Below are 104,733 nucleotides of genomic sequence, written 5' to 3' on the forward strand. Positions count from 1 at the left end.
AACACGACTTCTAAAAATATTTCAAAATCAAAATTAGCGAAATCAATCCAGTCTTTCTTATAGTTGAGGTTGTCAAATAAAATTAGAGGATGCCAGAAAAAATTGAGTACAGCGACTGTACATGGCAATTGATTGTATCCCCCGTCGCATGGCGAAGGAAAAAATCACCAGTTTTATATAATATTATCATTCCTTAAAAAAGAAATTCCTTTTTAAAAAATGATAGTATAATTATTATAATATAATATAATTATATAATATAATATAATCTAATATAATATAATATAATATAATATAATAATTATACTAATATTATTAGGTAGGTATAAAAAACTTTAAGAGAAAAAGTAACTTTTAGACCTGACAACAATGCATATAATAAGACATGTTTTAAGATGCTCAGTTGCCAATAGTGTGATCTGACTTATCTCCTTGGAATAAAATAGTCCTAATATCCACAACAAAGAAATCTATTACAATTCTTATTATCACGAATAATCTTTACATTCTCTAGATAGCAACAAATTTAACTATAACCGCTTCGTTTGATTATAATGTAAAAATCAATTCTGAGTTTTCTGGGTCAGAACTTATAATTTATTACTTATTCAAAATCGCGCAACACTGTAAGAAAACGCTTCGTTCGAAGAGTAAAAAGCTTGCAACAATTTTGATACTCGATTCTAGATCCTGACCCGAATATTAGCGGCGTGTAATTTGTGTTGATAACCTTAAATCGCGAAATGGCCTGTTTATTATCGGTGGCAATTATGTAGTTCACTTTTTCAGCAATAAAACTACACTAGCATTTGTTTCAAGCTCTATTTTATTCTTCCAAGAAATAAAGTCATCATGGTTGGAAAACTCTATTGTATCGCATTGCATAGGAATGCTATGAGAAGTTTCATAATGTTTAATAAAGTCCTTTTTAAAAGTTGCATGATAATTACACAGAGAACATTTATGATGAAATGTTTTAGTTTCTGCAGAAACTGATACATTTGTGTGCACTTTTTTGACATGAAAGTTTAAACTTGACATATCTAAATTGTTTATCACAATTCACAATGTGTGCACTTATAGACGTTGCCTTTAAGCACTTTTAAAGGGGCAATTGCATCCAATTTGTCGGGATGCGAACTTTTTACATGTCTTTTTAAATCATGTTTATGTTTATACACTTTTTCGCATTTCACGCACTTATTAATTCTTTCCACACCTAACATTTTCGATGTCAAGAAAATGAAATACATACTCAAAAGCAAACACAAACACAGAACTGTAAACAGTAGAAATGATTGAATCGGAAAATTGATCTAACAGCTTCACTGTTCAATTGGTAATTATACAAAGAGTCTACATTCTACCACATCCAATAATATTTTAATATTAAATATCATGTAACCGCAGTAAATATCGGTTTTTATTATCACTAACTAGTCTTTTCAGCGTTTTAAATAACTCAAATTTCGTCGATGTTTATATAGGCAACCCAAATTACACGCCGCTACCCCTCGGGTCAAGATTTAGACAGAATAATTTTACTCAGACCGAAGAGTGACTGTCCTTGAAAATTTTTCAAATAAAGAACAGAGCTCCTGTTAGATATAAAATTTTTAATGGACTGCGCGTGCGTGGTAATGTTATTGCAACTTTAATAATTATTTTCAGTGCAAAAAAAAGCCTGATCAATGTTCAAAATAGGTGATCATTGCTCAGCGCTTTATTTCCTATCGAATACAGTCATTTGTTTTAAAGATTTCGATCAATGAGGTGCCAACATCTTTTTTTTCGTCCTTGAATTTTCAACCCTTAATAAAAAATAAACTACAGGTGATCAAAATCTGAAACCTAGTGATCATTGCTGTACAAACCGTGAGCAAAAGGATGGTATAATTATTTTTACGAAATTCGATCAATGAGGTGCTAACATCTCATAACCGCTCCCACGCGCAATGTATTCCCGATACAAGGTCCCTATACCATAGGTTGTATGGTAACTTTGACATTGACAAATGAAATATTGTCATCGTGACGTCACCCAGATGATCAATTTTACGAATTGTTTGTAAACATAATAGGATACGTGGTCTGGAGGCTATATTTTGTTATTAAATATCGTTAGTGTTTTAATTTGTGTTTATATCTTGAGATATAATGTATCTATAGATATCATTAAGGTGATACAGTAGCGATCAACAGGTAGCCAAAACGCGTTCCAAGATTGCGGCTGTAATTTTGAATTATTTTTTCGAGATATTTGGCACACGTATTTGTAATATAATAAAGAATGGCGGTACAGAGCCTAATTTGAAAAATATATTAATATGTGGAAATTACTCTGTAATTAAATACAATATTAAAAAAACGAGCCTGTACCGCCATTAAGAAGAACAAAAAAATACACTTTCTTCAAATAAACTTTTTTATCAGATGCCTAGATTTTGTGTCATTTTGGAACTACTAATGAAATAAAACATTTTAGTAGTTCCAAAATGACACAAAATCTAGGCATCGGATAAAAAAGTTTATTTGAAAAAAGTGTATTTTTTTGTTCTTCTTAATGGCGGTACAGGCTCGTTTTTTTAATATTGTATGTATTTAATTACAGAGTAATTTCCACATATGAATATATTTTTCAAATTGGGCTCTGTACCGCCATTCTTTATTATATTACGAATACGTGTGCCAAATATCTCGAAAAAATATTCAAAATACAGCCGCAATCTTGGAACGCGTTTTCGCTACCTGTTGATCGCTACTGTTTCCTCTTAAGTGTTTTTAGTATAATAACTTAAACCCAAAACTCTTTTACAAGTGTTAAGATACATTTTAATGTGGTTGTATTAAGTACCTACTTACTTACTGGATTTTCTTTCTGCTGTATTGTATAGTAAAGGACATTCTTGTATAGAGACATTACAGTTCTGTAATGTCTCTTGCGGTTCTTCACATCAAGTTTACATCATCTGTGTAGGTTACAATCTGCTTAGACTTATTGAACAATATATCTAATTAAGTCTATAGATAATAGATCTATTATATGTAATTGTTTCATATAAAATTATAACCAATATTGCAGCCATCTGAAGATAGTTTGAATAAACAATTATAAACTAAATGAATATATAAAATGGGGAAAATTTCCTTTATTGCACTGAAATTGTATTTTTTTTATAATTTACTGTTAATGTAAAACTTTACAGGTACCTATTGAATGGAATCATAATGTTTTAATAGTTTTAGATATTATAATCCAGTACCTAACGTAATCAGATGCTCTTATGTTAAACTTAAGGGAAAAACTACTAATTTTGATACATAAATCTTTAGTTGAATCTCTTTTTTACCATGGTTTACATGTTAGGAGGAATTTATAATAATATACTACATGCATTATCCCCAATTCAAAATTATTATATACCTACTCAAAATCATTTAAAAAAGTAAATTGTATTCAACCCATTATTAATATACCTAGGATATTTGAAAGATTTAGTCCCATATATACACAAGAAAGAATCTCCTTCTGCTTTAATTAAGTAGTAATATTTTTATACTACTGCATACATCTAATATCTACTGCATATATTTCTACTATATCTACTGCATATATTTAAATGCAATTATATTCTATGATTTTTGTAACTCTACAGGTATCTACCACATTTTTTAAAGAATATATGAAATAAATAGTCATTAAAAATCCAAACGTATTTTTTTTAAATATACACATTTTCAATACATTCCTACTTTCCGAGTTCATTTCAATGAGTGAAGTGAATGAATTTGAATGCAGCATTCTGGGTGACGTCACTCCCGCCATTAGATTCTCGGCGCTGATTGGTGGAAAGTTACCATGCAACCTGTCTATTTATGAACCTTGTTCCCGATATATTTTTATTAATTGTAACTTATGCAAAGAAATAATTTCTTGCATATTGCCTTTTCCAAATGCATAATAGTCCTTATAATAATTTCGTAATTAAAACCGCAAGCAAATTCAATCTGTTGTAAAATATTTTAATAAAATGAATTTTTTTAAATTTGCTAACGGCCGGGCCCGGGCCTCCTTGGGCCCCGGGCCCCGGGGATTTTGCCCCCCCTGTCCCCCTCTGGTCGGGTCTGACGATAATTATCGTATTTGTACGATAATTAAAGGTATTGTACGATGCGTACGATCAATATGAATAAATGTACGATAATTTCTGAATTATTTGAAATGCATAAACAATTATTGATCGAAATAAAACCTTTTTTTGCTTATTTTATAAATACATATATTTACTTTAATTTATAAAAAATGTTAATAACTTATAATTGTTATTTATTATCCTAACAAACATTTTTAATTTGAACAAAGATTGTTTAAAAAATTATACAGCTTTCAAATGAGGATATTTGTATTGTGACTGTTAAAAGGTACACCTGTGGTAAATTTTTCTAAAAATTCTACAACAGGAAAAAATATGCAGTTTTATTTTGTTATAAATAAATTTATTCATTATAACAAAACTAAAGCATCCTTGATATTTACTATTGCATCTGTTAGGCGGCTCTATTCGAGTTACTTTGGATTAAAAAAAATGAAGAAAATTTGAAGAAAAGGCTATAAAAGTCGAGAAAATACATTTTTTTAACGTATACGTATACCGATTTTGAACATATATGATGATGAAGGTATGTAGTTTTTGAATACTCGTACCTGAAGTATCACTTTTTTGCAATGTGGTAGCAAAAGAAGTAAAAAAATAAAATCTACCGAAATTTGACGATTTATACCGAAAAATAAGGGCAGTTGGTTGTACAATAAAATCATTTAAAAAACGATAATTTCTGCAGCATTGTACAATATTTTCGTTTTGATCATCTGGCAACACTACTTGTAACAGGTGAAGTTGCTTCAAAATCAACAGTGGAGTCATATTTATCATTTCTTGTTCGTGAAATGAAAGAATTTTGAAATTTTATTTTGTTATTACAATAAAAAAAATTCTGGTGATCTTTACGGGCCCAATTTAAATGCGGGCCCGAGGCAGGTGCCTCACAGGCCTAGTGGTAAAATAGGCCCTGCAATGGTACGGAGACCAAACTACCGAACAATATTCTAATATAGATCTGACTAGACAACAATAGATTAACCTAACAGCATCAATAGAGAAGTATTTAGAGTTTCTTTTAACAAATCCAAGTAATTTAGAAGCTTTTACGGATAATGAATTGATATGTTCGACAAATGAGAGCTTTTCATCCATGATAACACCAAGATATTTAATAGTCGAGACATATCTAAGAGGTTTACTGTCTATGTGATAAGCGCAGTATCAATTCTGTTTAACTTACGGGAAAAACTAATATAACAACACTTCTCAACACATAACTGAAGATTATTGCAAATGCACCAATCAAATAAGCGATCCATATCAGCCTGTAAAAGTTTCTGATCCTCATATCATTCACAACTCGCCAAAATTTTACATCATCAGCCAACATTAAACATTTACTATATAAGAAGCAATTAACGATATCATTAACAAATAAGTCAAAAAACAGGGGAGACGTATGCCTACCCTGTGGAACACCAGAACTTACAGTAATAACATCAGAAAAAAGACCACCCACTTTAACTCGTTGGGTACGACCAGATAAAAAGTTTTTAACCCACTCAACAAAATGGACATGAAAACCTATGGATGCCAATTTATTAAGGAGAATTTGGTGATCAACACGATCAAATTTACTGAAATCCGTATAAATAGCATCAATCTGCTTACGATCTTCCATATGCTTTAAGAGATCAGATTGGTAGCAAATTAGATTCGTTACTGTGGATTTTTGTCTGCAAAAACCGTGCTGAGATTCAGAAATCAGACCCCTGCACATCCACGACAGCTGCTTAGCTACCAAACTATCAAAGAGTTTGGGAATTGCGGATTGAATGCATATACTACGATAATTTTCTATGTCATTCTTCTTACCTTTTTTAAATATGGGTACAACAAAACTCTCCTTCCAAGCACCTGGAAATGTAGAAGACTGTAAGGATTTATTAAATAATAACAGTAATGGCCCAACAACAGTGCAGACACATTTTTTTAAAAGGAAATTTTATTTGGAAGAGAACATATACCATCAAAAATATCAGTGACAGTAAAGTCAGTGATATTGAAGCAAGCACCGATGTTGCTATCTAAATGTGCACTGGGTAACTTGAGATCGTTATTACTGGGTAAGTAAACAGTCTGAAAGAAATCTTTGAATAAATTAGCAATACCTTGTCCATCAGAAGCTGACCGTTCATTATAAAACATCAAATCAGGAAGGTTGTGACTAGACAGTTTATCCCTAATATATTTCCAAAAAGAATAAGGGTTATTCCGCAATTCAGCATCTAAACCTCTAATATACAGGGAAAAGCATGCATCAGACAACCGTTTACATTCTGATCGGAGACGAGAGAAATTGGAATAATTAACATCAGACCGATTCTTCATGTACAGAGAGTGGGCATACTTCTTTTCTCTCGTCAAACATCTAAGATCATGAGAAAACCACTTAGGAAAAGTAGAAGATCTATAGCGTTTCAAAGGTACAAAAAAAGCGATACCTGTAGCAAGAATTTCATTGAAGACTTGAGTTGATACATTTATATCGCTATAACCTAAGCATTCCTGCCAATTTATAGCAGCCAAGAAGTTATTAAACTCAAAGTAGTTGCCGTTCTTGAAATCATAGTAGAATTCATCATAGGACAGACATGAAGAGGAGGATGTGTTTAAGGCCATCAAACTAGCTTCATAGCTAAAATGATGTAAACTAGAGTTCAAGAGAGGATCACCCGCCCTTGTGATAACCAAGTCCCTATCGTTAGAGAAAACCAGGTCTAAAAATACATTTCTGTCATTAGGTAAAGAGTTTAGCTGGTAAAATTTTAGGTAACCACCCACATAACAATTTCATGTTCTTAGTAGATTCATAGAACATACTTTTCAGAAAAAGTATATACTTAGAATATGCGTAATTACCATTGCGAATGTGCAGAGCATATACTGAGTATATACTACATTACAGTACTTAAACGTTCTATGTATATACTTAGAATGTACTACCGCACTTCTTTTCAGTATATACCAAGAACATACTTTTTAGAAGATTCTAAGGAGGTGCTATAAACCTTCTATTTATATACTTAGAATGTACTATCGCACATATTTTTAGTATATGGGAAGAATATTCCAAGGAAGTGCTATATACCTTCTAGTTATATACTTAGAATGTACTATCGCACATATTTTTCGTATATGGGAAGAATATTCCAAGGAAGTGCTATATACCTTCTATGTATATACTTAGAATGTACTATCGCACATATTTTTAGTATATGGGAAGAATATTCCAAGGATGTGCTGTATTTCGCAGAAGTATGTTTTCAACATCACCCAATCTCATCCTATAGGTTCTACCAAAGAATACTAAGTATTCTTTGGTTCTACTAATATATTATATTTACATATTCTAATTGCATATGAGAATGTAGTTATTACATTCTACAATATTACGTAAAAAGTAAGTATAAAATATATAAACTTTAGTTAGTTATATAGGTACCTATGTATAATAAATATTATATGGGTAAGTAGCCTATATATAAAATATAAGTTATATTTAGTTATTATGTGCACATCAAAATAAAAATGCTGCTTATATAATTATATAATAGCCAAATATATATAATATGTATGTAAATTACTAAAATTTATAGGTATCTATATACATTATACATACTTTTACTTACTAGGTATTTAGGAAATATTGAAGTACCAATATCAATTTATTATTTTCAAACTGGCCGTTTCCGGATTCCCGAAAATTATAGGTAAAAATACTTATGGTATAAACTCAAATCAAAATGGTATATTCATTTCAACTGAAAACGAAACGAGAATTTCTCATTTTTCTTCAATAGAATTAAGTTTTAAACTTTTTACCATACAATTAAAACGGTTAAAAAAAAATGAATTAGATAGTTCACTAGTACCTACCAAAATACATAAATTTGATTAATTATTCTTAACGCGAAGTTGATAATCTATAGGCTAACATTATTCTTCTTCCTATAGGTACATACAGTATATTATTTTTAAGATATTTTAAAAGTATATACAAGTATGTGTTAAGCATATACTTTTGCATATACTTACGCATATACTAAGAATATTCGATTAAGGTATATTCTAAGAATAAACTTTTACGAACATTCCGAGATACTACGTACCCGAATGTGCTCAGTATATTCGGTGCAAGAATATTCTTTGAGGCACATGCAAAGAACATGAAATTTAGAATGTTTTTTATGGTACATGCTATGCTTGTACTACCCATATACTAAAAAGGATATACTTCGACGAATGTTGGTAGGATATGCTTAGAACATGATGCGAACATCATTGTTATGTGGGCATAAGCTTGTGCCACATCAACAGCTGGATCACCTCCTGGATAATGAATTAGGACATCAAGCTCATCATTGGACCATACTGCATTTGGTAAGTTGTAATCGCCAAACATGTAAATATTAAGTGATGGATACTGAAGAACAATTTCTTCCATGGATTGGCAGTGCCACATGTATGCTTCCCGGGGAGAATGAGGAGGAATATAAGTACCCCCAATAATAAACTTGGACTTACCAAACTGACACAAAATAAGAAGTTGTTCAATACGGTCTTCATTGATAGAGATATAATGAGATTGCAGCTTGCTCCTAACAAATATCAGGACAGCACATCCATTCAATTTGTCACTAGATTTCAGACTTGTGTCACAACGAAAAACATCAAAACCATCACATCTCAATTCACTGTCCCTGAAGTTATCATTCAAATTACTCTCAACTAGTATGATTATGTCGTATGGACAGCATGACACATTTATTAACAAATCAGAAAGTCTTGTACGCAGGCCACCAACATTCTGATAGTACACTGTTAATGGGTAAGAGCAAGGTTTTTTGGTTTTGATTTGACAACTACTGGCTCACCGTGACGGAACTGGACAGACAAATTCTCCTCACCCGCATTTTCTCTCTCCAATAACGATTTTTTCGCTGCTTTATAAGCCTCTTGTTCCATTTTGGTTTGATCACCAGACATTTTATATCTAGATCCACGAAGCTTATTGCGAGATTTCAGGGCCAATTTTACAGTGTTAGAGTCACAGATAACTTTGACTGGTCTAGCACGATCAGAGACTTTACCAATACGTAGCACATGAGTAATTGTAGATTCTTCATTCTGTATACCAATCATTCGGAAAACCTCATGAACAATATTTTTATCATGGTCAATTCGATCATTTAAAGTGGTGAAATTGGATTCAGGAATATTGTATATTATGAGATTATTTTTAGTTTTAGTTTCGTTTTTTGTTTGATTTTTTAAATTAGCCAATTCTAGCTCTAAAGAACTAATCTTATCTTTCAGTGCTTTAATCTCTCTGAGCACTGCTGGGGCAGATTTGAAGGCATCTTTGCAATCACGACAGAAAAAAACATGGATCTTTTCTGCAGTGGCGGCTCGTCAGAGGAGGCAAGGGAGGCTCAGCCTCCCCATAAATTTTTTACACACTCTACCAGTGGCGGCTCGTGATTTTACAATAGGGGAGGCTATACCTAACTGAAAAATATCTAGACAAATTTGCACTAGCAAAAAAAATGCGCCAAAAAATGTAATTTAAGGCTCCATTTTTTGACCATTTTTTATTTACATTTCATAATATCATCCTAATTCATAATTTCATGATATCATATCATTTTAAAAATCGTTAGTCTAATTGTAAAAGTTTAATACCAAAGTTTGTGTCGTTTATTTGTTAACAATTCCATCTATTTGTAAATAGATACCTATGCATATCAAAATAAATACAGATTTGAAGTTTTGCAGTCCATACATAATGAAGCTTCAAATTTTTTAAGATACTCAACTGAATTTTTTTAATTCTAAACGCGGCCTACTGCGAATTCAAGAACATGATAAATTACCGATATTTTGCTTTGAGTTAGAGATATCGGAAAAAGTTATTTGAGCAAGTTGTTCCAAATATTATTATAACCCCACATACCAAATTTCATAATAAAATTCGCACTTTTAGATTTTTCATTATTTTTAGGCAGGACCCTAAAATTAGTTGTCCCGAGACGCACGCAACCACGCAACAGAGCCGAGAAGCTACTCTGCCTCCCTTGGTATATCTCCGGACAGCGTGTGATGGCGCCGTAGATGCCACTGTTAGGAGACCGGGTCTCCTTAAACGCCTGCTGCGCTGCACGGAGCATTAGCAACGGAGACTGCTGGGCTTCTCGGCTCCGTCCATGCATCTCGGGATAACCCAGGGTCCTGCCTACAATAATATTTAATAAAACTGAGACGCGATCATGCGTTCTAATGCTAATGCTCCGTACGTATGGATAATTAGTGATAATATGGAATTTACACGTTGTATAATAGTGAGAGTGCTTATTGTTTTCACGATTCATGATTAACAAAACAGTGTAGAGTGTGTAAAAAATTTATGGGGAGGCTGAGCCTCCCTTGCCTCCTCTGACGAGCCGCCACTGCACTCTACACTGTTTTGTTTATCATGAATCGTGAAAACAATAAGCACTCTCACTATTATACAACGTGTAAATTCCATATTATCACTAATTATCCATACGTACGGAGCATTAGCATTAGAACGCATGATCGCGTCTCAGTTTTATTAAATATTATTGTAGGCAGGACCCTGGGTTATCCCGAGATGCATGGACGGAGCCGAGAAGCCCAGCAGTCTCCGTTGCTAATGCTCCGTGCAGCGCAGCAGGCGTTTAAGGAGACCCGGTCTCCTAACAGTGGCATCTACGGCGCCATCACACGCTGCCCGGAGATATACCAAGGGAGGCCGAGTAGCTTCTCGGCTCCGTTGCGTGGTTGCGTGCTTCTCGGGACAACGAATTTTAGGGCCCTGACTAAAAATAATGAAAAATCTAAAAGTGCGAATTTTGTTATGAAATTTGGTATGTGGGGTTATAATAATATTTGGAACAACTTGCTCAAATAACTTTTTCCGATATCTCTAACTCAAAGCAAAATATCGGTAATTTATCATGTTTTTGAATTCGCGCAGTAGGCCGCGTTTAGAATTAAAAAAATTCAGTTGAGTATCTTAAAAAATTTAAAGCTTCATTATGTATGGACTGCAAAACTTCAAATCTGTATTTATTTTGATATGTATAGGTATCTATTTACAAATAGATGGAATTGTTAACAAATAAACGACACAAACTTTGGTATTAAACTTTTACAATTAGACTAACTATTTTTAAAATGATGTGATATCATGAAATTATGAATTAGGATGATATTATGAAATGTAAATAAAAAATGGTCAAAAAATGGAGCCTTAAATTACATTTTTTGGCGCATTTTTTTGCTAGTGCAAATTTGTCTAGATATTTTTCAGTTAGGTATAGCCTCCCCTATTGTAAAAATCACGAGCCGCCACTGCTTTTCTGCAGTGCAATTGCAGAAAAGTGCTAAATTCAGTGCTAGACAAACCAAGACATTTCTCATTTAGGTGAAATGGTAACTGGCAGCTATCACAAACGGCAATTTTATCATCATCAGAAATTTTATTGCAACCACCACATGTAAATTTGCCAGCCATAACCTCCAATATATAAACAAAACTTGCACTAGATTAAACAATAAAAACAACTACAGTCTCCACTTGAGGGACAGATTCAACTTGAATTGAAGAATATGAAAGAAAAATAGCACAAGTTAATAAATGACATAACATAAAACTGCAAGAAAAATTTATGAAACGAATAAAAACCCGAGAAAACGAAACTGAAAAAAGAAATAATAATAAATAATCAGTTCGTTGTGAAGCGAAACAAGAGCCGTCTTATTTTAGTTAGTTTAGAGAGCTCCAAAAGCACTCTAACTAGTTTCAACCCTTCTTAGGGTCTCATCAGAGAGTGCATATTTGATTCTCTCTGAACCACTAAAATTCGGGCCGCCGGTATCGGTTCACAACGAAATAACATGATGGCATGGATGCCGTGGCGACATCTGCTATAGACATTAACAATATCAAAAATAAAACTTTATTAGAACTAATCTTCTGGTTACACCATTCGTGGCTTCTAAAATTTGCAAGCCAACGAATTGCCGGAGCTAAGAGGGCCGAGGGAGATCTATCACGTTGCATCTCACTTCCTCACAATAGATCTCCCTCAGCCTTCTTAGCTCCGGCAATTCGTTGATTCCCAAATTTTAGAAGCCATGTTATAAAGTTGTCAATGAGTTGATGATTAACAGTTTTCATTTTCACAGTATTTGTTGTGCTCATTGCTAAAATTATGGAAGGTGCCTGTTCTATACAATTAGCCTGGGTAGATCCTGTAACACTTGTGTGCATTAAGCATTTAAAGCTGCATTATATGCAGCTTTAAATTGTTTTGCCGTTGGGTTGTTGTTGTAACCTCCATGACTCCTAATAGAACTAAAGAAAACTTCTAAGTGATCTTGTGAAAGTTTATAGGCCGAAAGATACTTTAGACCCCCATCCATATCCTCCACGTAATTTTTCCAAATTCCCATTAGTGACTTTAAACTAATGATCATACCAATAAAACCCGTTTTTCTTTGGCTTAGATATAGGGGTTCAACATTTTTGGAACATTTAAGTGAACTAAGATATTTTATGGATTCTTCAATTTTTTAAAAAATCGCTTGTTTATTATGCTGCTGTACCGTGTAAGGTATTAACTTTTTTAATAAGCCTTCTATTTCGTTGTTGCAACATTTTGATTTGTTTGTTTTTCTTTTGAATTAATTTGTTTACTACTACTTTATATCCTTGGTCTCTGTTAGATGATCCTTGTTCAAAGTCACCAAGATAATGTCTTCGCTTTTTCAAGGGAGGTTCTAAGGTAGTTTCGTCTGAAATTTCTACTGGAGACTTTATGGTAGTAGATTCACTCGTTGTTATATTTATATTTTCCCTTTTAGATCCTGTTGGTTTATTTAAGACAGTTTCTCTTTTTACTGGTAATTTTCTAGTTGTTACTTGCTTAACTAAATGGTTTGGAAAATCGAAAATGCTGAGTACAGCATCTTTTTTGAGTTGTTTTTTTGAACTCCAACCGCTAGTAATATACGAATCCGCTGTGAAATGTTTGGAGCAAATTTTAGAGCTGTTTGTTGGTTTAAAATTTTCACGGCGCATCGCTATAATCCATTTTTTGCAATGATGAATCTTTAGGAAATCTAAAATAAATTGATTTACTTAATGCTTTAATATAATTATAAAATAAAAATTATATATAAGACTCTCTCTCTCATATGTATCTATTTTAAACAGTTTGGAAGGGAAAAGTAAAATAACAGGTGCTAAATTTCTGATATGTTTTCTAAGTTGTGCTGTCGCTGTGTACAATTAAATGCACTGCAAGATAACACCATAATTAAAAAAATAATGTATTGGAAAAATTTGAAATTGTTCACTTTACAAACTTAACTGTAACACTTCTAATCTCTAACGTTTTCTGCCGTAAACTGACGTCACCCACAGCTGTGTGAATCGTTTTATGTTGGCTTCACTCTTTGAGACGAGAGAATAGCATTACGGCGTGTCTATCAGTGTTTATGGTCTAAGAAAAAAACATTTGAGTTAATGGAAGAAAGAAGAAGAATATCCAAGTACCAAACTATAAAGCTATCAATTTCTTCTTAAGGTGCCGTGCATTTTTTCGTAAGCGTCTACCATACATTGTCTTGTCAGGTGAGATGTTAGATAGTTAGGATTAAATCATTGTTTTTAGCAGCATTGTGAAGCATTTCATAGCTGTGGATTCCTGTCCATTGGCGAATATTACACAGCCATGATATCTTTTTACGCCCTAGACCTCTCTTACCCTCCATCTTTCCTTCGAAAAGTGTATCGCAGTTGCTGAAAAGTGTATCGTTCCCTCGTAATATGTGCCCTAAGTATGCGGTCTTCTTACAAAATTAAAAAGTTCCCTATCTAGAAATTCCGCTCTTATTAAGACTTCCACATTTCAGACTCTGTCCTTCCATTATATTCTAGACATTCGACGGGTGGAACTCTTGTTTGACTCGCTGTACTTGTTGTTGATGGGCTATGGTTAATTGTAGGACAGGGGCCCGCCTCCTCAACACCCTGCCACTGGCGTCGGCGTCCCGTATGCTGTCATGAGTAGAGCTCTCTACAGATGTATCCCGGCGATCTCCAGGCAGCGAGCCTAAACATAAATCATCATTCACTATATTAACCCTTAAACGCCAAAGGGTGGGTAAAAAATGTCCACCTAATGCCTATTCCCTTGTAATATATTTATTACGTGTTTAAAGACAGCCCTTTATCGAATGTTAATTTGGTTCTACCGATATTTTTGAAGATAAAAGTAATATCTTGAGTTAAATATGGGTAGGTACAAAAAGTACACCTTTGGTAAAGCTTGTTTTCTATATTATTTCTCGTTAGTAGGAACATAATCCACATAATTATCGACGTATAATTACATAATCGACATAATTATCCGTCAATGAGGAGGCTGAAAGGAAGAATGTGGAGAAAATCGAGAAATCTGAATTACTGGCTTTTACTAGTATATTAATTTTGATGAACATGTAATTTTGTTGTAAGGTTTGTAACTTGTTTATATTAATATTTTAGAAGATGCTGTGTTTATTAATCATAAGATTCTTAAGTTTGATCCATTTCCAACAACTCTCAATAAATATATTAGCTATTTTCGAGGTGGACATTTTTTACCCACCCTTGGACATACATGGAACCTAAAAAAGGTTGGTCGTTTAAGGGTTAATTGGTGAGCATTTTATACCTACTGCCAGTGTTTGTTCCACGGCAAGGAACACCCATTGATAATGACTCGTGATCAATAGAAGAATTGACAAAGACTCCCAAAGATTATTATTTTAGATAACATTCCCTTTATCTTTGATATAGGGTTATTCCTCCTATACTAGGTTGACAGAGCTTTGTTTGTAGAAAAAGGATGCACAAAATTCATTCTGAACAGCGGACTGTCTATCGAGTTCGTCACATTGCACAAGTGTTAGCTCTCAGTTATTTCACAACATTTTCAAATGAAGATCTTTTTATTTTTTTATCTTGTTGAATAACATAGTATATTTATGAAGAAGATCGGCATCGCTAAATTACTCTTCCAGTTCTCCTATTTATTAGTATACAAATAAAAAACCAGTAAATGTAATATAAAAAAAAATGATTTATTAATATTATTTTTTATTTACAAATATTAATCAGATGAACCTGACTCATTATGAACATCATCTTCTTCTTCTTCTGGTTTCATATTTTTTAGTCTGGCAATCAAATTATTAGCTGGATTAAAGCTGGTTATGAGTGTATTGCAAACAACACATTTCTTATTCTTTTTAAATCGTTCCAAAGCGCATTTTTCACAGAAATAATGTTTGCACCTAAAAAATAATAATAAATTAAAGTACATATAAAACCTGATGTCGTAAAGTATTTTACTTTACTATGTGATGAAGACTTCAGCATTATCATCCTCTTGGTACTTAAGCCTTTAAAGTACTTTGGTTTTCTCTGTTCAAAACGATACTGCTCAGTTTTGTATTTAAGTCTTCTAGTGTTCACCTAATGTCTATATAAGACATAAATTTCACGTTCACCTCTCACAAAACTGTATTTATCAATAGAATAAATATTATATAAAAAAACTAAGAGCAGCATATGTGCCTCCTGATGAGAGACTAATAAGTTTCGAAACCGGTAGAGGTTGTTGCTGCACTCTCTGATTGAACTGGAATGATGATGCGGCTGTAGTTTCGTGTTGCAACGAAATTGAAAAAGGTTATTTATTTTTGATTTACATGTTTACTCTGATTGGAGTACGAAGGGAACCATTCTCGTTGGAACTTTATCGCGCTGAGCAGATGGGACGTGAATTATAAATTGTAAAATTCCCTCATCTTCTTTAGTCTCAGCATCCGTATGGGTTGCAAATTGTAGAAGCCTCGGAGGTGTAACCATAGAAGGTCCCCATTGTTCTCAGTCTGGTAGAATGTAGAGTAACATTTTTTGATGTTGTTTTATGTGCTATTAGATTGAAAACTTAGTATTTTGCTAGCAGTTGCCGCTAGGGCATCCCTGCCATTTCGTTCGTTGCAATCCGTGACTGCACGCCGGGGTTTGTCCTAGTTGGGTCAGAGAGAGCAGCATATTTGCCCACTGATGAGAGACTAATTAACGAAATTGAAAATGGTTATTCATTTTTAAATATTATATACATTATAAGACATAACATCTTTCAATTTAAGAACAGTGAATTTTAACCCTTTCGCGACGGTAATTTCTAAAAGCGCCGTGCCCTATATACGGGAGACGCATATTATTCACTTGCATCAAAATGTACTTCAGAGCAGGAAACGTTATATTCATTTTTATAAATAATTAATAAAACGTTTATCTCGGGTGCTTGTTTATTCAATTTTACACTAACGAACTTGTTTACTACAAAAGTCGGGAAATGCATAGATGCGCGGATGTGTTAAACGGAAGCGAAATGCCCAAAAAACCCCTGTATATGTGGCAAGCAAAATTGTGTGCGGATATGCGGTTCGCGACGTTAAAGTGTTAAGAAATGATCTGGTAAGTAGTATTGGTTGCCTAACTGATCAAAAATTACTAGATTCTGATGTACAGGATTTATATTAGCATCCAAAAATATTAAGAGCAATTCATATCCATTTAAATTTTAAAGGTCTAAAAACAAACATTACTATTTGTTGTAAAATAATTAGGTGACACCGATTGCCCAACATAGTGCACTAGTTTTCAAGAACGCTTTGTCAGCTATTCGATATTATTAATATTTCACGGTCGAGTCGTGTCAACAATCTAAATAACAACATTTACAAGTTTATTTATAGATTCAGGAGAAGCATCGCTGATCATTCTTTTATCATTCACTATTCGTGATTCATTATTCATCATTCGATATTTAGATCTCAAACACACCAACTAGTTACTGGTATGATTAGTAGTGTTGAATAAATAAATAAATGTTATGAACAAATAGTGCCTCGTGCCTCCAGTTAATTAACCCCATCACCAGGATAGCTCTACCCATATTTCGTTATACTGAGTTGATATTAAAAGATACACATTTTCCATAACAACTATTCCCTTTCTATATGAACAGTGCTTGATTAAAATAAAGACCTTACTAGAACAAGGTTTGATATTGCATTACAAGAGACTGCTGGACTTCAATAAATCTAATGCACCAATCTAATGAAGAGTTCAGTCCAATAAATCCTCAATCGCTTCAAAAAAGACCCTAGGATTTGTCTATATGGAGTTCTTTTGATCGCCATGATTCTTCTGTTTGTTTAACTGGTACGGCTACATTCAAGACAATAAAAAAAAATCAATAGATCTAGAAGAATTTGCTATCCAGACAGCATTTTGTTATGTAACATAATATGTAAAATATACAAGTAGTAAACAGTTAAAAATAGATATATACTAAGCAGCAAAATTAACACACCGCCTTAAAAATGGGACATTTTTTATGTCTCGAATTTCCTAAACCTCTTGTCCGATTTGAGTAATTTTTTTAATATGTTATAGCCATTCTTTAACAATATCCCTGTAATAATATTATTGCTAGACAGGTAAGTTGTCATTGTATACCGGTTGTACCAATTATACTGTGTTTTTTTCTGAAAGTTCAGAACATCCTGTGGAATATTCTAGCATTTATAACATGTTGAACTTGAAACTCAGTTGTAGTCTAAGGCTTTCTTAACATTATGTTTTTTGATTCATTTGCTTTTGTTCGATAATAAAAGAGATAAGTACTTTTATAATTACAAATGATGCTTGCTATTTGGTCTTGAACAATATCATTCCAAATCTCGAGAGCTAGTGTTTCTACCTCTTGTGAGGTTCTAGGAGGCAGCAAACGCTGACATAGTCTTATTCCAATTATGTCCCGATTGGGTTAAGATCTGGACTATGTGGTAGCCTATTCAAAAGTCTGAAGATGTACCTGTTGTAAATATTCGGTTACAGTTCGTGCAACATGACTTATGTTGCATTATCGTGCATTAGCAAAAAAATGTTGACGTGCATACAGGTAATGTGATCGGTCATAATACCTTTTTCGCGCGCCAATGGTGAATATTAAATTCTTAATTGTATGTCAAAAAATGTGCAATAACTACGTCTTAAAACCCACCAAATTTCATTTGCATATCTCAACTGGTTTTAAATCAATAAATAAATCGTCAGTTTGTAAAAAAATTGAACATCCCGTATCTCGGAAACGAAGCATTTGTGGACGTATGATTATAAAGCAAACTGTCATTATTTTCTCATGTAAAATTACCCCTTAAAGTTTGTCGCACTTATTTAGAAACACCCTGTAATGATGACAAACATGGCCAGTTGTTAAAGTACCTAACTTTTTATTATCTAACATAAGCGAATGAATCTAAAAGCATAATGTTAAGAAAACCTGAGGCAATAGTTGGGTTTTAATTTCAGTATTTTATAAATGCTAGAATAGTCCACAGGGTGATGCAAACTTTGAGAAAAAAACACAGTTTGATTCATACACCCAGTACACAATGACAGTTTACCTGTCTAGCAACAATATTATTACAGAAATATTGATATTGAATAAGGCTATAACATGGTAAAAAAATCACTTAAATCGGACAACTTGTTTAGGGAATTCGTGACATCAAATTGACCACATTTTTAAGTGGATTGATTTTTTTGCACCCGAGTGTATTTCTTACATTTTATATTTTAGGTATATTGTGATTATTTGTATTATTGCATTGTATCTTCCTATGAGTACTACTTTTATTGTGTTGATGCTAGATATTATTATTATTATTTATTTTATAATTACACTATTAATGGGGTTTTCCTGTATGACTAATAAATAAATAAAAAAAATAAATAAAAAGTACCTAATTTTTTTATTTTCCAGAAAGAAAATATGACGCTATAGTTGGGTTTTAATTTCAGTATTTTATAAATGCTAGAATATTCCATAGGGTGTTGCGAACTTTGAGAATAAACACAGTCTGGTTGGTACACCCAGTATACAATGACGATTTACCTGTCTACCAACAACGTTATTACAGCGATGTTGTTAAAGAATAAGGCTATAATATATTAAAAAAATATCTTAAATTGGCCAATAGCTTTAGGAAATTCGAGATATCAGAAACGTCCCATTTTTATGGTTATGCGTTAATTTTGCTGCTTATTAAAATAAAACCTACTTTGAAACCACTGGATCTACAAAACTTCCCCTACAAATAATACATTTAAAAGGCAAGTCTTCTTCATCAGAATGAATTTCATATCTGGTATCATCATCACTGTCTTTAGAATAGCTTCCTTCATTCCATTCCCTTTCCAGTTGCCAGCCATGTTTGTAATCACTTCTGTCATGAAGAAACTTACAACTATCTCCAAAACCACAAAATCCTGTTTCTTTGTAATCCTTACATATGTCAGGTTGGTAGTCCCATCGTACTGTTGCTCTCAGATTAGCAGGTGCTCTTATAGGGCCTTTTCTTACAAGACCTAAAAAAAATGCCCAACTCAGTAGAAATAGATACTAAATAAGGTAAAATAGGTGAAATTAACATGTTGACTGTCACATCAATTTTAAGAAATCTGGCCTAACATGACAAACTTATTTATTGACTACTACGAGATAACTCCTAGTTGGCATCCTACAAAAGAACACAATCTAAAAGTTATCCCATATTTGGCAGTAAATGTGTTAAATTAAATTGGACATACCAGAACTAGCATTTCCAGCAGCTGTATCTTTAGGTTTGTAATATTGAGCATAGTTATTTAAACCCCTATATATTTTATCATCCTCTTTTCCTTCTAGATCTTTATTAATCTCCAACCTCTTCTCAAAAATGGCTTGGGCATCTCTATCTGTTTCTGTATCAATTTCCTGCAACATAATAATTTTGGTATAGTCGGTTCACTAAACTCAGACACAACTGGCTAGTGATTTTAGTAGGTAATTTTTTTGTTTTTTGCCAATTTTGCCAAAATTGGCAAAATTACTAACTATTTATTGTTTGTTTTTTAACCACGTTTAGTACCACGTTTCGTTAAAGTATTCTGAGACGCATTGTTGGAGTGCTCCTCCTAGCGGCGCCGCTTGGTACTATCGTATCTCAGTTAACAGAATCCTGACTCGTGGTCGAAATTTATTTTTATTTATTTTGTCATTCCCCGTTAGAGGACAGTCTAACCACACTCTGCTGCAGATATTTTAATATATGCAGTTCTTCTTCGTTTCGAGTTGATTCAATTCAGTCTACTTGCATAGCCTCTTTGATAAGGGGGTAGAGACCCCGAAACACGGTGTCAGAGGATGGCAAGAGAGTCAAATTGAATCAAAACGAAAACGATTATTTTCTTTTCTTTTTCATACCTTACTTGGTTTAGAGTACAAAATGACCACGTTTCGTTAAAGTATTCTGAGACGCATTGTTGGAGTGCTCCTTCTAGCGGCGCCGCTTGGTACTATCGTATCTCGGTTAACAGAATCCTGACTCGTCAGTTAACAGAATCCTGACTAAATAAAAATAAATTTTGACCACGAGTCAGGATTCTGTTAACCGAGATACGATAGTACCAAGCGGCGCCGCTAGAAGGAGCACTCCAACAATGCGTCTCAGAATACTTTAACGAAACGTGGTCATTTTGTACTCTAAACCAAGTAAGGTATGAAAAAGAAAAGAAAATAATCGTTTTCGTTTTGATTCAATTTGACTCTCTTGCCATCCTCTGACACCGTGTTTCGGGGTCTCTACCCCCTTATCAAAGAGGCTATGCAAGTAGACTGAATTGAATCAACTCGAAACGAAGAAGAACTGCATATATTAAAATATCTGCAGCAGAGTGTGGTTAGACTGCCCTCTAACGGGGAATGACAAAATAAATAAAAATAAATTTCGACCACGAGTCAGGATTCTGTTAACTGAGATACGATAGTACCAAGTTTTACCAAATTGGCAAAATTACTTACTAAAATCACTAGCCAATGATGTCTGAGTTTAGCAAACCAACTATATTTGTAATATATCTAAACAAGGGTTATTGCAAGGTACTTATCACATTAGCTGCCACTATCTATTCAGTCACTTTTGTATGGTGCCACTACAAAAAGAACCTTATTTAATTTCCCAGGTTTTGAACGCCAAAAGTTGTTGGTGGCACCTGACTCAAGCACACAAAACACCTTTTGGTGTCAGGTGGCAACGAATGTGTTAACTGCTTTTCATTATTTCATTACACAAGGTACTAATTCACAGGTATTTTCAAATATAGGAAACAGTAAGGTAGTAAGTGACATTTTTGAAAATCATGTTTTTCCATTAAACTAACGCTATTATTGTTCAGAAGGCACTGCCAAAGTGTAGTAAGCCTATACATATATTATGTTTAAAGTAATTCTAGGCCTACTACACTTTGGCAGTACCTTCTAAACAATAATAGTGTTAGTTTAATGGAAAAATATGATTTTCGCCAAAAATGTCACTTACGTTACTTTGCCAAAAATATATCGATATGATAAGTTGCATAGAATGTAACGAGAAAATATTGTAAAACTTGGATGAAAATTGTACATACAACTGTTGCTGTTGCACCCTGATCAGAAGGCCCTGCAGCCATAGCTGACTTCTTAGATTTATAGTTAACACGAAAGTCTTCATCACTGCTACTGGAAGACTCTTTTTCTCTGTTTCGTTCACGATTTTGTATATTACTAGTACTCTGAATGTTTGGATTTGACTTAATTTTACGCTTGCTATGTTTAACTATTTGTTCCTTCTGTTCATTTTCTTCTGGATCTAAAAATATATACTGCATATAGGCATTCATTATACTTTCATACAAATAAATGGTATCATCCTTCAGAGTTCCCAAATCTTCATATACCTGAACAGAGAGCTAAATAGTCAACTAGACCACTCAAAAGGAATTAGAAGATGCATGAGTAAAACGCTCTGTAACCCCAAGCTGTCAGTCACAGTAAAATTGAGAACACTAAAGGGTTATGTGTGGTCTCTATTATTACATGGCGGTGAAACCTGGACATTAAAACAGTATGATGTCAACAAATTGAATTCATTCGAAATGTGGATGTACCACTGAATGTTAAGAATAAGCTGGACCAGCAGAACTACGAATGAAGAAGTACTGAATAGAATGCTCACACATCCTCATCTAGTCAATACATACTATCAAAATTAGAAAGAACTTATATGTAGAACACATAATGTGCCATAGGGAATTTGAGCAGCTCCAGGTAATATTAGAAGGCAAGATGGAAGGTAAAAGGGGTAGAGGAAGAAAGAAAAAAATCTTGGCTGCGAAACATCAGAGATTGGGGTAATTATTTAGTGTTGACTCACCGCTCCCACAAGTCTGACAACTGTATATATGGTATCTGCCTTACCTTCTTATCATTTTAAAATTAACAATTAACTGCGCTCGGCTTTAATTTTTGTATTTATCTCATTTAAAAATGTGAAATTTTCACATCAATTTCAAATTATGGCCGCCATTACAGTATGCGCAGATCGCTTACGTATGGATTGATGACAGTTTATTTCTGCAATGTTTATGTCTGCAATTGATATAATATGCAGTTTATGTCTGCAATTAATATAATATTAATTATTAATAAAATTAAAAAATTAATATATTATGTATTATACAGTACAATTTCTCAAAGGAGGAAGACCTAACCCTTCGGTCCAAACCTAACTTTCGGGTATTAGAGTGTAGAGTGTTTTGTTAATTATTAATAAAATTAAAAAAAAAATAAAGCACCTTCCGTCTTTGCACAAGAAATTATAAAAAATTTTAAATTAGGCAACATTGCAGAAATAAACTGTCATCAATCCATACGTAAGCGATCTGGGCATACTGTAATGGCGGCCATAATTTGAAATTGATGTGAAAATTTCACATTTTTAAATGAGATAAATACAAAAATTAAAGCCGAGCGCAGTTAATTGTTAATTTTAAAATGATAAGAAGGTAAGGCAGATACCATATATACAGTTGTCAGACTTGTGGGAGCGGTGAGTCAACACTAAATAATTACCGAGATTGGACCCACACAACAGGAAATGACTTAATTCATCAAGCCCAGAACCGAGAGAAATTTGCCATATTGATCGCCAACCTCAATAGAGAAGGCACTTAGGAGGAGGAGAATAATTTCATTAAAATATTTGTTACCTTCTTCAGAACTCGAAGCTTGTCTTTTCCTTGTGCCTCTGTTTTTAATAGACCGTTTTTTAAATACAAAATTACAGTTTTCACCAGGCACTGTAGTCATCTTTATGAATTAAAATTATTTTCTTAAATGTTAATATTGCTTCTATACAAAATATAAGAACCTGCACAGCACAACACAAATGACAATCGAAGTTAAATGTTAAATTTGTATTTATTTATTTGTTTTGTACAGTGATGTTGGTTTTGTACAAATAAATTTATTTTATAATCTATTTATTTACTTATATATGACGTATGACATTGGCAACTTTGACTGTTGACAGTTGACACATGTATATTTTTTTAGTTGGTAAACCTGTTTTTAGTTAAAGTCCGATACACAAGTGCTGTTCTTAATTTTCTGAAGCCGTATTTTGTCAAATGAAATAGAACAAGCTTTAAAATCTTCGAATAATATTGAAAAGTAAATTGTACAATTTTATAATTGTCCTTCGATGCAAAAGAAGCTTTAAAACATAGTGCTTTAAAAACATAACCTGTGGTTTTAGGTGTTGTGTTTGATTTTAGGTCAAATTATTTATTACTTCCTTAACTTTCTATAATACATTAGTGATAAACAAGAACAAGCTCCAGACGGCTCCAGTTATTGATATTGTGTGATTAAAACTGTAAAATATTATCAGTTTCAAATTTTTACATTAAAAGTAGTGTGCTCTTAGCCGGCTTTAAGGTTATAATTTAAAGAATTACATTTTAAAGGTAAGTTTTGTTTTTATTCTAAATTATAAGTATTAATTTAAATAAAGTTATAAACAATGTAAATGTATAATTACTGAGATTTGTTTTATGGAAAGTAGCTTCCTGATAATCATTCTCCATATCACTGAGTCCCTGTTTGTTAGTGTGTTTGTCTTATGAACTATTTGGATAAATATTTTATTTCAGTTACTATACAGTAAAAGAATCTTTTGAAATAAAGTAAAAAACGCAAAAGGAAATCAAAACTAAGAATGGTCTGATCGCCCATCCAAGAAATATTAAAAAAAACAACTACAAATTCTGTGGGTGTGTACAGTTGATGTGTATTCAATTTCTTTATGCAGAATATAAGAATATAGTTCTTCCACACCATCTTTTCCCATGCACGAAATAATTCACGAATTACTTTTTATACTAGGTCTCTTTTTAACTCACAGACACTAGTATCGCAAAATTAAGCCGCTGTTCCATAGAAATCACAATAAGTTAAACAAGGATAAACAATAAGGAATGTAAAAGACTAAGTTTTCAATCTAATGACATATAAAACATGTTACTCTACATCTCACCAGACTGAAATCAATGGGAACCTTCTCTGGTTACACCTCCGAGGCTTCTACAATTTGCAAGCCATAACGGATGCTGAGACTAAGGAAGATGAGGGAATTTTACAATTTATAATTCACATCCCATCTGCTCAGAGCGGTAAAGTTCCAAAGAGAATGGTTCCCTTTGTACTCCAATCAGAGTAAACATGTAAATCACAAATAAATAACCATTTTCAATTTCGTTGCAAAACGAAAATACAGCCACATCATATTCTAGTCCAATTAGAGAGTGCAGCAAGCACCTCTACTAGTTTTCGAAACTTATTAGTCTCTCATCAAGAGGCACATATCGTCAGTTTAAATCGCAAATTGCCTAAGTCCATTTTGGTTCCCTTTGTACTCCAATCCAAGTAAACATGTAAATCACAAATGAATAACCATTTTCAATTTCGTTGCAAAACGAAAATACAGCCACATCATATTCTAGTCCAATTAGAGAGTGCAGCAAGCACCTCTACTGGTTTTCGAAACTTATTAGTCTCTCATCAAGAGGCACATATCGCCGGTCTAAATCGCAAATTGCCTAAGTCCATTTTTTGCGAAAATTGTTTTTTGGTTTCATCTAGTAGTAGACAGTAAAAGCTACCGCCTGACAATTCCCACAAGCGCAATTATTATTTTATTTCGCGGCAATTTCAGTAAACGAAAATTATTTTACTCATAGGACATGGCAAACTCCACACTTTTTTGTCTCTCCTGTAAAATTTTCAATTTGTGACTTAGGCAATTTGCGATTTAGACCAACGATATGCTGCTGATCCAACCAAAACAAACCCTGGCATGCAGTCACGGTTTGCAACGAACGAAATGGCATAGTGCCCTAGCGACAACTGCTAGCAAAAGACTAAGTTTTCAATCTAATGACATATAAAACAACATATTGTTACTCTACATCTCACCAGACTGAAAACAATGGGAACCTTCTCTGGTTACACCTCCAAGGCTTCTACAATTTGCAAGCCATAACGGATGCTGAGACTAAGGAAGATGAGGGAATTTTACAATTTATAATTCACGTCCCATCTGCTCAGAGAGGTAAAGTTCCAAAGGAATGTCTTTGATAGCTTATGAATTTTGACATTTATAATTTTCAATGACAGTGACTGTTCTTTGGTTTATTTGCATTTATTGTTTACAATAATCCCTCTTCGACTGCAGGGGTTATGTTCTGAAGAGAAAGGTGCGGTTGGTGACACCGTGGTTGGCGAGGGATCTACAATCCAAAGAAGAATATGACATATAATCCCAATCATATTAACAAAAATAAAGACGCTGAGAAAATAAAGAATCTGATATATACCATAATTGGTTGAAAGACAATATGACCATATTTTAATAATAATACATAACCAATTTGTATATTCCAACTAATAAAATAAGTGGATTAGAGGAACTGATTCAAAATAACACCATGTCAACATAGTGTAGTTTACCTACGAGGTCCCGATATGAATGCGTTAAAAACAGTTATGGGAATCAACATTTTTATTTATTTATTTATTTACAGGTTTCCCCAATTTCATAAAAGATATACATGTATAAACAATAAGTAGAAGTAAAAGTAGTAGTAGTAAAGTCCAGTAAAACAGTAAAAAAAAAACAAAAAATAAAATTAAATGAATTAAATGAAAGTGTGACAGCATAAAACTGTAGTAAGTACATTACAATAAAACTAAATTTAACATCCACACAATCCACGTTATGCAGTGACAATACATAATAATAATATAATATAAACAGACATTAATCAACTAACTACAGACAATAAAAAGTTAATAAATTACATAATACAAAAGCATTGTCCATGGTAAAAATTAACAAATCTACTGAAAATATAATATTAGACATTAAACATAAGTGCTGACTGGAAAAATTGATTTTAGTCGTTTTTTAAATACCCTACTGGAAGAAGAGAATAAATCGATGTCCAAATCATTCAGGCGACTCAAAGTTCTATCTATTGGTGAGTTAAGACTTTAAGACCATAGTTTGTTGAATGATGAGGTACATGGAACAAGTTATTATTTCTCAGATCATCGTTTGGAATATTAAAGTTTATTAATTTTAATAAATCAGGGCAATTGATTTCACTATTTAATAGTTTATAAATAAAAGCTAGTTCATTTATAATTCTACGGTCTTTTAAGGAGTGCAAATTGAGATCACTACGGATGATGGTATAGTTGTGGTTTAGTTCAATAACATTATATCCCAATCTGTACGCTGCAAATCTTAAAAACTTATTTTGAACTCTCTCGAGACAAACAACATGAACATTATAAAATGGTGACCAGACAATAGAGGAGAATTCTAATATAGATATAACCAATGATGAGTAAACAGCCTTTATTGTATTAAGGGAAAGATCAGCACAACTGCGAAGTATATAACCCAATACTTTTGAAGCCTTTGCTGTCACATAGTTAATGTGATCCACAAACGTTAAGTTTTCATCGAATATTACTCCTAAATCATTTACTGTTTTAACATAAGAGAGAGCTTTACTGTCGATGACATATGATGATTGATATTTTTTTGCAACTTTGTGGAAGTTAATGAAATGACATTTATTAACGTTTAAAAAGAGTCTGTTTTTGTTACACCACTCAACTAAATTATTGAGATCGTTTTGAAGGAGACTACAATCTTCATGATCTTTGATAGATCTGTACATCTTTAAATCATCAGCAAATAGCAAGTACTTAGAGTGATTAAAACATTCACCTATGTCGTTAATGAATAGATTGAACAGAAGGGGCAAGCAATGAGCACCTTGTGGAACTCCAGATTTTATTTGTATTGCATCTGACATAAATGAACCCAGTTTGACTTTTTGTGTGCGACCTATTAAATAGCTAGCAAACCACTTTAAAAGCTGATCGCTGAAACCATATGCCTTAAGTTTATGTAACAGTAAGTAGTGGTCAATCCTATCAAAGGCTTTTGAAAATATTCACAATCTACTTGACATTTTCTTTCCAGATCTCTGATAATAGATGTTTCATAAGATACTAAGTTTGTAGTTGTGGATTTCTTGTGCATAAAGCCATGTTGATAATTATTTATTAATTGTTGACGAGTAAAACTAATATGGTTATAAATCAACTTATCAAGTAGTTTAGGAATGGTCGATTGTTTAGATATACCTCTGTAATTTTCTATATTTTCTCTTTCGCCAGATTTAAAAATTGGAATTAAATGGCTAGTTTTCCATTTATCAGGAAAAATGCCCAATTTCAATGATAAGTTATATAGAACAAACAATGGTTGAGTTAGACAGTAAGCACAGTTTTTCAAGAAAAAATCGGGAAGTCCATCCGGTCCAGCTGTTACATTATTAGAAAGTTTTGACAAACCGTCATAAATAACTTCCGCTGTCAAAGAATCACACTTTATAGATGAATAATTATTAAATGTGTTATGATAACTTACATCCAGGGAAGAAACATAAACTTCAGAGAAGTAAACAGCAAAAAGTTCACTTAGCTGATCACCATTCACAGCTTTTTTATCAGCTAGATACATATTATTAGGAACATCATATAGATTATTTTTTCGGCTAAAAAATCTCCAAAATGACCTGGGATCGGTATTAAAATTATTTTCAAGGTCTTTTTTGTAATTCACAAAACATTCTTTAGATAAAATTTACATTGACTACGTAACCTTGAAAACTCTATGTAATAACAGCGATTGCCAGTATTCTTGTAATTTTTGTGAGCTATTTTCTTTTGGATGATTAAATTTCTCAACTCAGCATTGAACCACTTTGGGAAAGTTGATACCTTACTTTTCTTTTTGGGCACAAAAAGATTTAATGCCATACTCAGAATATGATAGAAATTGTGTACTGCAGTATTTATATGTCATTTAAATTTAAATACTTGTGCCAATTGATAGGTTCCAAATAATTATGTAAGCTAATATAATCAGCGTTTCTGAAATCATAGTAAAATTCTTGGCACAGTAAATTATTTGTAATGTCCGATATAGGTAAATCAAAGGAGTATGGTTTGTAATGGGTAGATTCAGAAAAAATAGGATCTATTGCAGATGAAACCAGAATACTATCCACATTCGAAAATAGTAGATCTAAAAACATATTATTAGAGTTAGGCATAGTAATATGTTGTTTAAAATCAAGAAAAGCATAACATTGTGCTACACTAGAAATGTTTTCATTCATCTGAGATGGTGATATATTATTTAAATCGGGAGTTATGTTAGGCAAGTTAAAATCACCAAAAATATAAAAGTTGCACTTATTATACTGAATTCTCAAATCTTCAACCGTTTCAACATGTGATAGATAGCAATTATTTGGACTGTTAGGAGGAATATACACACCACCAATGATAAAATTAAAATTTGAAACAGAACAAGATATAAATAACTGCTCCACTGAATTGTTTATGTGGCTCATTCTAAAAGCTTTTATTTTTCTATGAATAAGTATCGAAATCCCCCCACCTCTACTTTTAGTACTTGAAAGATTAGATCTATCAAATCTGAATATCTGATAAGTAACCAAATAAAGTTTGCCAAATCTGGTAATTAACCAAATAAACTCCATCCTGGAGTCTTGAGAGCTCCACCTTTACAGAACGATGTCCATTTTTATTTTTCTTGCCAAATCTGGTTAAAATCATTTTTATTTCCATCTAATAAAAATAAATTTATATTTAATTATTATGTTTATACCAGGTTAAACACAGAATAGGAAAATCACAACAGGTCTTTGGAATCCTCTCAAACATATGGAGATCAACACAGATTAGCGAAAGCACTAAAAGAATAATATTTAATAGTAACATCAAATCGGTACTACCATATGTGAGTGAGACATGAACAATGACAGCCGGATTAAGGAAGAAAAATCCAAGTGTTTGTAAATAGATGCCTACGAAAAACTCTGAGGATATATTGGCCCTACACCATAACAAATGAAGAATCTTGGAGAAAAACTAAACAAGAACCAACCAGAACAACAATAAAGAGAAAAAGATGGAACTGGTTGGGTCACACGTTAAGGAAAGAAAATACAGACATAACATAAAAAGCACTAAAATGGAATTCAATAGGACAAAGAAGCAGAAGACAACCGACCAAAAAAAATGGAGAAACTCACTTGAATATTACTACAAAAGCATGAACAAAACCTGGGGAAAGATAGTAGCCATTGCCAGAAATTAACAGAAATGGAGAAGCTTCGTGGATGCCCTATGCTCTTTCACGGAGTAAGGGGATTGGATATATAGGATACTTCCTAATCTATTTTTGTGCAAGGTTCATGTGGCTCATGTTATTAAAAAATATGCAATTGCTTGTAGATTCAGAAATGCAAGCTAACATATATCAAGTACTACTCTTGAACGTAAGGTTAAAGGTTCGCGATCACTTCTAGTGATTGTTTTCATGCATGGGTATCGTTAAGTCACGTGATTTTGCTTGAGCGAATGGAATCGCTGCAATCGAGGACACAAAAAGCTGTCGATGTACACTCACACTGTGCAACTTACCTATAGTAGGAAAAATGAAAGATTACCCATGAACGAACATATAAAACACGCTGTATTTTCCTGTGACCGTGTCACAAAAAAAATTGGCCAACATGGTATTTTCTCGGAAACTGCTGGAACGATTTTTATAGAATTTGGTGGATAAGGGTCTTCTAATGCGGTCGGTATTATAGTGGTAATTACATTGTTGTCAAATCTTCCGTTTTTCTTGAAATCTAATGAACTTTCTTGTTTCAAATGGAACACCCTGTATATTTTTTGCGTTTTGAAATCCTTAAGAAATACTGATTATTTTTCATATTACATATATTCCCTATACCTAAATGCCATCATTTCGGAGTTCTGCTACATTTCAAAAATGGTATTGACTGTATGAAAACTGGAAAATCACCTGGGATGGACGAAATCCTAACAGAGCAGATAAAACACTTCAGGCAAAAAGCGAGACAATGGGTGCTCGATCTATTTAACATTTGTCGCTCTACGTACCAGATTCCAAAACTGTGGCGTAAATCAAAAGTAGTAGCCCTTCTGAAACCTGAGAAAGACTCTGAACTACCGAGTAGCTACCGTCCGATATCTCTGCTATGCCATTTGTATAAATTGTATGAACGCCTGATTTTGAACCGCATCCAGGAAACATTAGATGCAAAAATAATCCCACAACAAGCAGGCTTCAGACCAGGTAAATCATTCACAGGTCAAGTGCTGAACCTAACAGAGTACATAAAGGAGGGATTTGAGCAGAAAGAGATAGTGGGAGTAGCCTTGATAGATCTCACAGCGGCCTATGATACGATAAACCACAGAACCTTGCTAACTAAGATCTATAACACTGTGCTTGATTATGACCTGGTAAATATCATTAGATCACTGTTGTGTCCCCTCTGAGGTAGATCCAGACACTCCCAACAAGTCACCACGGCGTTAAATGAAACATGTAGAATAATTACCGGTTGTATGAAGCCTACCTCTCTTCCCCTACTGTATCGGGTAGCTGGATTCGCATCACCAGACGACCGTAGAAGATGTGCCTCACAATATGTGGAGAAGTAGTTCAGGCAAACTTTCGATGAAAGGCACCAATTATACGGGTTTGACGAACCGCCAGGAATCAGCCGACTTAAATCAAGGAAAAAATTTATGAGAAATGTCAGCGTCGAACCACCCGAACTGTTCCCCCTACATCCAGAACGACCTAATGGAATGAACCTGGACTGGAGAACCTGGCGGACACTCAACCGCATACGCACGGGTGTTGCCCCTGTAAAACAGAACCTCATTAAATGGGGCATCAAGACAGATAACGACGCACTTTGTGAATGTGGGGAAATACAGAACGTGGAGCACCTGAGAGTATGCAGACTTTGCCCATCACAGTGCACCCTCGATGATTTATGGCTCGCAAATTCAAAGGGTGTAGACGTAGCCCGATATTGGGCAGAAAAACTGTAGTCGGATCCAGACACGAAAAAGTTAAGTATAAAAAGAAAAATAATAAACAAATTATAAAAATCAATCTACTTGGCCCGGGTAGATATTATTTTAGGTTCTTTGGATCATTGGGAACAAAATAGGTCTTTTGTAATTTTCCTCTAAAGTTAATGGTTTCCGAGTTATAAACAATTTAAAACTGAAAAAAATCGAAAATGACGATGTTCTAGGTTCAAAAACACAAGTGCATAAAAAGTTTTATTTTTGAAACTACGAAGTTCCTTATTTCAAGTTCAAACCTTATTTTATCAGTTACCGATAAGTAATGTAAGTAATTTGGTCTTATTCCATTTTAAAACATTGTTTTTTAATTGTTAATGCAGCCCGATCGCCCGTCCTCTCATCTGCGCTTCATTAATAATATTAAAAACAATTAGTGGAGTCACTGAAGGTGGATATGAGCTATTACCTCCGATTTCGTTCAACCTCCATCGATTTGCATGAAAATTGGTGAGTGGTTAGAGGATATCTCAAGGAAAAAAAGATGACATGGTGCCAACTTGCGCTTTTACCCTGGGGGTGGATGCTACCCTTTCTCGGGGGTGAAAATTATTTTATTAAAAATAACCCCATAATTCGATAGAGGGACAAATTTCAAGCAAATTTTGTTATATAAAGTTATTAAAATAAATCAAAACTTTTTGAGTTATTAAAGATCAAAGATTTTAATTTTTCTTGAGAAAAACGCATGTTTTTAACCAATTTTTCATCAATAACTCAAAAAGTGTAAGTTTTTACAAAAAAGTTATTAGTATCAAAATTGAAGCTAATAAAAAATGAAATAAACCCCTTACTAAAAAAACCTTTTAATATTAACTAAAAGTGAGTTATAGGTAATTGAATGTATATTTTTTTCGGCTGTATTTAAAGCTGAAGTATTTAAGCTGAAATAACGGGAAGTTGATGCATTTTATAACATAAACTTATTAAACATTTGTCAAAGTACTTAATAATATCTATTAAATGAGTCGCGAACATGTTGTTAGCGTTAAAATTTATGCTCCAAATTTTTTTCAAAATTTATCTTTTAAAATTTTTTCCAAAAAATGTTATTGTTTTTTTTTTAATAACTCCGTTCGTGTTTACGATATCAGGTTCATCTAAAAACTGTTTGAAAGTTAATTCCAAGTGCTATTTTAAGCACGTTGAACCTAATCTTTTAAACCCCTTACTTTTTTAAAAAATAAAAGGTTAAATGACCCCGGTTGCATGGTTCCCACAGCAAAATTTAAGATTTAAACGTTTCTATCTCGGTTATTTTTTACTCTATAGAAATAGTAAAACAGGTAAAATATTTGGCACAGAAAAAACTAAAATTTGGTTATATATATTGTTTTACGTATATTGAGTATTTTTGGAGTTATTATCAAAAGAATATGAGAATTAGGTTACAATAATTTTAAAAATTATGATTTTTTTAAATTATATCTTTTTTTCAAAAATATGCATTCTAAACCGGTTAAAATTATCGAAAACATTACTTATGCTAATATAAAGAAGTTTTTCTAAGGATTACTATAAATTTTAATTTTTGTGGAAATGGCGTATGTTTTATTTTTCACTTTTTCCTAAAAAATTCGAAACGGTTCTTTTATTTTCATTATAACTTGATTAATTTTGACGCTATTACCTTGTTTTGAAGCTCATTTGATAGGTATTCCGAAGTACTTTGGCAAATGTTTAGCAGGAATATTTTATACATTGCATCGTTTCCCCGTTATTTAAGCTTGAATACTTAGATTTGAGTACTCGTCGAAAAAAATACACATTCAATTGCCAATAACTCACTTTGAACTAACATTAGTTTAGTTCTTTATGTGAGGAATGTATTCAATTTTTTATTATCTTCAATTTCAGTAATTATAACTTTTTTGTAAAAGCTTATAGTTTTTGATTTATACGTGAAAAACCGATTTAAAACATGCATTTTTTACGAAAAAATAAAATCTTTGGTCTTTAGTAACTCAAAAAGTGTTGATTTATTTTAATAACTTTATGTAACAAATTTTGCTTATAGTTTGTCCCTCTATCGACTTATGGTATTATTTTTAATAAAATAATTTTCACCCCCGCGAAGGGGTGGCATCCACCCCCACGGTAAAAGCGCAAGTTGGCATCATGTCACCTTTGTTCCTTGAGGTATCCTCTAATTACTCACCAATTTTCATGAAAATCGATGGAGGTTTAACGAAATCGGAGGTGAAAACCTTCAGTGACTGCACTAAATGTGTTAGAATAAAACGTGCCAAAAAATCTTATAGGAAGCTGATAGAAGAAGGTTTGAGCTTGAATTTAGGTACTTCGTAATTTCAAAAATTATTTTATTTACGTATGTTTTTGAACCTTGAAATGATTATATAAATATATATACACCGTTTTTAGGCGTCAACGCCCTTCGGTAGGATCTATGGAGGAGTATCACCAAGCCACAGTATAAAGAGGGACAGTAGAACCACTCTCCGAAAAATTGGAAGTAAAATCTGTAGTCGCGCATGGCGACCGCGCAATGTTGGCAGTCGCTTTTGCCCCACTCTCGCATTGCTATTCGCATAGAAACGTACGGCTTTTAACAGGAAAAACCCGCATCCACCACTGGTGAATTACCAATTGCGTACTGCCGGTATTACTTCCTGAGATCAAAGCGCCGACAGAAGAGTGATTTTACTGTGGAACCTCTATATACTGTGACCAAGCCGTAATCCCTTATCCCTTGCCGTACCGCTCCTCCATAGGCCGATCAGACACCAATTCATTCCAGACCAAGTCGTAGATTCTATATAGAATTTTAACTACGACGTTGGCCTTTTTAGTAATTTCAAATGACCGGGCTGGGGCTCGAACCACCGATCGTATATCCGCTAGAATTGACGATCGAGCCGACTGTGCGCGCCAACATTGGCTCAAACACAGTTTTGTCGGCACACACATTGGACAAACGCTGTTGGGGCCCATGTGTGGAGCCTTACTCGTACTATCATGGAAGAGTTACAGTTTGTCAAACCTAGATATGTACAAGTTTGACAAACTGTACCGTAAAATGGGGTGACTTTGACCGATTTTGTACTTTAATCCTATAAAAATCATATTTGAAATTTTGCTACATTTTTGTATATTCAAATATGTTATGGGTTTAGGCGTCTACTTTCAGTAGCTTAGATTATAATTACAAGAAAATAATCATGACTTAGAAAAAAAAATAAAAAATGCCTTTGGCCACCCCATCTGGGGGGAAGTTGACCGAATATGCTTTTTGCCTGTTAAACTTAATTTTCTTTTAGGTGGGGTTAATTTGACCGTTTTTTAAACCATTTTTTTTTAATTCGTTATACAGGGTGAGTCATGAGGAACTGTACATACTCCTACCTCGTATAGAGGCTCCTATGGGGAATAACAAATGACCATTAAAAAGTGTCTGCTCCCCTTGTTTAATAATATACAGGGCGAGTTTCGCATTTTGACAGAAATTTATATTCGTCATAATTTTTGAACGGTTAGGTCGATGTGTATCTTATTTTGGTCAATCGTTACACTATTACCACCTAATCAACTGATTTATTCAAACTAGAAAAAAATTAGGTCCGGCTTTAAAAAATTAGTTCGTTTGGGTTTAGAAAAAATTTTAAACTCTAATATGAATTTTACAAATTAGACAAATAGGCAATTAACATGGCATATTTATTTTTCCCCACATGATTACTTAATTTTTTTTTTATAAAAAAATCAAATTTGACTATGAATAATAATTAAAACTTTGGTAAAGTGAACCATAGATTTAAAAAAATTTACTTTTATTACAAAAATTAATTTTTTTTAACAAATATTTGATTTATGTTACCACCCAATCAACTGATTTATTCAAACTAGAAAAAAATCAGGTCCGGATTTAAAAAATTAGTTGGTTTGGGTCTTAGAAAAAATTTCACCCTGTATATACGCTTTTTAAAAACTCTAATATGAATTTTACAAATTAGACAAATAGGCAATTAAAATGGCATATTTATTTTTTCCCCACATGATTACTTAATTTTTTTTATAAAAAAATCAAATTTGACTATGAATAATAATTAAAACTTTGGTAAAGTGAACCATAGATTTAAAAAAATTTACTTTTATTACAAAAATTAATTTTTTTAAACAAATATTTAATTTATGTTACCACTCAATCAACTGATTTATTCAAAGTAGAAAGAATCGGGCCCGGATTTAAAAAATTATTTCGTTTTGGTCTTAGAAAAAATTTCACCCTGTATACGATTTTTGAAAACTCTAATATGAATTTTACAAATTCGACAAATAGGCAATTAAAATGGCATATTTATTTTTTCCTCACACGAAAAAAGATGAAATCACGGTTTAACTCGCTACAACGTTCCATTTAAAAAAAAATTTTTCTGACATTTTTACAGCACATATTTCTTATCATTGTGAAGACTATGACAATTATTGTAGACTTTCAGTCTTCTTCTCGTAAAAGTTATGAATTTTTTAAAATAAAAGGTGCAGCTTCGTGAATTGCAAAGTTAAATCGCAAAAATTAAGTGAAAAAATTTAAAATTTATCTATTTGATCACGTCTATGTTAAACTATAGAGTCCAAAGAGAAGTGTTATGGGGAGTTTTAGATCTAGACGTGTTATAGAAAAAAAATGGTGAAACTTTTAATTTTAAGAAAAACGTTGTTTAATTTTTTTTATTTTTATAGTAAAATTGCGATTTTGACAAATTTGATTTTTTAATAAAAAATTAAGTAATGGTGTGGGGAAAAAATAAATATGCCATTTTAATTGCCTATTTGTCTAATTTGTTTTTCAAAAAGCGTATACAGGGTGAAATTTTTTCTAAGACCCAAACGAACTAATTTTTTAAAGCCGGACCTGATTTTTTTCTAGTTTGAATAAATCGATTAGGTGGTAATAGTGTAACGATTGACCAAAATAAGAGACAAATCGATCTGACCGTTCAAAAATTATGACGAATATAAATTTTTGTCAAAATGCGAAAGTCGCCCTGTATATTATTAAACAATGGGAGCAGACACTTTTTAATAGTCATTTGTTATTCCCCATAGGGGCCTCTATACGAGGTAGGAGTATGTACAGTTCGTCATGACTCACCCTGTATCGGTGTACCAACCCTTGGAATATTAATTCTTTTTTTTTTATTTAAAAATGAATTCTTAGATATTTATAAATTTGAATCGCTAAAAATAGTTTAAAAAATTATACAGGGTGGCTGAAGTATATCACAATATATATTTTTCTATGTTTTCGGTCAAATTCACCCCAGCGGTCAAAGTAACCCCATTTTACGGTACCTGAAAAATTTTCAGATTGCCTCAAATACCTCATCAAAAATGTCTACCAGCTCTCGGACCATATTTATTGTTACGTTATCGGCCTGTTCTGTTCAATGACCCGATCTTCCAGAGCGCTGAATGAACGCATTTGTTTACTGGTCCTGACCCTGGGATAGCCCAGATAATTCTGTGTTGGAGAAAATTCGGTAAAAGCAGGTAAACAACGCTGACATCACGAGTTCTGTAGAAGGTTCCAGATAATGGTCCGTTAATATAATAAGAGAATAATTTAGATTTTAGATCAGTCTCAATGTATAAATTGTATCCTAAACTCAGAATAATAAATTGATATTGTGTGTGCGGTTTTAAATCGGGATAATATTTTAGTGTAAGTAGTGTTAAGTTAAATAAATTAAAATAAGTTTAAAATAGAAACTAAATAAAATAAGTGTTAAAAATCGTTAATAAATTAGAAGGTTAAATCATTACAATCTAAAATTTTAGGATTCAAAAAAATTAAATTTTCAGTGATCTTTAAATAGAACGCTGGTCGATAAGGGGTTAATACTCCAAAACTTGCATTTCTCTCTTAGTTCCACCATTTATTTATTTAATACTCCAATACTTATATTTTTCCATTGGAATTCCGGGACCATTTAGTATATTATAACAGTTTATTATACATATTTTTTATACATTAATTTGTTATTTCTTCTTTTTCTTCGGCTTTTTACCATTATGATTTCGCCGTTTTCGTCCTCCACAGTGCTCTATTCTCCCAGTCGGCATCTCTGAGGTCTCTATCTATCCATAACATTTCTTTTGTAAATTTTCCATCTCATAGCAGATCTTCCTCTTAGTCGTCTTCGCGGCGGGTCCCCCGTCCAATATTATTTTCTGCCATCTGTGCTCTTACATTCTTTGTACATGCTCGTACCACTGCAGGGCTCTGTTTTCCAACTTTTTTGTAATTGAGCATACTGCTTCTCTTACTCTATCCTCTTTGGTGATTTGTAGACATCTTCTCTTAAAGTCCAATTCAACTGTTCTTATTCCCTCATCTTCTTTAGTCTCAGCATCCGTTACGGCCTGCAAATTTTAGAAGCCTCGGAGGTGTAACCAGAGAAGATTTCCATTGTTTTCAGTCTGGTGGGATGTAGAGTAATATTTTTGGTATTATTTTATGTGCTATTTAGATTGAAAACAGTCATTTGCTAGCAGTTGCCGCTAGGGCATCCTTGCCATTTCGTTCGTTGCAATCCGTGACTGCAAGCCGGGGTTTGTTCTGGTTGGGTCATGAGAGAGCAGCATATGTGCCTCCTGATGAGAGACTAATAAGTTTCGAAACCGGTAGAGGTGCTTGCTGTACTCTCTGATTAAACTAGAATATGATGCGGCTGTAATTTCGTGTTGCAACGAAATTGAAAATGGTTATTCATTTTTGTTCTTATTTTATTTCGTATTGTTGTTGTCATTAGCCATACTTCTGCTCTATATAGGGTACTATGCTCTGAAAGATCATTTTTTTGTTTTCTTTGGTTAGAGTATTGTTCCATATCACTCAATGCTTTCGTGGCTTCTTTACCGCGTGCTATTTTCATTTCTATATCTTTCATATAAATACAGTCCCTGGCCATATTATTAGACGCACTATAAGATTTTATAAAAAAAAGTAATTATGAGGTGATACTAAATAGGTTTTTTGTATGTACCAGACACAATGTATATCTATTATTTTGTTGTCCATTTAATTGTCTAGTTTTTATCACAAACTAATCATCATTATTAATTAACAAATATGTATTTATTGGCTCTTGAAAAAAAACAAAAATAACGACAATTAAATGTTAAATATTTTGTTGAGTCACCTTTAGCCACTATTAGGCCCGGCGCAATTTGAACCTAATGCCTCCTCTACATATCAGCAGATGCGTCCGCGGATGACATCCCCGTATGCATCCGCAGATGTGTAGATGGGGTAATTTGGTCGTCTGTTGGTGGTCTGTTGTTTATTTTTAAGGCATGCGGTTGTTGTCGGTTTTCCAAGAACGGATCAAAAGGTTTCCGCGGACGCGTCTGCCGATGTGTAGAGGAGGCACTTTCGGACATCTTGGATATTAAAGCACCCTATGTAATGCCTCCTCTACATATCAGCAGACGCGTCTGCGGATGCATCTGCCGATGTAAGAAAGTGCCTCCTCTACACATCGGCAGATGCGTCCGCGGAAACCTTTTCATCCGTTCTTGGAAAATCGACAACAACCGCATGCCTTAAAAATAAACAACAGACCACCAACAGACGACCAAATTACCCCATCTACACATTTGCGGATGCATAAGGGGATGTCATCCACGGACGCGTCTGCTGATATGTAGAGGAGGCAACGCACAGCTGAATGTGGCTGAATTTTTATGTTTGTGCGTCACAGTGTTGCCATGCTGTTTTCTATATATTTGTTTCATAATTTCAATCAATGTTAAATGTACCTACAAGAATAATAGAATAATAACGTTTACTTCTCCGTCATTATACTAGGTATAATGACAAATGAGGTGTCAAATGAAAGCTTATAATGCAAGGATGGTAATAAAGGTGAGAAATTAGACCTAGGTGATAGAAATTAGACCTACCTGGTATAATGACGGAGGAGTTGAGTTTGCAAACAGACAACCAAGACTGACGGACGGACAGACGGACGTTGACAATTCAATGTTTTCACATTTTTTCAAAATTGGTGAAAACAACAACATAATAAACTTACTTAATTGGTGTTTGAAAACTACTTACTTTTAACACATTACACAATATTACAAGGTTTCTAGCAAGTTAAACGTCACAATGATTTAAAATAATCAAGTAAAAACCTATATATAGTATGAAAAAATAGAGGATACGGCAACGGTGTTACATGTGACGGTCATATTGATGCCAATATCTACACAGACATATTAGGGTGCACTAATACCCAAGATGTCCGCACTTTCTTACATCGGCAGATGCATCCGCAGACGCGTCTGCTGATATGTAGAGGAGGCATAAGCGAGACACAACCTGCGCCGGCGGGACGGGTGACCCGTGCAGCAGGGTTACCAGACCTAGGGAATTTTCCCTAAACCTAGGGAATTTTGAGCCAGCTTAGGGAAAAAGGGAATTTTATTCAATTCTATGACAAATCTAGGGAATTCTTAATATTCGTAAGATGATTTTAAAAAAATTGTTGGATTTTGCATATATTATCTACATGGAAATCGTATTCTTCGGAAATTCGGGGAATCACAGCGATACGTCAAAGTTTAGAAGTGAAGAGAATATTACAGATTACGATAATTGCGATTCGGGAATTCGGGGAATCACAGCGATGCGTCAAAGTTTAGAAGTGGAGACAAGAATATGACAGATTGAGATATCGATTGAATATGAGATATCGATTCAGATCAATTTTTACGATTATTCCCCATTTGTTATTAAAGGCAAACAAACATCAATAAGGTTATGTTATAAATCCATAATTTATCAGGGTTACTCGTTTCTCGGTTGTAGGGTGAAATTATTATTATTGTCCATATATAAAATCCACGAAGAAATTTATCTGGGATTGGGTTCTACCATTAGTATGGTATAAACAATGATGTTGTCATAAAACTTCGAGATGCTGGAATCAATTTCTATAGTTGGACTATTATTATTTATAATTTAGTTGGACACAACATTTTATCACATTTGAGTCAAAAAAGAACAACTCTAATAAATAAATAGAAAATATAAAAATATTAGATAACCATAAATGTTCGATTTTTGATTTGTTGTGTCGCTTGTCAATAATAATCGATTTGAATCGATCAGCGTTTCGATCATTTTTAATTTTGACCATTTCGATTATTGTACGGTTTGGAAGTACAATGCTAGAAGTGTACAATATTTTCCGTACAATGCCAGGATTGCCCAATTTCGGGGGTTTGCTGGTAACATATATACAAAAATACTGGGTCTATTCGCAGAGCACATCCCGAACTTACCCAGAGGGAGCACGCCTGCGCATTTGCTGTTCACAGGGAAGAATTCGACCTATCCAACGCCCAGTTTTGTAATGCGCATGCGTAGGATGTGCTCCGCGAATAGACCTATTGAAAATATATAGGGAATTCTAGGGTAAAAATGGTCGTCAAGTTGTTAGGGAAATCTAGGGAAATTTTGGCAAAAATTCTAGGGAATTAAAAAAAAATCATCTGGCAACCCTGCCGTGCAGTTATTTTTCTAGCGCACCGCATATTGAACACAAGCCAACCCGACCGTTGGCTGTCGCCGTAACGAATAGAGACGGGCAAAATCAGTGCGGACGAGTAACGGTTACTTTTGATACCGGTTCTCAGTGGTACTGAGTACAAATACTGATTAAAAAATACTGATGTATCTGACCCTTGTACTGAATTGAGTAGGCAACTTTAAATCCGTATTTCCGCACTTGTAACGTTTTAAATACGTAACATCTCCCTAGTACTCGTAGCAAATTCCATAAACAATAGATCTATGTCTTTTATGAAATGATCCCTTGTTTATGCATATTTCACACCTCTAACAATATCACCCCGTTGAGCTGAATATTAATGAGCCTCTTAGATACGTAGGTAGGTACGGGTATATGTTTCACATACGAATTTTTAATTTTATATCTTCAATGTATTTAAAATATTAGTAATATCTCCAATTATGATTTTAACTGTGTAATAAATTACTACCACACCAACAACGCATTATTTGCATGAATGCATTTTTCTATACTTAGTCAAAACCGCTTATTTTTTTTACCTGTTATATTTATATCTCGTCTACATATTTTGTTTTAGAGCATAAACAAAAATGTAGATACCTAATATTATGATAACAAATTTTATTTGAGGGTAATGCGATATTCACAGATATCCTTAATGGTTTTTAAATAATGAATCAATCATTTTTCAATGATAATGTTGTGTAGATTTAATAAATGAATAATACAAAATGTTTATACCTATATTATTATAAAGGGGATTACGCCATCATTTGTGACATTGTATTTCTAGGCCTGGATCCCGCGTACCAAAAAAAAAGTTGATTAATAGCAAGCTGAAAATTTGTTACCTAATAGCTTAACGGTGTCTCGTCAGACAAACTTTGATGTATGGGAACATTGGAACAGAGGAAGTTTTAATTGTGGAACAGGTTAAAAATTTGGAACGTCATACTACGAAAACGTTTCATGTATTTTATCAGACAGAACTTCCAATTGATTTGTTACCCTTTCAATAAACTCTCATGCAAAAATCAGACTGGTATTTATCACCAACTGTGCATTTTAATAAGTCCGACACGTAGAACATGCCAAATGACAGGAATTATGACAGGTGAAAAATAGCAGTCTAATTTTTGCATGAGAGTTTAATGAAAGGGTAAAAATTCAATTGGAAGTTCTGTCCGATAAAATATGTACATGGAAAGTTTTTGTAGTCTGACGTTCCAAATCTTTAACCTGTTCCACAATTAAAACTTCCCCTGTTCCAGTGTTCCCATACATTAAAGTTTGTCCGACCAGACACCGTTACGCTATTAACAAATTTTCAGCTTGCTATTAATCAACTTTTTTTGTTAGGCGGGATCCAGGCCTATTCGTTTTAAGTAACCTTTTTTTTCTAATAATGTGTTCGTGTAAAGGCATATCTGGTATTGCCGTTTATTTTGTCTACGAGTACCTAACAATGTTAGCAGAATTTTAATGACAAAGCGGTGTAGGGTTTTGATTATATGTACTAATATTTTTATTTATCACAGTAAATTGTACTTACCATTCGTATTCAGTTCGTTTCATATCTTCTCCCATACCTCGTCTTTTAATTTCGTCCTCATATTATAATCGTCGTGGCTGGTATCATAAACGATGGGATAATTTCGAACGAGTTCTATCAGCTTTTCAACGTCCATCTCGCAAACAAAAACACAACTGAGCATTGAGTCACGCGTCCCACGACACAAGAAAACTGTACGCCGATGACAAACCTTCCCAAGCTAGACCTTTTTTTTTTTGATTGAGGTGGAACGCTCTTAGCAGACTAGGGAAGGTGTCCCTAGTACTGTTGGACTCGGACAGGAGAGGAGAACACGCTGGGCCCCACAGACCAGAGTGTGGTTCATGCGTCCCGCGTGCCCCCCATAACGAGCCGCCTACCAACTAAAACCACCCCCCTCTTCCGGCCCGGAACATCCCTGGACGTGTTCATTAGTGAACGATACATAGGGATAGACCTGCGAACGCATGAACTGATAGTAGGATGCGCAGAACGGTCTACGCAGTCCGCCGGTGCAGGTTGTGTCTCGCTTAGGTTCAATTTGCGCCGGGCCTTAGAGCTTTAATTATTCGCGGCATACTATCACTGCAAACCTGTACTACGATACCTGTAGAATTAAAGCTCTAATAGTGGGTAAAGGCGGCTCAACAAAATAATATTTAATTGTCGTTATTTTTGTTTTCCTTCAAGAGTCAATAAATACATATTTGTTCAATAACAATGTTGTTTTATTTGTGATAAAATATAGACAATTAAATGGACAACCAAACAACATACATTGTGTCTGGTACATACAAAAAACCTACGTAGTATCGCCTCATAATTAACATTTTTTATAAAATCTTATAGTGCGTCTAATAATTTGGCCAGGGACTGTATGTACCATCTCGGCTTATCGTTGATCCTAAATACTTAATAGTCTTACAACTCTTAATAGTCTCAAGAACTTAAGTTCAAATGTGCAACCTCGGATCCAGTACATAAGAATTTGTTCTTACACATATTTATCTTGAGTCGCCGTCCCATAGCTCATACTCTTCCTTTAATTTCCATATCCTCCTTGTCTTGTGCAAAAATGACTTGCATAGGCGAAAAGTCAGTATTGAGTGTATATTCTCTTGTACTGGTATGCCCATTGTTCCACATGTTCTATACCATATTTTCAAAGCCTGATCTACGTATGTATGTTAAAAAATGTTGGTGATAGACCCATGGGCGCCCATATAAAAATTTTCAGGGGGGGGCAGACGTGAAGATTTTGCACATTACATTTTGTACACTTTGTGTAACTATATACAGTTCAAAACATCCAAAAAGCCAGGGGGGGCACGGCCCCCCTGCCCATGGGTACGGGCGCCTATGGATAGACCACATCCCTGTTTGAGATGACTTTTCTACAGATCGGCAGACGCGTCTGCGGATACATCGGCAGATGTATCATCACAATTCTCGGGAGACACAATATCTACGCGAGCATTAAAAAATAGATGTTGATGACCGTAGCTGCCGCAACCATACCTATACCTATTTAGTACTTTCAACTAGGTACCACTTGAGTGTACATGGGAGTAGAATCATTAAAATAATGGAAAAGAAGAAGGTGGTGGATGCTGGCTATACATAAAACAGCTGGTACAACACTATGAATTTGAAGGTTTCTTCAGAACTCATAGCTATTTCAGCGAAATATTAATAGCATACAAAACTGAAGAAACATGCGTTCACTTTGAAATCCCTGCGAAAACTGATGCGTCGTCAGATGTGTGGACACTGGACAGGCGTCGGACGTTCGCACTGAAACCCTTTGATCTGTGCTTGAAAAACCGACAACAAACGGATGCCTTGCAGATGCATCTGCTGACGTGATACATAAGAACAGACGACCAAATTACCCCATCTACACATCTGCAGATGCATACGCGGATGTCGTCCGTGGACGCGCCTGCCGATGTGTATAGGAGGCATGTTTGTTTTTGTTATTTCACTGCCTAACTTTATTTGCATCTGTGTTTCTTTATACAGTCTTTGTGTTATATTCACCCATTTCTCTCTAAGGCGAGGCGCCCATTGAGGTGGAATGGCCGTGGCCCGTGGCGTGGTATTGGCTATTAGAGATGGTTCGGCCAGCTATTTTGATATAGCAGTTGCTTTTTTATTTTTCATTATTCAACATTTTCAAGATGATATGAGAAAAGCAAAATCATATTTGTTTGTTTTGTTTGACAAAGCATTGTTGTTGGTATTTAATGTGAACATATAAATAATAATTGTTACTAAAATAATACATCTAAGTACGAACATTTTTGAAATGACAAAAAAATTTAACAAAATACATGGTGGTTGTAATATTTATATGGTCGTAGTATTTATTTAAATTTACTGTTGTTTTCACCCAATTTTGAACAAATGTGAAAACTTTGAATTATCCACGTCCGTCTGTCTGTCTGTCTGTCTGTCTCTCTGTAATCACAACTCCTCCGTCAATATACCAGCTAGAATGACAAATGTGGTGTCAAATGAAAGCTTATGATCCAAGGATAGTACTAAAGGTGATAAATTTAATCTAGGCTGTTTGTCCGTCGGTCTGTCCGACCGCGAATATAACTTCTCCGTCATTATACCAGGTAGAATGACAAATGAGGTGTCAAATGAAAGCTTATGATCCAAGGATAGTACTAAAGGTGATAAATTTTATCTAGGCTGTTTGTCCGTCGGTCTGTCCGACCGCGAATATAACTTCTCTGTCATTATACCAGGTAGAATGACAAATGAGGTGTCAAATGAAAGCTTATAATCCAAGGATGGTACTAAAAGTAGGATATTTGACCTAGGCTGGCTGGTTATCGGTCCGTCCGACCGCGAATATAACTCCTCCGTCATTATACCAGGTAGAATGACAAATTAGTTGTCAAATGAAAGCTTCTAATCCAAGGATAGTACTAAAGGTGATAAATTTGATCTAGGCTGTTTGTCCGTCGGTCTGTCCGACCGCGAATATAACTTCTCCGTCATTATACCAGGTAGAATGACAAATGAGGTGTCAAATGAAAGCTTATAATCCAAGGATGGTACTAAAAGTAGGATATTTGACCTAGGCTGGCTGGTTATCGGTCCGTCCGACCGCGAATATAACTCCTCCGCCATTATACCAGGTAGAATGACAAATTAGTTGTCAAATGAAAGCTTCTAATCCAAGGATAGTACTAAAGGTGATAAATTTGATCTAGGCTGTTTGTCCGTCGGTCTGTCCGACCGCGAATATAACTTCTCTGTCATGACAAATGAGGAGAATGACAAATGAGGTGTCAAATGAAAGCTTATAATCCAAGGATGGTACTAAAGGTGAGATATTTGACCTAGGCTGCTGTACGTCGGTCCGTCCGACCGCGAATATAACTCTACCGTCATTATACCAGATAGAATGAGAAATAATGTGTCAAATGAAAGATTATAATCCAAGGATGGTACTTAAGGTGATAAATTTGATCTAGGCTGTCTATCCGTCGGTCTGTCCTTCCGCGAATATAACTTCTCCGTCATTATACCAGGTAGAATGACAAATAAGGTGTCAAATGAAAGCTTATAATCCAAGGATGGTACTAAAGGTGAGATATTTGACCTAGGCTGCTGTACGTCGGTCCGTCCGACCGAGAATATAACTCCTCCGTCATTATACCAGGTAGAATGACAAATGAGGTGTCAAATGAAAGCTTATAATCCAAGGATGGTACTAAAGGTGAAAAATCTGCCTAGAATTTCCGGTTTTAGAAATGAAACCGGAAGTGCTTTTTTAAAGTAGCCGGAGTAGTATAAGCGATATATTATTCGACGTGCTTTAGCAAGATGAGAACAAATGTATACTTTTGGTTTTTATATCATTTCCGGTTAAAAAGTTTTAACCGGAAGTGCCATATTATGGACACAAAAATAGTACATGTGATATATTTGAAATTTGACCTCGGAGTTGCGGTTGTAGAGTTGCAATAGGAAGTACCGTTGGAAAGTCACTGAAATAGTATAAGATATATTATTCGACGTGCGTTAGTAAGATGAGAAAAAATATTTGGTTGTAATATTTATATATTTATTATTTATATGGTTACTATGGGTACTAAAGGTAAGAAATTTGACCTAGGACTTCCGGTTTTAGAATAAACCGGAAGTACTGTTTTAAAGTCGCCGGAGTAGTATAAGCGATGTATTATTCGACGTGCCTTAGCAAGACGAGAACAAATGTATACTTTTGGTTTTTAAATCATTTCCGGTTAAAAAGTTATAACCGGAAGTGCCATATTATAGACACAGAAATAGTACATGTGATATATTTGAAATTTGACCTCAGAGTTGCGGCTTTAGAGCTGCAATAGGAAAATACCGTTGGAAAGTCACCGAAATGGTGGCAAATGGAAATAGTATAAGATATATTATTCGAAGTGCCTTAGCAAGATGAGAACAAATGTATAAATTTGGTTTTTATATCATTTCCGGTTAAGAAGTTCTAACCGGAAGTTAGGCCACATAATAAGACGGGAAAAGTACTCCCCGCTAAGGCTCATAATCCAAGGAAATATCTCGGGAAAGAGAAATGTGGGACGAAGGAGGATTTATACAAATACAATAGTTCAGAGCTGCAGCCAACAAAGTTAAGATTGCTGTGATGGTAGCCAACCTCCGATAGGAGACGGTACTTCAAGAAGAAGAAGAACCGGATGCGTTTTGGGTTCATATCATTTCCCGTTAAAAAGTTCTTAACCGAAGTACCATATCAGATTCGCAAAAATGGACATTATTTGAAGTGCATTGAAAAGTCGAGTTTAAATCTTTGGTTCCGGTTTTGAAATTATTTCCGTTTAAACAATTATGACCGAAAGTTTAGTAAAAATGACTAAAAATTAGCGAAATATTTTATCCATCAACGCAAAGTTACACGAAGAGTTCAAATATCGACTTCCGGTTCTACTTTCGATCCGCATGGGTGAAAACCTAGGACTTAGAAAGTTCAATTATTTGTAATTAATTAATACATAATTTGTGAAATTAGAATAATAATTCTTATGATTTATGCGTTTTATTCACTTTGTAAAGATTTTTTTTGTCAGCATTGTAATATTATAATACAGCGCGGTAGACTAAGTACTATACAGTAGCACCGATTAACTTTTATTTCTTTAGTTTGCCAACCTCAATGCTAAAAATGCAAAGAAGAGAAAACATCATTATTGGGTGCATCCTATCTGGCAAAAAAAATAAAAATTTGCAATTTTTAACGTGTATAAAAAGGATTTGAACTTGAAGGGGTGGTATTTTGGAAGTGCCGCGCCGTAGCGCCAGTCCCCTTGCCACTAATCGACAGCAGGTTTAATTTTCGAGTGGTACTCGAATGGTGACCACGTTGAGTTTGTGTTGCAATATACGAGGACGTATTTAAAAATTTTAAAATCATACAAGACGATCAACAATTTAACATAAATATATTAAATATTTATTTATATAGAAACTTTTTAATTCCTGGATTTTTCGGTAAAACTCTTTTCGGCTATTTGCCATTTTTAATAAGCACTTTAATTAATAATTATTATATATTGCTAGCTTTGTTATTTGACTATTGACACATTATGGCAGAAAGTCAAATCAAGAATTGAATCTAGCATCTCAAAAATCCAACAAGTTAAAATGTAAGTACCAGTTATAGGAATATCCCTGTTTATGGAATATAAATTAGAGGTCCCGAAACGTTTCCATTTACTTTTTAAGGGGGTAGGCGCAAAATCTTGGTCCAATGCTATTTAAATTCATTTTTTTTTCATTTTTTCGAATCCTGAAAAAAACAATAAATATTTTTGAAAAATTTAAACGCAGAATGAAAGACTACATTATTACCGAGTTCCGAAAGTGTCTTAAAATATACAAAAAGTTTAGTTTGAATTAAATACTTGAAATTAAAAATCACAATAAATTTTCTCTTTTTTTCACGCCTGTATATTATATTATAATTATAAACATTATAAAAATTTTCAGGGACTTTCGGCCCTCGGTAATAATGTAATCTTTCGTTATGAGTTTAAATTTTTCAAAATACTTATTAGTTTTCTCAGAATTCAAAAAAAAATGCATTTAAAAGCATTGGACCAAGATTTTGCGCCTACCCCCGTAATAAATTTATCCGTTTGTTGAAATATCTTTTAATAAAATAATACCGCTGTTTATAATACTTTTTAACTAAACGAATAAATTTTTACCTACAATATCCTAAAAATTTAAATTATATCGGGTATTATGCTTTATTGCAAATGCCTCAAAGGCCTGTATAGCTGTTTTATATTATTAGGGTTTCTCAGTTAATAAATACTTTATAACAACTGTTATGTATACAAACTCGCCGACAAATTTACTGGTGGTAAAATTATTTTACTTTTCTACAAATTTCTATACAGTGCCCACCTACTTATACTTCGTCTAATCTACTTACCGTTGCACGTGATCCGCGTCATAGCCCGTGGCGTCACATGATACCAACACGAAATATTTTGGCGGTAGGTGTGTTCTTTTTTAGAATCATTTTTCCGAGTACACGGGAATTACAGCCACTAGATATATTTTATTATATACGCGTAGAAATAATATTTGAAGATTTCTATTAATGTTAACTTAAAGAAATACACAATAATATGTTTCATTTCATTTGTATACCTAAATGGACTATAAAGCGTTTTTATGAAGCACATTTGTTCGGAACACACTATAACTGTAATCGAACGAATGTGACATTTTAGCATAAATTGGTAACATTTATTTGACAGTTGCGGTGATAATACTTCATATTTGTTTTTATTCTTTATTATAAGTATATTTGTTTTATTATATTTACTGTTTATATTATTTACTTTAACTTAAAATTATAACTTAATTGTTGTTTTCTATTTCTAAAGTTTTTATTTATTTACATTGAATATGAATTTGTTTTGTTGTATACTCCGCAAAAATTATGTGATATACTTGATTTAAAATGACTTTAAGAATTATTGCGCGATCCCTCTTCAGGTGACAGCCATAACTTTGATTTTTTTTTTAATGGGAGAGTACATTATGTGACACCTCATTTAGAAGCCTTTAAAACACTGATTACAATAATGTATAATACTTTAATCCTTTTTGAGAGCTAGGGCAGAAAATTTCGGTTGAATTCTTTTTAAATGCAATAATATTTTCGAATCCTGAGAAAACTAACAAGTACTTTTGAAAAGTTTAAACACAGAATGAAATATTACATTATTACCGAGGGACAAAAGCCCCTTAGAGTAAACAAAAAGTTTCTTTAGAGTGATATATTTAAAATTAAATATCACACTCAATTTTCTCTTTGTTTTTTTCGCCCCTGTAACTTTTTATTAAAATAAACATTATAGAATTCCTCAGAGACTTTTGGATCCTCGATAATACTGTAGTCTTGTATTCTGCGATTAAATTTTTCAAAAACACTTATTAGTTTTCTCAGGATTCGAAAAAAATGAATGCATTTAAAAATAATTCAAACGAAATTTTGCGCCTCCGCTCTCAAAAAGGATTAAAGTATTATATATTTTTGTAATCAGTATTTCAAAGGCTTTTAAATGAGGTGTCACATTATGTACTTTCCTATTTAAAAAAAATCAAAGATGTGGCTGTCACCTGAAGAGAAAACAAACTTTGGAAAACTGTATGTTCTACACTACTCACGTACTTTTCAATACTCTTTTACTTGATGTTATTAATTAGGAATGTGCAGGGCATTGCTATATATTTCATTTGGAGCAATTTCCGAAGTGGAAGTTTAATTTTACCTCCAAATTCAAATCTTTCCAATTCAATTTCTAATAATATTGTGGCTTATTCTCAGTTAAAACAAGTAATTGGACTTCGTAAGTCCTAGGTTTTCACCCAAACTAATCGAAAGTAGAACTGAAAGTCGATATTTGAACGCTTCGTGTAACTTTGCGTCGATCGATATACGATTTTACTAATTTTGAGTCATTTTGACTAAACTTTGCGTCATCATTATTTAAACAGAAATGACTTCAAAACAGGAACTAAAGATTAAAAGTCAACTTTTCAATACGCTTCGATTGTTGTGTTACATATACTATTTCTGCGACTATAGCGGCAATTCTGGTTAGAACTTTTTAAGGAGGAGTTATATTTGCGGTCGGACGGACCGACAGACAGACCGCCTCGGTCAAATATCTCACCTTTAGTACCATCCTTGGATTATAAGCTTTCATTTGAGACCTCATTTGTAATTCTACCTGGTATAATGACGGAGGAGTTATATTCGCGGTCGGACGGACCGACGGACAGACAGCCTACGTCAAATACCTCACCTTTAGTACCATCCTTGAATTATAAGCTTTCATTTGATACCTCATTTGTAATTCTACCTGGTCTAATGACGGAGGAGTTATATTCGCGGTCGGACGGACCGACGGACAGACAGGATACGTCAAATATCTCACCTTGAGTACCATCCTTGGATTATAAGCTTTCATTTGACACCTCATTTGTCATTCTAGCTGGTATATTGACGGAGCAGTTGTGATTAAAGACGGACAGACAGACAGACGGACGTGGGTAATTCAAAGTTTTCACATTTTTTCAAAATTGGGTGAAAACAAAAGTAAATTTAAATAAACAGTACGACCATATAAATGTTACAACCACCATGTATTTTGTTATATTGTTTTTGTCAGTTCAAAAAATATCCGTACTTAGATGTATTATTTTAACAATAATTATAATTATTTATATTATTTATATGTTCTCATTAAATGCCAACAAAACTGCTTTTTGAAACAAAACAAACAAATATTATTTTGCTTTTCTTATATCAACATGGATACGTTGAATAATGCTGAAAAAGCAACTGCTGTATCAAAATAGCGAGTCGGCCACCTCTACTCAATACCACGCCACGGGCCACGGCCATTCCACCTCAGTGGGCGCCTTGCCTAACGTGCATTCTTCTCATTGCTTCCACGGTTGTTTCCTGGGCACGCTATCGCATGTTATCACAATATAATATATCGTAATAATTAACAAAACTAAATTCAGTATTGTGACGTCAGTACAGGTGACGCATTCAGTAATTAAAATTATTAAAACGATTATGATTTTTACCACATCTAATCATCGTCGTCACCAGTAGACATTATAAATTGCTCATGTTGTATTGTTTCTAAATTTATTTTTGGTCCACATTGATGACCTCGATATTAAACAAGTAAGTTAAATTTAACGATAACAAAAAAGAAAATTGTTTTGTAAAAGATGATTTTTGCTTGTTTTCGATTCAGAGGGATGCACAATCCCTGGACAGGTGTTTCTGCCTTATAGGCTTCCTCAGCAGAGCAGCGTGCACAGTGCACACCTCTGAAGCGAAAACTAGCCAGCCTATCTATTTAACCCTTAAATACTAACATCTTAAATCAATGACGTAAACACTAATTGACCGCCTGACAGAGGGGTTTTAACATTTTAGTGGTAATTTTTGTTTTTGTTAAATATTTTAATGCAAAAAAATATCTCGTTGACTTACTGAAAGTATTGATTATCTAAAAAACACAGTAATTAATCTAGTTTTTCTGTATTTATTAAAATAAAAACATTATAACAAGAATGGAAGGATTGCTTGTGTGCCTTTTTACTCCTGAAAAAAGTGTGATAAAAATTAAACAAATTCAAGAATCTTAATAAAAATTTATAATCGAGTTAAACAAAGAGTAAGAAACATGAAAATAAAAAGGTTTTTAAAAAATATTAAAACAAAAAAACTGACATGTACTATAGTGGGTATGTTTATAATCAATGACTATAGTTAGTACAGCGTAGCAATGGTAGTCAGTGGCAACATTTTCATCACAAATTGATTCCACTTCGCTTACGTCGTCTTCTACCTCATCAAACCATTTCAAAAGAGTTTCCTCGTAGTCTTTATTCCCTTATTTGATGTTTTTTGACGAACTGGGGCACATTATGTGTAATAACGAACTGGGCACAAACACTAACACCCCGTCTATTAGACGGAAATCACACTTTAAGTCTAAATATCTTTCGAATAACAACCTGCCGCAAATTGCCGAATTCAATACTACTAAAGAACAACCCAACTTGAAAAGTCATAAACGGGTGACCTTCAAAATGTTCTAGGAAGGGAAATATCCCACTTTCAACAAGCGATGCCGTCTTAGAGACGGGGTGTTAGTACTTAAGGGTTTAAAGGAAATTTCAAAGATCATTGAAATCCACATTGGGACGCAATTCAGAGACATCTCTTAAACAAACTGAAAAGTCTTAGATGCAGAATTCACCATTATAATAAAAATTAAAATGGTAAATAGATATTTAAATCTGAAACTTTTCTTGTTGGAAGTTCTTTCTGGTAAAGAACCAGAAAGAACTTCCAACAAGAAAAGTTTCAGATTTAAATAACTATTTACCATTTTAATTTTTATTCCAGGTTCTTTACCAGAAAGAACTTCCAACAAGAAAAGTTTCAGATTTAAATAACTATTTACCATTTTAATTTTTATTATAATGGTGAAATCTGCATCTGAGACTTTTCAGTTTGTGAAAATTGTTTTATTTGTCACATCACTATCATACCACAAAATGACAGATTATTATTCTTTTACAGATGAAGGACGTTATCGATGTAATGGAACTGCAACGTGAGAAGTCCCGGAAGAACGTTCCGATGGATTACAAATCGCTTGAGTTCAATAATGGATACACGGCTGCCAGGTTTATATTCGAATGTGGCATTAAGTTAAATGGACAACCACTTACAGTGGCCACTGCTGCCATCATTATGCACCGATTCTTTAAAGAAGTTGATCCTACCAATTATGATCCGTTTGTAAGTAAGACATTATCATTTTCGTATTTTTTTTTTCATATCAAGTGTGGTGAGAAAGCTGATTTCTAGTTAGTCTACTGGGTGTCATTCTCATCAGATGTCCATACCAGTTTAATTGCCTCTTTATTATTTTGTTCATTATTGGTCCCTGTTGGTTATCCCTCTTATTGTCTTATTTCTTATTCTATTCCATTTAGTCTTTCCGACTATAGCTCGTAGATGTCTTATCTCCATTGCGGTTATCCTTCTATGTTTTTCTGCAAAGTCCAATTTTCACTCGTATCGGCGGTATCACAACCATATTATATATTTTCATTTTTGTTTCTTGGGACAATTCTTTTTTTCTCAGAGCTGGCGGTGGTGCACAGTACAGATTGTTCATTTTTTTTTTGTTCTGTTGGTCACTTCGAGGTCTATTTTTCCATCGTTGGTTATTATACTTCCAAGATAATCAATCATATATGCGATATGCGATAACTATTTCCAGTTAAGTATTTTTGCATTTTATATTTTTATTTCATTTTCTTTCTTTTCGCCGATGACCATTATTTTACTTTTCTCGATGTTAATTTCTACTTTGAGTTTCTCTATTTCCTCTGTCCATATTTTATGTTTATAAGTTTTTGCAGTTTGGTTATAGAATCTGCTATAAGGACTATGTCATCCGCATACAATAAGGCTTCTATTTTTATTGGCTGTAATCTTTGGTATCGTATTTATGTTCTTTCATGTGTTGTTAAATTTGTTGTAGACCAGGACTAATCTGTAAAAAACGTGTATTTTTGGATGTGAGAGGTGGCATTCGGATTTTTGCAGATAAAGTTAGGTGACACCTTCAGTAATAATAATTGACTTATGCTCCTTCTCAAATATGCCCGGAACATTAATAAAAAAATTAAAATATTTAAAAATTTCGAAAAATATCGATTTTTTTCTGCTTTCTTTGCTTATAACCTTAAAACGGTTCGTTTTGGAACAAAGTCATACAGAAATAAAGTAAAGATAATTGAATTTTGTATGATATACGACTGGTCAAAAATGTCTTAAGGTATTACCTTTTCTGCAATATAGCAATAAATACAAAATAGGGGGCAAAATACGCCTGTTGTTATTCAATGTTTCTTAACCACTTTGGTGGCACTTAGAACCTTAGTTGAAAACTTCAATACTTAGGTCATATAACACGTGGTGACAGATATGTCACCACATGTAACTAAAATTAATTATGAAGGGAAAGATTAAAAGAAGGCGCAGCATAGGTAGGAGAAAAATGTCCTGGCTGAGAAATCTCAGAGAATGGTTTGGATGCAGCTCAACTGAACTCTTTCGGGCTGTAGTGTCGAAAGTGAGAATAGCAATGGTGATTGCCAACCTTCGTCGCGGAGATGGCACGTAAAGAAGAAGAAGAACCTTAGTAATTCGCTTAAAAAATTCTTATAATTTACTTAAATGGTCTACCAAATTTCATTAAAGTCGACCTAATAGATTTTGCATAATAAATTTCCAATGTAAATGTTTTTAAAAAAGTTCAAATTTTTTAAAATCTTTCTGAACAAAAAGTAGACCATTTAGAAGTTGGCTAATTTTTTTACATATAAAGGGGTGCTCTACCTATCTAATACACTTTACAGAATTAAAATCGGATTATTTAAGGGGCCTCAGCAATGTTTTAAAATTATAAACAATTTTTTTTGGCTTATAAACAAATAGCTTTGTTTAATAATAAAAAAATTAATTTTTAGCAATGCAAATAATTAAAACCGATATAATTTGACAACTTTCAAATGCTGTCAGCAGAATTGCTATTTTATTTTTTAATCAAAAATTATTCTCGTTCAAAAATTTCAATTTTTCGATTTTTTGAATGTTCCACCGCGTTTATCTCGAAAACTCGTGTCGAAAACTATGCATCCTACGAAAAAAACCTGTAAGAACATTTTTTGCTTAGAATTACCCAAGAAATACAAAAAAATGTTTTATTTTGCGAAAAATCGATGTTATGTAATTCCTCAAGTTCTTTGTTTATAACAATCTTATCGACATCCGGATCAACTGTTACCCAAAAAATTCGTGTTCTACGGGTCAAAATACATAAGAAAACTTGGGTAAGTCCATCTAAATAAAGGAGCCCGTAGCACCCCCTCCTGGACACAGCACTAATTTGTTTATAAACCCAAAAATTGTTTATAACTTTAAAACATTGCTGAGGCTGCTTAAATAATCTGATTTCAATTCTGTAAAGTGCATTAGATAGGTGGAGTGCTTCTTTATATGTAAAAAAATTGACAAATCTTTGTATGTTTTAGTTTTTGTTGTGCAAGATTTTAAAAAATTTTAATTTTTAAAAAAAAGTTTAGATTGCAAAATTTATAACGGTTTAATTTTCCGCGTGTAAAATCTAACTCATTTCGTCAAATAGCTTGTTTATGCCGGTGCTGTACCTACATGTGTGTTCGAATGCCATATTCCCCATAACCATCTGTTTTCACACTCAACGTGGCTATCTAGGAATGGACAAAATCATTAACACTTAATCTCCTGAAACAGTCATAACTCATTTAGAATTAGAGTTCTGAGACACTGCTACGATGCTAATAAGGGCCTTTTTTGTGTGTTTTTGACGACCGTTAACAATCTCGCGTCATACAAGCCATCAGCCCTATTTAAGCAAAAAATCCGTGAATTCTTGTCATTGTGTGTATAGTTTTTGAGCTGTTAGTGGCTCATTAGTTTTTTGGTTTCGTCCGAAGTCAGGACGCTTCGACGCTTCAGTTAAAGTTCTTTGTGTTCGTGCTAAAATCTCACGTAATATTACACGTGGTAAGTTTTTTTAAATTCCCTAAGTCAATTCAATGATATTAAAGAAATCCTTTTTTTTTATCTTAAAGAGTCCGAGGGATATATTCCAATCTTGACCATTTTTCGACAACAGCAACCCCCAGCAGGCTGGATACCGGCTGTTCATTGTTCATCTTTAAAGTCGCCGCAAGACGACTAGCCATCCACCCTTCAAACATAAGGTCAGTCAGTAATTTATTTTGTGTCGCGTGCCATCTAAATAAACAGATGAGGCACTTTGAGTTGTTTGATCTGAAATCGTGCCAATGACCTATTGAGTGTTAGGAGATTCCTTTACGTGATTAAAGAACTTTCTTAATTTTTGCAAATATAGTTCCATTGTAAACTATTAACGGACAATTTTTTTATTTAAAACATTTTTTTGTGTATTTTTTGTAAATATATAAATAATAGGTTATTGTAGAGTAAAACGAAACATGAAAAGCTTTTTATTGGTTTCACAGTGGACAATGGTCTAATTACCTTCATTTACAAAATTTAGCTTATTTAGACATTATCTTTCATTTTCTTAAAGTTTCTTTAAATATTGCGTTTGATCAGTTAGTACAATTAGAGACCACGGTCCCATTAATAGGATAGTATACATAATGCATGATATTCTGTAAACACCGTTAAGAGTAGGGACATGTAAGATATGATAATATATATCAAAACTATTTAGTATCGTAAATAAAGTTTTTTTGAGATTTACTATTTTTTATGAAGTCCAGTATAAGTTCCTTATTTTTATGTGTATATTTTTTGTGTATTTTTTTACAGGTATGTTATTTTTATATTTGTGTATTTCCTTTATAAATTTAGTGGTAAAAATTTAAACGGCGCCCAACTTCTAGTCTTATGTATTCCGTATCGTTTGTCTTGTCTTAGCCTCATCTCAATCTTCCAGTTACCCTATTTAAGATCTGAATTTAAACCCCCCCATTTTTACGCTCCCGACTCTGAGCAACGAGGTCCTTGGGTTATCCTGGTGTTCGGTCCGGCACGTCATCACATGAAGTGATTTCCTTGTCCGTTACAAATTATTATGCAAAATCTAGTAAATCAATTTTAATGAAATTTGGTGGACGGTTTTAGCACATTACAAAAATTTTCTAGCGAATTAGGAAGGTTCCAAGTGTAACCTAAGTGATGGAAAAACATTGAATAAGGACAGGCTTGTTTTGCCCCCTTATTTTATATTTATTGCTATTTTACAGCAAGGGTGTTAAATTAAGATATTTTTAACCAATCGTATCTGATAGAAATTTAATTATCTTTGTTTTATTCCTATACGACTTTGTTCCAAAATGAATCGTTTTAAAGTTATAAGCAAATACAGTAGAAAAAAATAGTTATTTATGATGTAAGTGTTAAAAGTACACGTTTAAGGCACGCATGTGAAAGTTTGCAGAATGAGCGATAGCGAGTTCTACAATTCACATGAGTGCCTTAAAAATGTACTTTTTAACACGCATATTATACAATATTTTTTCTATAAACGTAATTACAGGACATTATCTACAAAAACTTTTACTTGAACTTGACTGACATTCCATTTTTTATTTTTTTGGCATTACATCAAAATTGCCTATACGCTCTGAGCTTCGCTGGTGTCGCTCCTAGCGGATTACTAATTCAACTTTCACCGGTAATTTTTAAATTTATTATTTAATTGTTATCGCGTAATATTTACAACGCAAAAAAGTAATTAAATTGTAATCTATTTTTTTAAGATTTTGCTAATCATTTTGACATTCTATTGATAAAATATGAATTTCTTACTTCGGATACTTTCAAAATTATCGTGTAGATGGCGCTAAGATTAATAGATTAATTTATAATTACATATTACGAAACATTAAAAAAACTTAAATTCAGTATTTAAAACGTAGGTATATTTAAGGTAAAAATATATACCACAGCTTTGATCAACTAATATTTTTTATAATTAATGTTTTTAATTTTAATTTTAAATTAATCACTTTGACATTTATGTCAAATTTCCGGTAAACGTTTACATACTTGTCACTACTGGCGCTCGCGAATTTGTAAATATCCCCTCTACGTACGAGCTCACAGCGTATACGGTCAATACGAACTGCAGTGCCTTAAAAATTTTAAAGCACTATTGCCTTAAAGTAGCATTTTTAACGCTCGTATGGAGAGCTAAAAATTGCATTTTTAACACGGTTGTAGAAAAACGAAATTTTTTGAAATTTTTAAATATTTAAATTTTTAATTAATGTTCTGGGCGTATTTGAGAAGGAGCATAAGATTGAAGTTATCACCTAACTTTATCCGCAAAAATCCGAATGCCACCTCTCACATCCACCTAAAAACAGATCCTTCCTGGTCTATTGTGTTTGGCAAACTATTTTTCGGTTCTGCTTTTAACAGATTTGTGAGATTGTGAGGTAGAGAATTCACTCATCTTTTTAGGGTTTTATATGTGTGGCAAGTTCTTCCTCCATAAACCTCCAACAAAAGCAGTTGACCATAGACGTTGACCTAACTTTTAAACATTTTATGAATACCTACCAGTGATCTATCTTTATTTTTCAACGAAAATTTTGTTTTTGTTTATAAATTCGCAGTTTGGTCGTTCTGAGTTGCCGCTTCTGCAATACTTGGATCCGATCTACCGATAGATTCCAATGTATTTTGGCCTCCTGAATCAAAATCCGAAAACGGCATTTCTATATCTCAGTCAAAAATTTCGACGTCACAAGCCTTCCAGTAACTTGCACCTCGGGACAGCAATTTATGGTCTTTTAGCAATTTTAGATAACGAAATAGTTCAACAATGGAGAATTGGAGACACTGCTAAAAACTCATTAACCGTAATAAACTGTACGTAAAAATGCAAATGAAAATTTCATATTTCAAACCAGCGCGTGACTTTGGCTGACATCAGCTATAAACGCTAGTGATAAGGACCCTAAATTGTGTCCCGATTCGCATTGTTAAGTCACAACGATGACCTCTCGTGGATTTCGGCTGAACTAGCTTTAAGGGTGTTTTCAATGTCAAACGCTGAGCGTGCATGCATTTGAAAGAAGTAGGTAATATTTATTATTTATTTTTATATGTTTTAAATTAATTATTGGGCCATATAAAATGATTAACATGGAATCTTCACCTTTCAATAAAAGTTGGCGTCGATGTTGTATATAATATTTGTAAAAAAACATAAATAATGAATAATATCTACTTGTTTCAAATACGAGGTACGCAATATCTAAAATAAGAAGGATTTTTACACATTAAAACATAGTTTATCTACTCTATCTCATATTATGCACAAGTTTTTAGTTTGTGAAAACTGTCATTATAGATAGCAGTGCGTGAAGGATTTAAAGTGTGCGTGAAGTAACAATGTATTTTAAATGGGGTTTACTTTTTCGCACTGTTTTTTGGCACACTTTCATAACGAGCGATACACAATTTTTTTGTAATTACGTATGTCTTGTTTTAATCTGAATTTATATCATTGGTTTATCAATTAATTTTGATTAACATTATAAAACATAAAAAATCAGTCAAAACCTTTAACACAGAACTTTAATCAAAAATAAAAAGAATTAACAAAATTATAAGTAACAATAATAAATAAAATCAAACAATATGCTGTATATGTCCACCACCAACATCTCTACATAACCTAACTTTTCTTGTTAAGTTGACGTACACTGCAAAGGTGAGGTAAACTGGAAAGTATATCTGAATTAAGAATAGACATGCACTGTATAGCTATCTCTGTCGTTATAATCAAATATCTCGCGTTGTCATGGTGATGACATTTGAGCAATAAATTACAACAAAAATTTTGACAGTTTTGTGGTTTGAAAGAAGTTAGAATTTTTAAATGTCAAAGTTCTAAAAATTGTAGAATAGAAATGAATTCCAGTGACGAAGAGTTACAGTTTTTTTATTTGTTTATCGTAGATAAAATATTGTATGAAACTGTGCATGAAGTACTTTTTGCGAACTTACGCGATATATAGCACTCGCTCCGCTGTCGCTCGTGCTCTAAACATCACGTGCGTTCGCAAAAAGCATACTTCACGAACTGTTTCATAAATAACTATTTTAATTCTAAACAACTTTTCATAATAGTAATTTTCTATATGTATTATGAATTTAAATACGTAAATAAATAAAGTTTTCGTTATGATAATGATCGCATTTTTAGCTTGTTCTACTAAAAGCTGTTTGTATGAGCAAATCTTAACAGGGAACTTGCACATTTTTTTATTACACAATAATGTTCATTTTTGTTTAAAAATGGGATTTCCAAAATTTCACGCTTCAAAAACTCCTAATAACTTAGAAGTACAAATTTAAACTCTTCTGTGATATAAAATAGTTCAAACGACCCGTGACGTCACCTAGTTGAACTTTATGGTTATATTTATATTTATGGTTATATTTAGGTACCTATATTCTTCTTCTTATTTTTTAGTTTATTGGCCTCCACCTACTTGGGTATTTGGCCAGCTCATCGTCGCGAAATAAGGGAAAATATTTATATTCCAATGACATTTATCGGATGTCATTGTAATAATATATACCAGCTTGTTGAGATTAGAATTTGATACAGTTTTTGAAGGAAATAAAAGAAGGTTTACTATGGAAAATAAAAGAAAACACTATAAGTGTTGTTTAATGCCACTTTGTAAAAGTACAAGTTTTCTATGAATTTAAAATAGTTCAAACGATCAAACGTATTTTCTACTGACGTTTATAACGTCTAATTTAAAATTATATACAATTTTGTTTACTTTGTTGGTGCAGAATGTAAACACACAACCATATTACGTCACGATGCATTTTGGGCTAGCTGCAATAATTTGAATTTAGAATCGTCTTTAGGGGCCAAACGGAACACAAAAACAACTTTTTTATCTTTGATACGACATGTTTGAAATTATGTTCTGTTGCAATTTATAACATTTTTTCGAATTTAAAATTTTATGTAAGTTCTCTATTGTGTTAATTATGTGCGAGCTAATAGCGTAGCCAAGTATTTACAATGCAACCAGCACACATTAAAACGTAATGAACAAAATTTGAGCCTAAAAGTGTGGTCGAAGTTAGATGACGAAGAGACGAAGGCATCTGTATCGTAAAACATACAATATGTTCAGTTTTGTATTAATATAATGTGTTTTTAAAACCAAATTTTCATTGTTTATATTTATTAAATAAATATAATTTATATTCCCGGAAAATAAATATAAATATATCTTTCTTGTTTCGTATAAGAGATAAAATGTTTAATTAATTTGTCATTTTGTCTAATCAACATATATGTTTTTTGATTTGTTAGGTTATTAGTGTTGACATGAATGCCTTAAACCGTTTAAACCCAATTTGGATTCTTACATTAAAACTTATCTTAAATTCTTAAATTAAATTAAAAAATATTGAAATTACGGTGCGTTAGACCAAGCAAGATAAGAGATATGTAGAAACATACAAGATAGGTAAATACACCAATGAGTTGGGCCAAGTAAGAACAGTGTTTACACGTTGGTGGAATTGCTCACAAGGGCGGATCCACGGATTGGGCCATGGCCCCCTCCGAGAATTTAAAAAAATATAAATTTAAATATTGGCAGTTCAAATATTCTTAGTTTCAAGCACATATACCTAATATGTATAAAACAGGGGATAAATATGTTTTCTGGACTAGAATTGAACAAAAGCAGTAACAGAAGCTTCAAGAATGACTTAGGATGTTTTATAAATCAAAATATAGATAAGTGCCAATTGTTAGAACGATCTTGGCAGCCATCAAAATCCTATCAATTTCCATATTCTATACACACAAAGAATAAAAAAGAAATGAAGCGTTACTTGGATCACCAGAACTTACAACAAATGAGTTGGTTGGTATTTTCGAACAGTCAAAAGGGATTGTTGTACCAGTATTGAATTTTATTTTTCTAATGAAAAATATGGTCATAATAAAGGGATAACAGCCGAAAGCCTTGTCATGAAACCTTTAACATCTTTCGCCAAACTCATGGGCAAAGACGGAGCCATACAAATCCATGAAAAAACATCATATCACAAGGAGTGCGTTGAGGTTTAGGTGTCAGTCAAACCAGAAAGACTCTCAAAGGTCTAAACAGATACAAGAAAATAAAGAAAGACTACGACCAATAGTAGAGTTTATAGTGTTCTTAGGTCGACGAAATATTCCTCTAAGTGGCTGTCGTGATGATGGCCTTCTGCTTCTGGACGAAAATTCTTGACCTAGCAATGAGGGGAATTGTTAAGATTTAAAGTCTCATCAGGAGATAAGACTATTCAACGACACCTATCCGCAGCAACATACATTAGTAACACCAGTCAAAATCAATAATTAATAACATCTTGTGGTGAATAAATAATTGAACAAAACATGAATCAGGTTCAAAGTGCAAATTATTATTCTGTCATATTTGACGAAGTAACCGACGTAAGAAAGAGGGGAAGAACAAGGCCTGACAGAGTGACAGGAGAAGCATTGAAAAAAATAGTATTAAACTTGTTGAAAGAACTGCACTTGGATCCGAAGAAATGTGGATGAATCGTTAACAACTTTAATAATACTTTAATAACGATAACTTTTGAATGTCTTTATATAACTCAAAAGTGTGTAAAAAGTGCCTTCAAACTCACCATTTTAACCGTAATTTTTAAAAATTACCCCCTGCCCCCCGGTACACCTCCCCAAAAAAAGTTCATGGTCCCTCCCGAAAATCGGTCCTGGATCCGCCCTTGGTTGCTCAGGCTGCACAACTTTTGTGGTGGTTCTTTGATGTGTACACATTCGGTCTGTAGAATGTTCTAAAAACCGACAACATTCGGTTTGTACAGTTTATCCCAAACCCTTCTTTCAGTGCGTCATAGATTGTCGAATTCGCTCTAAACTCTAACGCATTAAGCTCGAAGTGACAAAAAAACGTACGTCCGTGATTATTATACATCATCATCATTCAGTCTATACTTGTCCACTGCTGGACGTAGGCCTCCCGTAGTTCCCTTAGTTTTTCTTCTTCTTTTTGTATAGACATGACTCTGTCTGTTTTTTCAATGTGCCTCTAGTAAGTTGTTGTTCCATCGTTTTCGTGGTCTTCCCACTGATCGTCTTCCTATTGGGGAACCGTCTCTCGCTGTCCTGACTACCCTATTTGTTGTCATTCGGCTTATGTGGTCATTCCATTATATTCTTCTGTTTCTTACCCAGTTAATAATGTTATCCACCTTGCATCTCCGTCGTATGTATGTACTTCTAGCTCTGTAGTTCAGCCCACAAATTCCTATCCTGAGCCGTTTGCATCCAATTTTGGAATATCCGCTACAGGTCATCTGTCGATCTTGTTGGTGGTCGTCCTCTGCTTCGAAAGGTATGGGTCTCCACTCGAGAATACGTTTCGTCCATCTGCCGTCCTTCGTTCGCACGATATGCCCTACTCAGTTCCATTTTAACCCTTTCAGACCTGATTTTTTCTCTGCAGAAATTTTTGAAGTGAAAACTTCTTTAGGGACGTTGTGCGATTTTTGGATAGGGGAAAAAGCATTGATTTCGCGACCGTCATCGTGACCGTCATCGCGACCGTCATCGCGACCGTCATTGCGACTGTCATCGCTTATGCTATATATTATTTATATGTACATATAAATTGTATAAAAATATTTAAATTTAAAATAAATGTAAAACCTATTTTAGGATGGGGAAAAAAGATTTATTTCGCGACCGTTATCGCGACCGTCATCTCTTCGCGAAATAAAATTTCTACGTATCTATATTATGTGTATCTATACATAAATTGTATAGAAGTATTTAAATTTAAAATAAATGTAAAACCAATTTATGGATGGGGAAAAGGATTTATTTCGCGACCGTATTCGCGACCGTCATCTCTCCGGCGAAATAAATTTTGTACGTACATATATGTATTGAAGTGACAACTTCTTTATGAGCGATGTGCACTTTTTGGATGAGAAAAAGTATTAAAATAGCGACCGTCATTGCGACCGTCATCGCTTCGAAGAAATACATTTTGGAAGTGAAAACTTAAGGGTCGTTGTGCACTTTTTGGATGATGAAAATGTATTAAATTAGCGACCGTCATCGCTTCGACGAAATACATTTTTGCAGTGAAAATTTCTTTAGGGACGTAGTACACTTTTTAGATGGGGAAAAAGCATTGAATAAGCGAACGTCATCGCGACCGTCATCGCTCCGATAAAATAAATTTTTGAAGTGAAAACTTCTTGAGGGATGTTGTGCTCTTTTTGGATGGAAAAAAGTATTAAATTAGCGACCATCATCGCGACCGTCATCGCATCGATAAAATAAATTTTTGAAGTGAAAACTTCTTTAGAGACGTTGTGCACTTTCTGGCTGGGAAAAAGTCATAAATTAGCGACCGTCATCGCTTCGACGAAATAAATATTTAAAGTGAAATTTCTTTAGGGACGTTGTGCACTTTTTCGGTGGAAAAAAGTAATAAATTAGCGATCGTCATCGCTTCGATAAACTAAATTTTTAAAGTGAAAACTTCTTGAGGAACGTTGTGCACTTTTTGGATGGGAAAAAAGTTGCGCACTTTTTGGATGGGACCATCATCGCGACCGTCATCGCTTCGATAAAATAAATGTTTGAAGTGAAAACTTCTTTAGGGACGTTGTGCACTTTTTGGCTGGGAAAAAGTCATAAATTAGTTACCGTCATCGCTTCGACGAAATAAATATTTGAAGTGAAATTTCTTTAGGGACGTTGTGCACTTTTTCGATGGAAAAAAGTAATAAATTAGCGATCGTCATCGCTTCGATAAACTAAATTTTTAAAGTGAAAACTTCTTGAGGGACGTTGTGCACTTTTTGGATGGGAAAAAATTATTAAATTAGCGACAGTCATCGCTTCGAGGAAATAAATTTTTTGAAGTGAAAATTTGTTTAGGAGCGTTGTGCATTTTTTGGATGGGAGAAAAGTATTGAATTAGGGATCGTCATCGCGACCGTCAGCGCTTCGACGAAATAAATTTTTGAAGTGAAAACCTTTTTAGGGACGTTGTGCACTTTGGATGGAAAAAAGTATTAAATTAGCGACCGTCATCGCGACTGTCATCGCTTCGACGAAATAAATATTTGAAGTGGAAACTTCTTGAGGGACGTTGTGCACTTTTTGGATGGGGAAAAATATTAAATTAGCGACCTTCGTCGCTTCTATGGTGGTAACGCGTTTTTGCTACCCTAACGATGGGGTGATTAACTGGAAGACACTATATTTCCCATTAATACTTTATTATTATAGGTACATTTAATACTCGTTAATAGTACCCAGTTGACGATGGAATGAACGTCCTTAGTCGAGGTGGCACTCTCTACAGTAACCCCAATATTAGACTGTTAGACTGCCCTAAATATTTCTGTGTATGAATACTTATTGATTACCTATGTTTGTAATACTTTCGTATATGTATGTCAAGATTATTATTTCAATAATAATATACAGAAATGCAATCTTGCACTAATACCTACATGTGTAAGTTTTGTTTACAAGACTACTTAAACATTCGGCATGCTTGATTGTTTACTAATATATTTAAATATATTACAGTGGAATAATTTTAAGATATTTGAAATTATCTGAAATATTGTTAAAATCTAGGACACCACCGTTCCTAAAGAAAAAAAATTACTCTGCAATTTACTGTGCCCTTTCTCTCTCCCTTTTGAAAGAGAGGAATTTTTTTCGTGTCATCATCATCAACTGAATTTACAGAAAAATACAAATTTATACAAAATATACAAATATACAACTTATTACACAATTAAAAAAATAGTCATCAAACATCGTCTATTCTTATTTATTACTTCCTTATATCTCGCGAAAGTACACTGAGAAATTATATTTTATATTTTACTTTAACTCAAAGGTTTAAAAAGAAATTTACAACTTAAACTCTTAAAATTTAAATTACTCTGTTACTAGACATTTACAAGACAAATATTTTGCTGTTCTCAAATTTTTACATATTCTTCTATTAGAAATTCTCTCTTTTTTTATTCTTCTTGTCTGGTACTTCACAATAATTACATATTTCTTCATTTTCTTTATACTTAGTACTTTCTTCATAGTGTGCTGTTAAACATAAATCTTCTTCTTCTTCATATTTCTTCATTATTTCATTTTTCATTTACTTTATATTTCATATATATCTTTTTTCATATATATTCATCATTTTTCATAATTCTTCATTTATATATCATTTACTTCATAAATTCTTCTTCTCTAACCCTTACCTACTCGGTGGGTAGTTTTTCGCAACTTTATACCCTTGAATTTGCTTCCGGTCCTTTTGCACGTCCTTAGTCGTGAGAAGGTTTGTTCCAAAAAGACAAAATGGATAGTTGTGCGCTTAAAAATCTTCTTCTACGTCTCGCATCCCTAAATTCCTATTTGAACCTACTGCTCACCCTTAGTTGAGAATAGGATTACTTCAAAACAAAAATTGGGTATGCTAAAATCTTCTGATCTTCATTTTGTACCAGTTTTCTTGACAAGAGTGTGTTTTTTTTTGTTTTGTCTAGATTGTCTCATATTAATTATGCTTTTAATATATTAAAAAAATCAGTTATCTCATTAATTAATCATCATAAAACATTTAAAAATCATATTTATATTAGAATTCGACCGATATTAAAAAAAAGTTAAAATCAACGATCTTAATCGTATCAAACGATCTTTATCGGTATCAAAAAACTTCAAGCATTCAATTATGAAAAAAAAAATCCGAAAGAAAGTGTTAATAAAAATAGACTATATTCTGTTAAAAAAAATCGATTAAAATCTCCTGACCATAAGGAAAAATTTAAATCCTAATTCTAAATCTGTTTCTGGGCCCGGGTACCCACAAAATATTTACATAAAAATTACGAACGAGAAAAACTTACAATAGCTAAAAATAGTTTATCTTTTTTTTTGACACTAATTAAATATAAGTTCAGTTTCTTCGCAAGAATTGTCACTTTTACGTCATAAAAAATAGTCTCTATTTCTCTAATTGAGATACATGACTTGTCTTACGTTTTCAATCAAAATATATTTATATTATAAGAATTTAAAGTTATATTATATTATATTATAGAAATTTAAAAGTATATTTATACCATACTCAATATATACTGTTTGTAGCAGTATAAAATATTCTCTTTAAATATTCTATTTTTCAGATAACTTATTCTTCATTGTCACTTCATTTTCATTATGACTTGTTTTGTCTTTATTCTTGTATCAGATTAGTTTCCAGGACATATTTCCTTAGCCTGTATCCTCTTTTCGTATAAAAAAATTCTTCATCGTTAGTCCCTATATATGGGATAGTCCTTGTATATAAAAAAAATCAAACTTCTCTTCCATATTCATTTTTTATTTTCCCTTTTTAGGATTCATTTCTTTGTAATTATCATATTTATCATAAAAGTTCTTTAAAAATGTTGAGTGCATTATTTTCAACAAAAATTTCCATATTAATTATTTAGACATTTCCGTCTCGTAAGTTCTGTATTTTGTTCCAACGTCTCAAAGTATTTCTTTTCTTATCTTATATTATATAATTCAAATAATAATAATATTTCTTCCATTATATTCTCAAAAATATTCTAATTCATCGTAATTCCATAAAATCTTCCTATTACATAATTTCTTAGTGTACATATAGTACTATAAATAGTCCATTTAAATCGTATATTATGACGTCTCAGCACATTCTTTTGTTTCTGTTCACGGTCAATATCAACATTTGAGAATAGGTAAATATACCTTACCTTACGCAAAATAAAAGTGTTTAAATAGCAAAAAATTGATAATCATAGTTAAAAATATAATCTATTAAGACTTGCAAAAATTCGTATCTTTCCTTAAAAATAAAACTTAATATCGATACTATAGTCAAAAATAGATATCAACTAACTTATTGAATATATTAGATTCTTTATATTATATACTTAAAAATTAATAAAAATTATAAAAACTTCACCTAGTTTGATAATTATTGTATTCAATTAAAAAGTTAATACTTCTCAAAAAGATTACCTATATTTTTACGTTTTATTTACTTAATCAAAAAAAATTATTCTTATCTGTGAGATTAATCTGTGAGACTGTATGCAATATAAAAAAAATAGCTTATTAAAAGTTACTCACGAATTCACACACAATTATTGTCCACTATGGTCCATTTTCCTTGACGCTGGGCGTGGTCCCATGTCTCCAAAGCTGTTCCTGCCGACGTCTACCATTTCTCGTATGGTTGGCCTCTCCAGCTCCATATTGCAGCTAATAATGCTATTTTATAAGAGGATTTGTACTTTACCCCAAATTTTCTGTCTTTTCTTCCAGTTTTTTGTTGCCATCTTTCTTGTTGCTGTTGCTGGTTCAGAAGTCCAGTTCGTCTCTCAGGTCGCCATATGGTGGTAACGCGTTTTTGCTACCCTAACGATGGGGTGATTAACTGGAAGACACTATATTTCCCATTAATACTTTATTATTATAGGTACATTTAATACTCGTTAATAGTACCCAGTTGACGATGGAATGAACGTCCTTAGTCGAGGTGGCACTCTCTACAGTAACCCCAATATTAGACTGTTAGACTGCCCTAAATATTTCTGTGTATGAATACTTATTGATTACCTATGTTTGTAATACTTTCGTATATGTATGTCAAGATTATTATTTCAATAATAATATACAGAAATGCAATCTTGCACTAATACCTACATGTGTAAGTTTTGTTTACAAGACTACTTAAACATTCGGCATGCTTGATTGTTTACTAATATATTTAAATATATTACAGTGGAATAATTTTAAGATATTTGAAATTATCTGAAATATTGTTAAAATCTAGGACACTTCGACGAAATAAACTTTTGAAGTGAAAATTTCTTTAGGGACGTTGTGCACTTTTTGGATGGGGGAAAATATTGAATTAGCGCATCGCGACCGTCGTCGCTTCGGTGAAATAAATTTTTAAAGCGAAAACTTCTTTTGGGGACATTGTGCACTTTTTAGGTGGGGAAGAAGTATTGAATTAGCGACCGTCATCGCGATCGGCATTGCTTCGGTGAAATAAATTTTTGGAGAAAACTTATTTACGGACGTTGTGCTCTTTTTGGATGGAAAAATTATTAAATTAGTGACGTCATCGCGACCGTCATCGCTTCCATAAAATAAATTTTTGAAGTGAAAACTTCTTGAGGGACGTTGTGCACTTTTTGGATGGGGAAAAATTAATAAATTAGCGACCGTCATCGCTTCGACGAAATAAATTTTTGAAGTGAAAACTTCTTTAGGGCCGTTGTGTACTTTTTGCCTGGGAAAAAGTAATAAATTAGCGGCCGTCATCGCTTCGACGAAATAAATTTTTGAAGTGAAAATTTCTTTAGGGGCGTTGTGCACTTTTTGGATGGGGGAAAATATTGAATTAGGGACCGTCATCGCTTCGACGAAATATGTTTTTGAAGTGAAAACTTCTTTAGGGACGTTGGGCACTTTGGATGGGAAAAAGTATTAAATAAGCGACCGTCATCGTGACTGTCATCGCTTCGACGAAATAAATATTTGAAGTGAAAACTTCTTGAGGGACGTTGTGCACTTTTTGTATGGGGAAAATATTAAATTAGCGACCTTCATCGGTTCGACGAAATAAACTTTTGAAGTGAATATTTCTTTAGGGATGGGGGAAAAGTATTGAATTAGGCACCGTCATCGCGACCGTCATCGCTTCGACGAAATAAATTTTGGAAGTGAAAATTTCTTTAGGGACGTTGTGCACTTTGGATGGGAGAAAGTATTAAATTAGCGACCGTCATCGCGACTGTCATCGCTTCGACGAAATAAATATTTGAGGTAAAAACTTCTTGAGGGACGTTGTGCACTTATTGGATAGGGAAAAATATTAAATTAGCGACCTTTATCGCTTCGACGAAATAAATTTTTGAAGTGAAAATTTCTTTAGGAACGTTGTGCACTTTTTGGATAGGGGAAAAGTATTGAATTAGGGACCGTCATCGCTCCGACGAAATAATTTTTGAATTGAAAATTTCTTTAGGGACGTTGTGCACTTCTTGGGTGGGGAAAAAATATTGAATTTGAGACCGTCATCACATCGCTGAAATAAATTTTGTACGTATATAAATTATATGTATGTATACATAAATAGCATAGTGCATACGCATCGCGTATACGATATTGATCGAAAATTGCGTAAACGAAATTTGGAGCTTAATGCTAAAAAGCATTGAGCTCGCAATTTATATACTATAAGAAGTTTTCACTTCTGTCGGCACTCCCACGAGTACCTTCAGTTTTTTTTTCTATTGAATCTTCATAACGGAAGATTGTAATAGCCTAAAATCACATTTTTGACATTTTTGTTTAACAGGTAGACATTTGACAGAATGTCCATTGTAATGGGCATTGGGACTATAATAAGAATTTAGGATAATACAATATTTTTTTAAATATATTATATTTATATCAAGCAAATGTTATTAAATTAAAATATTTAAAACAATTTTTGTTATTTACAAAACATAAATGTACATTACTTTTTTCACAAAAAAACATGAGTTTTCCATTTACACCCAATATTTTTGCATCTGGATGCTTCCTTTTTGTTATCGTAATCTGGTAACTGATCTATTTTATCTATGCGTATTTCCTTCAATGGTGTAATTTCAACTCTGGGTCTTTTTGGAGTGTGGGGAGAATTCTCAGTTGATATTTTGGGACGACCAATGCTTCTTTCTATGGGTTTTCCCCACTTCAATTGGATTAATCTCCGTTTGTCTTCAATTTGAAACAGCACATTATCAGCTAATTGTTCGAATTCATCATCATCATATAAAAAGGACATCAAAATATCTTAATCTTTTGGCTTATCCGGATTAAAACCTGAAACAAAAATATCAATATAGACCTGTTGTCCATTGCAATGGACATCATATTTTAATGTTTGTTATCAACAAAAAACAACAATAAATTATCTATGTATGTTGAAAAAGTAGTACATAAATTGATAAATATGTCTACTATTGTATAAAATAATATTTGGTTACATAATAAATTTACAACGTGAAGAAACATTATACTTACTCTGCATTTTGCCACTGGGATCACTGGGATGGTGTTGTTTCCCGTTCAAGACATTCTGTAGAACCTCGATAACTAAAACCTCAATAACTTAAAAACCTCTATAACTAAGTATTATTATACATAGAACTTTGACAATTATGTATTCGTTGAAGGGTATTTCCACATTAAAGCGACTTAATACTTATAGATGTATAATTGGTTGACAGTTACAATACTCTAAATAGATAACCAATTCATTTTTTATAATAAATAAATTTATTTTACATAATCGTAAAAACGTATGACTTTTAATGAGTACAAATACATGATGCTGACATAATCAAAGTTACGTCAGTGTTTTGTCTTTGCCAGTCTTTGGAGATTTTTCTAGCAGTTTTAGGCTAGAAATAGTATGAATTAGGTAGTTCATATCGATCATCTGATAAAAGCAGGTTTTTAAACGGTCCGTAATCCGTGAAGCTTAAGAGCAGCTTAGATTGACATTTTCTATTGAAAATGTCATTTTTGTGGATCCGCCACTGAGAGAGATACTTCTCTCTCGGTGGTGGATCCAGAAATCTTTTTTGGTGGGGGGATCATGGATCTTGAGGGTGATTTTATTACTTTTCTCTGATGCAAGGTCACTTTGTCTTACTACCCCTAGGATAAGTGGGTTTTCAATTATTTTTTGGATGTCCCTCTAAAAATTTTTGTTTGGCGGCTCTCGGTTTTTCTTTTTTTAGGATTATTGAATTGATATTTATTTTTTTATTTTCGTCTTGGGGGGGGGGGGGGTCGTGACACTCCCTTGGATCCGCCACTGATATCTTTGATGGTGCCAAACGTTTTCTGCTTGATTCAATATATGGCTTTGATTTGAAGGGTCAGAGGGAAAAACGATGAATGTCAATTTTTTGGTCATTTTGAGATTCTTGCGCAATCTGTTAGCTTAGAAAGATAACTAGCAACCTATGAACGGCCAAGCGGAAATAACGATGATAATCGCCTTAAAAACACATCAGAAGATTGGACGCAAAGGGGAAAACGGTGAATATGCAACTTTGTTTTTCATTTTACCGAAAATGCTTCCAGATAGATATTCATGGTCGTTCTTCTCCCTGACCCTTCATATGCTTTGATCTGCTCTACTGCTTTGTATTGATTAAAATCTACTGCTTAATATTAATTCTTATTTCATTTTTAAAGTAGATATAATACCTACGCCACTGTCCAGGGTAATAACTCAACATTTGCTTCTAACATTTTTTTAGTTTCTTACTCGTGTCACAGCTCGCGTAAAGAGAGATTTTCTAACATAATTCCTCGCCGACTATACCATAAAAACTCCATCTGTCATGTTTAGTTAGAATCAAAAATAATTTTAAACTTTTTTTAGTTGATAGCTTCTTCCGCACTATACCTGGCAGGAAAAGTCAAAGATGATCCCCTGAAAATTAGAGATATTATCAACGTAGCTCACAATACACTGCATAGAGGAAGCAGTCTACTGGAAATTGGCGACGAATATTGGAGTATGAGAGACGCCATTGTTCAAGCCGAATTGTTAATAATGAGAATATTGAAGTTCGAAGTCAGTACAACTCATCCCCACAAGTTCATGTTACATTATCTGAGGTCCATGGAAGGGTAAGATTTTACATTTATCAAGCGATGGGACATACAGGGTGTTTCACTAAGAATGTCCAATGTCTGAGTTGTAGATGCTAGACCTCAATAGATTGAGATTTAACCCAAATCACTTCAATAAAATATGGATCCTTGCTGAGTTACAGGGTGTTTTTTTGAAAAATTTAAAAAATAGTTTTACCCAGTACTTTAAAACTATTTGACGTATCCTTATCATAGTTGGCAGACAGTGTGGCTACTATACACCCTACTAAATTACGATAAATAAACGTTTCTAGCTACTACCAGAGGCGTACGACAGGGGATAATGAGTGTTTGAGCCTTCTCAAATTCTACGCCAATACAATTCAAATTTTTAGATTCTCCAATACTTTTTATGTCAATAATATACTCTTTATTGCTAACAATAAAGTCATTAGTTTTCGAGATATTTGAAGTTAAAGATGAAACGGCACATTTATTTTGATTAATATATTGTGTCGCTTCTTTTTGAACTTCAAATATCTCAAAAACGAATGATTTTATCGTTACGAATGAAGAGTAGGTATATTATTTACATAACAAGTATTGGAAAATCTAAAAATTACACTAAAATAGCAATTCCGTTAGTAGCGTAGAATTTGGGAAGGGTCAACCAGTCACTTTCCCCTGGCGTACGCCTCTGGTAGTAGCCAGAAACGATTATTTAACATAATTTAGTAGGATATATAGAACCTACACTTCTGTCACGTATGATAAGGATAAGTCCAATAGTTTTAAAGTACTGGGTACAAATAGTTTTTAAATATTAATCATATGAATCATATCATAAATTAATCAAAATAACTGTGCCGTTTCATTTTTAACTTCAAATATCTCGAAAACTAATCACTTTATCGTGACCAATGAAGAGTATATCATTTACATAGAAAGTGTTGGAGAATCGAAAAATTGCGCTAAAATAGACATTCCCCCAGTGGCGTAGAATTTAGGAAGGGTCAACCATTCACTATCCCCTGTCGTACGCATCTGGTAGCAGCTAAAAACGTTTATTTATCATAATTTAGTAGGGTGTATAGTAGCCACACTTTCTGCCAAGTATGATAAGGATATGCCAAATAGTTTTAAAGTACTGGGTAAAAATAATTTTTAAATATTTAAATAAAACACCCTGTAACTCAGTAAGGAGCCAAATTTTATTTAAGTGATTTCTGTTAAATCTTAAAATTTTGAGGTCTTCTATCTAGAACTCAGTGATTGGTCATTCCTAATGAAACACCCTGTATGTTTAAAAAAAAAGTGTAACAAATAATCAGATAATTTTACAACACAAAAACTAATCTACAAAACGAATGGCCACCTATAACTATTGTTGAACAATTTATTAAACTTAACTCATATTTTGTTAGATGATTTTCCGTTTCATCCATAAACTTATGTTATTATAGTCTAAGAGCTAGTGAACCCTCCGACTAACGGTCTTCCTGTAAGGCTAGAAATTTGTATAGTTATAATTCATAGCACACCAAGGCTAAAAACCATGACCTGGCTGGCATCAGCCCTGCACGTGTATCTACCAGGTGAATCGAAAAGTGTATAGTTTAGGGGAAAAATAAACTTTCTCCTGTAAAGTTTAAATATGTGTTTGAGTAAGTCATTTAGAAGAAATGTGTACAATTACAGGCGATTCTGAACAGCACAAGACCTTGCCAGGCGAGGGGAAAGGTTAGCGGTTTTTCCTAAAATTATTTTTTTTGCGTCGAACAAAGTTTTTTTTAGGTTGTTTGAATCATTCCAAACAGAAAAGGTCTTTAGTGACTTTTCTCTTAGGTTAATAGTTTTTGTTATATAAGCGATTAAAAATTTTGAAAATTGCGAAATCGGCCATTTTTAACCCTAAACCGGATATTTAACTAAAAATTTCACTGTTGTCAAGGTAGGTAGATATTCTTTAAACATTGATTGATGAAATACCGAAGAGTTTTTTGCAATACAATATCGAAAGCCCCTTTGTTTTTTAATTGCTAATCAAGCGGGCGCGACACTGTAGTATAAGTGAGGACGTTTGAGTTTGCATAAATTCATTATCTCGAGAATGGGCAAATAGGACTTTTTGACATATTGTTATATTTCTATTTGATATGAAAATTAAAATTTGATAATTATAGACAAAATTCAATTTAATATAAAATATTTTCAATTTTCTCAACCACGGGCATATAAATTTAGAACAACCTGTATACAACAAATTGTTATATTTAATTTTAAGAAGTGATTAAATAAGACTCAAGTGAAATCGATAATAGGTAATTATCGTTGTTCGCGGAAGGATCGATCATTAGCCGATGCTAAATAAGACTAAGTGGAAATAGAGAATAGGTCATTAAAATTTGTATATAGTAGAAAGTAATTTTAGAATGGGAATTAACTATTTTCTTTGAAATCCATTAAGCATATTTAGAAAGTTTAAAAATTGGTTTTGAGGAATACTGCGAATGAGAGTTGGTGGTGGAATTTTGATTTGTGAATCTGGAAGGGATATTTAGAAAGTAGGGGAATGAATGACAAATAGAGAGCAGAATGTTTTGAGCTGTCGAGAAGTGAAGTCGAGTAGTAGACGGTAGTGTACGGAGAGTGAGAAAGCCGATGTAGTTCCGTGAGTGTGGAATATCTATCGTGGAACGAGAAGTAGGCCAGAGAGTAAAAGAACCTCCTTGAGCCAAGAGTGTCCCGGTAGCTGATAGCAGTTTCGAGAAAGGTAGAACACAGCATCACGACAGACGCAGGAACGAGAGCTATACGAGCTAGTTTTTCAAAGGAGAACATTACTGGAAGCCAGGACGAGGTTTGATCGCAGCCAAGGATAGCAGGAAACGGGTCTTGTGTGAGGACATTTTCAGTTCACCAGGAAAAGGTCAGTCTCATTTGTTTGGACATGAATGTATGGGTTTTTTCGTATTAAATTCCACATAAAAAATTGAATAACATAATCAATAATATCAGAAAAGCTTCATCAAACTTAAATAGAGTTGTTCCTAATAACTCCTAATAAGTAAATGTTAATAAAAACTTTCAATTGAAAACCAAAAGGAAATAAGATTCCCATTTGTAAATGTTATGTTTAAGAATAATAAGAAATAGCAAATATTAAGCATTGATTGCCTTTTAAATAAAATAAAAAATATTTTGATTATAATTGTAACCCATATGTGTATTTTTTTTACTCTTTTCTTTTCTATCCCGATTAGGAACCATTAAGAAATATTTAGAAGCCACGAAAGTAAGTAATTAATTTATAATTCGCCCTGAGATTGAAAACATATTGATATGTGATCTGGTTAATTAATTAGATTAGTATTAATACATTGATTAAATTAAGTGACATATAAGAATATTATCTCATATCAATAATCAAGATCACATCAACTGTCGTCCAACGTGGAGGGCATTGTAAAGTATTTCTAGTGGCAAATTTGAAGGATAGAAAGAGTAAAGCCGGTATTTGAAAATTTATATGCCTGTGGTAAAAAGTGAGATACTTACATTTGATAACATAAAATTTTAGATCTCTTTAGGTACAAATTTTACATAACTGATTTAATATTTTATTTTTACGATATTTACATTTGATATATTTATTGACAATTTATAATATTTGGGTGAGAAAAAGTCGTCTTGGTAACATACTAGTAAAATTTTATATTTGGCGGGGACAGTACTTCTTGAAAACAAATGTCTGTGACAAGAAGCCAAAGCAAAGACAACAAAAAACAAAAAGAACATTCAGACCAAGAAGATATTTTAGACACGACAATCATGGCATCAGAACAGCAAGAATTATCAGGAATAGATAAAATATTACAAATGATGCAACTCCAGTCACAAAGAATAGAACAGAAAATGGATGAAACACAACAAAAAATGGATAAAAATCAGGAAGAAACATCAAAGAAAATGGATAAAGTGGATCAAAAAATGGATGAAACACAACAAAAAGTGGATCAAAAAATGGATGAAACAAAAAGAATAATGCAAGAAAATCAGAAGGAAACAAAACAAGCCATAGAAGAGAACAACAAGAAAATGGAGGAACGCATAGAAAAGTATGAAATGAAAATTAAAGATCACATGCAAGAACAAGAAATGAGATTGAAGGATCACATGAAAGAACAAGAAATGAAAACTCAAAATAAAATAAAGGAGTTAACGAATGGCCAGAAAAAGGAACTAGAAAATTTGGAAAATAAGTTGGAAAATGCTATTCAAGTAGACAGAGAAGAAGTGGAAAAAAGAATCACAGAAATAGAAAAACAAGTCACCGAAAACAGGACGCAACAGAATGTCGGAGAAAGAAGAGAAATGGTTATACATAGCACAGATGACGTGAAGATAAGGTTTGGCGGGGATGTAAGAAGATTACACCCAGTGCCGTTCATAAATAGCCTGAAAAAGAAAATACAGCACATCGGAAATTTCGAAACAGCAAAAGAAACTATCAGAAACCATCTCAAATATGAAGCAAGCCTATGGTTCGATAGTAAAGAAGAAGAATTCAGCAATTGGCAACAATTTGAACAAAAATTTTTGAATTATTTCTGGGGAAAAGTCCAACAATTGGAAATTAACAAGGAATTGCAAAATGGGAAATACAATGATAGGATGGGGGTATCAGAAAGGACATATGCTTTACAAATTTACAATAATGCAAAGCATTTACAATATAATTACTCATCGGAACAATTAGTCGAACTGATTGCAAGACATTTCGAGGAAACGCTGGAAGACCATATCACATTGCAAAATTACAAAGACATAGATAGTTTATGCCAATTCCTACAAATAAGAGAATCACGTCTAAGAGAAATAAAATCAAGAAGGTCGCGAGAAGATTACAGGCCCCGAGAAACACAAGATTACAGAGATAGAAATCAAAATAGGAGGGACTATACAAGACGAGATTTTAATCCCAGAAGGGAAAACGAAAATAGAGACAACGGAAGAGGAAATTATGAACAAAGAAATAGGCAATGGAATGAGGATAGAAATCGAGAATACCAGAATAGAAACACCACACGCTCAAATCAAGAAAACAGAAATAATGGTAGACAAAATGAACAGGGATATCGAGAAAACCGAAACAGATCCGACAGACCAAGAGAAAATAGAAGAGAAGTAAATAATACCCAGACAGATGAATATGACGGAGAGAGACAGTATGACGAAAATATAAACAACGATGAGCAACCGGCGTCTTTTCACGACGGCGCTCACTAAAAACCAAAAATCAAACAGGAATCTTTTGTCACCCCAAGGAGTTTATTAAATTGGCAGGAAACAACGAAAAGAAAAATGGAGTTAATTTAAAATTTGTGGATGGATTTATCAACGAGAAACCAATTAAAATTATGATAGACACTGGATCTGAAATAACATTGGTCAACAGAAAACTAATAGAAGAAGTTAACTTAACAAATTTAATTTACAAAATACCTAGGGTAAATTTAGTGGGCGCAAACAAACGGACATTGGCAACTATAAATGAAGGCATACGAGTAATAGTACGACTGGGTAAGAAGATGTATGCACTACAATGTGTAATAATGCCAAACATGTCACATGACATGATAGTAGGAGTTGACGAATTGGCAGAAAAACATGTAGTGATAGATTTTAAAAATAATACGATGAATCTAACAGAAGAAAAAGAAGAAGAACAGGACAAGGAACAGGAGAAACAAAATACGGACGAATCAGGTAAAGAACAAACAGTGGAAATGAATTTGGCAACGAAGCAAGGACAAAGAAGAAAAGGGAGAAAAAGTCAGAAAAAGACAAAAGAAAATGAAACCTGTGGCTCCTCAAAAGAAGAGTTGAGCCCAGAAGAAGAAAAATTGAGAGTATCAAAAGCAAAAGAAAACTGGGATTCCTCAAAAGAAGAGATGAGCTCAGGAGAAGAAGAAATAAAGCTAACAAATGAAAGCGAAAAAGATATGATCGAAACAGTGGCATTTGAAGAGGAGGCATATGAAAACGAGGATGCAGAATACACGGTAAAAGTATGTGAAAAATCTGAGAAAAAAGACAGAAGATTGATATGGGAAAAAGGGAAAGACAACATAATAGCCGACACTCTAACACAGGATGAGGACACTGAAAATAAGGAAACAATTACTCTACAGGTGGGACTAATTAGAGTAATACAAGAAGAAGGGGTATAAGACGTAGATTAAAGTAAGGAAATATACAGGGAGTTGGTTTTGCCTCGAGAAAATTTATTTAAAAATGCAGATAAATTTTATCGAATACAAGGCGGGGATTTGTTATATTTCTATTTGATATGAAAATTAAAATTTGATAATTATAGACAAAATTCAATTTAATATAAAATATTTTCAATTTTGTCAACCACGGGCATATAAATTTAGAACAACCTGTATACAACAAATTGTTATATTTAATTTTAAGAAGTGATTAAATAAGACTCAAGTGAAATCGATAATAGGTAATTATCGTTGTTCGCGGAAGGATCGATCATTAGCCGATGCTAAATAAGACTAAGTGGAAATAGAGAATAGGTCATTAAAATTTGTATATAGTAGAAAGTAATTTTAGAATGGGAATTAACTATTTTCTTTGAAATCCATTAAGCATATTTAGAAAGTTTAAAAATTGGTTTTGAGGAATACTGCGAATGAGAGTTGGTGGTGGAATTTTGATTTGTGAATCTGGAAGGGATATTTAGAAAGTAGGGGAATGAATGACAAATAGAGAGCAGAATGTTTTGAGCTGTCGAGAAGTGAAGTCGAGTAGTAGACGGTAGTGTACGGAAAGGAGAAAGCCGGTGTAGTTCCGTGAGTGTGGAGTATCTATCGTGGAACGAGAGGTAGGCCAGGTTGAGAGTAAAAGAACCTCCTTGAGCCAAGAGTTCCCGGTAGCTGATTGCAGTTTCGAAAAAGGTAGAACACAGCATCACGACAGAAGCAGGAAACGAGAGCTATACGAGCTAGTTTCAGAGGAGAACATTACTGGAAGCCAGGACGAGGTTTTGATTGCAGCCAAGGATAGCAGGAAACGGGTCTTGTGTGAAGACATTCTCAGTTCACCAGAAAAAGGTCAGTCTCATTTGTTTGGACATGAATGTATGGGTTTTTCGTAGTAAATACCACATTTAAAATTGAAGAAACATAATCAATAATATCAGAAAAGCTTCATCAAACTTAAATAGAATTGTTGCTAATAAATCATAATAGTTAAATGTTAATAAAAACTTTCAATTGGAAATCAAAAGGAAATAAGATTCCCATGTGTAAATGTTATGTTTAAGAATAATAAGATATAGCAAATATTAAGCAGTGATTGCCATTTAAATAAAATAAACAATATTTTGATTACACTTGTAACCCATATGTGTTATTATTTTACTCTTTTCTTTCCTATCCCGATTAGGAACCATTAAGAAATACTTAGAAGCCACGTAAGTAAGTAATTAATTTTATAAAAAGCCCTGAGATTGAAAACATATTGATATGTGATCTGGTAAATTAATTAGATTATTATTAAAGCATTGATTAAATTAAATGACATATAAAATATTATCTCATATCAATAATCAAGATCACAACAATATATATAATACTAGTGACGTCATCCATCTGGGCGCGATGACGTAATCGATGATTTTTTTAAATGAGAGTAGGGGCTGTGTGATAGCTCATTTGAAAGGTTATTTAATTCTCTATTCAGTAATATAAACATTAACATAATTATTTATACAGGGTGTACAAAAAAATTTTTTTATTAAATTAATTTAGACAAAAAGAAGAAAAAAAATTTTTGTACACCCTGTATAAATAATTATGTTAATGTTTATATTACTGAATAGAGAATTAAATAACCTTTCAAATGAGCTATCACACAACCCCTACTCTCATTTAAAAAAATCATCGATTACGTCATCGCGCCCAGATGGATGACGTCACTAGTATTATTTATATGTCAAAAAGTCCTATTTGCCCATTCTCGAGATAATGAATTTATGCAAACTCAAACGTCCTCACTTATACTACAGTGTCGCGCCCGCTTGATTAGCAATTAAAAAACAAAGGGGTTTTCGATATTGTATTGCAAAAAACTCTTCGGGATTTCATCAATCAATGTTTAAAGAATATCTACCTACCTTGGCAACATTGAAATTTTTAGTTAAATGTCCGATTTAGGGTTAAAAATGGCCGATTTCGCAATTTTCAAAATTTTTAATCGCTTATATAACAAAAACTATTAACCTAAGAGAAAAGTCACTAAAGACCTTTTCTGTTTGGAATGATTCAAAAAACCTAAAAAAAACTTTGTTCGATGCAAAAAAAAATAATTTTAGGAAAATCCCCTAATCTTTCCCCTCGCCTGGCACAGTCTTGTGCTGTTCAGAATCGCCTGTCATTGTACACATTTCTTCTAAATAATTTACTCAAACACATACTTAAATTTAAACTTTACAGGAGAAAGTTTATTTTACCCCCTAAATTTGCACTTTTCGATTCACCTGATAGATACACGTGCAGGGCTGATGCCTGCCAGGTTATGGTTTTTAGCCTTGGTGTGCTATGAATTATCACTATACAAATTTCTAGCCTTACAGGAAGACCGTTAGACGGAGGGTTCACTAGCTCTTAGACTATTATTTTCCAAGTCCGTGTTCTCTGGTGCTGGCTGAGATATTTGCTTGTTCTCTTTAACGATGTAAACACCCTCATTCTCCTTGTCTTTACCTTCAAGCCATATTATTAGAGTTCTACTTATGTTTCTAATTAGTTATTTTAATTGTTTATAAGCAACAATTTGCAATATTTTAGCAATTCAGTTTAAAATGGTGTTTTCTAACTTTTTTAAATTATTTTGGTAGAATTGCCCTCTCTCTTGCTTATGTTATCCGTAGAATCATTGTAATTTCATTTTTTTTTTTCGTCTCGTGTTATTGCAAAAAAAGGTTGTTTCAGATAAACACATTGAATAACTTTAAACTAATTGATGAATCACTATGAAATTTTAACCACATTTTTAACAATATAAAACCCAACTTTCCACGCTATATCAAGGTTGTAGGTTTATTTTTTACAATAGTTTTTCACATTTATGAAAAATTGGGATTTCTTAGGATTTTTTAAACAAGAGATTAGTAAACCAACATTTCAAAATCGCCATTTTAAACGTGTTTTATCAAATCTTCTTCTTCAGTCTGTTTGCATCTACTCCAGGACAAAGGCCTCCCCACGAGTTCTCCACTCTTCTCTATTTTGTGCTATTCGGTGCCAGTTTCTCCCCATTTTGGCTTTGATGTCGTCTAGCCATCGTTTTTGTGGCCTTCCTCTACTACGACTGTGCTCGCGTGGTCTACAATAGTAGTGTTCGAGCCATGATACTATAAATAACAAGATAATATATTGCGCATCTCGAAAAGAAGGGAGTCGTGACGTAACTGGAGACACAAGTTCGTAATGGTTCGTAATGTCCGAATGATTTCCGATTAGTTTGAATTGCTCGCGGTTGTATAGTCCAGGCTGTATGGTCGCCCCCGTTAGGTAAATTATTCCGATTCGATTTTTTTGCACAAACTTACTAAAAAAGTTCCTTATAACAAATCCACAGGGTACCGGGAGGTGCCGCGATCGGAAAATTGTTTAAACAAATTCAAAAAATTAATTTTTTCAATTCGTTCAAGTTTCTTAGATTTTTTGGGTCATTATAAGCAAAAAAGGTCTCTTGTGATTTTTCTCTAAAATTTATTTTTGTCGAGTTATACGCGATTTAATATTTGAAAAACGCAAAAATCGCCATTTTCAAGGCTTAATAACTCAGTTAAAAATTATTGCTATAAAAGTTAGAAACTGGCCAAATCAAAGTTTAAAGTCCACCCTACAAGAATCCTGAAGAAATTTTTGTCATCATTTTATTAGATACTAAGCTGTTATTTTTAATTATTAACAATGAGCGCTAACTGCATATAGTCGGCCGTCAATAGTGAGTGGGAAAGAGATGCACCATTCCGGCCGTCTAATAGTGCATCTCAATTTCACTCACATTGACGGCCGCGCCTCACTTAGCGCTCATGGTTAACAATTAAAAATAACAGTTCAGTAATAAAATAATGACAAAATTTCTTCAGGATCCTGTAGGGGTAGCTTTCAACTTTGATTCAGTCACTTTTTGACTTTCATAATTATAATTTTTAACCGAGTTATTAAGCCTTGAAAATGGCCATTTTTCGCGTTTTCCAAATTTTAAATCGAGTATAACTCAACAACAGTCAATTTTAGAGAAAAATTACAAGAGACCTTTTTGGCTCATAATGACCCAAAGAATATAAAAAAATTATACGAAGTGGAAAAATTGATTTTTGAATTTGTTTAACAAAATTGTTTAAACAATTTTCCGACCGCGGCACCTCCCGGCACTCTGTGTATTTGTTGTAAGGAACTCTTTTTAAGTGAGTTTGTGCAACAAAATCGAAACGGAATATGTTACCTAACAGGGGCGACGATACATCCTGGACTATAAGCTAACAACAAGAATTCAAATTCCGGTCTCCAGTTACATCATGCGATGCGCGAACTCGGACGTATTTTCGCTACGGGAAGATGCTATCTTGTTATTTATAGTATCATGGTTCGAGCAGTACAACATGAACGTATTCAGAGTAAGTTCGGGATTAGTTTCCAAGGCACAGGCGTCAACGTGAACTTATCCTGGACATGTTCAGGATTTTTAGCTCCGCGAACAATTTTCGGATTCGTAATGTAATGACGGGTTGCATACATTAAGGTTAGAGAAGGAAGCCTTTTGTTGTCCCTTTCTTATTTCGAAATCAGTGTCAAAAAAAATGCAATGCAACAAATTTGTATGTCAACAAAGAGAAAGAAAATAAAAGCAAGAGGCAAAGGATTAACTTTCTATTCAATAATTCAATGTCTTTCTTTATTATTTCGATAATATAATGTGGTATTTCCACGCCGAAATCCGGCTTACATTTTTGTAGAGAGTAAAAGATTGTTGATATTTAGATATAAAAATTACCTTTAACTTCCTGGAGGTTGAACATTATCTGAAGGAAGGAATAATTTAGTAAAGCAATAATTTCCAATTTTGATATGTATGTATTGAATTTGATAGGTTGTGGCATTGTGTTGTAGTTTATTACACCACAAAAATAATGAAATATAACAAGACACAAGAAATAGTTTCAGAATAAATTTGATGTGTTGTTTATGTTTCATTATATTCAATAAGAGACTAATTTAACTCATAAATTAAACTGAAAAATAAACCACAAGAATATGTAGGTACTTATAAGCTCATCTAGATAGAAGAAATTAAGTAAAAACAGAGTACAATTTATTGTAATACATACTACCGTAATAGATAATTATCGAATATCGAATGAAAATAATACTAGAAAAGGTACCTACCTATTTATAAACATACGAAATGGAAAACATGGACAAAAACAACTAAAAAAGCTTTAATATAAAAAATATTAAAATTTGTTTGAAGAATATTTAAATGATACAACACTTTACATAACTTCAAAACTTTAAAAACCAGAATCTACATCTACAAGTTGTTTAACAAAACAATATTTTAGGTTAAGAATTGGAAGGAGTAAGAACAGAATGTCAAGAAATTCTTCCCAAATATTTTGTGCGCCTGTGCGAACTTAAAATCCGAAACAAAATCCTCGAACGTCGAGAGGGTATTCCGGACACGTTCAGGATCTTTTTTCTGTACTGCGCGAACACCGAATTAAAAATCCGGAGGGTGTTCAGAGGGAAAGATTTGAACTCCGCGAACGCTCGATTTTGTAATGCGCAGGCGTTCTCCCTCTGGGTATACCCAGGATGTCCTGCGCGATCAAAGCTAATGTACAATGTTTGTCGTCCACCTTTCGGTGTTTGCCGTGCCACGTGTCTTACCCAGTTCCATTTCATTTGCACAATTCTTCCAATTACATCTTCCACCTTCGTCCTGCTTCGCACATTCTCATTTCGTATATTGCTCCGCTCAAACAGTGTCACAGCTCAAAAAAAAATAAAAACGATTTTATTGCACCAAAAATTTGATAAAACTATAAATTCCTATCTCAAAAAGTGTTACGTCTATAGTTCAAGTATTTATTGTTAGATGTCACTAGCGTCACTATATGGTTAACCAAAATCAACGATGCACCGAACATAAACAGTGTCACATATCGGCTTGTGCAAGGCATTTATCCATCTCATCTAAGATCTGTGTAAACCGTCGTTTGTCGAGTTAATACAGTATATGTGATTGCTTTATTCAAAAGTGTCTGCGAATGTGCTCAAGAAAAGCGACACCTTTATTTTTATTTTTGCAGTATTTTTTATTTAATTTTGTTACTTATATTTAAAGTTAGATAATTAAAAAATTTAACTCTTTAACCAGATAATAATAATGATCAATACAGAAGTAAAAACTTCGAGATGTATTCTGGTATAAAATCGTTTATTTAAAACTATAAAATGTCATGGAATGCAGAACGTTTTCGTTCTAAACAGAACATCTTCAGTGCCTAGAATGAAGTATTTTCACGTTAGTTTAAAGCAAAAGGTTAAAAATGTGACTGTTAAAATGAAAAATGTGGGAATACTTACATCCTGCCGAGTATTTTGAAACTAGCACACTGTAAATAGTGTTAACATCATCATATATGGTTTACATAATGTAATATGTTAAAATGTTATGACTACAAGTCGATGTTAATAGATAAAGTGGAACACATGCTAAAAGGGTGCCATGGTTCCCTGCTCGAAGATGCTAGGTACTTGCCAATTCAGTGGGCACAGACCAACTGAGAAATTAGGAAGTGGATATACAATTTGACAAGGGTGACATGACATGACAAGATAAAGCCAATTTTTGGTTAAAGTTTCATTTGATTTTGGATTTTTTAATAAAATGCAAAGGTTTGTCTGCAAAAATAATTTAAATTATTTGAATAATAAAATCTACTGTAAAGTTTAAATTAGCAACTCTCTATTCCAGAATAACTTATAGATTCATTAAATTTAATGCAGATATATTACATGGTTTAAGCTATGTTTAAACCATGTGGAGAGATTCAAGTATAGTCCTAAAAGAAGCAGATAGTAAAAAGAGAAAAATCAAAGAAGCGGCTCTAATTATGCTAAATGAAACCAATTGTGTCGCAAATTCCTCGGTAGAATGCAGTAGGATGTGGTTACCCATATTAAAGGAGGAAGTCAATAGAAAGAAAATACCACAATTAGTAAATCGGTAACATATCGAGTTAGTACATATTTAGTATTTTAGTATTATTTAAAATTTAAAATATCAAGTCAGAATTTGGTATTAGTTTTGAGAGTAAACTAAATGTAAACCCAAATACTTATGATGTCGGGATAGTATCACGAGGTTTTTCCTGGTTTTCCCTCGTGATTTACTATGGAATCTCTAACACGAGAATTTCAGTGCCACCGTTGCATTTGGTTGTCTTTTTAAAGACAGATCACATGCTATGATTTTTTGTGGCGGATATTCTTGAGTTGGGATTGATTTCATGTAATAAAATGAACTATCTTTTAGTAAAGTCGTCCCAGGAACGCAACTCATCAATATTGGCAATATCATTTTAAAGTCGTCTACTTTAAAATGTATAATACGTGTCTGATTTGCCGATATAAATGAGTCAGATTAAATAAATTATTAGAAGAATTTTTTACTAAGCAACAACATTTTTGTTTATTTAGTATTATTTTGTATTTTGACAACGACACCCGACTTGGGCGTCGAAACGTTAATAAAATCATTTTTAGGTAAAATTGTGGCTTATTTCCCATTTGAATATACTTGATTATAAAAATGCCACAAGAAAATAGCTTCAGAACAACATTAACATATTACATTATGTAAACCATATATGATGATGTTAACACTATTTACAGTGTGCTAGTTACTAGTTTCAAAATACTCGGCAGGATGTAAGTATTCCCACATTTTTCATTTTAACAGTCACATTTTTAACCTTTTGCTTTAAACTAACGTGGAAATACTTCATTCTAGGCACTGAAGATGTTCTGTTTAGAACGAAAACGTTCTGCATTCCATGACATTTTATAGTTTTAAATAAACGATTTTATACCAGAATACATCTCGAAGTTTTTACTTCTGTACTTACTTTCCGTGTCCGGAACACCAACAACTTTAAATTCTGTATTTCCAATGGTTGGCCACATAGATGGCCCTGTCATTTGCTATAATTAAGTCTTGTTCTGTGCAGGTCTCTCTCATCTCTGTGCATGATAGTAGATGCCGGCTGGTCTGAACCGCGCCACAGTCGCAGGTATCGTCCTCCTGGTATCCCCATTTTTTCAGGTTACTAGCACAACGTGAAACGCCGGTTCTTAGTCTGTTTAGCGCTTTCCAAGTCGGATACGGTAAATTGTGTCCAGCAGCCATTTCCTCCGAGGGAGGAAAATGTGTCGCAGTAGTTGACGCTTGCCATAGGTGTATTCGGCGCGTCTCTGGCGCTTCGGGGATGGATCTTGATGTTTTCAGGAAGCTTTTCCGAGATCTTAGTCTGCTTGGCTGAGTTTGGTGGTCATATAAGGGGTGTCTTCGGTCCGTCTCCTGCTTTTTCCGTTCTACCTCTGACGTGACCTTTCTCCTGATTGGTGGTGGAGCAATTCCAGCAATGGGGTATACCTCTTCGATAGGTGTCGGTTTCAGGCAACCCGATATTATACGGACCGTTTCATTTAGAGCCACGTCGACGTTCTTTGCGTGAGCAGAGTTTGCCCATACTGGTGCTCCAAACTCCGCGGCCGAAAAACATAATGCCAAGGCAGAAGTGCGGAGAGTGTGTGGTTGTGCTCCCCATTTTGTATTAGTTAGCTTGCGGATGATATTATTTCTGGCACTTACTTTCTTCTTAACATCTTGACAGTGGTATCGGTAAGACAGAGCTCTATCCAGACGGACGCCAAGGTATTTTGGCGTCTTGTTGTGTTCCAGCATCTGACCACGCCATTCCACCTCCAGCGACCTTCGGGCATGCTTGTTTCTCAGGTGGAAAGCACATACCTGGGTTTTTGTGGGATTGGGTTTCAGATGGTTTTTATCATAGTATAGAGCTAAGTCTCCCAGGGCATCTGTCAGCTTCACTTCGACTTCATTGAAGGTTCTTCCCTGAGCTGCCACCGCTGTATCATCAGCGTAAATAAATTGCCTTGTTTGTTGGTGTATGGGTTGGTCGTTGGTGTATATGTTGTATAGAAACGGCGCGAGGACACTTCCCTGTGGTAGCCCATTTTTTTGGTCCCTCCACCGACTGTTCTTGGACTGGAGCGTTACGTAGAAGCGTCTATTCTGGAGGAGACATTTCACTAACCTTGTTAGTCGGAAGTCCTTTGTAGTTTCGTAGAGTTTTGCGAGTAGCCGTTGATGGTTAACTGTATCATAGGCGGCAGTTAGGTCTATGAACGCTACTCCTGTTATTTCCTTCCGTTCAAAACCATCTTCAATATGTTGGGTGAGATTAAGAATTTGACTGCAGCAGCACTTTCCGGGTCTGAATCCTGCTTGTTCTGGAATAATTTTAGTCTCCACATATTCTGCGATCCGGTTCAGTATCATTCTTTCAAAGGCCTTGAAAAGGTGGCACAAGAGAGATACAGGTCTAAAACTCTTTGTATCCGCCGGATCCTTCCCTGGTTTTAAGAGGGCTACCACTCTAGCTTTCCTCCAGATTTTGGGGATTTGTAATGTACGGATGCAGCAATTCATCATTTTTACGAGCCACTCTACGGTTTTTAGTCCAAAGTTCTTTATTTGCTCTGTTCGTATGTCGTCCAGGCCAGCCGCTTTATTATCTTTCATTTGATGGATCGCGCCTCTCATCTCCTCTAGACAAAAAGAGGTACCTAGAACATCTCTTTCTTCGTCGATATTCCGTTGAGCTCTCACCTTGTTCTTTCTTGATGTCGTCTTACCGTTCATTAGAAGATGATGGGCTATCTGATCGGGTGTGACTTCTGTCATGTTGACTGCCGGAGCAGCGGGATCGTTGCCAAGATTCCGAATCAGCTTCCAGGCACGTCTGCTGTTTTGTTTCATGTCCAGACTCGTGACCAGCTTGCACCACCTTTCCGTTCTGTTGGCGGATATCGCATGTAACATTTCCTCCCCAGCCTGTATTGTCGCTTCCGAGAAAGGGTCTTCTTCATATAGCTGTTCGTATCTTTTAAGTAGGGGTTTAGATTCTTCATTGAGCCCCGCTATGTACTCAGTTCGACAACCTCTAGGGATAAATTTCCGTGATACTTGCTTTACGATTTCTACAAATTTATCGTATGAATCAGGGCAAGGTTCTAGCTGGGAAACTTCTTGATCCAATGTTTCAGAGAATTTTTCCCATTTTGCTTTAGTAAAGTTGAACCTTCTCTTGAAAGGAACAATTTCGTATCTGATTGCCGCGTTGGAAAGACAAATTATTGGTCTGTGCTGTGTCTTTGGGAGAGCGCTTCCAACGATTTTTGTCACCTGGTCTCCAATTCTGTCGCTGACAAATATATTGTCTGGGTTGTAACCTCTGCGCCATCTTCCGCTGTTGAACGACGCAGGCTGCTTTGGATCGTGAATAAGTTTTAGGTTCATGCTTTCAGCCCATTTTTCTAGTTCTTCGCCATTGGAATCTGTTTCGTTGTAACCCCACGCGACACTGTGACAGTTGAAGTCACCCAGTACGAATTTGATTTGCTGTGATTGAAAGTTATTCGGTTCCTCAAAAGCAAAGTCAGCGTTTGGTGGTTTGTACATTGACGTTACTGTACAGGAGTTTATCTCCACTGTGAGGATCTCGATGTCATTTTGATCTGTTAGAGATGTGGATGCTACGTCGATATCTGGTCTGACGAAGACTGCGCTACCATATTGGTCGTGTGGTCTCTCCAGTGTGAGCTTCATACCCCGAATCCTTGGTCTGCGGCTTGCAGTACCTCTATGGGTTTCTTGAACCAGTAGAACATCGACACCATGTTCTCTGCACATATTAGACAATAGGTCTTCTTTATCTGCTGATAGTCCTTCAATATTAATTGAGGTCGTCATCAAAAATGGCCTTGATAAAGACCGTTTTGATTTTGATTGCATCTGTGTTGTTTGTGCACCGGTGTTGAAAGGATTAGCCGACATTACTCGTTTCCAGGGGACGCCCGATTGTATTCACAAGTGATCACAATCTACGTGGAGGCTCCTTTCATGTCCCCCTTTTACTTCTGTATTGGTTTGTTAAACTATGGTATACAGCCAACTATTGGGATTTTCCCATTGATTTTTTAATAATAATGATGTTATATTCTGTACTGCTAAAGCCACTTTAAATAAATAATATTTCGTAGATTTTTCGTTATTTTATCTGTATAGTGTCATGATTAAAAAAAAATCAATATTTTTAGTAGACTTCTTTTAGTAGACTGTTTTTCTTTAGTTTTTCATGGTTAAAAAATATTTATTTTTTGGTCAAATTGTGGTAAATTGACACGTAAGAAACCTTCCTTTTTCAAATGCAGTACGATTTTTTTTATTTCGGATATCCCAATCCAGAGATTAACTGTCCGCCATCATTTTTCGAGGCCTCGACTTTTGCGCCCTCTACAATATTAGTGTGCCCACTACATAACATTCATTAAAATAGGACGGCTGCGTTGGATGGGACATGTAGAAAGAATGGAAGAAGGCGAAATACCAAACAAAATATTCAAACAGATGCCAGTAGGAAAAAGAACAAGAGGAAGACCGAAGGTGAGATATTTAGAACAAATAGAAAGTGATTTAATAACCTTAAAAATAAAAAACTGGAGAAAAAAAGCACGAAACAGATCAGAATGGAGAAGATTCCTGGAACAGGCCAAGACCCAGAAAGGGTTGTCGAGCCAGTGATGATGATGCCAATATTAGTGTAGATGCATGAATGATAAAAGATATATTTTTTGTACTCTCTAAGAGTTAGATATTAATAAGTAAAACGTTTTAAAAATAAAATAAAAATTTTATTCTATGGAGAACAAGCCTATGTTCTTTCCGATGAAGCTCCAATAAGAGCCGAAAATTGCAATTCAAGGGACTGGACTGCGCTCCGTATTCTAATTGAAAAGCCTATGTTCTTTCCGATGAAGCTCCAATAAGAGCCGAAAATTGCAATTCAAGGGACTGGACTGCGCTCCGTATTCTAATTGAAAAGTAAGATTGTTTTGCCTTCGCATTGCAACTGAATTAAAAATAAAATTTTTATTTTATTTTTATATTGGTCTTTACTCCTTCGAGTAACTAGGTCCATTTTCTGTTGGAATTTACCAGCTGAACAGACGGGGTCGTGAATTGTAAGTTTTTTGAATTCCCTCTTGTCTTCTTCGCTTCAGCATCCATTTGGCTTGCAAATTTTAGAAGCCTTGGAGGTGTTACCAAGGAAATGGACCAATAAGTTTTCGATTTAAAAATCTTTTAGTAATATTTTAATATTTTCTAAATATTATTAATAATGCTATTAGGATCGAAAACTTTATCTTTTAAAACGTTTTATGTTAATTTTTAATAAAGGTTCTGAGAAAAAAAATTCTGAAAAAAAATTATTATTTTTGGTTTTCTAAAGTGTACTAGTACCTTTACGCTATTTTGTAGAGCTTCAAAAATCTTTGTAACTCACTAAAATAGTTATTGTTCTAATTTTAATAGTTTTTAAATTAAACCCGGAAAAGTTCTAGCACAAATTTTAAACATCGTTTTCTCGATACTTTGCTTTTTTGACTTTATGACACTCTTTGAGCGGAGGTGCGATATGTTCTCTCAGAAATACTCCTAACATAGCCCGTTCGATGGCCCTCTGTGTTGTTCTTAATCTATTGACTGATAACTATGTAAGTGTCACAATCTCCATTCCATAGGTCATAACTTCTTTTTCTTCTTGTGCCACTCCTATCGGAGATTGGAAATCATCAAGGCTACCCTGACCTTGTTTACAGCTGACCCAAAAAGTTCATTAGTGGTGCAACCAAACCACTCTCTCAAATTCCGCAACCATGACATTCTTCTACGGCCTGGATTCCGTTTTCCTTCTATTTTTCCTCGCATTATATTTTGAAGTAATGCGTATTTATGACCTCTCATCAGGTGACCCAAATACTCGAGTTTTCTTCGTTTTCGTGACTACTCGTGACCTTCGAAACGAAAAAACGAAGGTCATAACTGGTAGAATTCAACAAACTGTCTAATACCATTTTCTTTAGATTTATTGGTATCTTTTTGTTTTTTAACACATCACGAGTCTTTCTACTGCTGCCCAAGTCATTCGAATTCTTCTAGTTATCTCTGCCGTTTGATTTTGTTTGCTTAGTTTGATTTTGTTTGCTTAGTTTGATCGTGTGACCTAGGTATATTCTTCGACACTTTCGATCTCACTTCCATCTAAGTCTGTTGTGATATTTTGATTTGTAATCACGTTTGTTTTATTTAAATTCATTTTTAAACTGATTTTCTCAGATTCTTGTTTAAGCTCCTTTAGCATGTAGATTAGTTCCTATGTATTGTTGCTTATAAGTACTATGTCATCGGCAAATCTTAGATGACTTAAAAATCTGCCATCAATTTTAAATTCGCATTGTTCCCAATTTAACTCCTTGAGCACATATTCTAATGCAAGTGTAAATCATTTTGGAGAGATAGGGTCTCCCTGTCTAACTCCTCTTTCCGTTCTTAGACGGAAAGAGGAGTTAGACCGAGAGAGGATTTTGCTTGTTGTTAGACCTTCTGCTATATTTATTTGCATAGTTGCATTGTCGTATATACAGAGCGAGTCTGTGATTTGGAATAAATTCAATATCTCAAATACTAATTGTTTTTTTGAAAATTGCTCAGACCCGTCGATTAGTATTTCAAATTGTCCTTCTTGACATACAATAATAATGTATGCAGGGTGTCCCAATTTAGAGATATGACGTCATCGTTGATTTTCTTAAATGGCGACACTGTCATTTTGATAGCTATTTTGATGGGGTGTGTAAAGTTATACATAACTACAAAATCAAAAATTAATAACCATTTTCAATTTCGTTGCGAAAACGAAAATACAGCTGCACCATATTCTAGTTCAATCAGAGAGTGCAGCAAGCACCTCTACCGGTTTAGAAACTTATTAGTCTCTCATCAGGAGGCACATATGCTGCTCTCTCTCTGATCCAACCAAAACAAACCCCGGCGTGCAGTTATGGATTGCAACGATCGAAATGGCATAGATGCCCTAGCGGCAACTACTATCAAAAGACTAAGTTTTCAATCTAATGGCATATAAAACAACAATGTTACTCTACATCCGACCAGACTGAAAACAAGAAGGTTCCCATTGTTTGGGTTTATATGTATTATAAATCTGAAATATATGTAAATACGTGAATTATAAATTGTAAAATTACCTCATCTTAGTCTCAGCATCCGTTATGGCTTGCAAATTGTAGAAGCCTCGGAGGTGTAACCAGAGAAGGTTCCCATTGTTTTCAGTCTGGTGGGATGTAGAGTAACAGTATATTGTTTTATATGCCATTAGATGGAAAACTTAGTCTTTTGATAGCAGTTGCCGCTAGGGCATCTATGCCATTTCGTTCGTTGCAATCCGTGACTGCACGCCGGGGTTTGTTTTGGTTGGATCAGAGAGAGTAGCATATGTGCCTCCTGATGAGAGACTGATAAGTTTCGAAACCGGTAGAGGTGTTTGCTGCACTCTCTGATTGGACTAGAATATTAGGGCAGTCAATGAGGGTATTTGGCTCCGAATTCCATCCTACTAGATTGATTTTCTTGATATTTTTACAGTAAGTGGGGAATAGCTCAAGAAACAAAGTCTACCCTATGCCGATGTGCGCTTTTATCTTGGGGGGTGGTTCCCACCCCTTCTCGGGGGTGAAAAATGTTTTGGTTAAAGTAACCACGGAAAAGGCTAGAGAACTTAATTTTAAGCAAAAACTGTTCTATAATTATTTTTTGAAAACTCGATACTTTTTTAGTTATTCGTGGTTGAAAATTGCCAATTTTCATTGAAAAATGACACCTTTTCGGACGGATTTTTGCGAATAGCTTAAAAACTATGCATCTAACAAAAAACTATATAAAATAATTCTGTAGGTTATAAAAAAACAAAGATTCGTTCCTTCATAAATCTAATAGTTAAAATACAAAGAGGGATATGGTAGGTAAGAAGAGTTTGTTTTTTTTTTGCTGCATGCTCAAATCGGTGTATTCAACTTGAAATAACAGAGAAACTGTCGATTTTAGGTGTATAATGATACTAATAACTTTTGTAGTGCTTGAAAAGACCTTTAAAATGGGCAATACTAATTGTCGATTACATGCAAACTCAGCGAGATATTCTGCAAAAAAGTTAATGTATTTTAAGAAGAAATGAGAAGTATATTTAACCCCTTGTCCATCAGAATTTAAATACATCGTTTTCCTTCTACAATACTTTTTATTATAGTGTTATTTCTATGTTCAAAAAGTTGGGCTGGATTAAAATGAATGGTTTTTGAAAAAAATAAGATCAAATTATAGAGCGCATTTTTAAGTTTTCTTAAAAATCTTCCTTTTCCTCCATGTAACTCGAAAAAGACAAGAGATACGAAACAAAGATACCACACAAAAATGTAGGGCTTTTTCAGATATAAATTTCCTTTTTATTTTTGTCTCTTTGTTTTTTTTTATAACCTACAAAAATGTTTAATATAAGGTTTGTTCGTAGTACGATCCAAACGATCAGCAACCGTTGCCAACCATCAGACTCATGCGCAGTTAACGGTTGGCGCTGCGCAGTTAACAGTTAGAGTTCGTAGATTACGAACGCGCATGCCTCTGATGGTTGGCAACGCTTGCTGATCGTTCTACGAACAAACCTATAGTTTTTTTAGTTAGATGCATAGTTTTTAAGGTATTCGCAAAAAACCGTTCGAAAAGGTATTGTTTCAAAGAAAATGGCCAATTTTCAAACACGAATATCTCGAAAAGTATTGTTTTCAAAAAAAAATTATAGAACAGTTTTTGCTTAGAATTAGGTTCTCTAGCGAATTCCGTGGTAATTTTAACCAAAAAATTTTACACCCCTAAAAAGGGGTGGGAATCGCCCCAAGATAAAAGCACACATCGGCATAGGGTAGACTTTGAATTAGGAGATAAGTAGAGGCTAGGCCCAAAATTTCATTAAAATCCATGCAGTAGGATAAAATTGGGAGGTAATATCTTATTCCTGCTCCCATTGACTGGCGTATATGGTGCGGCTGTATTTTCGTTTTGCAACGAAATTGAAAATGGTTATTCATTTTTGATTTACACGTTTACCCTGATTGGAGTACGAAGGGAAACATTCTCGTTGGAACTTCACCGCGCTGAGCAGATGGGACGTGAATTATATATTGTAAAATTCCCTCATCTTCCTTAGTCTCAGCATCCGTTATGGCTTGCAAATTGTAGAAGCCTCGGAGGTGTAACCAGAGAAGGTTCCCATTGTTTTCAGTCTGGTGGGATGTAGAGTAACATGATGTTTTATATGCCATTAGATTGAAAACTTTATATGCCATTAGATTGAAAAAAGTCTTTATAACTACAAAATTTCAAATTTTTATTCCCTACCATTTACAAGATAATAAAAAATAACAAAGTTATGAAAAACAAGTAATCAAATAATAATTGAATTTAATTATGTCAATTAAGCAAATCCTCATAATGTTGACCTCAATTATTATCAAATAGTCAATGGGCAACATTATGAGCATTTATTGCTTAATTGAAATAATTAAATTCAATTATTGTTTGATTACTTGTTTTTTATTATCTTGTAAATGGTAGCGAATAAAAATTTAAAGTTTAGCAGATATGTATAACTTTACACACCCTATCAAAATGGCTATCAAAATGACAGTGTTGCCATTTAAGAAAATCAACGATGACGTCATATCTCTAAATTGGGACACCCTGTATACAATATTATTGTATGTCAAAAATGACAATTTGAAATACTAATCAACGAGTCTGAGCATTTTTCAAAAAACAATTAGTATTTTTTTCTTCTTTGGAGTTGTATGACTACGGGCCCTTCAAGGCTCATTCGCCGATTCACCAATTTTGCTCATTTATTTTACAATATCTTTTCCTATACAACAATTAGTATTTGAATTATTGAATTTATTCCAAATTACAGACATAACTTTGTTATTTTTTATTATCTTGTAAATGGTAGAGAATAAAAATTTGATATTTTGCAGTTATGTATAACTTTACACACCCTATCAAAATGACAGTGTTGCCATTTAAGAAAATCAACGATGACGTCATATCTCTAAATTGGACACCCTGTATACATTATTATTGTATGTCAAAAAGGACAATTTGAAATACTAATCGATGAGTCTGAGCATTTAAAAAAAAACGAGTAGTATTTGAGATATTAAATTTATTCCGAATTACAGACTCACTCTGTATGAATTTTAGGAGTAATCTCTCTAGGCCGTCTAATATGGCCCTGAGTTCTATGGAATCGAATGCCTTATTGTAATCCACAAATGCCAAATGAAGAGGTTCATTGAATTCGTTACACTTTTGGATAAGTGTCCCTATTGTCTGTAGGTGTTCTATGTTACTATAACCTTGGCGGAATCCCCCTTGTTCAACAGGCTGGTAACTATCGAATTTATTTGATAGTCTGTTGGTAATTATTCTGGTATAGTATTTTTACTACAAAAGCGATATTACGTAGGTCAAAATTTTTGACGTAAGAGAACTGTCAAAACATTAGAATGTGACTTTTCATTATTGCCATGTTTATAATAAACATGGCAATAATGAAAAGTCACATTCTAATGTTTTGACAGTTCTCTTACGTCAAAAATTTTGACCTACGTAATATCGCTTTTGTAGTAAAAATACTATAAGCAGTTTGTACGAATGTGGTAACGGGTTTATTGGTCTGTCGAGTTTGTGTTTGTCTCCTTTCTTATGTAGTAGAAGTATCTGCGCATTTTGCCAAGAGGTTGGAATAGCACTCCCAAAGAGGCACAAGGCCACCGAATCCACTGCAGTAAACATAGAGGTTAGGGTTATAGAGGTCCATAAATTAAAAAAACTTTTGAGATACCTGCCGGATCAAAATCCCCAACAGGATACTTTTTATTACTTTATTTTTCGGGACTTTAAGTTGTCCCATACGTTATCATATTATTAAATAGCTTACAGGGTCTTATTGATAACGAAATTCTAATATTTTCAGGTGGTTGGGTAAAGAACAGTTGGAAAGCGTCCCAGTAGCAAGAGCAGCAGCAACTTTCCTTCAGGACTACCACCACGATCCCAGTATCCTTGACTATGACCCTCGACACGTCGCTATCGCTTGTATATCTTTATCTCTTCAATGCTATGGAATACAATTACCCCTTATAGAAGACACCGACGATGAGGCCTGGTACAATATATTTGTTAAAGATCTTCCCAAAGAGAAGCATTGGGAAATAATGGAGAAAATTATGGAAGTGTACAACAAGGAAACAGAATAGGTTATATTTTACTGTCGGTATTGTGTACCAGTCGTATTTTTCACATGTTCGTATTAGGATAAGGTGATATTACGAAATTAAGTTAAGTAAGTGAGGCTGTATAATCATCTGATGGATTTTTTCAATTTATAAGTATTTACAAGGAACTTACTTCCACTTTCCAGTTGCACTGCTGAATTATTAAATACTTCATATCAATGTAACTTTAGGTTGTTATTTTGCTGAAGTTAGGTCCATTTTCATAAAAAAAATGAAGTTTTAAGTAGACTTTCTTTATTAGTTCCTGTCCCTAACACTAGACTAGGCTTTCGTGCCTGCTGTCCAGTCTCTTTTGGATTGAATTCTTGCTGTACTATATGCTTAAACTGCGAGTTTTTGGTAATTCCTCTTCATCCATAATATATTGCTGATTCATATCCAGCTTGAAGGACCAGAATACTTACTAACCTAAACTTCTTCGATTATATTGGACTGTATATTTTCAGTTCAGAACTTTTCTGGAAGTGCAAATGTAAGATAATAATAATAAAATGTAGTTTTACAGTGGAAGATCCATCTCGTTATATTACACACTTCTCGTATAAACCAAACGTTCCTCGTAAATAAATATTTATAAATAAGTAAGATTCATCATTCGATATTATATATTATGTACTTGGAATTTTTCAACGGAGATCTGTGAAGACAAGTATACTTTTTTTTATTTTTTTTTAGAGACTATTGTTTTATATCGAACTGACTACAGCTAAAAAAATATAAACGAGTTGTATTTCCATTAGCATTCACAGGTGTTATTTTAGGTTTTGTATGAATAATATTGTAATAAAGAGGACTTTCTATTCAAACGTGTTGTTTTTTAAGCAAAATTCACAATCCACCTTTTTTTTAATCAGATTATATGGCCCTTGTTTAGTTTAACTGCAAGAAAGAAAAGATATTTTCATTTTCTTCATTCATTATTTCAGAAATAAACTATTGATACAGACGCCATATATACGTCAATTTTAAATAATAATTATCCGGCTAAAAATCAAATTTCAAAAGTGACGTTAAAAATTCAAAACACATCTTAGAGACACTAGATGGTTTGTCTTAACAAAAACATACTATCCCACTCCAGAACCATACACTGTGCACGTGCGAATGCGCGTGTTGGCTGTTAGTGAATTATTGTTCTCTAAGCTCAGTAGTCAACTTTTTAAAAATTGTGATATTTTGTAATATTCACCTTATTTTTTAAAGTGATTGTGATGGAATCGAATAATTCAGGTAAGAATCAATATTTCTTGAAATATTTATAGAAAGTTTACAAATATTTTATATTATTTTTAGAAAATCAAAGAGAATTCGTTTTTTAGTGACATTTCTTTTTAATTTTCATGTTTATAAGACATTTACTTATATTATCGCCTCCGATTAAGCAATACTATTTATTTTATAGCATGCTGCATATATTTGGCTAATTAATGGCGTACAATGTAGCTGCGGATGCCCGAAATATAGGGATTTTTATTAATTTTGATATATATGATGACGTCACAAAAAAAAGTACTTATTTGTTTTAATCATAACGAGTTACGATTTTTTTTTGTTTTAGCTACATCTGGTGCATCTGGCGTAAAAATAGTGATCCGTAAATATCTTTACGACTAAATGGAGCTACAAGATGCTCCGAATCTAGAGGACAAATTAAAATATTTGAAAATTCACTTATTGACCTGTTATATCTGATAATTTAATCAGTTTAAAGCAAAGATTTCGACATTTTAAAACCCCGATGAAAGAGAAATGTTTAAAGATTCACGAAAAGGTGCGGTATTTCCACAAACAAATACAGATTGGTTAGACGGAACATGTAAACTCTGCCGTGCTTAGCCAAAACCATAGGCGCCCATACACACGGGCGCCGTGCCCCCCCTATCTTTTCGGGAAAGATCAAAAATTAAATTTATATTACATAAACGTATTTTTGTCAAAAAATTATTAGATAATTTTGAGAGATAAATTGGAAACAACATATTTATTAATAAAAGAAATCACATATTGGATGAGTAATTAATAGTTGAACATAAAATCTGTGTGTGTAGGAAGCGGTCTATATGGAATGTGTATAATACACATTTCACACAGTCACGGTATGCTATTAACGAAAACATTGAAAGATATTAGAAACCTGGGAACATAATATATACTGTAATCGACACCCAAAATTACAAATTAAATGAATCATTTATAATACTGCAACGAAAATCATATCAGCAAGAAATCCGATCTCTGACCGATAATCACTAATGAGCCATTTGTCTTTGAGAACTGACACTATAAAGATAAAGCTTAAAATCTGTGAAGTGATTATATTTGTTTTCTATATTAAGTTTTGTGTACACCGAATAGAACCATCTTCATAAGCAGAAATAAATTCATATTGAAAAATAATTTTTAAAATTTATTGAACATAGTCAAATTTTAGTTTGTAAAAGTATTTTTTTATTAAGTAGATTATTTTTAAAGTGTACATTATGATGAATAAAACAATTTTATTTAAATGAAAACAGGTGATCTTTCATGACGAATAAGTGTTATATACAGGGTAGCGGGTCCCAAAAGTAGCGGAAAGGTCGAATAATTCGCGAAATGAACATCGGATCGAAAAACTGAAAAATATGTAAAAATAAAATAAAAATCCCATTTTTATTCAGTTGCAATGTGAAGGCAAAACAATCTTATTTTTCAATTAGAATACGGAGCGCAGTCCAGCCCTCTGAATCGACGATTTTCGACTCTTGTTGGAGTCTCATCTCATCGGAGAGAACGTAGGCCTGCTACTCCATACTCAAATTGACCAACACCGAGAGTTTATCCCCCACACCGCAACTGACGTAAATGGACTAGGTGACTAGCGTCATCTGGCAATTGGAGATGAAGTAGTTTTCAATCCTAATAGCAATATTAATAATATTTAAAAATATTAAAATATCACTAAAAGATTTTTATTTTATTTTTATATTGGTCGTTACTTTTTTGAGTAGCGATGTAGGTCCATTTTCTGTTGGAATTTACCAGCTGAACAGACGGGGTCGTGAATTGTAAGTTTTTGAATTCCCTCTTGTCTTCTTCGCTTCAGCATCCATCTGGCTTGCAAATTTTAGAAGCCATGGAGGTGTTACCAAGGAAATGGACCAATAAGTTTTCAATTTAAAAATCATTTAGTAATATTTTAATATTTTTAAATATTATTAATATTGCTATTAGGATTGAAAACTACTTCATCTGAAAAATATGTGTTAAATATTTCTCAAAAATCTATGCAATGACACTAAACAAGTCCACCACTTCAACCCCTGGGTGTGGAGCGGGGTTTAACTTTAAAATCTAAATGGAACCCCTAATTTTTGTTGCAGATTTGGATTTTTCTTGTAAAAATAAGCAAATTTTATTCGAGTCATTTTGCGAATTGTGGATAGATAGCGCTATAATAGAAAAAAAAAACGATATATCGTGATACCATAGCAAAATTATAGAAATGGTCTAATATCTTGAGTAATATACTTCCAAATGAAAAACTAAAAAACACGTGTTTAATATTTTCAAAAATCTATAGATATAGAATGACACCAAACAGGATTTTTCATTCCACACTCTGGAGGTGGGGTGAGAGTTAACTTTAAAATCTTAAATAGGAACCCCCGTTTTTTATTGCAGATTGAGTTTCCTCCTCAAAAAATAAGTTAACATTTATTCGAAACTTTTTTTAGAATTGTTGACGGATGGCGCTATAATCGGAAAATGCGATTTATTTGCGCCATCTATCAACGATTTTAAAAATGTTTGGGATATATGTGACCTATTTTTCATAAGGATTCTAAATCTGCAAAAATAAAGGGGGGCTCCTTTTTAAGATTTTAAAGTAAAAACTTGGTTCGACACATACTCATGATTAGTCTACTCGCCAAAGTTGAAGCCAGGGCTTTGCAAGCATTGTATTCTATCCAAACGGGCTTTAAAGAGAGGCGCAACTTTTGTGGTACCCATGACATTTCCATTTAAAAACTTGGTCTAGTATTTAAATGTATGAATAATTTTTCACAACTAGGTTTTTAGGTGGTTTAAACTACAGTAGACTCCCTCTATAACGAGAACTTAAATGGTGGACTAATTATCTCGTTATAAGCGGATCTCGTTATACCAAACAACAATAATATTGAAATGTTTTGATGCCTCTTACGTAGTTTATTAGGTGTCGATGGTCAACCTGAACAGTGAACAATGAGACTTCGCCGTCATATATTGTAAATTTCCTATAATATTCAATATCGGTCGATAAACAGGCAGAAGTTTATTACAGCACTGGCCTCGATAATAAGACAGATGTTGGGCATTTTTTTGTACAAGCAATTGGGGCATTTATTTATAACCATTACAACGCTAAAAACAGGTAAAGACACGTATTCTTCTATTTCAATTTTCCTCGTTGTAACCAAATATGCCTCGTTATAGAGCGTTATGGTTCAATAGGGATTTCATGGGACACCTAATGTACCTCGTTATAAGCGAAACCTCGTTATATCCGTTTCCGTTATAGAGAGAGACTATTGTATTATATTGTCATCCGAAATATACAAAATATAATGTGCAACATTTTCACGTTTGCCCCCCCCCCTAAAAATTTTTATATGGGCGCCCTTGGCCAAAACGCCGTATCTGCAGAGAGATCACATTTGAGTAAAATCGGTTTTTGTTTAAATGTCTAGCCGTTGAAAACTATTTAGAATTTTTTTTTTGTTTTCTGCTTTATATACATAATAAATATCATACAATTCATATTTATACATAAGATTGGCAAAATATATCTTATTTACTCTAAAAACTCGTGTTACTGCGTTCTTTCTAAGTATACAGTATACTACATAAATTAACTTCTTGCTACTTAGGAAGAATGCAGTACTGCGTTTGCGCTAAGCATTTTCTTATTTTATAATACAGTAGACTCTCTCTATAACGAACACGGTTATCACGAGGTTTCGCTTATAACGAAGTACACTAGATGCCCCATGAAATTCCTATTGAACTGAACACCTCTATAACGAGGTGTATTTGGATATAACGAGGAAAAATGAAATCGTAAAATATGTATCTTTATTATTCTTTATCTATTTTTAGCGCTGTAATGGCTATAAGTAAATATCCCAACTACCTGTATACATAAATCCCCAACATCTGTGCGGTTATCGAGGGTAGTGCTGTAATAAAATCCACCGCTTACCTATGTATAATAAACTTCTTCCTGTTCTGTTTATCTATTGACCGATACTGAATATTGTAAAAAAATTATAATTTATGAAGGTGAAGCCTTATTGTCGAGGAAACAATATTTAGCATGTTATATTGCTCCGAATGGCTTCACTATAGAAAGTTAATATTTTAGAAAACTATATAAATATTCATATGTATGCACAATATTATTGTTGTCTGATATAACGAGGTCTGCCAGTCTAATTAGTCTGCCATTTCAGTTCTCGTTATAGAGGGAGTCTACTGTATAATAAATACAATATAACGATGAAAAAGGAGAATAAAAAACATTTGTTATAAAAGTATGTCATGAAAATGGACAAAAAAAGTGCTGGAAATAATTTTGGAATTAATAAGTTTGCCGCTAAGGGGCGTTTCTTGCATTTTAAAATTAAAAACATTCCAGAAACGATTAACATTTACGATGAAGTTTATTTTTAATTATTAATTATTAGACATTGATTTAACTATGTACTTTTATAACACATTTTTTATTTGGAAATTCTACGACCTACGGCGACCAAAATACCTACTTCATATCAAAATTCGTATTTCGAACAAACTTTATAAAATTTGCGCTGTTTAAAAATGCCTGATGTAACGTAATACTAGAATCTCACATCAACATAAATATACATACACATAGGAAACTCCACATGTAATAGAAGTATTTGTCTCACTTAGTAGTACCGCCTTGTTTTTAGAACCACACATTATTTCTTGATCACCAACAACTCAAACATATGTGTTTAGATTTTCTGTTGATAAAGAAATAGCCTTCTGCAGTATTAACTTTGTTCTATTTGACATATTTAAAAAATTATATCAAACAACCGTTCTCGTTGAAAAATGGCAACAAACTAACCTTACTAAAAATTTTACACATGCTGTAAAAATCTGTCAAACGCTTAGGCAGAACGCCGCATCTAGTGCCTGCTTAGGATAAACGCGGCAAGTAACATTTAAATACGGCGTTTTGTCTAAGTATTTTTCAGATGACGCATTTATTCTAAGTATCCATGAACATTTTTTCAGATACGGCATAAAATGCGTTGTGTTTAATGTATTTTGGCTTAACTTACGTCATTTTTAGTAAGCAAATAAGATAGATATGCACATTTGGGTTAGAAAAATGTATAAATCTAATTTTTGCAGATACGGCATTTTCGCTAAGCACGACAGAACTAGTAGAAAACAAATAAATGGAACCAGGTTTAAGTAAATGATCGATTTTCATGATTATTGTTACTAAGGATATACACGCGGACCTTTAATGTGGTAGTCATCCTGTGGCTTTCCACATCTCAATGTCATTGACTATAATTTAGCTCTTTCGCATTCGGAATTAATTTCTTAGGTCCAGGGCAATTAAGTACCCTACCACGTGTCGGTTCTTTCACCCGTAGCTGTTAAGCAACAAGTGGGGAATTACTTATATGGCTAATCGTTTGGTTAA

General features: G+C 33.6%; 3 protein-coding genes across 5 annotated transcripts; 1 reads left to right on the forward strand and 2 right to left on the reverse strand.

The window, feature by feature from the left end:
* Positions 1 to 12,783: 12,783 nt before the first annotated feature.
* Positions 12,784 to 13,272, reverse strand: LOC126883611 (THAP domain-containing protein 1-like). Its single transcript, XM_050649263.1, has one exon. The coding sequence runs from the start codon at positions 13,270 to 13,272 to the stop codon at positions 12,784 to 12,786; it is 489 nt and encodes a 162-aa protein (XP_050505220.1).
* A 2,027-nt stretch (positions 13,273 to 15,299) lies between these two features.
* On the reverse strand, positions 15,300 to 23,690 carry LOC126883070 (E3 ubiquitin-protein ligase RNF113A). Its single transcript, XM_050648286.1, has 5 exons — positions 23,389 to 23,690; positions 21,769 to 21,989; positions 19,912 to 20,077; positions 19,383 to 19,689; positions 15,300 to 15,533 (listed from the first exon to the last, which is right to left on the reverse strand). Exons 1-5 carry the CDS (start codon positions 23,486 to 23,488, stop codon positions 15,350 to 15,352), a joined length of 978 nt encoding a protein of 325 aa, XP_050504243.1. The 5' UTR covers positions 23,489 to 23,690; the 3' UTR covers positions 15,300 to 15,349.
* Positions 23,691 to 23,765: 75 nt separating this feature from the next.
* Positions 23,766 to 98,830, forward strand: LOC126883071 (cyclin-Q). Of its 3 annotated transcripts, none has more exons than XM_050648287.1 (4): positions 23,766 to 24,147; positions 53,550 to 53,771; positions 73,145 to 73,395; positions 97,703 to 98,830. In XM_050648287.1, exons 2-4 carry the CDS (start codon positions 53,550 to 53,552, stop codon positions 97,983 to 97,985), a joined length of 756 nt encoding a protein of 251 aa, XP_050504244.1. In that variant the 5' UTR covers positions 23,766 to 24,147; the 3' UTR covers positions 97,986 to 98,830. The 3 variants fall into 3 exon arrangements, with proteins under 3 accessions (XP_050504244.1, XP_050504246.1, XP_050504245.1); XM_050648289.1 differs by lacking the exon at positions 23,766 to 24,147 and adding an exon at positions 37,307 to 37,451; XM_050648288.1 differs by lacking the exon at positions 23,766 to 24,147 and adding an exon at positions 51,893 to 52,136.
* Positions 98,831 to 104,733: the final 5,903 nt, after the last annotated feature.

Source organism: Diabrotica virgifera, chromosome 4 (assembly GCF_917563875.1).
Source record: "Diabrotica virgifera virgifera chromosome 4, PGI_DIABVI_V3a".
In the NCBI taxonomy this organism is placed as follows: Eukaryota; Metazoa; Arthropoda; class Insecta; order Coleoptera; family Chrysomelidae; genus Diabrotica; species Diabrotica virgifera.

Coding starts and splice junctions, on each gene's coding strand:
- LOC126883611 (XM_050649263.1), bottom strand. CDS start 13,272: ATGCGCCGTGAAAATTTTAAACCAACAAACAGCTCTAAAATTTGCTCC.
- LOC126883071 (XM_050648287.1), top strand. CDS start 53,550: ATGAAGGACGTTATCGATGTAATGGAACTGCAACGTGAGAAGTCCCGG. Junction 53,772..73,144: donor CTACCAATTATGATCCGTTT/GTAAGTAAGACA, acceptor AACTTTTTTTAG/TTGATAGCTTCTTCCGCACT. Junction 73,396..97,702: donor TATCTGAGGTCCATGGAAGG/GTAAGATTTTAC, acceptor TAATATTTTCAG/GTGGTTGGGTAAAGAACAGT.
- LOC126883070 (XM_050648286.1), bottom strand. CDS start 23,488: ATGACTACAGTGCCTGGTGAAAACTGTAATTTTGTATTTAAAAAACGG. Junction 21,990..23,388: donor AGCTTCGAGTTCTGAAGAAG/GTAACAAATATT, acceptor ATATATTTTTAG/ATCCAGAAGAAAATGAACAG. Junction 20,078..21,768: donor AGGGTGCAACAGCAACAGTT/GTATGTACAATT, acceptor ATTATGTTGCAG/GAAATTGATACAGAAACAGA.